We start from the raw sequence: 111,020 nt of genomic DNA on the forward strand, positions 1-111,020 counted from the left end.
TAATAAACTAGAAAAAGAGGAGCAGATAAACCCTGAAACAACTGGAAGAAAGGAAATAATAAAGAACAAGGGCAGAGATCAGTGAAATAGAAAACAAATAATAGAGAAAGTCAACGAACCTAAAAGGTAGTTCTATGGGAACTTCCTGGTGGTCCAATGGTTAGGACTCTGTGCTTTCGCTGCTAAGGGCCTGGATCAATTCCTGGTCACAGAGATAAGAACCCATAAGCCCCATGGCGCAGCTAATAAATAAAATAAATGAAAAGTAGTTCTATGAGAAGTTAAATAAAAACCAGTAAATCTCTAGACAGACTGCTCAGGACAAAAGCAAAGAGACAAATTACCAATATCAGAAATGAGCGAGATGCTATCACTACAGATTTCCATATATATTAAAAAGACACTAGGAAATAGCAAGACAACTTTACTCATTTAATAAAATAGAAAAATTCATTGGAACCCAAACAAACAAGTTTCACTCAAGAATAAACAAATGACCCAAATACCTGTATATTTATAAAGAAATTGAATTTTTATTTAAAAATCTTCCCACAGAGAGAACTCACATTTTCAAAACTATGATTTTATATTTTTATAAAATTATAAACTGAAAAGATAAATATTATCTAGTTTTTCCTTTGGAATTTTTCTTTGACCAATGGGTTATATAGATGTGTATTATTCAGTTTCTATATATTGAGGGATTTTCCAGAGATGTTTCTATTACTGATTTCTACCTTAACTCCGCCATGGTCAGATATACCTGGAGCCCGAAGGCCAGGTATATGGGTGTTCATGAATGAATAAGATACCATATTCAAAACCTTATATGCCTTGAATCCTTCTACCTTTATTGACACTTATTTTACGATCTGGAATATGGGTTACCTTAGTAAATACACCCTAGTGAATGTTCTGAGTGCACTTTGAAAAGAATGTATATTCTGCTATAGTTGGGTGGAGTGTTCTGTGTTAATGTACACAGGTTATGCATGTAAATAAGGACTGGAAAGGAAATTGAACCAATATTTTAAAAGTAGATTTTACTGTTTGTTAATGGAGTTTTTTTCTCTATGTAAACTGCTTGAATCACATAAAGGAAAATTACGGTTTGGATTGGTGTAACTACCCTTCCAAGATGATTCTTAAAGACCCTATTCCCTGCTGTTTATGTCCTTGTATAGTCCCTTCCCACACTGCATACGGGCTAACTTCTGTGATTTATAGAATAATACAGAAGCAACTGTTTGTGACTTCAGATTTGAGGTCATAAAAGGCATTACAGTTTCTGTCTTGTCTCTTGAAACATTCACTTTAGGATGACCCAGCCTCTGTGGTATGAGCAGCCTTGTAGAGAGACCCCTGTGGAGAGGAACTGAGTCCTCCAAACAACAGTCAGCAGCAACTGCCAGGCACATCAGGGAGCCACCTGGGAAGGAGAGCCTCCATTCCCAGTTAAGTGTTCATACAACTACCGCCTGTTAAGAGACCCAAGCGAGAACTGCCTAGCAAAGCCACACCTGAATTCCTGACCCATAAAAATTGTGAGACAATAAATGGTTATTGTTGTGTTAAGCCACTAAGTTTTGAGCAATTTGTTATGGAATAATTTTAAAAACCTCATGCTCATAGGTTTTAAACTATACATTTATTGAAAGATTACATTCAAGCTTCTTCTCCAAGTTCATCTTCTTTGAGAAGTTTTTCCTAGCCAACCTAGCAGAAATAGCCCCTGAACTGATTCTATCCCTTTGCTCTGCTTTTTCCTCTTAATGTTTATACCTGGAAGTAGTTTAGAGTTGTATGTGTGTGTGTGTATCTTTCTTCTCTTTCTTTTACACTAAAGTGGAAGCCCCATGAGAATAAGGACCATTTTGTTCACTACTGCCTAGAACCTGGAGAAGGAAATGGCAACCCACTCCAGTACCCTTGCCTGGAAAATTCCACGGACTGAGGAGCCCGGTAGGCTACAGTCCATGGGGTCACAAAGAGTCAGACACGACTGAGTGACTTCACTTGCACTTGCTTGCCTAGAACCTAGATGTTTAGAATACTACCTGGTATATCAGTGGCACTCTACCAATAACTGTTGAAAGAGTGAATAATAACAAAATCATTAATATTCTCATTTGCCTTAATAGTATACTTGGATTTTATTTTGAGAATGTGGGTATGTATAGAGACTATGAACCACGTGTGGATTTGTACTAACTACTTTTCCTAATGTTTGCATTAGAATCATTTTTATAGCAGCAGTTCTTGTTGAGTCCTTTCTCTTAACAAGGCATTGTGGTGGGTAACCTCTGAAATGGCTCTCAATGACTTCTGAGTCCTGGTGCTCATATCCTTCTCAGTCCCCTCCCACACTGAATAGGGTTGACTTGTGCAACCAATAGAATATTACAGAAATGAATGTGACTTCTGAGGTTAGATCATAGAAAACATTGGAGATTTTACTTGTTTAAAAGACATTTGGGATTTGATGTACAATGGTAGCTCAGATGGTAAAGTGACTACAATGCGGGAGACCCAGGTTCGATCCCTGGGTTGGGAAGATCCTCTGGAGAAGGAAATGGCAACCCACTCCAGTACTCTTGCCTGGAAAATCCCTTGGACGGAGAAGCATGGTAGGCTACAGTCTATGGGATCACAAAGAGTCGGACGCAACGGAGCAACTTCACTTTTCACCTCATTACAAATTAATTTCTTCCAAAAATGTTTAAACATGAAAAGGAGGCTGCAATAAAGTTTCTGAGTGACTCATTATGTAAGTGTGGAGAAGGCAATGGCAACCCAGTCCAGTACTCTTGCCTGGAAAAATCCCGTGGACATAGGAGCCTGGTAGGCTGCAGTCCATGGGGTCGCTAAGAGTCGGATACGACTGAAACAACTTAGCAGCAGCAGCATTATGTAAGTGAGGAAAGTCATTTAATGATGACAAGTTCATTAAATCATGTTTGATAGTAGCAGCCAAAGAAATATATCCCGAGCAAATACACTTGCTTAAGAGTATTAACCTTTCTGTGAGAACAGTTGCTCAGAGTTAAAGACATTGAGAGCAATAGTCAATTAAAAAACAAAGGGGTATCAATTGGTTTTCCTTGACTTATTTTTTGTAATATTAATAGCTTCTTGAGTTTTAATGAACATACCATATAATTCACCCATCAAAAGTCAGTTCAGAGTTATACAACCCTCACCAGAATCAATCCTTATTACCCCCCAAAGAAATCGTGCACCCATTAGCAGCCATTACCCATTCCCCAACAAGCACCCAGCCATAAGTAATCACTAATTTATATCTCTATAGATTTCCATATTATGAACATTTCATATAAATGGAATCATACTGTGCATTGTTCTTTGTGACTGACTTCTTTCAGTCAGCATAAGGTTTTCAAGGTTCATTTACAGTGTATCATTTGTTTTCCATCTTTTGGCTATTACAAATAATGCTACTGTGGACATTCATGTGCAAGGTTTTGTGAGGACCTTTTTTTTTTTTGTAATTTTCTTGGGTGTATACCTAGGACTCTGGGTTATATGATAGCATTATATTTAAAATTTTGAGGAAGGCAAGAAAAAAAAAGAACCTCTGTGCCTATTTTAAAATTGGGTATTTGTCTTTTCACTTTCTTTTTATTTTTTAAAATATCTATTTACTTCTTTATTTATTGGCTGGCTGGGTCTTTGTTGCTGCAAGAGGTCTTTCTCTAGCTGGGTACTGGCTTCTCGTGGCCATGATCTCTCTTATTGAAAAGCACAGACTCTAGACACGTGGGCTTCAGTGGTTGCTCCATATGGCCTCAGTAGTGATGGAGCACGGACTCCAGAGCAGCGGCTCACTAGCTGTGGTGCATGGACTTAGTTGTTCCTCGCCATGTGGGATCTTCCTGATCCAGGGGATCGAATCTGTGTCTCCTGAAGCTCTTGCATCGGCAGGCAGATTCTTTACCACTGAGTCACCAGGAAAGTCCTGTCTATTCACTTTCTTGATGCTGTCTTTTTGAAGCACAAAAAAAATCTTACTTTTGATGAAGTCCAATTCATGTTTTTCTTTTGTTGCTTGTACTTTTGGTATCATATCTAATGAACCATGGCTATTCCAGATCTTGAAGCTTTATGCCTTTGTTCTCTTTTAAGAGTTTTATAGGTTTAACTCTTACAATTAGGGCTTGGATTATTGTGAGTTGATTTTTGTATGTGCTGTGAGGTAGGAATCCAACAGAATTCTTTTACATATGGATATCCAGTTGTCCCAGCACAATTTGTTGAAAAGACTAGGTTGTTGGCCCGTTGAAAATTGTCTTAGAACCTTGTTGAATTTTTCAACCATAAATATGAGGATTTATTTTTTGACTTTCAATGCTATTCCATTTAGATATAGGTACTTGAATCTTGATGAGTACGCAGTTGTCGCTGATATCAGTCAGTTGTTTATTTGAAGAATCAATATAGAGTTTGAAGTGACTAAAGAATTACCACTAAGAGTAGTCTGTGTGAAACAACTACAACAGAGAATGTTTTCAAAGAAGTTGTGAAAACCCTGATTCCGTACGACCTGCAGTTGTGTTGAATAAGGTATGTTAAATTGATGGTGGTACTGGAGGCTCAGTGGTAGAGAATTCACCTGCCAATGCAGGAGACATGGGTTTGATGCCGGGGTCAGGAAGATACCCTGGAAAAGGAAATGGCAACCCATTCCAGTATTCGTGTCTGGGAAATCCCATGGACAGAGGAACCTGGCAGGCTACAATCCATAGTGGCACAAAAGAGAAACAACTTCATGACAAAAACAACAAATGAACATGTGTGGAGGAGAAAAAACTTATTTGAACAAATTTACAAAGCTTTGGAAAATGTAAGGTGTTTAAAGCCTTGTAAACATTTGAATTTATCATATATCATCTTACTAAATAAAGTGAGCTTTATTTCCTCTTCTGGATTTAACCATCATGTGTTCCAGGAATTTTTTTTCAGAAATATATCTGAATATCCTCACTTGCTATACCACATCGCAGTTTGATGGCTTAGTAATGGTAAAATATTATTGTGATTATTTGAGCTCTGTACTGAGATGGAAACCTTTTTTAATGGTGGTAAAATAAATATAACATAAAATTTAATATTTGGCCAATTTTTTTGTGTACCATTCAGTGATATTAAGCACAATCATCACCACTATCCATTTCCAAAATTTGTTTCATCTTGCAAAATTGAAATGCTATACCCATTAAACAATAATTTCCCATTCCCTCACCCCAGCCCCTGAAAACTACACTGTACTGTCTCTATGAATTTAACTACTTTTGGTACCTCTTATAAGTAAAATCATACAGCATTTGTCTTTTTGTGACTGGCTTCTTTCACTTAGCATAATATCCTCAAGTTTCATTCATGTTGTAGCATGTGCAAATTTTTCTTTGTTAAGGTTGATTAATATTTTGTTAATGAATATACCACATTTTGCTTATCCATTCATCTGGGTTGCTTCCACATTTTGGCTATTGTGAATAATGTTGTCAGTTGGATTTTTGTGAATGAGAAGTGCCCTCAGCCACTGTTGAACACTAAATAGCTTGGAAATGAGCTTTTACTGAAGACTCAATCATGTTTCTTAACAAGTTCAACCTAAATTACAAAGCAAACTGTATATATGTGAAATTTTACTACAGTCAATTCATTTCGGCAACAATAATTTTTTTAAACCACAAACAATATCAAGTTGCTTTATATACTTCCTGTGCTGTCCAAAGATACAAGTAAAATGTCTATTACCATACAAATTTGCAGCATATGTCTTTTCTGAGCTCAAACTGCAGTACCTATGGAAGTTTCTGGACTTTACAGCAGTGAAAGCATGGAGTCCTAAACACTGGACCATCAGGGAATTCTCAGTAATTAATATTCTTAAGTAATATTACCTATCTGTGTTTGGCAATACTTACCTGTGAAAAGATGTTTTTGAAAATGAAATACATGAAACTTTACTACAGATAAGCACTAACAGAAGAATATCTGGCAAAGTGGGGGAAAAAAATCTGAAATCACATTTGATGATAAGAAATAATAACTTTGAATTCTAAGTAAGTGAAATGTTATCCTCATCCCCTACCCAAAAAGAAAAATTATTATTCTCATTACAAATGATTCTTTATAATTACTTGAATTATAAAGTTTAATTACTACATTTTGAATTTCATGAAAAATTTATGGAAAAAATTTTAATCTACTATTTTGTACCTACACAAAATCCTTGATTTTGCCACTTGGCCTGTAAAACCTGAAGTATTTACTATTTGGCCTTTACAGAAAAATTGCCAATCCCAGAAAGAAACAGAGAGAAAAGAGCTAAAGATCAAGTGTTCAGACATCTTGGAGAGTGTGGCATCTCAAAAACCAAGAGAGGAAAGTGTCTCAAACAAGAGAAAATGGTTCATTGTGTAAAACAAAAAGGTAAAGACAAAGATTCAACTTTTGGATTTGACAGTGTGGGAGTTGACGGTTACCTTGGTGATTGGTTTTGGCATGGTGGTAGCACACAAGATAGAGAAGACAAGGTAAAAAAAGTAAATAATGCATCTCAAAATGTTTAGTATTTGCCTGATACATAGTGTATATAATAATTATCACTGAAGCAGAAATTGTCGATGCCCACCCATGTCCCTCACCTCCACTATTTCAGAAATGTCAGTGTAACTTTAGTTTATGCAGATGTTCCTGATTTTATTTGCCCCGAAAACGTTTCTGGCTGCAATAGTTTGCTCTACTTACATGCAACAGGCCTTCAACAGTGATCAACAAGAGTAGTTATATAAATAATTCTCCAGCTCTCTGGCCCCTCAAATGCAGTAACTAATATAAGTGTTCTCTAGTTTTCCTGAGCATTCCCCAGAAGGATTAAGAATGGGAAAACCTGTACTTGTGCAATTTGAAACAACCACTCCCCGGAAATTTGATTCTTAATCATGATGATGCTGGGAAAGACTGAAAGCAAAAGGAGAAGAGGGTGGCAGGGGATGAGAGGGTTAGATAGCATCACTGACTCAATGGACATGAATTTGAGCAAACTCTGGGAGACAGTGGAGGACAGAGGAGCCTGGCATGCTGGAGTCCATGGGGTTCTAAAGAGTCTGCCATGACTTAGCCACTGAACAACAAAAATCATGATACCACAAGTGACAGTGAAGATTTGGATTGATCATGGCCAGATGTTAACGTTCTCCAACTCAGGCTGAAAAATGGCTCCAAAGTGAGACACAGAATTGAAACTATTTATATCCACATGGATTACTATCAACATGGACATAATTTTATTATTTCATTGTCATCTTCAACATTACTACTATTCCAGAACCATTCAATCAGGAACAGAAAAATTGCAACTTTCCATTTCAGAAATGGAAATTTCTCAAAGTCCCATTTTAATGAGCATTGAACTACTCAACTTTCCAATAGATGTCTTAATTTTATTTATTTATTTGCCATGCCACTCAGCTTGTGGAATCTTAGTTCCTCCATCAGGAATTGAATCTCAGGCCCCTTGAAGTGGAAGCTCAGAGTCCTAACCATTGGACTGCCAGGGAATTCCCTATTTATTTTTACTGAGGTATAGTTGATTTGAAATGTTTGTGGTAATTTGTTAAAGCAGCAATAAAAACTATACACACTCAAGACTCTTAAAAACCTTTGCCTTGCTGTGTCTGCTAATCCTAACCTACTATATCATGATTCTTACCCAATCCCAATCAAGCCTCCTAAACTGGAAAAACTCCTTAGTCCAGACCCCAAAATCTTATAAATATCCCAAATTCCCCTTGGAAATGCTACTGAAACCATCAAAGTACTAGTCTCTTTTACTAGTAAGCAATAAACTCAGCTTTGACTTATCAACACATCATTTTGGTGATATATTTGGGGGTGCCAACATTTGACAGTTGTTTTATTCATTGCCTAGAACAGTACTTGGTATAAAGTAGGTATTTAATAAACAAAACATTAGATAAATAATAAATAATTTATTTGAGTTTCTTAATGCAGAATAATATTTATGTAGGTATATTTATGACTTAGCAATTCATATATCTAGAAGTGGCTTTCAGAAAGTCAGTTTAAAGACCGAATGCAATCTTGGGCAAGGGTGTTTATATAAACTTTATTCATAATCATTAAAGTAGAAACCACCCAAATGCTCTTCAACTGATGAATGCCTAAACAGTCTTGTGTTATAGTAATAGAATACTACTCAGCAATAAAGAGGGGTAAATTACTGAGATATGCAAAAACAATAGACAGATCTCAAAGGCATGCTAAGTGAAGGAAGCTGGATCTAAAAGGCTACTTACTATATGATTCCATTCATGTGATATTCTGGAAAAGGTGACGTATAGGGAAAGAAAGTACATCAGTGGTTGACAGGAACTGGGATTGAACTGAGGGGTTCATTATATAGGAGCAAGAGGAAATGTTAGGGGTAGGGGTAAAGGAAATGTTCTATATCTTGATTAGGGTGGTGGTCACATAGCTGCACACATTTGTTAGAAGTCATAGAATCAAACACTGAAAAAGGATAAATTTTACTGTGTATAAATTTTGTTATTTTAAAAAATATTTGATTGATTCATTTGTAGCTGCGCTGGATCTTCGCTGCTGCACTGTGTCTTCATTGCTGCCCTGCAGCTTTCTCCAGTAGTAGAGAGTGGGGGCTACTCTTTGGTGGGATTTCTCTAGTTGCAGCGAGCAGGGGCTACTCTTCCTTGCAGAGCCTGGAATCTAGGCACATGTGAGGGCTCAGCAGTTATGGCTCAGGGGCTTAGCTACCCTGTGGCATGTGGGATCCTCCGCATCAGGGATCGAACCCATGACCCCTGCATTAGCAGGGAGATTCTTAACCACTAGATCTCCAGAGAAGCCCCTATTTTTTCAACTTTCTTATTGAACTACAGTTGATTTACAATGTTGGGTTGGTTTCTAGTGTTCAGCAAAGGGATTCAGTTTTATATATATGTTTTTTCACTGTATGTCAATTATACCTCTACAAAAATCTGACTTAAAAAAACCCAGAACTCTACTAAGAATTGCTGTTGCAACAATGTATACTGAATACTTTGTTCAAATATTGCCTGTTAATAAAATAGTCATATTTTTCTCAGAGATTTCTTTCTCTTAAATTTTTATGGTTGGTATTTTCTGCTATTATGCCAATCAGTGCAGTTGACTTACATTTAGAGACAGAAAATTCATTTTGTTAAAATGGATGCATCTGATTAAAATGTTATTAGTTGAGAAATAATTTTAGGAAATTTTTCTCACTGCTAAAAGGGAAGGACATCCTCATTTGAAGAAAAATGCCAAAGAAAAGTCCACCCCTATTTTTTCCACCCCAGCCCTCCTTTTAGTTTTTAAGTAAAGTCTCATTTATATCAAAAAACTGTCATGATACTTTATGAAACAAAAAGCATATTATCTTCTAATTTAGCCAAACATTTACTCCAAAATAAATAAAGGAATTTTCTTGTAAAATTTTATCATCAATGCTTTAATACTTCTTAAATTATTATGTAAAATGATAATCTTTCTTGTTGTCATTCTTCATCACTCCTTTCCTATATGGACCTGTAAATCTTCCTAGGCAAAATGAAATTGGTACTACATCTATGGAGGCAATTTAACAATCTCTATTCAAATTGAAGGGACTTCCCAGGTCCCTCAGTGGTGAAAGAATCCTCTACCAAAGGCAAGGGGCTCAGGAGACTCAGGTTCCATCCCTCAACTGTGAAGATTCTCTGGAGGAGAAAATGGCACCCCACTCCAGTACTCTTGCCTGGAAAATCCCATGGACAGAGGAGCCTGATGGGCTACAGTCCACGGGGTCCCAAAGAGTCAGACACGACTTAACGACTGAGCATGCATGCATTTATTCAAATTGAAAATATCTTTCCATCTAAAGATTGTGGTCTAATGAGTTACTGGTATAGTTGTCTATCTTGTGAGATTATTAGTTGCAGCTTAGTTTGTAATTTAGTAATGGCTTGGCAGCAACCTAAATGTTCACCTGTAAGGGGTTGATTAAATTATTATATTTGCATATAATGAAATAGTATACTGTCCTTAGGAAGAATGAGGCAGTCAAACTACCGCACAATTGCACTCATCTCACACGCTAGTAAAGTAATGCTCAAAATTCTCCAAGCCAGGCTTCAGCAATACGTGAACCGTGAACTTCCAGATGTTCAAGCTGGTTTTAGAAAAGGCAGAGGAACCAGAGATCAAATTGTCAACATCCACTGGATCATGGAAAAAGCAGGAGAGTTACAGAGAAACATCTATTTCTGCTTTATTGACTATGCCAAAGCCTTTGACTGTGTGGATCACAATAAACTGTGGAAAATTCTGAAAGAGATGGGAATACCAGACCACTTAACCTGCCTCTTGAGAAACCTATATGCAGGTCAGGAAGCAACAGTTAGAACTGGACATGGAACAACAGACTGGTTCCAAATAGGAAAAGGAGTACGTCAAGGGTATATATTGTTACCCTGCTTATTTAACTTATATGCACCGTACATCATGAGAAACGCTGGGTTGGAAGAAGCACAAGCTGGAATCAAGATTGCCGGGAGAAATATCAGTGACCTCAGACATGCAGCGGAGAAGGCAATGGCACCCCACTCCAGTACTCTTGCCTGGAAAATCCCATGGATGGAGGAGTCTGGTAGGCTGCGGTCCATGGGGTCGCTAAGAGTCAGACACGACTGATCAACTTCACTTTCACTTTTCACTTTCATGCATTAGAGAAGGAAATGGCAACCCACTCCAGTGTTCTTGCCTGGAGAATCCCAGGGGCAGGGGAGCCTGGTGGGTTGACGTCTATGGGGTCGCACAGAGTTGGACACGACTGAAGTGACTTAGCAGCAGCAGCAGCAGATATGCAGATGACACCACCCTTATGGCAGAAAGTGAAGAGGAACTAAAAAGCCTGTTGATGAAAGTGAAAGAGGAGAGTGAAAAAGTTGGCTTAAAGCTCAACATTCAGAAAACGAAGATCATGGCATCCAGTCTCATCACTTCATGGGAAATAGATGGGGAAACAGTGGAAACAGTGTTAGACTTTATTTTTTTGGGCTCCAAAATCACTGCAGATGGTGATTGCAGCCATGAAATTAAAAGATGCTTACTTCTTGGAAGGAAAGTTATGACCAACCTAGATAGCATATTGAAAAGCAGAAACAAAGGTCCATCTAGTCAAAGCTATGGTTTTTCCAGTAGTCATGTGTGGATGTGAGAGTTGGACTGTGAAGAAAGCTGAGCACAGAAGAATTGATGCTTTTGAACTGTGGTGCTGGAGAAGACTCTTGAGAGTCCCTTGGACTGCAAGGAGATCCAACCAGTCCATCCTAAAGGAGACCAGTCATGGGTGTTCTTTGGAAGGAATGATTCTAAAGCTGAAACTCCAGTACTTTGGCCACCTCATGCAAAGACCTGACTCACTGGAAAAGACTCTGATGCTGGGAGGGATTGGGGGCAGGAGGAGAAGGGGACGACAGAGGATGAGATGGCTAGATGGCATCACGGACTCGATAGATGTGTGTCTGAGTGAACTCCGGGAGTTGGTGATGAACAGGGAGGCCTGGCGTGCTGCAATTCATGGGATCGGAAAGAATCAGACACGACTGACTGAACTGAACTAAGATATCCAGGATATTTAACTGAGGAAAAGAACTTAACGGTATATATAGTATGTTATCTTTTGCATAAAAAGTGCATGTATTTTAATATATATTTATGACACATCTTGGGGAAGGTTAAGGGATTGCCTCCAGAACTGGAGTAGTTGAAGGTCAGAGATGAGGGTGCCAATTATTTTTCACTCTACTTTATCATAGTTCATTTTGGGTTTTGCATGACTACATTTCCTGATTTATATAGATACATAGACAAAATCTATGCAAATAGTTTAGCTTTAAAGAATATGTTGTCACTTCAGATTATACGAAGAAAAAATAATAATGCTGATGAATTTAGGACTAATAAATTCATTAGTCCTAATAAATTTAGGACCACCTTTTAGGACTGATAAAAACATTTTCATATCCACATTCTTTATAGTTTATCAAAAGCTCCTAAAATCCTTGAATTTTATTTTAAAAAATCTTTAAAATGCTTCCTTCAAAATTAGTAGAAAGTGAAAGGAAAAAAAAAACCCAGCTTTCCATGAAGGCCCTAGGTGGAAAGAAAACAGATAAGAAGCAGGAAATTATAAAGTGTTTTCCAAATAATGAACTCAAAGTGGTTTCTCTGCATAGTTACCATATTCGTGTAACTATGTGTTGTATGAGACACTTTGAAAATCCTGTCTAGTCTGAAGCTGGATTTACAAAAGGCAGAGGAACCAGAGATCAAATTGTCAACACCACCGGATCATAGAAAAAGCAAGAGAGTTCCAGAAAAACATCTACTTTTACTTTATTGACTACGCCAAAGCCTTTGACTGTGTGGATCACAACAAACTGGAAAATTCTTAAAGAATTTTAGAAAATTTAGAAAGAGGTGGGAATACCAGACAACCTGACCTGCCTCCTGAGAAATCTGTATGCAGGTCAAGAAACTACAGTTAGACCCGGACATGGAACAACAGACTGGTTCCAAATCAGGAAAGGAGTTTGTCAAGGCTGTATATTGTCACTCTGCTTATTTAACTTCTATGCAGAGTACATCATGAGAAATGCTGGGTGGATGAAGCACAAGCTGGCATCAAGATTGCTGGGAGAAATATCAATAACCTCAGATATGCAAATGACACCACTCTTATGGCACAAAGCAAAGAACTAAAGAGCCTCTTGATGAAAGCCTCTCCTCTTTCAGAGGAGAGTGAAAATGTTGGCTTAAAACTCAACATTCAGAAAACTAAGATCATGGCATCTGGTCCCATCACTTCATGGCAAATGGATGGGGAAATAATGGAAACAGTGAGAGACATTTTTGGAGGGGGCTCCAAAATCACCGCAAGATGGTGACTGCAGCCATGAAATTAAAAGACAGTGGCTCCTTGGAAGACAAGCTATGACCAACCTAGACAGCATATTAAAAAGCAGAGACATTGCTTTGCCAACAAACGTCTGTCTAGTCAAAGCTATGGTTTTTCCAGTAGTCATGTATGGATGTGAGAGTTGGACTATAAAGAAAGCTGACCACTGAAGAATTGATGCTTTTGAACTGTGGTGTTGGAGAAGACTCTTGAGAGTCCCTTGGACTGCAAGGAGACCCAAGCAGTCAATCCTAAAGGAAATCAGCCCTGAATACTCATTGGAAGGACTGATGTTGAAGCTGAAACTCCAATAATTTGGCCACCTGATAGGAAAAGCTGACTCAATGGAAAAGACCCTGATGCTGGGAAAGACTGAAGGCGGGAGGAGAAGGGGAGGACAGAGGATGAGATGGTTGGATGGCATCAGCGACTCGATGAACAGGAGTTTGAGTAGTTTCTGGGTGTTGGTGATGGACAGGGAAGCCTGGCGTGCTGCAGTCTGTGGGGTTGCAAGGAGTTGGACACGACTGAGAGACTGAACTGAACGGAGTCTGTAACTATGATTTAGTCTCCATAAAATTATAGCTTGCCCTGACTGGCACGGATGTTAAGAACTGAAGGAAAGTGTTTGGAATGTCCTGAAGAAAGTACTAATGGTAGAAGCTGTTGAGATGACGAAGAAAAAAGGGCTGGCTTGGCTTCGTGGAAGTTCATGCGAGGTTTTAGGCGGCCTCCTGCACAGAAACTCGCGGCAAACTTCCCTTTTCGGCCGGAGCTGTGGAGGGTCTCGTAACTGACCCCGGGCTTCGAGGTCAGCACTTGACAGAGGGTCTGGGGGCTTCAGCCACACCCTTAGCAGGGGCTGACAGACTGCTCTCCTGAGCCCCAGAACCAGTAGATCCGGCTGGGCCCGGCCCCGCCCTTCCGAACCCCACTAGCGGCTACGCGCCGGGGTGTGCAGGCCGGGCCCTGCCCAGCCCGCCCTGTCAGACGCTGCCGCCGGGACTCTGGCCTAGGCCACCTGAGCTAGTACCCGGCTTGCCCCGGGTCTTCGGATCCGGCGGCAGCGCACGTCACCACCGTCAGCGTCCCCCCCGCAACGCAGCAGGCCCTGTAGCCCTCCGTTTTTGTGGCAGGGAGGGGCGCCGGCGTCGCCACGTGACGCTCTCGTCCCCGCCCGGCCCTGGTCACATGGGTGGCGCGGCCGCTGCGTCAGTCAGTCCTGGCTGCGGTAGTCGAGCCGCCGTCGCCAGCGGACGGGGCGGGGGAGCCCAGTGCCAGGTCCTCCTCAGCCCGCCCCTGTCGCCTCAGCCGGCCGTCGGGGGCTAGGCCCGACAGTCATGGAGCGGGGCGGGACCTCCGCCTGTGGTGTGTGAGGTACGTCGCCGCCGCCTGCGCTTTTTGAGACCTCTCGAGCCGCCGCCGCCGCCCGGAGCTCCTCGCCCTTGGCAGCCTGTCGCCGCCCCCCCGGCGGGCTCGAATGCGCGTCCCGTGAAGGTGCAGGCTCGGCGCCGCCTCTGCCGCAACAGGGAAATGGTTCGGGCCTAGCGGAGCCGAGACTGGAGGTGAGAACAGCCGACGGACTGACTGAGGGCCGGGCCGGCCGCGGGGAGGGGTGGGGGGAGGGGAAAACGGGGTTCGCCTGGGGGCTCGGAGAGACCTTCCAGGTTAGGGCTGCTCGATCCGGCTTCATCCCTCGTCTTCGCCTTCCACCCCCGACCCTCAAAAAAAAAAAAAAAAATAATGAAGAAGAAGAAAAGAAATTTTAAAAGGCTAACCCAATCCTAACAAAAATTCCCAGAAATCCATCTTCACCGTTTCTCCTTTCGTCCCTTAATCCGTTCCTTCCCTCAGAAATTCATCATCGACTGATCTGTTACTTTTTAATACCTTCCTCAATTTCAAGTTTTCTAGTTAAAAGAGAGAATAGGCCTCGGTTCTGGCTATCATTACCCAACTAGTTCTCGCTTTCCTTCTCGCGATCCTGCGCACGTCCTCCTCCTCCTTCTCCCCCGGCCCCCCCCCCGCAAAAAAGAAAAAAAAGGAAAATTTCCGCCTTCGACTGGCGAAGGGGATTGACTAAAAATGGGAATATGGGGGTGTAATACTTGAATAGCCCCCATAACTTCTGAATCGCCGTGCTAGCTAGTTACCCCGATAGCTTGTATTTGGGTATTGATGTGTAGGCCTTCCCTCCAGCTGCCTGTGCCCGGGGTTAATCTCGTAATTGACGTCAGTGCTTTGTTCCTTCCACTTTGCTGTTCCTTCCACTCTTTGAGGATGGATCATGGGATATAGGAGTTTGAGGAGCATCCTTATTGTTTTTTCTTTCACAAACGATATCATTTATAGGAAGTTGAAGGTACAGATGTGAAATGCTTGCGTATAGAGTTCAGCCTAAGACGAAGAGTTCTATTTAGGGTTCTCAGACAGTTGCAATTCAGAATTGTGCGATTTCTTTTCTGCTGACCTGTTGGAGATTTTAAACTAAGGCCAGTCCCTTTTCCAGTTACCAGTACTTTTCCTGACGGAATTTAGGCTATAGTTGTTTGTGAATAGGATGTTTGAAAATGTGACGTTTAAAGTGTGTCTTGTGTTTGAGGGCTCAGATGTTAAAAGCACAGAGCTTTGTTTCCATACTGATAATGCAAACCTTTGTAAAGTGCTCCTTTTATTTAACAGTCCTTTAACTTACTAAAATTGAACTATTTATGAGAACTTTCTTGATTTTGTGTTTAATAAAGAGTCTCTGTGGCCAGTGGATCTTGCCTAGAATCATCTTTGGTCTTATGTTCCTGAAGAAGTGTTGGCAAGTGGCCATCTGGTTTTTAACAAAGCTGGCTTCTTTAAATTGCTTAGGTTTATTTTACTTTTTCGTCACTGCCTCTTTCAGTCTCCAAACACACAAAAAAAGTTATTTTAAATTCTCTTTTAGCCTTAACTTACCTGAAGCAATTAAAAAATTGTGTGTGTGTGTTTAACACCAGCAGTTTCATTCAGTTTACGGTGGCTTGCAGGCTCACGACTTTGGTTTTTGTTAGCTCTACAGGAACAGTAGCCAAATTTTGCTTTAAATAAAATTCTCTGTCAGGTGGGGACAAGATAGGATGTTTGTGAATGACCAAACCTTTACAGTTTGATTAAAAAAAGAGCTTAGCTGTATTCATTGGAAAATAGTCTACCATTTTGAGGTGTAAAGGGGATTCTACAGTGCTCTGAAGCTGTGTAATTAAGTATTCTTAAAGATAGCATCTTTTCATTTAGATTCAGTTTCTGCTTGTCAGATGATGTACATTCCCTTCTCTGTGCCCTTAAGATGTTGTACCTCTTTGTGAGAGTTGATGCATTCTGCTTTTTATTGTGATTTTTTTATAGGTCTGTTGTGTCTTTAGAGCAAGGACTGTATATCTTTGTGTCCTCCCCAATATTTTATACAGTTATTAGGTTGAATTTGAATGGGATATCCAACCCAAGATTTCACAAAAGGGTACTCCTAAAAAAATCATGTGAGCAAGCGACCAGTATTTGAAGGGGAAAAAGTAACTATCAGCTACAGAAGATGACAGAAGGTGAAGACTTCTAAAATTATGTATCTTTTGTTTTTAAGGGTTAAGGTAAATGTCATAGTTTTATTTGTACCTGAGAGGAACAAAGAAAACAGGTGTTTCTTTTGTGACCATCTACTGGTTTAGAATGGAGTCCAAAATGTATGAGGCCTTCTCTTCAATTTTTTTTTTTCATAAAAATCAATGAGGTATTCCTAAAGTAGCAAACGAAGGTACACCTGGACAGTGACCCAGAAGTGAAGTGTGTATTATAAAAATAGATGACTTAGATTTTATTTGATTTTATTAGTTTTTTAAATTTATTTTTTATTGAAGTATGTTGTGTTAATTTCTACTGTATAGCAGTGCCTCAATTACACACATATATACATTATCTTTTTATATTCTTTTCCATTATGGTTTACCCCAGGATATTGAATATAGTTCTTTGTGCTGTACAGTAGGACCCTTGTGCTGTACAGTAGGATAAACATACAGAATGTTCATCCATTCTGTATGTAATAGTTTGCATCTACTAACCCTAAACTCCCAGTCCATCCCCCACCCTAGTTGCCCCCTCCCCAGGCACAAGTCTGTTCTCTATATCTTTTGAGTCTGTTTCTGTTTTGTAGATAGGTTCATTTGTGCCATAGTTTAGATTCCACATAAGTGGTATTTTATGTTATTTGCCTTTCTCTTTCTGACTTCACCTAGAATGATAATCTCTAGTTGCTTCCATGTTGCTGCAAATGGCATTATTTTGTTCTTTTTTATGACCGAGTAGTATTCCGTTGTGTATATATGCACCACATCTTCTTTATCCATTCATCTGTCAATGAACATTTAGGTTCTTTTTTATGACCGAGTAGTATTCCATTGTGTATATATGCACCACATCTTCTTTATCCATTCATCTGTCAATGAACATTTAGGTTGTTTCCATGTCTTGGCTATTGCGAATAGTGTCGCAATGAACATAAGATGCATGTATCATTTTGAATTATAGTTTTTGGCCAAGAGTGTGGTTGTTGGATCATATGGTAGATTTTATTTTTTATTTAAGCTTTATTCTACAGATTCTTAGAGTTATTATTATTCTTACTATAAAATCTTTTCTGTATAATATATATAAAGTTTTTTCAACTTTTTAACCCCCCAGTCTTCATTATGCTTTTCCTGCTTCCTTTTTTATTTCCTCTAAGTTGGAACAATTATATCTGACCTCTGGGATGGTGTTTGCCAGTCTCAGTTATTATGGAATAAGGTATAGTCAGTGGCTAAAAACTGCTTAAAGCTAACTTGACTTGTTACCTTGCCACCTTTCTCTTTGGTTTAAGAAAAGCACCCCTACACTTGTAGTTAACTCCTCATACCCAGAAATTGACTCTATAAATAGATTGTTCTGGATAAAGCCAGTATGGTTTGGCTACCAAGATACTGTCGTGATCTGTCCTGGAACTGGGCTTCCTCAGCTTCTTTGACTTTTTCTTTTTGTCATCATTAGGATGGGGACAATTTTATGGAAAGGTGAGTACAGTCAGTGCTCTTCATAGATAGGTCTTCCCACCTCTTTCCAGTTGCTATCATTTCTTCTATCTGGAATATCACTTTTCCTCTTTTATTCCTACCTCTTTACATTTCACCATCTTTTAAGGCACAATGCGAATACCATTACCTTAAGTTTTACTTGACTCCACCCTACTCTAATTGTGCCCTATCTCCTTTGAGTCCTTGTATCACTGTATCTCTCTTAATAATTATGTGTTATGCATTAACTATGGAACTGTAGCATGTTGGATGACTTCAAGCACAGTCAGGGAAGACTCACTAGTAGAATAAAGACTGTTATACTATATTATTGGGTGGTTCTAAGAATTAAAGCAATAATCCAATTTAAGATTTTACTTAAAAAATTAATAGTGATTCCTTAATATCATCACATATTGTAGTCATTGTTCAAATTTCCCTTACTGGAGTTTTTGTTTTATTTTTATTTATTTATTTTTTTTTGCCCTTTTCTTCTCCAGGGGACCTTCCCAATCCAGGGATCAAAGTCAGGTCTCCCACACTGCAGGCAGATGCTTTACAGTCTGAGCTACTAGGGAAGCCCACACATAAAATGGATAACAACAAAGTTCTACTATATAGCACAGGGGAAATACATTCAATATCCTATATTGAAAAGAATATGAAAAAGAATATATATGCATAACTGAGTCAGTGTACCGTACAGCAGAAATTAATACAATACTGTAAATCAACTATATTTGAAAAACATTCAAAAAAATATTTTCTCCAAGGTAAAAATGAAAAAATCTAAGGTGGGAAGCATTGGAACCAGCCTCACTGGCATAGCTAGGAATTCTGTGGACAGTTCCTGCCAGTTCGGAAAATCATCTCCAGAGAAATAGACCTCTCTAGGCCTGTGAAAATCAGAACATCAGCCTTGAGTTATCTCTTGTCTGAGTGAACACTACCGTTCTCAGTGTGCAACTGATTTAGATTCTTCTCTTTTTGCAAATAAGGGGACAACATAAGTCATGAAACTGCTTTTACAAATTTAGCGTAATCTGACTTCAATAATCTAGAACCCAGAAATCACCAGAATATTTTGTTTTTACAACGTAATATTGTTTTTACTTTTCAGAGGATACATCACAGAATGAGACCATTTCAACGATTCCTGTATCACATGGTAAACATAATTCCTGAAAATAAGTATAAATTTATCTCTGAGCTTGTTTAGCAAAAAAAAGACATTTGTCAGTTGAGATGAAGTCTTCTAAAAGGAATTAATCGCACATGTAACTTTTTTTTTTCCTTTTTTTTGCACTTGTAACTTTTTAATGAGGACTTTTAGATATTAGATTGAATGAGTTTACCATGTGATACAGGAATCGTTGATATGGTCTCATTCTGGAGTTTTTGTTTTAAACAGTCTGTCTGAATTAGGATCCAGATAAGATTCATACATCATATTGGATTGATGTGTGTCTCAACCCTCTTTTCTTTTTTCCTCTATGGGTTCCTCACTGTCTTTTTGTTTTTATTCCTATGCAGTTGGTTTGTTAAAGAAACCATGCCTTTGCCCATGAAAAATCGCATAGTCTGGATTTTGCTGATTACATCCCTGTGGTTTCATGTAATATGTTCCTCTGTCCACTGTTTTTCCTGTAAATTGGTAGTTACATCTAGAAGCTTGATCCAGTTCAGACATGAATTTTCTTTTTAATGGGAAGAATACTTCATAGGTAGAGTTGTGTACTTCCCATGTATTCTTGAACTCTCAGCCTGGCTTCTCATCCTAGCATGCCAGTAAAATTGCTCTTACCAAGGCCAACTGTAACTTCTGCATTGTCAAATTGTATAGTCATTGCTTAGTCGTTTACCTCTTTCTATACTTGATATTGTTACCCATTGTCTCCTTGATAACTGTTTATTTACTTGACTTTTATGACTCTGTCCCTTTCCTGCCTTTCTTAGAACTAGCTGCCTCTTTGCAGATGCTTAATTCTTTGCTAATCATATTGATAGTTATGAATTTTCACCTTGACCTGTTTTCACTCTTCTGGGTGATTTCATCCATTTTTATTGCTGTAACTACCATCTTTAAGTGTTTTAAACTCACTAGAACTCTTTGATCCAACTGACTATCCCTCTTGAGATTGCCCAATAGGTAACTTGTTTTAGACAGGAAAATGACACATTCCTAACTTAAGCAAAAAGAAGCATTTATTGGAATTCCCATGAATTCTCAGTAAGTCAGTCAAGCCATAGGAGGACAGCTAGACGTCAGAAAGAACTAGATGCAGAGGCTCCATGTGAGGTCAGGAGTATCCTCTATATCTCACAAGGTACATTTTTTTTTTTTCTACAAGATACTATTTGTGTGTTGAGTTAGTTCTCTTCTGCTGCCGATCAACTTTAATACTTACTAGTGTCTTGAGTTTTAAATCTTGTATCTTCTGCCATCAGAGAGGCTGACCTGATTCTTAATCTCAGATCTCAATAAAGGGACTCATTAGGTTATATGTCCACCTGTAGACCACAGCTTTGGCTACAGGGTTGCATCCTGCAGAGAAGAGGAATAAAGGACATGCTAAAACAGTTGTCCAGTTCATTCATTCCATGGCTATTTAGTACACACAGAGTCCTACTTTTCTTATATATATTTAATATTTTGTTTAATATAATAGCACAATATATACCAGCAAACACTGTCATCTCTGCTACGGAAATAACCCAAATCATATCTACTTACTGCATCCAGAGGTCATTGTTCTCTGAGTCCAGATTCTAAAGGTGATATACTCTTTGGTAATCAGGCCTAGATATGCTTTGTCACAGGTCTGAAAATTGTGAACTAAATACTAAATTTAAGCATTCCTAACATAACTGATACACAGTGATAGGGGAAAAAAACCCTGAAACTCTTAGGAGGGGAAGGGAAAGGAAGGTATCATTGTTCCAAAACTTATACCATGTCTTGCTGGACAGGTACAGTATAAGGTGAATGATAGAACTAGCAAATCACATGGGCCTTCATTTGTTGACTTATTTCCTTGCAAATGGAGTGAGTTCTTTGATGATCCAAATGAAGATTTTCAGTTCTGTTCACTAGAAAGATTTTGCTTTTCTGTTGTTTTAGGTTGAGGCTTACACTTAGAGGGCATTTGAAAGAATTTTAGAAGAGGGCAGTTCTGTTGCCTTCACACAAGGATGGACACGTTATGGTTGGTAGGTCCAGTGCTGCCTGCTTTTGTATGGCCTGAGAACTAAGAGTGGTTTTAACATTTTTAAAATGGTGAGAAAAAAATCAAAAGAAGAATATTTTGTGGTATATGAGAATTATAGGAAGCTCAAAATTCAGTGTCCCTGAATAAAAGTTTTACCAGAGCACAGATAGCACACCCATTTGTTCACTTATTATATGTAAGTGCTTTTGCTACTACAGTGGCAGAGTTGAGTAGTCCTAACTTTATGCCTATAAAGCCAAAAATATTTACTTTAAAAAAGTTTATCAACTTCTGTCTTAGCAGATCAAATGGCCCTTAGTGGATATTTTAGTCTGAGGATTGCCTTAGGGTTGAGGAGTTAGTTATAAGGTCCTGTTTAGTGTGATGACCGTTAGGGTATTTTTTGTCTGATTGTATGTATATGTATCTATTTGTATGTATGTATATGTGTAGATATATGTATATGTGCGTATACGTGTGTTTATACACACATACTTGCATATATAGATAGATATTTAAATAAAACAGATGGGGTCTGCACATTGGCCTAGCTTTAGTTAAAAATTCAAACTTTACCTGTCAACTGTACCCTGAAGGTAAGATCACACTCTAGCTTCTGTTGTAACGTAGTTGCTCTTAGTACATCTGTGTGAATGGGTGACAGAATTTGGAGAACTGGGCATGAGTGAGCTTCTAGGAGTAGAAGCTGATCAGATAGTCCCCATAAGTATTAATTATGTTGAATTTAACTATTCTACTACTTCTCAATCCCCTCACTCCTAAATTCTGTTTTCCTTCCTCAGAGATTATACCACTATCATTTTTCCCAGAAACCTGCAGGTTGTCCTTGATTCCTCTGTTTTGCTTCTCACATCTGTCTATCCCCAAAATGCTACCTCCATAAAATCTTTGAATCCAAGCCCTTTATCTACATTATCAATACTCCTACCATTACTGTCTTAATCCATGCTTTCATTTCTTACCTGGGTTATTGCAATAGTCTTCTCATTTGTTACCTTGTAATCTACTTCATCCTTTACCAGAGTGATTTTTTTTTTTTCCCCTCAAATTGCAAATTCACTTCTCCTTGAACTCCTTAGTAGTGTGGCATTTTCTGTAGTATTCCAACTGGGGATTCTTGTACATTAGTGAATTTTATGTTAACTTCTAAAGGACTGATTTGTAGCCAAGTAATCACTTGGGAATTTAGGTTTTGTTTATTAACATGTTTGTGCCAAGTTACAAAGCATTATAACTAATGCTTTAAAGCATCATTATACTAATGATGCTCAGGCAGGGCAAGACGGCGAGTTAAATTGGATCATGTATGTGTTGATATAAACCTGGGCTAATAGTTAGTATTATATTTTCACTGTAAGGTGTATCTGGTAGATCCCATCTTGTAATTAATCAATATAAAACAGTTTGTTTGCAGTATGAGTGTTTTATTCAAACTTCAGCAGTCGTTATTCTACATACACATTTAACATAGTTTTCATTAAGTTACATGCATGCTCAGTCGTGTCTGATTCTTTGCAACCCCATGGACTATAGCCCACCAGGCTCCTCTGTACCAGGGATTATCCCTTCAAGAATGTTAGAGTGGATTGCCATGAAGGGAAACCACAAGAGAACAAGAAAGATTGCCAGAGTTAGCAAGTAAGGCCTCTTTAAAATTGACATTTAAGGACTGCTAGCTGGTATGGTGCAGAAGGCAGTGGGCACCCCACTCCAGTACTCTTGCCTGGAAAATCCCATGGACGGAGGAGCCTGGTAGGCTGCAGTCCATGGGGTCGTGAAGAGTCGGACATGACTGAAGTGACTTAGCAGCAGCAGCAGCAGAACCTTATTAGCAAGAATTTAGGGTAATTAGGGTAGGGGCTGATGTAAGTTCACAAGCCTTGAGTATATACTTTCAGTCAGTATGTTAGCATTTTTTCTCTCACCTTTTTTTTTTATGTATTCTAAGGCACTAAATGGGCTTCCCGGTGCCTCTAGTAGTATAGAACCCGCCTGCCAATGCAGGAGATGGAAGAGACACAGGTTCGATCCCTGGGTCCAGAAGATCCTCTGGAGGAGGGCATGGCAACCCACTTCAGTATTCTTGCCTAGAGAATCCCCACGGATGGAGGAGCGTGGTGGGCTACAGTCCATGAGGTCGCAAAGAGTTGGACGTGAATGACGCGACAGCACGCAGGCAAAGCACTAAAATATATTTCAGGAAATTCAGATACTTTTTTACCACTTGTCTTGGAAATAAGCAAGTGAAGATGAAATTGATTAGAAAGAATTCCTTTCTAGTGTTAATTCTAAAGAACCTTTGCTATGTAATGCTTTTTAACTTTTGCTGAATTTGGTAGATGCATTTTTAAGTAATAAAACTTTTATTTAGCCTTTTGGACCTGTGTTATTTTCTCTTGGCTTCCTCAGGTCCTATAAATGAAAGCAGTCTTGCAGTACTTTTTGAGCCGATCGTTTCTTTCTGAGTGTTGTTACTGAAACACTCAGTTTTCATACCATCTCAGTTTGCCAAGTATGACACTGAGATTTTATAGTCTAGCACTTATATTTGGTGAACATTTGAGAGTACAGGGTTTAAGTAAAAATAGAAATTAATCATTTCTATACTTGTGGTTTTTTGTTTTGTTTTTTCTTTTAGAGAAATTGCTTTAAAAACAACAGAATTTGTTAAGTATCAATAATAATGATTTATTGGGTTTATAATGTATTGAATGCGGGAAAAAGAAAACCTACTGTCTCATTGTTGTGAAATGTAAGCAGGTCTTAAGAAACGGGAGACTGTGTGGGTAAAAAAAGATGGGCAACATATCTGAAACACAACTTTTAGTAAGTACTCTCACTGCCTCTTTGACTCTTGAGGCTGTAAGACTTTAGTGTTACCTTTATAAAATTCATCAAGTGTTTTGAGTTTATATCTGTTGTATGCCAGCCATTAAGTTAAGTGCTAGAGAGGAGAGGGGAAGTTAAATGATATCTTTAGTTCTTTCTCTCTAGAGGCTTATAATATGGAGATGAGTAGAGAAAGCAGGTAGAAGAATAACAATAATGTGAGGCAAATGTTAGTGCCAAATGAAATACAAAGAAATGTTTCAGAAAGTAAATGAGTTTCGGTCCCAGAGGATTCTTAGAGACCTTCTTGGAGGAGGGGTGCTATGTGATAAACTTTCAAATGGATGTGTATGGAAATAGAGAGAAGGAAGGACATTATATGTAGAGGGACTAGTTTGAGCAAAGACCTGAATCTGAATATGTGTAGGTTATTTTTGGGCTCACATAAGTACTGAAGTCTTTATAAAAGTAGATAGAAATTGGACTTTGGACAGCTTTGCAACCTGAGATAAGATTGTTAGATTTCCATAGAGAGGAGAGTTATTAATGACTTTTAAGTAGAAAATGTCTTAATTAGATCTGTTTCATAAAGTTGTAAAGATAATTATTGGTTCATACATTACATAAGTTTCCAATAAGATACCTTTGCAGGTTTTAGATATTTGTATGCTTTCAAAGTAAGAAACTGAGTCAAAAGATTTTCTTCTTTATAGAGAGATTTCTAAAATTTGACTTTTAACTATTCTTTCCACCCATTTATTTATCTTTAAAGATAAAGGTGGACTTCTCAGTTTGATTTGTTTATATGCTTTTAGAGTGGTAGCACAGTTTTTTGAGATAAATTTAAACGAATTAAGTTTGGTTTAAACATTTCTCAAGTATTAGTAAATGCCCGAAGTATAATTTTATTTAGTTATGTTTCTAAAACAGCTTCAGGGCATGTAACCGTGCAGGATTACTTACTAAGGGAAGCAGGAACATTTAGTTTTAGTACTGGGAGAAACATTATCTAAAGAGAGGCAGCTGGCTACAAGTAATATGAATACTCATATTCTAATGCTTACACTTAAGTGTGAGCATACTTGCGTATGTAATAAGCATTTCTGCTCTTCAATTAAGGTTTTAAATTGTCTAATATTTTAAAAAGAGCAACTCAGTTTATTAGTAATAAGTTTGGCAAATAGTGTTTCAAATTGGATACTGCTTAATAACATAATAAACCTTGAATGTGATACTGTTTGATTTCTAAGGTGAGGAAGTATCATTAAAGTATCAGAGTTGTATATACAGCTTAACACATTAGTAAAGAAATACATTTCAGTTCTTGTCAATCTCAAATCATTAAATGCAAATATTAAGAATCTACTAAGTTAAAATGTGTTGCAGAATAGTGTCTGATTTTAGTGTGATATAAAATACTAATTGTTTCAATTTTGAAATATTAGTATTTTAAAAAATTATTTTTTTTTGGCTGCTTCAGTCATGTCTTAGTTGTGGCACCTAGGGTCTTCTTTGCATCATGTAGGATCTTTTGTTACAGTGCACAAACTCTCATTGTGGCGTGTGGACTCAGTAGTTGTGGTGCTCTGTCCTAGTTGTGCCAAGGCATGTAGGGTCTTGGTTACCTGACCAGGGATTGAACCTGCATCCACTACACAGCATGGTGGATTCTTAACCACTGGACCACCAGGAAAGTCCCAAAATAATAGTGTTTTGTGGTATTAGGTAAAGGATATCATGATCTCAAGATATTATCTCCTAATAAATGAGATAATCACTCCTTTTTTATCAGGTTGTGAAGTTCATTAGCTTACCTATTTGGTTGTCTGCTAGGTTATATTCAGGTATGCGATGCTGGAAAACACATTCACGGATTATTGTCTAGTGGAAGAGGAAATACTAATGAACATCAAAATAAGTTTATACTTAATTGTGATCAGGTACTCTGAAGAATTATCTGCATGAATTTCCTTAAGCTGGAAGGAGTACCACAAGTTCAAGAAACCCGAAAACAGACCTTAGTGGGAGCTAGGAGGGGAGGGTGTCAGGATATAAAATGAATCTGATGAGATACGTAGGCAGGAGTCACATCAGGAGAAAGTCAAGTCCTGGCTTTGCAGGCCAATGTTAAGTACCTTAAAGTTTATCCTACAGGTGGAAAGCTTACTAAAAGTTTTTAATCAGGGTTTGAGTGACATAATCTGATTTGTGTTTTAAAAAGATCACTTTGACTGCTGTATAAAATATGGATTAGAGAGAGAAGAGGAAAACTAGGAGTCCCAATCAGAAGGCTCTAGCATTTGTCCAAGTCAGAGATAAAATGATGGCTTGTTTGAACAGTGGCAGTAGAGGAGGAAGTGAACTGATAAATACAAGATATATTTTGGAGGCTATGATTATGGATTGGATGTGGAGAGAGGTTGAAGGGAGGATTCAGCAAGAGCAGTTTGTTGGTAGAATAAGGATCACTGGGAGCAGGAGTTGTTGAAGTGAAGGGAAAAGAGATCAAGAAATCAGTTTTGGATGTACTGAGATTGATATTCCTCAGACAAAGAACATGATCAAACAGATCCCTGAATTTGTGGTTCTCTATCTCAGAAGAGAAAGGGGTGATGTGGAGCATATCTTGGTATTTGTAGTGTAGCCATATAGTTGGTATTTTAAGCCATGAGAATGTAGGGAAAGAATGTAAACTTAATCAGAGACTGAATAAGACCCATGACTGAGTGCAGAGGAGCACCAATTTTTAAGAGGTCTGGTAAATAGAACGGGAAGAACGTGATGCTAGGAAAACTGGGAGGTTATAGAGGCCAAAAATATGTTAAGGAGCCATTACTGGCTGAATATGTGGAATGGTAGGTCAACTAAAATGATAGAGTGTCTGTTGAATTTAGCAACTTGCAAATGAGTGTGATCTTGGCAAAGGAGTGGAATGTGGGAAGCTGGAAACAGAATGTTGCAAGGTTGGAAACAGAATGTTGCATAGTGATTGGATACATTTTGGAAAGCAGTTTGTGTGTATCAGTTAAAATAGATGCTCATTGCCTGAAACCTAGCAATTCCACTTGTAGGTATCTGTTCCAGAAAAACTCACTCAGTCATTGGTACAAAGAAAAGTATATAAAAATGATCATTATAGCATTGTTTGTAATGGCAGAAAAAGAGGAAACAAATCTGGAGGGTGTATAACACAGTAGTGGAAATAAATTAACTACAGCCACATGAAGTCAGGATGGATTAACTTCAACATAATGTTGAAAATTTTAAAGGCTCAGAGTCTTTATAGAGTATACCATTTTTAAAGGTTGAAAAATATGCATAACAATTCAATGTCTTATTTAGGGATTCATACATATATAGTAAAAATATAAAGAAATTTATGAGAAAATGATTAACACCAAAATCAGAATAGTGGCTGTCAGGAAGGGAGCACAGGAGATGTGATCCAGGAGGGGTACACAGTAGCCTTCATTGGCAATGCTATGTTTCCCAGGCAGCTTGGTAACCCAGGTATTCACTATATTGCTCCGAACACCTTTTGGGTAACTTTTAAATGAAACAAATGGTTTCAAAGAAAATGGGAGAATCACCAAGAGTCCTTCCCATGGAGGAGAATAGAGGAGAGGTAGAATGGTTGCTTGAGAGATCTATGGGATCAGGAAAGACTTTCTTTTTTTAAAGAAAAATATGTTTGAATGATGATAGAAAGGATTAATTAAAGAGAAAAGTTGAAGTTGCTATAGAAAGGTCAGTTACTGATAAAAGTCTAGAATAAGATAGCAAAATGGGCATAATTGTTCTTTGATAGATGCTTTTTCTTTTTTAGCCAGAGGAAAGAAGAAAATGGATGCAGTGCTGATAGTTTGAAAGTTGATGGTTGATTGATGAGAAGATTTCTCTCTGATCTTTAATCTTTTTAATCTTTGTTCAGTAAGACAAGGTCATTTGTGGAATGGAAGTGAGGAGGAAGAGTCATAGAGCCCCATGAAAATTCTTGTGAGGAATAGGAAAGAGCATTTGTCAGAGAAAAATAGTAAAATTTCTGGGAAGCTTTGAGGGCCTAGTCGAAAATGATTTATGAAACGTTATTATGAGAAGTTAGATGGTATGTAAAGATATAATAAAGAAAACAAAAATGGTATGGAATTGTCTTTGCTTCCTTTTTTTTTTTTTTACTGTGTTATTTTTATTTTTTGGCCTTGTGGCATGGCATGTGGGATCTTAGTTCCCCAGCCAGGGATCTACCCCTCTTACCCTTACCCACATTGGATGCGCAGAGCCCTAACCACTGGAACACCAGAGAAGTCCCTTTACTAGTTAGTTTAAACCTGAAGGCTATAGAAGTCTCGTCAGGTGAAAGGTCCTTTCATGCAAAATTCTATTTTGGTACCTGATTTTTTTTTTTTAATGTGTGCTTGGAAGATAAGCCCAGCTTAGTTTTAATTTTTTAAATTGAAGGATAATTACTTTAGAGAATTTTGTTTTCTGTCAACCATCAACATGAATCAGCCATAGGTATACATATTTCCCCTCCCTCTTGAACCTCCCTTCCGTCTCCCTCCCCATCCCAGGTACCTGACGTTTTGTTATTGTTGGCTTTGATCTCCATAGGTGTACAACCTGTTTCCCTTGCTTGTAGGAAATGACCTCTTCAGACTCTCTTTGGGTGGAGAAATCCTGTCAAATGAGGCAAGAGGAATTTCTATACCAGTGAGGCTTTTTGCTTTAACATAAAGTTACAATTTAATAGCAGTTGTAATAAACTGGATTCTAAAATAATTGAAATCTTAGCTCATTTCTCATTTTGACTTTTGAAGTGTAAATCATTTAATAATCTACACTAGTTAAAAAAAAACCTTGTAACATTGCAGACACTAGTTCTGAACATTTGAAAAAGGCAACTTAAAGGTCACATTTTACTGTTTCAACCATTTTTGAGGTTTTGAATTTTAAAACTACATGTTTTTATTTAAAAAATTATAGGTGATGAATTTCTGGTTCACTGGGAATGCACCTTTTTTTAAACTATGAGTACTATATTTTCTTATTGTGGTTATATATATATATATATATAGTGAAATTTATTGTAGTACTTTTAAATGGACAGCTCAATGGCACATTTACAGTGTTGTGCAACTATCACTACTGTCCATTTTCAGGACTTGTTAATCATCTTGAACAGAAGCTCCATACACATTGAATGATAATTCCCTATTCCGTTATGCCCAGTGTCTTGCAACCACCATTCTGCTTTCTGTCAATTTGCCTTTTTTACATACCTCATGTAAGTGACTGGCTTATTTCACTTAGCCTTGATATCCTCAAGCTTCATTCATGTTGTAGCATGTGTCAGAATTTCTTTCCTTTTTAAGGCTAAATTATATTTCTTTGTATGTGTATACCACATTTTGTTTGTCCATTCATCTGTTGGTGAGCACTTGGGTTGCTTCCACCTCTTGACTTCTGTGGATAATGCTGCTGTGAACATGGGGTGTACAAATACCTATTTTGAGTTCCTGCTTTCAGTCCTTTTGGCTATATACGTGAGTGTATGATTGCTGGATCATATGGTAATTCTATGTTATACTCTTTGAGTGAGCAACAGACTTTTCCACAGCAGCTGCACCATTTTCCATTTTCACCAGCACTGCTCAGGGTTCTAATTTCTTCATATTCTTGCCAACATTTTTTAAACAAGATTTAAAAATGTTGATAATAGCCATCCTAATGGGTGTGATGTTGTATCTCTTAGTTTGGATTTCCATTTCTCTAAAGACTGATGATGTTAAGGATCACTTCATGTGTTTATTGGCCATTTGTATATTTTCTTTGGAGAAAAGCTTGTTCAAGTCCTTTCCCCATTTTTTGATTGAGTTGTCTTGGCATTTTTGTGGAAAATTTGTTACAAATGTGAAGTATTGATATATTTCCAGACTCCTGGTTCTCTTTTGAGGTTTCTGGTAAATTTTGAAATTGAGAAGTGTGTGTCTTCCAACTTTCTTCTTTTGCAAGATTGCTTTGACTATTCTGGAACTCTTGAATTTCCATGTGAATTTTAGTATCATCTCATCAATTTCTGTAAAGAAGTCAGCTGGGATAGTAATAGGGACTGTGTAGAATCTGTGGATCAATTAAAGGAGTATCTTCATCTTAATTCTCAAATCCATGAATAAGATTGTTCCCATTTTTTTTAGATCTTCTTTAATTTCTTTCAATAATGTTTTGTATTTTTCAGAGTTTGAATTTTTCTGTTCTTTTGTTAATTTTTTTCTAAGTATTTGTGTGTATGTGTGTGATATTGTAAATGGAATTGTTTTCTTAATTTCATTTTTGGTTTGTTTATTGTACTTTATAGAAGTAGAATTCATTTTTTTCTGTATATTGATCTTATGTCGTACAACTTTGTTGAGCTCATTTATTAGCTGTCACAGATTTTTAGTGGATTCTTTATGGTTTTCTACATATAATATCATTATTCTACTTTTCCTTTCCAGTTCAGAGCCTTTTATTTCTGTTTCTTGCCTGATTGACTTTACTAGAACCTCTGTACAGTATGGATTAGAAGTGGTGAAAGGACATCCTTGTCTTGTTCTTTTCTTGATCCTAAGGGGAAAGCATTCATTCTCTCACTATTAAATATGATAGCTCCATTTTCCTTGTAGATATACCTTGTTAGCTTTAGGAAATTTCCTTCTATTCCTAGTTTGTTGAGTTGTTTTGTCAAGAAGAGATGTTACAACTTGTCAGATGCATTTTCTACATCCGTTGAGATGGTCATCTGGTTTTTGTCCTGTATTCTATTGTTATGGTGTGTTACCTTAACTGATTTTTGGATGTTAAACCAGTTTTGCATTCCTCACTTGGTCATGGTGTATAATCCTTTTAATATTGCTGGATTTGGTTTGTTAGTATTTTGGGGGGGACTTTTTGTGTAAATATAAGGTTTGTATTGATCTGTAGAATTTTTTTTTTTTTTTTAGGTAAGAAATGGATTTACTCAGATTCAGAGAGAAGCACACTCCACAGAGTGTGAGCCGTCTGAGAGGGCGTCTCTACAGTACAGCAACCTGATCTGTAGATTTTTTTTCTTGCAGTGTCTTCGTCTAGTTTTCATATCAGGGTAATATTACCTTTACAAAATGAATTAGAAGTAGTTTCCTCCTTCCTTTGTTTGGGAAGAGTTTGTGAAGGATTAGTGTTAATTTTTTAAACACTCGTTAGAATTTACCAATGAAGTCATTCAGTTTTGAGCTTTTATTTATAAGAGTTTTTTTGACTGCTAATTCAGCCTCTTATTGGGTCTGTTCTGGCTTCCTGTTACTTCTTGACTTACATGATCTGGTGTCTTTTCAGGAATTTTGTCCATTCTATTTACCTACTTTGTTTGCATACAGTTTTTTATAGTATTCCTTTGTAATCTTTTATTTCTGTAAGGTTGGTAGTATTGTCCCCTCTTCATTTTTGCTTTTAGTAATTTTAATTCTCTTTTTTTTCTTCGTCATTGTTTACTAAAGGTTTTTCAACATTCTTGGTCTTTTTAAAGAACTAGCTTTTGGTTTTGCTAATTTTCTCTATTATTTTTCTATTATGTATTTTATTTCCACGCTAATTTTCATTCATTTCCTCCCTCCTGCTTTCATTTGGTTTAGTTTACTTTTAATTTTTTTTAGCTTTTTATTTATTTATTGTTTTAGTTTTTTAAGATTCGTTTAAAACCTTTCTCTTTGCTTAATATCGGTGTTTATAATTACACATTTTCCTTCAGCACAGCTTTAGCTGCATCTCATAAGTTTTGGTTTGGAGTTGTGGTTTTATTATTAAAATCTCAGAGTTTCCTTCTTAGGACTTCTTCCTTCTTTGACCAACTGGTTATTTAGGATTATATTGTTTATAATTTCCATACATTTGTGAACTTCTCAGTTTTCCTTCTGCTCTTGATTTCTGATTTCATCCCATCGTGATCCAATAACATTGTATGATTTCAGTCCTTTCAGATTTATTTAGATTTATTTTATGGCCTAATGTACAGTCTGTTGGAGAATATTCTGTGTGCACTGGAGGAGAATGTGTATTCTGCTTTCGTTGAGTGTTCTATACCTGTTAGACCTAGTTGAAATATTACAGTGTTGTTCAAGTCAGTGTATCAAAACCTGAGAGACTGTTAATATTTGTTCTATTCATATCCTTTATCTCTTGAATAACACCAGATTATTTTAATGTTGTGAGACCTCAGTTGTTTCTGATAGGGAAACGAGCAGTTGAAGCAGAAAGTGGGGATCCTCAATTCTTTAAAGGAACACACTGGTCTGAAACTTGTTAATAATGCCATAAAGATACAGGAAGAGTTGACAAAGATTTCTTCATTATCTTTTCAAAAACAGCTTTATTGAGGAATAATTTGCATTCCATAAACTCAGTTGTTTTTAAGTGTTCAATTCAGTGATTCTTAATTGGTTTATGAGTGTGCAGCTATCACTACAATTTAATAGCTGAACATTTCTATCACCCTAAAAAGATATGTTGTGTCTGTTTACAGTTACTCTTTATTCTTTGTTTTACCCTTATATTCTGTTTTTTAGAGGGAGTGGGAGGGGGGCTGCATACCAAGTGGCTTGTGGGATCTTAGTTCCCTGACCAGGGATCAAACCTGGGGGCCTTGGCAGTGAGAGTGCCAAGTCCTAACCTGGACTGTGTTAAATACTCTGCTGCTGCTGCTGCTAAGTCACTTTAGTCATGTCCGACTCTGTGTGACCCCATAGACAGCAGCCCACCAGGCTCCCCAGTCCCTGGGATTCTCCAGGCAAGAACACTGGAGTGGGTTGCCATTTCCTTCTCTAATGCATGAAAGTGAAAAGTGAAAGTGAAGTCGCTCAGTCGTGTCCAACTCTTTGCAACCCCATGGACTGCAGCCTACTGGGCTCCTCCGTCCATGGGATTTTCCAGGCAAGAGTACTGGAGTGGGTGCCATCGCCTTCTCCGGTTAAATACTCTGGACCATGTTAAATACCACTGGACTGTGTTAAATACTTGTATAGTGTTAAATATTCAAATACATTCAAATAGTTCTCTCATCTGATCCTTACCATCCAATTAGTATGGACGTTTTTTAAAGGACAGAAGTGAGATTTATGTAGATTACTTACCTAAATCATATGTCTAGTATGTTATATAGTCACAGCTAAATATCAAATATCCAGTTCCACTATAAAGGCAGTTTCACTTGGACATAGCTGCTAGTAGTGGATGGATAAGACTTACAATAACTGCAATGAGTAGCAACTCTATTAAAGGGCTGTTAAAGCCAGCCCTTTCCTTTGTTGAGTACCCCAGTCCCATGTAGTCCATAGTATAGTTCACTTTTAGTCTCTTGTTACAGGTAACTGAAAAGTAAAGATGCAGATAGCACATAGTCTATAGTAAAAATATTTAAAATTATTTATTTAGATTGATAGTTACTCCGTTGACATAAAGAATGGAAAACTCCAGAGAGGCTGAACAAATGCGGATCAAGGTGAAAGTCAAAAAGACAGAAAGAAATCAAGAGACTTGGAGAGAGTATTGACAAATTTCAAAAACTGCAGTGTGAGGTTTGCATTTTAGATTGAGGAGAGTGTAGGCCTGCCTGCAGAGTTTGGACGTAGTCCTGAAGGAGGAGCCAGAAGACTTGAAGAGGTGGTCAGTAGAGTAGGATGCAGTTTAGCATAAGATATAATTCTAACCTCATATTTCTCAGCTAAGATGTAGTACAGATTAGAAAAGCATGGTTATTATGTAATCAAAAGACTATCACTTTAATAGGAAAATGGACAAAGATGTAAATAGGCAGTTTACAGAAGAAGAAGTATGAAATATGAATGGCTAAGCAGCTCATAAAAAAGATGTGCAGTCTTAACTATCAGAGAAATTGAGTAGAATGCAGCTATGAGCTTTCAAGATCAAGGGCCATCTAGGAGTCATTCTTTATTTTTTCCCTGGCTTCTCGAACAGTGCCTAGAAGTAGCAGACAGGTTCCTGTATTTGTTGAATAAATAAAACAAGTAACGTTGGAATATTTTTTTTTAATTTCTTAGGTGATTCAATTAAAAAAGACTCATAATCCCTGGATTGAAAATGGCATGGTTAAAGGGCAGTGTCTGGCTCAGAGGTTAAAGCGTCTGCCTCCAATGCAGGAGACCCGGGTTCAATCCCTGGGTCAGGAAGATTCCCTGCAGAAGGAAATGGCAATCCATTCCAGTATTCTTGCTTGGAGAATCCCATGGACGGAGAAGCCTAGTAGGTTACAGTCCATGGGGTCGCAAAGAGTTGGACGCAACTGAGCAACTTCACCTTCACCACACTGTTATTAGTAGGCTGTCTATTAAAACAATATTTTTGAAAAGCAGTTTAGTGGTATACATTAAAGTGGTATAGCATATATCCTTTGACTCAGCAATTTCACATGGAGAAATTTATCTGAAACAAAAAAAGTGTGCACACACATGTACAATCATTATAATGTTTGTCATACAGAATTCCAGATACAACCTCTTCAGGGGCTTTCTGGTTAAATGAATACTATGCAGGCAATAAAAGCATGAAAATTCATACATATTGTCATGGAACTATGTTCATTACTTCTTAAATGAAGTAAGAATTGTATGTGTAATAATTTTCACCTTTACTCTCTGACTCCTTGGAATATGATTTATTTCAGGGAAGTGAAACTATTGGTGACTTTACTTTCTACTTTATAGTGATCATATTAGAGTTTGGGGGCCAAGAACGAGTATTCCTTGCGTAATTGGAAAAACAGACCCATCAAGGTTTATCTTTTTTGAAAAAGGAACCTTTTTACCCTGTTTGTAGGAATGTAAATGGGTGTCGCCACTATGGAGGACAGTATGGAGGTTCCTGAAAACCTAAAATAAGAGACACTGTATGATGCAGCAGTCCCACTCCTGAGCGTGTATCTGGAGAAAACTGATTCCAAGAGATACATGCACCCCGTTGTTCATAGCAGCACTATTTACAGTTGCCGAGACATGGAAGCAACCTGTGTCCATCAACAAATGAACGGATAAAGGTGGTGTGATATATATACACAATAGTATGTTACTTAGCCATGGGAAATAATGAAATAATGCCATTTGCAGCCACATGGATGGACCTAGAGATTATCATACTAAGTAAAGTAAATCAGAGAAAGAGAAATGTCATATGATAGTGCTTATATGTGGAATCTAAAAGAAAAATATACAAAGAACTTATTTACAAAACATAAATAGATTTAAAGACATAGAAAACAGTTACCAGAGGGGAAAGAGGGAAGGGATAAATTAGGAGTTTGGGTTAAAAATATACGAACTACTGTATATAAAATAGATAACCAGCAAGGACCTACTATATAGCACAGGGAACTGTAGTCAGTATCTTGTAATGACCTATAATAGAAAGGAATCCAAATATATATATGTCTATAACTAAATCACTTTGCTGTAAACCTGCAACTAAAACAATGTTGTAAACTATATTTTACTAAAAACAAATTTTTTAAAGTTTTGTCTTTTTTGGAAAATACACAGGTGGAAGACTATTCCCTATTAACATTTGCAGGAATGGCCAAAATACTGAGCAATAAGAAAGATGATTTAACTAAATACGGAGACATGTTTCATATTATGCATGAAAACTGGATATTCAGATTTTCAGTTTTCTTGTGTTTAGCTTATGAGAATGGTCATGGGCATGTTTTCCTATTAGTTGAGTTAGTTGTATTTCTATATACTCAGCACCCAAGAATTCTACTTTGAAGTTTAAGCTAAAGAGATAATGAGGCTGTCAATCATATGGCATACATTGTGTTGCACCTACTTTTCCTTACATAACAGCATTTATGGAAATTCCCCAGGTTAGCTGGAAATTATCTACTTCATTTGCTTTAATAAATCATGGTTTATTTAACCATCTCTTTGTTCTCGGACATTCGATTATTTTAAATTGTTTTACCACTAAAAACAGTGCTGCAGTGAACATCTTTGTAGCCTATAGCTGTGCTTTTAATTCTGTGGAATACAGTTCCACAAGTGAGGCTACTGAGCTGAAAGGTTTGTCTTTATTCTGGCTGAGTTTGAACTGTCTTCACCATTTTAATAACTGTCATTTTAGAAAAGTACATGGCTCTTAATTGTTATTAAATAAAACATTTTATTATTGAATTGGGCTTTTTAAACTGTTAAAATCCCACATGTTTTGGGATTTATTTCTTGCCTCTGTTTTACTGACCAATTTGTTCATCTCTTTACCTTGCTATTTTGATAATGGTGATGGATTATAATAAGTTTTAATCTAGTATGGCAGGTTACTCTTGTTCTCCCTGATGCTAAGTATATAATAGACACTTGTTGCATATTAAGTTAATAGTACACTTAATAATACTAAATTTTGCTTTAGACAATTTTTGGATGTTCATTTACTTTCATTGAACTGAAGCTTGGCCTGTGGATGTTGTCCCCTTCTTGCAAGTAATAAGTGTAATTTTTTTCTGAAATGTGATAAATCATGACACAGAGGAGTTGAGGAGAACTGGATATCAGAGTGGATTTGGAGGTGCACCTTAGTCATGAGAGAAATACTGTAAGCCCTAGAGGAGAAACAGTTTGATGGTAGTCCCAAGGCTGAAAAATGTTGGAAAGCACCCATCGTGCTCTAATATTTTAATCACTCTTAACCTTTCATATTTTATTTTTAAAATCTCAAACCTAAGAAAAGTATAATACAGATCTCTATACCCTTCACCTAGATTAACATTTTTACTGTTAACATTTAGTTGCTGCTTCTGCTACTCTTCCTTCTCCTCTTCCTGACTCTTTCCTTTACCTCTGTCTTTCCCTCCTTCCTTTATCCATTCCTCTCTTGTCTCTCCCTCCAACCCCACGTACGATACTTTCTATAGACATACTATCTATACATACTAGGTATAGATTCCAATGGGTATTGAACCATTTGAGAGTTGGCAAACATAACATTTCACCTGTATGTTGTATATGTCCTAAGTAAGAATCAAGGATTTTCTCCTACATAATGAAATAGAGTTATCACAGTTGAGGGACTTAACATTGCTATGTTATCTGAAATACCATCCATAAAAACAGAACTACCATATGATCCAACAAACAAAAGAAAACAAAAACACTTGAGATATATGCACCCTTATCTTAGTTGTGGCATTATTTGCAATAGCCAGGATATGGAAGCAGCCAGAGTTCCATTGGTAGATGAATGGATAAAGAAGATGTGATATATAAATATGTATAATGGAAAATTACTCAGCCATCACAAAGAATGAAATCTTTCCATTTGCAACAATATGGATGGACCTAGAAGGTATTATCCTAAGAAGTTAAATAAGTTCGACAGAGAAAGACAAATACTACATTATTTCACTTATATGTGAAATCTTAAAAAAAAAAAAAAAGAGCAAGCACAATAAAACAGAAACAGAGTTTTCATACAGAGAACAAACAGATGGTTGCCAGAGGAGGAGGGGTTGAGGTTGAAGGAAAGAAACAGGTGAGGATCATGAAGAGGTACAAACTCCAGTTAGGAAGTAAATGAATCAAAGGTTTGAAATGTACAGTGTGAGCAATATGGTTAGTAACTATATATTATCTTTGTATGGTGAGGTATCTTACTAGATTCATTGTGGTGATCAGTTTCAAATGTATAGAGGTAAATCAGGTTGTATAACAGAAACTAACATAGTGTTGCAGATCAATTACACTTCAGAAACAAACTCAGAAAAGGCAGAGTTAAGATTTGTGGTTACCAGAGATGGGAGATCAGGGTCAGGGGAATTGGATGAAGGCAGTGAAAAGGTACAAACTTCCAGTTATAAGGATAAGTGCTAGGGAGGTACTGGACAATACAGTTTAATAAAATTAACAGTGCTGTATGTTTACTTATAAGTTGAGAGTCCGTCATGGAGTTCTCATCAAAAATGATGTTTTTCTATTTCTTTAATTTTGCATCTGTATAAGATAATGAATGTTCACTAAACTTACTGTGATGATGACTTTATGATACATATCAAACCATTATGCTGTTAACTTTTCAAGTGCTGTGTATTATATCTCAGCAAATTAACTAGAAGAAAAAATTTGTAGTTAGTATATCAACTTTAAGTACTGGATAGGTACTTAAACAATTTACCTTAAGTAATTAAAAATTTTAGAAGAAGAACCTTCTTTCTACTTGCTAATTTTCTTTTAGAAATTATTTTATCTAGTGGATTGGTTGTGATATAGCAGTTTGTTATTTTTTACTGAATTCTGTTTCAGTATAGTAGTTGCAAATATAGGAGGAATATAGTTTTGGCTGTACAACAGAGATATACTTAAAATTGAGTCATTTGAATTTCATATTAATTTTAGGTCAGCTCAAGTGGAATTATTGGAATTACTGCTTTGGGGAAAACTTATTTTAGGCAGAGATACTGATATTGAAAGACACAGAAGGAAAAAAATAGAACCAGTGTATTAGATGTGAAAATAAGTCAAATCAGAAAAAACCTAGAGAATAAGAACTGAAACTGGGATATTAGTTCTTATTAGCAATCATTTTAATTTCATCATGAGCTTCTTGGCAGTTTTGTTAAAAGAGGAAATACTCAGTGTGATGACTTTTATTTTTTAAGAAAACAAAGTTTTTATTAATAAATTATAGGAGGAATTTTATTGTGGGAATCATCCATTTTTGCAGTAAATTTTCACATATTTCTTGCATGATTATGTTAGTGCTGTTGAATACATAAAATTAAATCATAATTTAAATAAGGCATGTCTGTTGTTTTCTGATTGTTCAAGAATTTGGGGGTGGGGACTGCTCTGGGTCTCCATTGTGTTGAGCGGGCTTTCTCTAGTTGTGCACAGGCTTCTTGTGGTGGTGGGTGAGCTTCTCTAGTTGGGGTACATGGGCTTAGTTGCCCTGCTGTATGGGATCTTAGTTCCCCAACCAGGGATTGAACCTGCGTCCCTTGCAGTGGAAGGTTAGAGTCTTAACCACTGGATCACTGGAGAAGTCACTGAGCTTTCAAAACTTAGGAAATTAGAGGAAATTGGTAGTTAACGCAGAAATGGACACAAGTTCATGTGTTGTGGCACCATAGCTCTAGAGGTCTGTTTGAAGTTTGATTGTTAGTGATACACAGTTATTAGTTGGCACAAGTGTGCTAGGGGATAATAAATGTTCTTTCATTTTAATTTCTGAATACCAAAGTGTAGATGTTTTATGGTGTTTATTAAAGAATCAAATACTTTTTGTGGTTCTGATGGGAGACCAAAGAAAGCACACACTATTCCCATAACCTCAAAATAGTTTATATTCTTTTCTAAGTTTATTAGAAACTTGTACATAAAAGAAGGAACTTGAATATACATTTGGATACCTGGAACACACTTTTTTTTTTTGGAACACATTTTTAAACACTAAAAAATTGCTCTATTTGAATGATAGTAAATTGCAAATCAGGAAGTTTTATATTTAAATGTTTATTTGTGCTTATAAAAGTCCTTAAGAATATATTGGTTTTGCTGTCCATTCTCATTTTACAATTATGGTTTCTACCAGTCTTGATTGACTTTAATTTTCTGATTTAATTTAATTTCTGAATCTTATCATAAGGCTGGAAATACTCCACTGTATAATCTGGTCTTTCTGTTTGGCCTCCAACAGAACTTTCAAAGCAAAACAAAGCATAACTAGGACAGATGATTAAATCTATCTCCAAGGAAGAGTGTATTGCAGAGTCCCTGATAATCCCTTGTCCCAGGATTATTCAACAGTTTTCATTGTTATCTATTAACCAAAAATCCTACTGATATAAACTATTTTCCTTGGTTTCTTCTTAGTGAAAACAGAATATACTGTCATGATTATAGAAATGACACCCTCATTTACCCCTTCTCCCAAAAGACTTTTTCTTTTTCTATAAAATTTCAACTACTGTTACTAACCCAAGTTAATTTTAGATTCTGCTGCTGAAAGCCTCAGTTTGGGCATTTATTGAGGTGTTAATTGAAATATTAATGTATTTAGAGCAGAAATGTCGTTTTTTAGGGAATCTAGAGCAACAGCAAAGCTGAGATCAAACTGCCATAAGGATGGACACCAAGGAAGCTGTGTTTGGGACAAAGAGAAATCAAGATAAGGTAGATGGAAAGCAGAGAAAAGCACTGGACCCTGGGGGGAGGGGGTGGTAGGTAGGAGTGGGTTGTATGCTTCTAATGACAAAGAATAGTTAGATTTCTGAAGAAGAAGCCACAGAAGGCTTATAGGAAATACTAAGAATTATGGGTTTAAGTACTACTTTCCCTCTGAATACGTAAGTTTTAGCTGACTTTTAGCTAGCAGAAAACTTAAAAAATTGATAAGGCTAAGTGTTTAAATGGGGTGGATCCTAATATCCTGGGCCAGTGTTTCCTATCTGGATAGTTGTGGGAAGACACTATCGGTTTTTAGTAGATAATGTGAATGTGAACGTGAAGTTGCTCAGTCGTGTCCGACTCTTTGTGACCCCATGGACTGTAGCCTACCAGGCTCCTCCGCCCGTGGGATTTTCCAGGCAAGAATACTGGAGTGGGTTGCCATTTCCTTCTCCAGGAGATCTTCCCAACCCAGGGATTGAACCCAGGTCTCCTGCATTGTAGGCAGATGCTTTACCGTCTGAGCCACCAGGGAAGTCCTCTTTTATTTAGTAGATAATAACCATTGCCAAAACCCAACTTCAGTACTAATGCCTGTTATCACTTGAAAGTTAAAAGGGACTATCCAATTGAAGTGTTAAACTGACAAAATGAGTACAGAACATTTAATTTTTCCTTTTTGTGTGTGATGTAAAGGTTGTGTTTCTCTTCATAGCAACATGAACCGTGAAGACCGGAATGTGCTGCGTATGAAAGAACGGGAAAGGCGGAATCAGGAAATTCAGCAGGGCGACGACGCCTTCCCACCTAGCTCTCCTCTCTTTGCTGAGCCATACAAAGTTGTAAGTTGTCCTTTGAATGTTTTTCCCCTAAAATGTAACATATCTTGCTTTTAAAATGTTTAAACTTGAGTTTTTATATTAGAAAGAGTTAACAATGTTATGCCCTTTAACATTTTTTCCTTTCCTCATAATAGAATATGCTTCTTTGGTATAAAGTTTTCATTGCTATATAACATATGTACAGAAAAGTACACAAAGTAAGTGTTACAGGTGAAAGAATTTTCATTCACCATATGAGCAACCTCACATAATTAATACCCAAATCAAGAAATATAACATCACTAGTGCCCTAACGTCATCTTACAAGCCCTCATCCCACCACCATCCCATCTCTGTCCTGTAACTCCTTAAGTGTGGATTAGTTCAAACATTCCTATCTTTATTCCTAGCTCTACCACTAGCCCTTGACAGGCATTTTACCTTTCTGAGCCTTGAAGTAAATGAAAAGTTTCTTTATCAAAGCAATCATCTGCTGTTTCCTTGGATGTTTGGGTATAACATGAGTCAAAGAAAAATATTTCATAAATTCTTTTGTTTTTCCCTATTTGTTGCCATTTGCTTACTAGTTTATCAAATTTCAGTATATTTGAATAAAAGTGTTTTCATTGTCAGTCCGGTTCTTGTTTTGTTATCATATACTAGATTCTCTGATTTTCTTTTTATATGTTTAATGCTTAATTAACAATGTCAAATTTAGATTAAAGCATAATGTCAGATGTATTCAATGAGTTGAACTAATTGCCTTTTTAAAAAAAACTATCATTATACTTGATTTGCTTGTGTGCATGCTCAGTTGCTTCAGTAATGTACAATTCTTTGTGACCCTATGGACTGTAGCCCTCTAGGCTCCTCTGTCCATAGAATTTTCCTGGCAAGAATACTGGAGTGGGTTGCCACGCCTTCCTCCACGGGATCTTCCAGACCCAGGGATCCAACCCAAACTGAACCTGATGATTTTAATGTAACTGTATTGGCCACAAATGTTTCTCTCATGTTTGATTTGGCTTTGGATTTCATTGGAAGTAAGCTTTCCTGATGGCTGAGTGGTAAAGAATCTGCCTGCAGTGCAGCAGATGCAGGTTTGATCCCTGGGTCAGGAAGATCCCCCGGAGAAAGAAATGGCTACCCACTCCAGGAAAATTGCATGGACAGAGGAGTTTGCCGGGCTACAGTCCATGGCGTTACAAAGAGTTGGAAACAACTGAGTGACTAACACATTCACACTTTCTAACACTTTCATTGGAAGTATTACTATAATTTAAAGGCTTATATTATGTAGAATAGCTATAATAATATGTATTACAGCACCGGTGATCATTGTTGGCTTCATAGTATGATGTTGAAAGTATGTTAGATTTTTTTCTCATGAAATACAAATTAATGATATATCCTGGGTTTACTCTTACAACACTTGGTGTTTGTAGAAACCGTTTGTGAGATCTATAAGTAGCCATTTATTCAGAGCTTTCAAGATTTGTCCAGTGAAGGGCAATTAGACTGACATCATTTATAACACAATACTTTGGAATTAAAGACATTTTGAAAAGAACAGGAGTTTGATCCAGAATCTTTGACTCATACTACCTTTTTATTTTGTAGTATGGTGTGTAGTATGTAAATATCCAATGAATAGGATTTGATTTCTGACCTTGATATTATCAATAAATTGCTGTACATTTACCTCTCAGACTGATTTTCATATAATCTAAAGTCCTTACTGATTCATACCAACCTCAGAATAAATACTGGTGGTTCAGGGTCTTCTGTTTGTTTTTCAGTCTTGATTTCCTTTTTATGTAATCAGTCAACTTTTTTCTTTCACATATGTTAATATGAAAGAATCCTAAAGCTTGTAGACATCTTGGATCTTATTATTCAAAAATAATTTTTGAAACTCAGAGTATACACTTTTGACTTCAAAAGTTGGAGGACTTGATGGTCACAATTAATAGCCAAAATTTAAAAATTTATCACTGTATTTTCCATGCTTAATTTGTTGTTGACTTTTATTAACTTGATGTGTTCCAGTAACAGAAGGAATTATTAATTTTAAAAAGATAATTAAGTATATATAGCTTGTTTCATTCACCTTTTTACTTCTGCTTCTAATTGTAACATTGAATTGTAAGGAATATGTTGTTTTCCTTGACTGCCAAAAGTATGAGTATTGGCTAATCTGCTGATTTGGAACTTAATTACGTAAAGGCATAATTACTTTTCCTGCTCGTCAAAATATTTTTACTACTGTTCTAGTATATTTATTAGTGAAATTTGGAGTTTTAAAAGATCTTTTATAGTCTATTGTATATATATTTCTCAGTGTCCTCTAGAATATTAGTGTTTTGAAGGTTTTTCACTTACACTGCATTTTCTTTTTCACCATTAAAAAATATGTATTTGGAGTTTGCTTTGAGATCTTAACCTTAACATATGAGATGAGACCTCCTTTTGGAAAAGTCCCTTTCCATTTAAAGTTTGTGAAGTTAGTTTGGAAGCATCTTTTCTTTCTAGTTATGCTAATTTTATAGTTTTATTTTACTTTTTTTTTGTAGACTAGCAAAGAAGATAAGCTGTCAAGTCGTATTCAGAGTATGCTTGGAAACTACGATGAAATGAAGGATTTCATAGGAGACAGATCTATACCAAAGCTTGTTGCAATTCCCAAGCCTACAGTACCACCGACAGCAGATGAAAAATCTAACCCAAATTTCTTTGAACAGAGACATGGGAGCTCTCATCAGAGTAGCAAATGGACTCCAGTAGGACCTGCACCCAGCACTTCTCAGTCTCAGAAACGGTCCTCGGGCTTACAGAGTGGACACAGTAGCCAGCGGGCCAGTGCAGGTGCCAGTGGTGGCACTAATAGCAGTGGCCAGAGACATGACCGTGACTCATACAGCAGTGGTGGGAGCAGTGGCCGCAAAAAAGGCCAGCATGGATCAGAACACTCCAAATCACGCTCTTCCAGCCCTGGAAAACCCCAGGCTGTTTCTTCATTAAGCTCCAGTCATTCCAGGTCTCATGGGAATGATCACCATAGCAAAGAACATCAGCGTTCCAAATCACCTCGGGACCCTGATGCAAACTGGGATTCTCCTTCCCGTGTACCTTTTTCAAGTGGGCAGCACTCAAATCAGTCTTTCCCACCTTCATTGATGTCAAAGTCCAGCTCAATGCTACAGAAACCCACTGCCTATGTGCGGCCCATGGATGGACAGGAGTCCATGGAACCAAAGCTGTCCTCTGAACACTACAGCAGCCAGTCTCACGGCAACAGCATGACTGAACTGAAGCCCAGCAGTAAAGCACATCTCGCCAAGCTGAAAATACCTTCCCAACCACTGGATGTAAGTCACACATTTAGAGCTTTTTAACATTGTAACTATATGAAGCAATTCACCCTGAAATTATGATTGAACTTGAACTCTTTGTCTTAACAGTAAGGAATGTAAAAGTTTAAGGAAAAACTTGTGATTGACTCCCAAGTGAATCCATAGAGCTCTTAGACACTTTTCTTGAGCAGTAGAAAAAAGGTCATTCGTTGCTTTCAAATATTAAAATGGCAAGTCAGTTATAGAACTAAAACATGATCTCTCAATACCTTAGGTTTCCTCATTTTGATTTTATGGGATAATACATTTTGTTTCTTTTGTTTTTAAAAAATAACTTCTCATTGCAATACTCATCAATAAGATGTGGGCATGGTTCATTGTGGTAAATGTTGAAACTTTTTTGGTTGCATGGAGATGGTAATGTTTTATGATTTGGATGCCATGATCCTTTTCTCTGGGTATACTTAAAGGTTTGTGGCGACTGCTCCAGGGATAGCGGTGGGTTGAAATTTAAGGTATTTAGAACTATGTACCAAAACATTCTATTCAGAATAGTGAGCACTCTTTGTGAAATAGCTGAAATTTTATCCTTTAATTTTATCTTTTAATCTAGCAATAGAAAAAATTTTAAGCCATATCAGTAACTGAAAATTACAGCTCATAGCTTAAAACAATGGATGAAGGGATGGGGGGTAGGTAAAATGATGTTTTGAGGACATTTAAAAATCTTTCTTGTGGCCTTGGGAAATGCATTGTTCCTGGCATTTGTCATCTAATTACTCCTCTCAAGAGAAAAGTAAAGTGATGATTTTTTCTTTCTTTACACATTATAATGTGATCCTTAGAGCTAGACTTCACCATAACTCAATTGTTGTTTGTGCTTCAGAATAAACTTAACTTTCATGATTTAAGAAATATTATAGAAAATGTCCATTGTGTTCCAGACAGATAATCTTTCAATAATACTGGTTTTACTGTTTGTTAGTTTATGTGAAATGATGATTTCAGTATCATAGTATATTTTGTATATAAGTCGACTTAAATTTTGACATCTTGTTCAGCTGAAAAAACTACATTTTAAAAGTTATTTTTAATCCAAGTATAAGCAAGATACGATTTCTTGGAAAACTTTTTTTAAATTTCCAATCGTGTACAGTTTGGTGATTAAAATTTTTTAGTGCTTGAAATTATGTATTTAAGGAAATCAGTCCAAAGATTCTAATTAGTGTTCTGGTTTTGAGTAGTGGGATACCAAATATATCTTAATGTTAGTTTTATTTCTAATAATGTTAAATCTGTACAACAAATGATAAAAACCTAATAAGAAATGACTTCAGACCTAATATGTGTTTCTTTTCCTCTTTTTTTAGGCATCTGCTTCTGGGGATGTGAGTTGTGTGGATGAAATTCTTAAAGTAAGTTTTTGTTTTTTTTTTTAATAGTTTGTTTCTTTAATTATGATGCTCTGCTACCCTCTTTCCTCCTCCCTGTATGTCACAGACTATCTGAAGCTGTAACAGACTGATTACATGTATAACCTGATTGTGTCCATCAAAAATAACTGACTCTTTTCTGTTTATATTCATACTTAAGTTCTGAACTACTTGGTTTGGTTACTCTTTGCCCTCAAAAAGCTGGGGGTTTTGTTTGTAAGTAAAAACAAATTCTGGTCTTAACAGTTTGCTTTGAAAAGAGGAAGAAGCCAAATATAACTATACCTTCTTATGTTTATCATTTAATAATTTGAAATGCTTAAAAATCTCAGTAGTTATCAAACCATTGTATTGAAAATAGCTTGCTTTGTAGTTCATCTGTATATACTGGTCAGATGTACATAAAAAGTCTTCTCTGAATACTACACATTTTGAGTGTTTAATGTTGTATATTTGAACTTGACACATGATTAAAGAGTACATTCTTCTGTTGGGAAAAGAAAATGTTGTCTGTTGGAAAAAGAACCTGTTTTTGGCTCAATAGGCAAAAACCATCAGTCACATATTAATTGTACTTTTTGTGTACACCTGAATTTTTATGTCTGTACTTGTATTTCACTGTATGTACTTTTTAAAAATTTTTATTTATTTATTTTTGACTGCGCTGGCTCTTTGTTGCTTTGCACAGGCTTTCTGTAGTTGTGGCGAGTGGTTGCTACCCTTTGGTTTGGTGCATGGGCTTCTCTTGTTGCAGAGCACAGGTTCTGGGGCATGTGGGCCTCAGTAGTAGCAGCTCTGTAGAGTGCAGGCTCAGTAGTTGTGGCACGTGGGCTTAGTTGCTGCAAGGTATCTGGGACCTTCTCGCATCAGAATTAAACCTATGACCATGCATTTTGGCAGGCAGACTCTTATCCACTGCACCACCAGGGAAGTCCCCTTCACTGTGTATATTTTTGAAAGACTGCTTGCATTGGCTGCTGCCACTTATTTTTTCCTTCTTTTCTTTTGTTGTTTTTCAGCTTCTAAGTTGTGTTTGACTCTTTGAGACCCCATGGACTGCAGCACACCAGGCTTCCCCGTCCTTCCTTTAGCCTACTAAAATCTCTTTTACTTCCGCCATTCTCCTGAACTTGTTTCTCCAAGGTCATTACCTCCCATGCCATTAGAGGCTTCATTTGAGTTCTCTACTGTTTCTGCTGTTTTAAAGAATTTTTATTTTTTCCTTCTGGAAGCACCATTTTTTTCTTCCTTGACTGTTACTTTTATTTTCTACACACCTTTTCTTGTCTCGCATTCTCAACATTCCAAAGTTGCCCTTTGGGAAAGCTTGTCTTCTCTTATCTCTTAAATTTGAATTCATTTTTTAAGCCAGTGCTTCTCTCTTCTTTTTCTTCTTTGATGAAATTTTTCTCCATCTTTTGGACTTTAGCTGTTAGACAGCTATTCAATCTTTCTCTCCTGTCTTGGCCTCCTTTGGGTTTTGGTTTTTGTCTCTTCATTGCTTCTTAGGTGGGTCTCTGTTTGGGTTTCTCCCTGCCTCTTCAGATATGTCTGAAGCCATATTTATCAGACTTAACTTCTATTAGTAGTATCACTGTTCTTCCTGGCTAATTGTAGAATCCCAATTATCTTTCACTTTTTTCTCTCATGTTCTTTTTAACCACAAAACTACATGCAAGACTTTGAAAATTTCTTGAAAATGTTTGTTCCTTTGTTTCCATTTCTGCCACTTTGAGCTTTAGTAATTGTAATATACAGTCCTCACTCTGACTTTCTGTCTGGAGTCTCCCTGCTCATCTGTCTTCTGTATTGCTGTCATATTCTTTGCTTTAATCCTTTGTCTTCATAATTTCCTTCTAAGAAGTTTTCAGGCCCCTAAAAAGAATAGTGTGCAAATTTAACATTTTAAATGTTAGTCTGTATACAGGCCAGTTTCAGCCTCTCCCACTACAGATTGACCACTTTTCCCAAACTGATTTCCCTAAGCCATACCCTTTCGTATTCTTTCATCTCTGTAAACTTCCATAGAATGTGTTCCTCCTTCCTCTTCAGTTATATACAGAGTCTGTTTTTTCTTAGAATCCCACTGAAATCCTTTTCCCCCCTGTATCAGGTCATCAGACCACAATGATGACTCATTGCTTTCATTTTTCAGTTGCCGTGTACGTAAAAGTCTAAGGGAGCATATATCTTTACTCTTAAATCCTCAGAAATGTATGGCACGTTAATACCTGGAAGAAATCTTAAGATTTTCTTGTATTTAATTATTTCTATGATGTTACTGACCATTTATTATATTGAGTGAAAGTCGCTCAGTCATGTCTGACTCTTTGCGACCCTATGGACTATACAGTCCACGGAATTCTCCAGGCCAGAATACTGGAGTGGGTAGCCTTTCCCTTCTCCAGGGGATCTTCCCAACCCAGGGATCAAACCCAGGTCTCCCACACTGCAGGCAGATTCTTTACCAGCTGAGCCACATGGGAAGCCATTTATTATATATATTATGTATATATATGACTTGGCACATGGCCTTGGGTGTAATAGATGCTCAGTCATTTGACAGTAGGGAGTTAAATAGATTTCTTATTGAGAGGATTTTGGTGTTGAAGGTGTAAAATGCCAACAATGAAAACCTGGGGCATATAAGTTTCTGTTTCTTTTCCCTTCCCTATGTGCAGCATATAAGGAAGCTCAGGTTCACATTGCCTTTGTGTTTTCTTCATACCTGTAGTCATATTTTTTCTGGGAACCTCATCACAAACTTAAAGGAAATAAAAAGGTATTTTTAGTCCGAAAGTAATATATTTATTATAAGAAAGGATTTATTAATTCACAGCTTACTGTGGACCTACTGCGTGTGAAGCACCAGGGATATCGTGGTGATAATAGTGTTAGTGTTGCACCCTTTGAGCTGACATTTTTGAGCACAATGTAGGAAATAATCAACTATATACAATTACTTCAGAAAGTGAAATACTATTAAAGACATAAAGCATGGTAAGAGGATAAAGAGCAAGCTGAGTGCAGGTGACCTTTTCAAGAGATTCAAGTGGTAGAAGCTGTGTCAAGTGTTCTCTCCTCTTCTTCCTTCAGTCATTCTGTTGTCCAAAGGTTAACTATCTCTGAGAGATTTTTCCATAAATAAACATTTATGAGGACATACACTGATTTGTATTTGGCATTTAACAGTAACTGGGGGTATCATTTCATTTCAGAAGGTAACTTTCTCATTTTCTGTTTGCTTGGTTTTCCATTGTATGAGTGTCTGGTAATTTAATTAATCCTATGTTGTTGATGTTTAGGTGGTTTTCATTTTTTTAGTGTGCATCCCTTGAACATGTATCTTTACATAACTATGTGGGTATAGCTATAGGATAAATTCCTAAAGGTTATACCACCTTTAATTCATTGTGTTTTCTCAATCTACTTGACAGCTGGCTTTGAACTACGTGCCAGAGATAAAATACTTCTTCCTTATTCTGGGTCCGATACCTCTCTATTTCCTGCATCTCTAACATATACATTGTGATTGTATCCAAACTTCCACTTGGACATACTTGGCATATGATTAGACAGAAGGCATTGAATGAAATCAAACATGTAGTCTTACTTGTCTGTCTTCCTCTATGTGTGCATTTGATACCTTTCTTCTGATTTTTCTCCACTTGATCAAAATTTCGGATCAGTGAATGGACTCTGTAGAGAGACTACCCAGAATCAAATTATGTGTCCTTTACTAACTAAGTATATGACCTTGAGTAAATAGCTTAATCTCTGTGCTTCAGTTTTATCCTACATAGAGTCAGGATAATAATGGTATCTACCTCATAATGTCATTGTGACTACTAGCTGAGTAACAGAGGTAAAATAGCACAGTATCTGGCCCATTAAAGGTACACAGTAAAAGCTGGCTTCTTTTCTTATTGTTATCCCCCTTTCCCACTCCCATAGCAAACTCTTCCTTAATAGCATTTTACTATGTGCCCTGTATTTGGTTACAGGCTGATTTCTATAACTATTCACAGGCCTTATCACCTTAACTCTAACCTCCTTGAAGTCAGAGTGTAAACTGTCTTCCTGTTACCTACCCCATAGTGCCTTGCACATGTGCTTAATTAATATTATTGATTAAATATGTACACCTTTGGAGGAGCAGTCAGAAAACCAGCATTTATAATACAGATCTGGTTTTTAGCTGTGTAATTTTTATCCTTGACCTGCTTGAAAACAAACTGTAATAATTACATTTCAGGAGATGACGCATTCATGGCCTCCCCCTCTAACGGCTATTCATACACCATGCAAAACAGAACCTTCCAAATTTCCTTTTCCAACTAAGGTAAGTAAATAAAATGTGTCTTTATACTGTAAGAAAACTCTAAATGGCTTGACTAAAATCATGTGAATTCAGAATTATCTTGCCATTCCCATTTTAGTGGAAGATAGATAACAAATAAGTGAATGAATAGGTAACTTCAGATAGTGATAATTACTATGAAGAAAATAAAACTAGACCGTAGAATTGAGATTGACTTAGATTGAGAGAAACTTGGAAAATCTTTGAAGGCAACTTGTGATAGAGACCTAGAGGTCATCACTGCTTGTTGTGAACTATTGTGATATTCTCGGCCACAAATGGTAAGGGTTTCCCAAACTCAATGAGGAACTTGTTTCCAGAGGATGCAACAACCATACTTACAGCCTGTGGTAACGGTTCTTCAGACAGTAATTCCAAGCTCATCTAAAATCAACAGATTTGTTTTTTTAAACATTAATTTATCCTTATACCAATAATGCAAGAAGGACCCCTAATAATAGCTTTCTCCATATTCTGCCTCCTCCATCTTACCAGAGCTACTTCATGCATACATTTACAAGTGTTTTCAAATGCATTTATATGTACATATAATGGAATCATTACATATAAACATTTTCTCATTTAATTTCTGTATAGATATATTATTCTGTATTTTTAATCAGTCAGCAATAAATCTTAGATACTTTCTCATGTTATTATATATAATATATTACATATAGAGGTATTCAGTTCTTTTAATTGCATCTATTTTATATCAATTTAAATTTATTTAGCCATTCCCTTTGATATTTATCTTGTTGCCAAGTTTTCATTTCTGTAAACATTAATGTAGTAGATAACTTTTATTCATGCCTTCTTGTGTGCATATGAGTTTCTTTTGTGTAAAAAGCAAGAAATAAAATTGTTGAATATTGAGAGTATATAGTTATTTACTATACTATATACTATACTATATACTATAATAGTTAACTATTAACTATATACTCTCAAATTCCCTCTGTGGTAATTGTGCTAGTCAATACTTGCACTTGTATTTCCTTTTATTCCTTACATGCACACCGCTATTTGTTATTTTAAGCACCGATCTTTTGAGTAGGAAATAGGATTCTATTTCCTAGATTGCCGGGGAGGTTCATCATCTTTACAGATTTGTCATCCATTTAATGTCTATGTGGATTAATTGGCCTATTTCTTCTGCCCTTTGGGCTATACCTTTTGCCTAATGAGTTTTAGGAAAATTTCTGTTTTGGTTTTATGTTGTTTTGTTTGAATTCTGGATTTGAATAATTTATTCCACATACTGCAAATGTTTCTCCCACTTAGTGCCCATTTAAGTTTTATGGTCTAAAGTATTTTGTTTGATGAATAAATTTATCTTTCTCTTACATAAAGCTTTTGCTTTTTAATGTCTTGTTAAAGAAGGTTTTTCCATTTCCAGGATCATAACTTCTCATTTTTCTTTTAATGTGACTGCAGTTTTATTTCCTTTGTTTATATTTAGCTCCATTTATTTTTGTGAGTGATACAAGGTAGAGAGAAGACTCTCTGCATGTATGTGTGTCATACCACTCTTTTTAAGTCAGCTATGTTTACACATAAAAAATGCACATATAATATATAGCCCGAGTTTTGATAGACGTATGCTCCTTTGTAAGCACCACGTTAATTAAGAATTAGAACATTTCCTTCAACCCACAAAGTTCCCTCAAGTTCCTTTCCAGTCCACCTCACCCCACCACTGGCCTTACACAATTGCTGTCTGTTCTATGTCACTATAGGTAAGTTTTGCTTTCTCTTGAATTTCATATAAGTGTAATCCATACAATGTATATATATTTTTGGCATATATATTTGCATTCTTCTGCTCAGTATATACTTTTAGAATTCTTCCATGTTCTTGAATGTATCAGTAATGTTTTTCTTTATATTCATAGTACATTTTTATTTCCATTGTATAAAAATACCAAAATTTATTTATTCATTCACCTGTTGATAAACATTGAGTTGTTTCTAGATTTGACCTATTAAGAATTGAGTATTTATAAACATTGACTAACAATTCTTTGTGTGAACTTGTATTTTCTTTTCATACGGGTATACTGAGTCATACTGAAAAAAAGTAGAATTTCTGGGTTATGTATCAAGTGTGTGCTAAATTGGTTGTACCACACTCCTACCTTATCCACTCCCATTTCCCAGCTGTGTATAAATAATAGTTTCATTTATTTTCAGTTCAGTTCAGTCGCTCAGTCATGTCTGACTCTTTGCGACCCCATGGACTGCAGCATGCCAGGCTTCCCTGTCCATCACCAACTCCCAGAGCTTACTCAAACTCATGTCCATTGAGTCAGTGATGCCATCCAACCATCTCATCCTCTGTTATCACCTTCTCCTCCCACCTTCAATCTTTCCTAATCAGAGTCTTTTCTAGTGAATCAGTTCTTTGTATCCGGTGGCCAAAGTGTTGGAGTTTCAGCTTCAGCATCAGTCCTTCCAATGAGTATTCAGGACTGATATCATTTGTTTTACATCCTACATTTGGTATTGTCATTCTTTTTAGTTTCAGCCATTTTACTGGGCATTAGCAGTATCTCATACTGGTTTTAATTTGTATTTCCCTGATGTCTAATGACACTGAACCTGTTTATGAGCTTATTGGCCATTCTTCTTTTTGAAATATTAGTTCAGATTTTTCACCTTTGCCCTGGAGGGGCGCTGTGGCGGGGGGCAGTGATGCCAGAGTTGATAGGTTTCTTTTTTCTTTTTTTTCTAATAATGTCTTTGGTTTGATATCAGGATAGTGCTGGCTTCTTAAAAGGAGCAAGAAAATGTTCCCTTCATCTCTATTTTCTGAAATAGTTTGTGAAATATTAACATTAATTCTTCCTTGTATGTTTAATATAACTCAACAGTGAAGCTATCTGTACCCCTAGTATTCTCAACTGGAAGATTTAAAATTACAAATTAAATTTATTATTTCTTTATTAAATATAAAGCTATTCAGATTTTCTGTTTATGTCAGTTTTGGTAATTTTTTTCTTTTCAGTCAGATTTATTGGCCCAGTGTCATTAATAAGCTATACTTATTCTTTAATGTCTGTAAGATCTACAGTAAAGTTCTCTTTCCCCTGCTACTGATTATTTGTAGTTTCTCCTGCTGTTTTCCTTGATCTGTCTAGCTAGTCATTTATCAGTTTTATTGTCGGTTCCAAGAACCATCCTTTAGCTTTTTCAGTTTTCTATTTCCTTGATTTTTGCTTTTATTGTGATTATTTTCTTCTTTCTGCCTATTTTGGGTTTCATTTGCTTTTCTTCTGATTTATGAATTTGGAAGCTTAGATCATAGATTATAAAATTTAAGTGTTTAAAACTATCAGTTTCCCTCTAAGCCCTTTTTAAAAATATATCTCACAAATTGTGATATATTGTGTTTTTATTATCATTCAGTGCAAAATATTTCCCTAATTTCTTCTGTGACTTCTTCTTAGAGCCATAGGTTATTTAGAAGCATGTAGTTTTATTTTCAAGTATTTGAGGATTTTCCAGGGGGGAATTGGCAACCCACTCTGGTATTCTTGCCTAGGAAATTTCATGGACAGAGGAGTCTGATGGGCTACAGTCCAAAGTGATTCAGTTTTATATACATTCATCTTCATATTCTTTTCCATATGGTTTATCATGTGATATTGAATATAGTTCCCTATGCTATACAGTAGGACCTTGTTGTTTATCCATTCTGTTTATAATAGTTTGTATCTGCTAATCCCAGACTCCCAGTCCATCCCTCTCCTGCCCCTTCCCCCTTGGCAACCACAGTGCTGTTCTTTATGTCTGTGATTTGGTTCCTGTTTCATAGATAAGTTCATATGTGTCATGTTTTAGGTTTCACATGTAAGTGATTCATATAGTATTTGACAATGTATTCTTTTTTAAATTTTTATTCATTTGACTGCATCTGGTCTTAGTTGTGGCACATGGGACCTTTGTTTCGACATGCAGTGCTTGGACTCTCTTAATTGTGGTGGGAGTAGGGGGCTCAGTAGTTGTAGCACACAGGCTTAGTTGGCTTAGTTGGCTTAGTTGCCATGCAGCATGAGGGATCTTAGTTCCCTGACCAGGGATTGAACCCATGTCCACTGCTTTGCAAGGGGGATTCTGAACCTCTGGACCACCAGGGAAATTTTGACAATGTATTCTTTTTTTTTTTTTTGACAATGTATTCTTTATTGGTGACATTTTTAGTTACAAAGATGAGAGCAAGAGAAGGTTGCAGTGGGTTAAAAAGGTATTAAGAGGCAGTGATTATATAAACAGAGATTTTATTTTGAGGCATTGTCTGTAGAAGGGAGCAGAGAAATGTGGTGGTGCCAAAAAAGAGTATGATGATATTGCCTGGGGACTATTTTTTATAAGATGAGGGCATTTTATCATATTTATGTGCTGATGAAAGTGATTTTGTTAAAAAGGAAAAGCAAGTGATAAGTGGGAAAGAAAGAAGGTAATCTTAGGAAATCTTCACAAGAGGAGTTGAAATTTATGCCCAAGTAGACAATATTTGCCTTGGAACACAATTAGAACTTCCCAGCTGGCTCAGTGGGTAAAAAATCCACCTGCAATTCAGGAGATGCCTGAGTCAGGACGATGTCCTGGAGGACAGCATGGCTACCAACTCCAGTATTCTTGCCTGGAAAATCCCATGGACAGGGGAGCCTGGTGGGCTATATAGTGTCCATATGGTCACAAAGAGTTGGACACAACTGAAGTGCCTGAGCATGCACGCACAGAGCACAGTTATGTCATTCTTTTTCACAGGAGGGAAAGCAGAGTGAATGAGTATGCTTAGGGATAAATTGGTAGATTTTCCAGTAATAGTTTGAAGTGAACTGAAGCTTTTGACTACCTTTACTCATATTCAGCTGTATGTTTTGAACAATCCCTGGCAGTGTTCTTGGTGCTATACGTGTACCACTGAGCCATTTAGATGATACCAATAAAATAGTTTCTGGCACATAATAGCTATTCGGTAAATGTTTGTTGACTGAATTTAGATATATTAATATATACTCAGGTAACTCTGTTTACCTGAGTAAACAATGGAAACAGTGGGAACTGTGAGAGACTTTATTTTCTTGGGCTCCAAAATCACTGCAGATGGTGACTACAGCCATGAAATTGAAAGATGCTTGCTCCTTGGAAGAAAAGCTGTGACCAGCCTAGAGAGCATATTAAAAAGCAGAGACATTACTTTGCCAACAAAGGTCCACCTAGTCAAAGCTGTGGTTTTCCAGTAGTCATGTATGGGTGAAAGAGTTGGACCATAAAGAAAGCTGAGCACTGAAGAATTGATGCTTTTGAACTGTGGTGTTGGAGAAGACTCTTGAGAGTCCCTTGGACTGTAGGGATATCCAACCAGTCAATACTAAAGGAAATCAGTCCTGAATATTCATTGGAAGGACTGATGCTGAAGCGCCAATACTTTAGCCACCTCACGCGAAGAACAGACTCATTAGAAAAGACCCTGATGTGGGAAAGATTGAAGCCAGGGAGAGAAGGGGATGACAGAGGATGAGATGGTTGGGTGGCATCACTGACTTGATGGACAGTTCGATCAAGCTTCAGGTGTTGGTGATGAACAGGGAAACCTGGCGTGCTACAGTCCATGGGGTCATAAAGAGTTGTACACAACCAAACTGAACTCAACTGTGTTTAGATTTTTTATTTTTCTGAAACAGCTCAGTTAGCTACTTACTGATTATTGCTTTGGCTAGGTTACTTTTACAGGGTTTTGGGTTTTTTTTGGCCCCACCATGTGACATGCTAGATCTTAAGTTCCCTAACCAGGAATCAAACCCTCACATTTTATGATCTCATTTTATGTCTGGTATGTGAGGTATCCAAAGAGAAGTTTAGGTCTTTTCAATATGGAAAAGTTGATAGTTATTCTTGTTCATTTGTTCTTCCCAGCTGTGGCTTATTGCAGTTTTAAGTGTGCTTTGTTAAGATTATTTATGGATTGTGTTAACTGATTTTAATTCAGCTAATCTTCACAAATGCACAAATGGCTTAAAAGACATACCTGCAATGAAACTATCAAAAGAAAATAACACACAAATCCTTTTCTGACCAAACAAGAAAATGGCAAAGTTGAGATTGTCCTTTTCCAAGTATAAGCTCTTTATCTGCCACTGCATGGTAGAAACAAAGATGCCATAAGCATAAAAAATCCAGATTATCAGCAGTAATTTGACACGCATTTTTATCGTGGTATTCAGTACAACATTTCGGAGAAGGCGATGGCACCCCACTCCAGTACTCTTGCCAGGGAAATCCCATGGACGGAGGGGCCTGGTAGGCTGCAGTCCATGGGGTCGCGAAGAGTCGGACACAACTGAGCGACTTCACTTTCTCTTTTCACTTTCATGCATTGGAGAAGGAAATGGCAACACACTCCAGTATTCTTGCCTGGAGAATCCCAAGGACAGGGGAGCCTGGTGGGCTGCCGTCTCTGGAGTCGCACAGAGTCGGACACGACTGAAGTGACTTAGTAGCAGCAGCAGCAGCAGCAGTAAAACCTTTAACATAAATCAAGTCTAATAAAATTTTATTAAAAACCTCTTTTGTTGTTTCTCCCAGTGTTCTCCCTATGTTTAAAAACTTGGTCTTTTTATTGCAAAGAAAATGACTGAAATCCAGTACAAAGAGAGCACAGACTAAAATGCATTCCTTTGTCAGGAAACACTATTGAAATAGACTTAGAAAGCAAAACTAAAGATTTAAGAAACAAGTATTAGAATAAACCATGCAGTGTACAAGTTAGGTCTATATAGATGAATGAAAGTGTAGGTGCTTCTAGTACTAGTATCAATTTAAGAGATTGTTTGCTTCTCTTTTCAGTTAGGGGTGTATGTGTTAGTCCTTTAGTTGTGTCCGACTCTTTGAGACCCCATGGATTGTGGCCCAAAGGCTCCTCTGTCCATGGAATTCTCCAGGCAAGAATACTGGAGTGGGTTGCCATTTCCTCCTCCAGGGAATCTTCCCGACCCAGGGATCAAACCTGGGTCTTCTGCATTGCAGGCAGATTCTTTACCATCTGAGCTACCAGGTTACTTCAGTTATAAAATACTTGAAAAGCTATTTTTGTGTGTGTACCACTCAAAGAAAGATATAACAGAAAAGTTAAGTCCTAAAGTATAGATAATTTCTCCTCCCCCTTCCTTCATGGAGAACTGGTGTGGCACTCCCAAATACTTTTTATATTAACCCAGAAGTTCACTGATTATTTGTTTAATGACAATAAGAGTTGGTGTACTTAAAAGTGAATTAGATACATCCCTGGTAGTTCAGATGGTAAAGCATATGCCTGCAATGCGGGAGACCCAGGTTCAGTCCCTGGGTTGGGAAGATCCCCTGGAGAAGGAAACGGCAACCCACTCCAGTACTCTTGCCTAGAAAATTCCATGGATGGAGGAGTCTGGTGGGCTACAGTCTGTGGGGTTGCAAGGAGTCTGACATGACTGACTGACTTCACTTTCCCTTCCTTTCTGTCCCTCCCTCCCTCTTCTCCTTCCCTCCATCCTTCCTTTTTCCCTTTCCCCTCCCTCTCTTTCACATGTAAGTCCCAAATAGATTAGATCTTTTCATAGCATATTTAAAATGATAATAATAAATTAAACCCTCTTCTTAATAAAAGTGATGTCCTAACAGTGAATGAACAAGTAACTGCCTCAAGTTAGGAAGGCAATGTTTTAAAAATAATGTCATCACTTTGTGTTTCCATTGTTATTTATTTATGGCTGCTCTGGATCTTTGTTGCTGCACACAGACTTTCTCTAGTTGTGGTATATGGATTTCTCATTTTATTGCTGTGGCTCCTCTTTTTGCAGAGCACAGACTCTAGGGTACATGGGCTTAAGTTGCATGTGGAATCTTCCTGGATGAAGGATCAAACCTGGGCCACCTGCATTGGCAGGTGGATTCTTAACCACTGAACCACCAAGGAAATCCTGTATTTTTTATTGTTGTTAAAAACTGTGATGATTGTCATATGTGCAAGCTTTAAAGACTTGGAAACAGAATTTTCTAACTTGAGTGAGTTTTGAACCCATTTCCTAAAAATACTAAACCATAACCTTTTATTTTCTTGAGAAATTGTTTTGTGTCAGTGACCATTGGAAATCTATTAGCTAAATTTCAACAGAAACTTTTGCGTATTAATCTGCAAGATTGAAATTTTGGTATCATGGTATAGTCAGTACAGCCTCTCTTCCATTTGTCTAGCTGTGTCTTTGTGATACCCAGTGGAACAATTATCAAACCAGTTTTAGTGTCAGACTGTATTTTTGTGTGTATGTAAGGAAAGCATTGTTGCCATTGATAAATACAATTTTTAAATTACTCTAGAATATTATTTTATCTAAGCCCTTTAAATTTTTAATATTTTGGTCTTACATAATATATACTAGTTAAATAATAATGCAGATGGCAACCCATTTCAATATTCTTGCCTAGAAAATTCCATGGACAGAGAAGCTTGACGGGCTACAGTTCATGGGGGTCACAAAAGTCAGGCGCAACTGAGCACACACATATTTGGGAGATACAAATGTAAACATGTCTTAGTGGTAGGGAGTACATGATCAAGAAAGCTTGGAGACCAGTATCTTTAAGCTGTAGTCATCTCCTATTTGTACCACTGCAGTTATCTCCTGACAGAAATATCTTTACTTCCATTCTAGATTTCTCAAAGATGTTTTCTACTTAATAGCCAAGGTAATCATCACAGTATGCAGCTGTACTTGTATAATTCTTCAGCGTAGTAAACTGCACACACACACACACACACACACAAATCTTTAATATGGTCTATAAAAATCAGCTATGTGATTTAGCCTCTCTGGTCCTGAGTTTAATTTCTTAACCCTCTTCCTTCTATACCTTTTCCTCTCGTGGGCTGCCTAGAAGTTCTTTATACTAGCTATGCTCCTGTTCTTTCTTGCCTTTACACATGCTTTTCTGTCTACCCTGAACACTTACGTTTCTCATCATTTCCCAGTCTACTTCCTACATATCCTTCAAATTTCATCCTGAGTAGTACCTACTCAGGGAAGCCTTTGCTCATTTTCCTGGTCAGAGGTGTGTGTGTGTGTGTATCTGTATGTTTGTTTCTCATGTACACTTGTATGCACACACACACATAATAATAATAATAATAATAATATAATTGTTATTTTTATATTATTTTATAATACCGTGCAAGCATTTACCCTTTGTTGTACTTAACACAGTTGCTATTTTATCTTGATTTGCATGAGTAGTTGCAAAAATACTCATTGATATTAAGTTCCATAAAGACAAAGGCCATGTCAGTTTTTGCTTATTGTGTTTTTCCAGTACTTAGATATGTGCGTGAATGTGTATCAAGGAGTTTGGGTTTCAGCTTTAGGAAAAATGAAGAGCCATTGTACGCTCTGTGAAAAATGAGGGAGTATTAATGACTTGGGAGTATACTAAGACTTGGACTTTAGAAAGGTCAACTAGAGGCTGTAGTTGAGTGAAAGAAAGACTAGAGCCAGGAAGATCCATTAGATGACCATTGTAAATGAAGAAAGGTGAGAACCTACATCTTTGCAGTACAGATGGAGAGGAGAAGGGGTTGCATATAAGTAGATGGTCTAGACAGAATCCAGTCATATTTGCTTATTTATTTTATAGGCTTTGTTTTTTTTTTAGGCCACCTGTGTGGCACATAGGATCTTAATTCCCCAAACAGGGATCATACTCATGTCCCCTGCATTGGAAACATGGAGTCTTAACCACTGAATCACCAGGGATGTCCCTCCAGTTGCTTTTAGTCACTAGCTGACTATTGTCAGAGGTGAGAAAAAGGAATCAAGAGACTACTTAAAAGCTTAGATTATTAAACTGTTAGACCATTTACCAGGTAAATAAGTATAAGACAATTAGTCATTCAAGGCTGGGTAGAGAATTCTTTTCATGTAAAAAAATAAATGTTTGTTTGTCTGTGCTAGGTCATAGTTGGGACATGTAGGATCTAGTTCCCTGACCAGGGATTGAACCCAGACCCCCTATACTGGGAGCACAGAGTCCTAGCCACTGGACCACCAGGGACATCCTTCTTTTCATTTTTAGTAAGATTCACAGGAATGACCTCTTGGTCACTGATGTATTTACAGACTTTTTTAGAATAGCTTTGTTGAGACAGAATTCACATATCATACAAATCAGCCATTCAGAGTATACAGTTAAATGGTTTTGAGCATATTTATAGATATGTACAGCCATTATAGCAGTGAATTTTTAAACATTTTGGGAAATCTGTGGTGATCCAATGCTTAGGACTCTGCATTTTCACTGACAAGGGCCTGAATTCAGCCCCAGGTCCGGGAACTAAGATCCCACAAACCACATGGCATGGCCAAAAAGAATTTATTTTTAATATTTAGAACGTTTTTATCACATCAAAAGGAAGCGCCCTACCATTTAGCTGTCAACCTTTTTCCTTCTGTTCCCCTCCCAGTCCTATCCAACCAATATGTCCTCTCTGTTGATTTCCCCTTTCTGGACATTTCATGTAAATGAAATCATATCATATTTTGTATATTTCTTGCAACTGGATTCTTTCTCTTCGCATAATGTTCAAGATTCTTCCATGTTGTAGCATGTATCAGTTCCTTCATTCTTTTTTATGGTCAAATAATAATCCATTGTTTAGAGATACATCATTTTGTTTATACATTCATCACCTGATGGAAGGCTTCCCTAGTGATGCAGGAGATGCAAGAGGTGCAAGTTTGATCCCTGGGGCAGGAAGATCCCCTAGAGAAGGAAATGGCAACCCACTCCAGTATTCTCGCCTGGAGAATCCCAGGGACAGAGGAGCCTGGTGGGCTGCAGTCACAAAGAGTCGGACATGACTGAGTGTCTAACACAACAACAGCTGATGGAAATTTGGGTTGTTTTGGGCTTTTGGCTACTATGACTAATACTTCTGTAAACTTTTGGGCACAATTTTTTGTGTGGACATGTTTTCATTTCTCTCGGTTATACCTGGGGCAGAATTGCTGGATCATGTTGTAACTCATATGTTTAATTATCTGAGGAACTGCCAGAATGCTTTCCAGAATAGCTAGAGGTACCATTTAGTATTTCCCATTAGGCTTTCAGTTTCTCCACATTCTTATCAACACTGCAGTTATCTATCTTTTTGATTCTAGTCATCTTAGTGGGTGTGAAATGATATCTCATTTCAATTTGATTTGCATTTCCTCCCAATGACAAATGAAGTCAAACATCTTTTCATATGCTTTCTGGCCACATTTCTTGGGAAAATGTATAGTCAGATCCTTTACCCAATTTTTTCACTGGGTTACTTGACTTTCAGCATTGAGTTATAACAGCTTTTTATATATTGTAGATACCAGTCTCTTATCAGATATATGATTTGCAAATATTTTCTCCCCAATTTGTATGTTGTCTTTTCGCTTTCTTAATGGTATCCTTTGAAGCACAAAAGTTCTTAATTTTTATGAAATCCAAATTATCTGTTTCATACCATGTACTTTTGGTGTCATATATAAGAATTCTTTGCCAAATCCAAGGTTATTAAGATTTGGCACTGGATTTTCTTCTAAGAGTTTGTAGTTTCATCTCTTAGATTTAGATCTTTGATCTATTCCAAGTTGTCTGTGGTAAGGATCCGACTTGATTCTATATGACTATTCACTTGTCCTAGCATCTTTTGTTGAAGAGTATTCTTTCTGTGTTGGATGGTCTTCATACCCTTGTTGAAAATGAGTTGACAGTTGATGTAGGTTTAAAGTATTTTTAAACAGCAAAACTATATTTTAGCTTTGATACTGTTTGGATTTCTCTTTCACAGATAATTCTGTCATTCTTAGAAGATTATACTTTTAAGTAAGCTTTTGAAGAGAGTAGGGAAGTTTGTGTGATCTTAGTGTACTGCAATGTGTACCACAGACTTAACCTAGAAAAATGTACAGCTTGCACTTGTGAAATAGCTGTTCTTTTCTTGAAAGTTGAGTTTGAAAAGTTTCTTTCCTGGACATTTTGGCTTTCTTTTTACTGATGCTTGCTGAGTGCCAGACACAGTGCTAGTATAGGGCTTACAAAGAAGTATGTAAAATGAGTATGGAAATCTCTTCCTCAGGTTGCTAATTATAAGATATTGGGAGCAGGGAGGGGGAGTAAAATGACATGGGAATAACTGTGAATGGGTTACTAGCCCATAATAGTGGTATGTTTTGAGTATATATAATTTGCATAACTATTTTCACTTTAATATATCATTATTAGTATTCTTTAAAAAATAACATTTTCTTAAGACCAAGAATTAAATTAGGATATGAGTGCCAAGGATGCTGCTAAAAACAAATGATAAAGAAAGACTGTTACATAGATTGGTACTTTTCTGTATTAAGCTCTGGGAAGCTCTGCTACTGACCATTGAATTGGTGAAGCTGATCAGATGGGATCATTAAATTCTTTTGGTGTTTTTTTTTCTTTTATGCATTCTTTTTTTGTTTGTTTTGTTTTTGCTTTTGTCTTTTATGCATTTTTAGTAACTCAACACAGTCTTCCATTGAATTAGTTGGAATTGAGTAGCTTAATGTGAAGTATTTTTCTCTAATGAAACTTTTTCTTTTAATGTCACTATATAATTTTATGTCCCTTTTTCTCAGGAGTCTCAGCAGTCCAGTTTTGGCCCTGGAGAACAAAGTGAGTATTTCTTTTCCTCTTGGTTTTTATATTAAGCTGTTTATTGCACATTCATTTCTCGTGGTCACATCATATGATTCTTTAATAATTCTTTTGTGTATCTTATCCCAGTATTTATGATCTGATGATTAGTAATGGGTTGAACTGAATCTTAGCTTAAAAAATGAAGAGTTATAAATCACTCAGTATCAAAATAAGCTATTTTTATTAAGTATTTGAACTAATAGTTCAGAGCTCATGAGTTCAATTTGATGGCCACCTCATATCCCCAAGAGCCATTCTATTCTTTCTGGGTCTTTTTAGCTGTGAAGAAAGTCTGATGTCTGCTACAAAATCCCTGTCTACCTCCACTCTCTTGGCCTCTCAGAAGAACTTGAGGGGAAGATAGCTTTGGGGAGTTTCATTGTGATTCCATGGGTTGATGGCTGTATAAATTGGTAGTGGTAAGGTCAGGAACCTTTCAAATGTCTGGACTTCACCATAAAGCTCTCTAAAAAAAAAAAAATGTTCGTTTGCCAAGAGCAGTAACTTCTCAGGTATATTTACTCTGGTAATAAGCTATTTAGAGAGATTAAAATGCGGAGCTTTTTTAGTCCTTAGTTTGTTGACTTTAGTGATCTTAAAGCAGAGGTCCATTTTAAGGTTAACAAATCTTATGTAACTATTTCTTTCTTCTGTCTTAAAGCTACAGATAGGAAAAAAGGACCCAGCATTATAGATACCTAGTAAATAACTACCTGTAGGCCAGAAAGTATTCATCTTTTCTCTTAAAATCTTTTAAAAGTATCTCTTTACTTCTACTCCTCTTCCCCATTCTCTCTGCCCATAGCTAACTGTTGGCAAATGGGACCATAAGCTGTACCTACTCTTTATTTCCTGTGTTTTTCACTTAATTTATTTTAGAACTGTCTTTATATCAGTATGGGCTTCCCTGGTGGCTCAGACAGAATCTGCCTGCAATGCAGGAGACCTGGGGTTTTGATCCCTGGGTTGGGAAGATCCCCTGGAGGAGGGCATGACAACCCACTCCAGTATTCTTGCCTGGCAAATCCCTATGGACAGGGGAGCCTGGTGGGCTACAGTCCATGGGGTCGCAAAGAGTCCGACACAACTGAGCGACTAACACTGTCGCTTTTTTTTTTAATATCAGTATAAAGCTCTGGTTCATTCTTTTTAAAAACAAAAATGTGTTATATTGTTGAAACTATCCTAATGTATTTATCTAGTCCCCTGTAGATGGGCATTGGTTTCCAGTTTTACTGTTGCAAACCATGCTATAATAAACTGTGTGAGTGTTTATTTGTGTGTATGTGTTCCTCTAGATGTAGTGTAAATTCATTTCCTTTTAACTGCTAGGTCAGTGGATATGTGCATTTATAGTATTGGTAAGATAATATTATCAAATTGCCCTCTAGAAAGATTGTATGAATTTACAGTCCTACCAATAACATGTGACATGCCTGTTTCCACCAGTATTTCATACAATGTACATTAGAGTGTTACTGATTTGATGGATGAAGAATTATATTTGATGGATGAAGAATTATGTTTTTATTTATATTTCTTTGAGGTTATATAGATAGACATTTTAAAATATAAATACCCATACTGTAGTTGCTGATGTCTGCATTCTTTTTTGCTCCAGAAAGATATAATCCTTCTAAAACTTCAAATGCACACCAGTCTAAATCGTAAGTTTATTGCTTAATAAGTTTAATGTTTGTCTTTTTTTTTGCTCAAAATCCAACTTGTAGTATCTGGATATCTAGAACACTTAGAAATATGTGTTTAATCTTTTAAGGCACGGGTAGGCAAACTTTTTTGTAAAGGACCAGATAGTGAAATAGTCTATCTATTAGACTTCAGGGTCCAGATGGTTTCTGTCTCAACTACTCAACTTTGCTGTTGTACCATAAAAGCAGCCAGAGACTTTGGGTGTGGTTATGTTCCAATTAAAACTTTCTTTACAAAATAGGCCTAGATTTGGCTTGTGGAGCCATAGTTTATGTACCCCTGCACTGGCGCCCCACTTCAGTACTCTTGCCTGGAAAATCCCATGGACGGAGGAGCCTGGTGGGCTGCAGTCCATGGGGTCACTAAGAGTCGGACATGACTGAGCGACTTCACTTTCACGCATTGGAGAAGCAGATGGCAACCCACTCCAGTGTTCTTGCCTGGAGAATCCCAGGGACGGGGGAGCCTGGTGGGCTGCCGTCTATGGGGTCGCACAGAGTTGGACACGACTGAAGTGACTTAGCAGCAGCAGCTCTATGATTACACTTTTTTCTTATCTTTCAGAAGTGTTTGTGATGCTAGTTTGTTTAAACAAACAAACAAAAACACATGAAAAAAATACAGGATTCTTCTTAGTAAAACCCTCCATTTGACCACAAAATTTAGAATATTAAAGCAGCATAGTTCATACTGTCTGTGTTGTTTTCCTACTTTTATTTTATAGGTAGACCCAGAAATGTGTATCAAAATGTAGTAGAGTGGTATATTGGATGATAATAAATTCCAACTTAAAGAATGAACTTACTATTGAATTCCTGAGATCACAAGTTAATCCAGTGATTGAAACAAAATTCTAAAGAAAGTAAATAACCAGTATAACCACAGTCTATACTGATAACCTCAGCCTCTTCAGCTGAACATAGTGGGAATTGAGTGAGAATGAAAATATATGAATACAAGAAATTTCACCTGCCTGCTGAAGAGTTTAAATTATGTAAATTCCTATTTATTATATTTATTTATGTGCAGAAAACCGATGGGAGCTTACCATATATGCAGATTACTTTGGTTTCTGAGGGAACAAGAGCATCCAGTACCTTAAGCAGTATGGTAAAAGCTTTGACATATTCATATGTGTAAACAGGTTCATTGACCTGCCATTATTAAATCATAAGGGCTGAGAGAATTCAGAGTAAGCACATTTCTTTATAGGAAATCAGTCATAGAGATGTACTGAGACCTTGACCAAAAGAAGACATTTTTATCTGTCCCACTGATTTGGTCATCCTTAGAAAAGATTTCATAGTTCTATAATCATCTGGTTACTTTGTATCAAGATGGTCATTTATGTGAAACTCTGAAATTGGGATCAGATTTAGAAACTCAGATTAAGTTTTGAGGGGAGAGTAGTAGTAGGAGAGAAAGAAGATTTCCTTTCCATTGATTGGAGACTGTCAGGAAATTTTGAGAAGAAAGGTAATGTAACTAGTGGTGATAGAAATCAAACATTTTCTAGTTTTCCCTAAGCTTTGTGTTAATTTTTCCTTTCTTATAAAAAGGCAAGGAGTGTTTTGTGATTCCTTACTCAGTTCTTAATTTTGATTTTGATTCTGTGGCCTTAAGGAAAATCTAAATCTATAATTTTACTTTTGAAAACTAATTCCAGGAACTGTTAACTTAAAGTATTTATTTGTGTTTTTTAAATAGTTGATTTGAATTTTGATTAAGAAAGATTTGGACTCTGGAGTTATTTTTAATTCATACATGGTTATTTCTCTTGTATAACCAAGGTTCTTGCCCAAAATTGTACATCTGCAAAGAGCACTCATCTTTCATAGCAAGGCATTTATGAACTAGCAGTTTGTGTGTTCTGGTTTTCACAACTACCCAAGTGTACATATCTCTTCATAAAACATTGAGGATAGTGAAATAGAATTGCTGATGCTTTCATTTTATCTTCCTTCTTTTTGAGAGTCATATTCCTCCAGTGGACTATTGGGTATGAGTATGGTAATTTGTTTTAATAATGAATGAGTTTGTATATTTGCAATTAGAGATAACAGAAATGAGTATGGGAGTTTGTGGCAGGTAACTTTTATTTAATTAGAAAACAAAGATGAATATTTTACTTATGGAAAAGTTAGAGCTTCCAAAATTGAAATTGTTAAATGTCATCTTTCTCAGATTTTTACTCTGGATATAAACCAAACCAGACATAGTAAGACTTACTGGGTCTTTTCTTTATTTTTCAATTAAATCTTTGGCTACCATGGTGCCTATTTCTAGAATTATTGTTGAATATCTAATACTCTGCTATGCCATGATGAAATTCCCAAAATAATCATCCTTTCTGTCTTTTCCTTCTAGTATGTTAAAAGATGACTTAAAGCTAAGCAGCAGTGAAGACAGTGATGGGGAACAGGTGTGTCTACTTATGATTTACTAGTTTCATACAGTGTTTGTTTTTATTGTATTTTATAAGAATTATAATTGAATAATACATTTATGATCCAGGTAGTTAAGATAAGTTCATTCCTGCTTTTCTGACACTGGTATATTTACAGTTTTCCACTCTGTCTTTAAACCTCCACTTTTTTCCCTTTTTTTTTTTTTAAATGGCTTTTCCTTATTACTTAGCATATATCAGAACATCCTCAGGAAGCGTGAGATTGTTGATAAGAAGAACTGTTAACACAGCTTTTAATCTTATTCTAGCAATTCATTATTCTTCAGGTGAAAACAGTATTTCATAAGTGTTAAGTGACCATTGATGCATATATTAGAGAAGAAAGTTTTTCTATTAAGATTCCACATATTGTTCACATTAAGCAGATAAAGTACTATTTATTCATTTATAGATTTCCTCTCATGTTTTAATTTTAGGATTGTGATAAGACAATGCCAAGGAGTACACCAGGAAGGTAGGCATCCTTTTATTTTTTGTTTTATTTAGAGTGGAAGGGTCAATCTGATAACAGTGTGTAGTGATAGAGTAATTGACCTTATAAAGTAAATATTATTATTACAACTCTGTAAATTAACTAAAAATCATTGTGAATTGTGTTTAAAATAAATGAATTTTAGAGTATTTTGTACCCCAATAAAGCTTTTATTAAAGGTGAGTACTAATGGCTAATGTGGCATTTCAGAAACTTTTTAAGGAAGTATTTATTTCATTTATAATGAAGTTTTAGAATCAGAATTTGAAGAGCTTAACAAATAGTAAACATTTTAAATAAAGTGGAGTGTCAGCTTTGAATGCTTACGGGTTGTCATTCTGAAAAAAAAAATCTTTTGGTCATTTATATTTTTTATTTCTTTTAGTAACTCTGAACCTTCACACCATAATAGTGAAGGGGCAGATAACTCCAGGGATGATTCTAGCAGCCACAGTGGATCTGAAAGCAGCTCTGGATCTGACTCAGAGAGTGAAAGTAGTTCCAGTGACAGTGAGGCAAATGAGCCATCCCAGAGTGCATCTCCTGAGGTGAGAGGGAGCCAAGAGGGTCCCTTCTTTTTAGGCACTCTGAAGGCCCCTGGTGATGCCCAGTATTTACTTTGAGCTTTATTTTTGTTTCAGCCTGGTGACTCATGTTATTTAGTTACGGTGAAAAGAAGTCTTAAATAGTATAAATTCACTGTAGCTTGATAAAATATGGTTTAAAATCTTTGTCGGTTCCTACATCATTGGTTTGCTTTCTGGAATTAAATGTATGGATTCCTGAAAGGGCTATTTAATATTTAAAGGCTATATATATAATAATTAGCTTATCTTCTCATTCAAGTGATTAGAGCTATTATTATTTTTAGTCTTTTGCTTTGGTTCAGTTAGAACTATGAAAAACCAGTGCTTTTGTGGTGTTGGGCATCGTGTTTTTTCCTCTTCCTTGATATTATGAAGAAAGGAGAAAGTTTCAGTACTGAAAAAGCATACTTCTTTCTCTGTTTTTTAGCCTGAACCACCTCCCACAAATAAATGGCAGCTTGATAACTGGCTGAATAAAGTAAATCCACATAAAGTGTCACCAGCTTCTTCTGTGGACAGTAATATCCCATCATCTCAAGGCTATAAAAAGGAAGGCCGAGAACAGGGCACAGGGAATAGCTACACGGATCCAGGTGGTCCTAAAGAAACAAGTTCTGCTACTCCTGGACGAGACTCCAAAACTGTCCAAAAGGGATCAGAAAGTGGGCGTGGGAGGCAGAAGTCTCCTGCCCAGAGTGACAGCACAGCACAGAGGAGAACTGTAGGAAAAAAACAACCCAAAAAGACTGAGAAGGCAGCTGCTGAAGAGCCCCGTGGAGGCCTGAAGATAGAGAGTGAAACTCCTGTAGACATGGCTACCAGCATGCCCTCCAGCAGACACAAAGCAGCCACCAAAGGCTCAAGAAAACCCAATATAAAAAAGGAGTCCAAATCTTCCCCTCGACCTTCAGCAGAGAAAAAGAAATACAAGTCAACAAGTAAATCTTCCCAGAAATCAAGGGAAATTATAGAAACAGATACCTCATCCTCAGATTCGGATGAAAGCGAGAGCCTTCCTCCTTCCTCACAAACTCCTAAGTACCCTGAGAGTAATAGGACTCCTGTTAAACCCTCCTCAGTGGAGGAAGAAGATAGCTTTTTTCGGCAACGAATGTTCTCTCCTATGGAAGAGAAGGAACTTCTTTCACCCCTCAGTGAGCCTGATGACAGGTATCCACTTATTGTGAAGATTGACCTGAATCTCTTGACTAGAATACCAGGAAAGCCTTACAAAGAAACAGAGCCACCCAAGGGGGAAAAGAAAAATGTGCCAGAAAAGCACACAAGAGAGGCTCAGAAACAAGCCTCAGAGAAAGTTTCCAACAAAGGCAAGAGGAAACATAAGGTTTGTAATGGGGTTGTTGTTGTTGTTGTTGTTGTTGTTGTTGTGTGAACATCATCCTCTAAAATGCAGTGGAAATCTCATTAAGCCAAAAACTAGCTAGTTGATTCATAGCTATGAAGGAAAATAGAGGTGAGCCTAAAGTCCTGATGAGACAACAGACACAAGAGTCTCTTGAGGACCACTGTGCCTCTCCCTGTCTCCTTTAGTAAAGAATTATAGTTTCTAATCAGATAAGAAATGAACCAATACATCTGTTCATAGTGTGTGCTGGCCAGTGTAGAGGTGAGAACAAAGCAAAGATTGCAAACTAACCTTTACAACATTTTTAAAATTTTGGTTTTAAATGTCTTTAGTTGGGATATATACTCTCCAGGTTGTCACACTTCATAACACTTTCTTCTCTCTTATATCCAGACCAAGTCACATGTTTCAGATTACAAATTCAAGCTAGTAAATTGACTCACCAATTTTAACATGTCCTTAAGAATTTCACCAATCCATTGTACATAGCTTTTCTGTACCATGGCTTTTCTGCTTTTTCAAACACCCATATCTGCAAGTTCAGAATTAAAAACATCTGCTGGCACACAACCAGCTCTTGTCCCTAAATAATTCCAAGATAATTTGGATTTACAGATAAAGCTTGGTATATACTTTTATGGTCAACTTTTTTTAGACTCAGGAAATATGAAAATTCATGGATATCTGTGATTGGAAGATAATGGACATATAATGGAGCTGAAAAACTTAGATACAGAGACAGATTTTTTGGAAAGAAGTGTTATCTCTCAACTTTAGTGAGAAATCTTCAGAGGAGAGTACATTTTACTAATTTGTATGGAAGAATAGTGTAATTTTCCTTTATACACATGTGTGAATACGACTGTAAGATATTGAAAACATGAGCAGGTGAACAGGATACCAGGTGGACTGAGAACAAAATCCCAGGCCCAGTTGACCCTGAGAAATCTCATGTAGGAGGACAGGAGGAATATAGCATTTTCTTGAAATGAGTCTGTGGTTTTCCCTTTTTTCCTTGGAACCACAGTACAGTGTGCTGTTGCTGATGTATTTGGACAAATGAGAATAACACTTTTTTTTTTTGCGTCTTCAAAAGTTGAAGATTTTTTAAAATTTGATTTTCTAGAAAACAGAAGCTTCCTACTTTCAGTACTGTAGCTAAGAGCTTCCATTATTGTAGTAAAGGGATGCTTTATTCAACTGGTAAACTCTTTAGGGCTGCTGGAGTCTAGAGCCCACAGCCTCACATTGCTGGACTTGGTTATGGGATTTTATATTATTCTATATAATTCATAGAAATTATATGAAATAAGAGCTTGTATATGATAGATTCTGCTCCTTAAAAAAATAAGATGTTTCTTATGGAATTAAAAAAATGGTTCTTTTATCTTTAAAAAGGTATTACAAATCTTTGTAAACTTTTTCAGACATTGAAAATATAATATACTGAGTATATTTTACTCTTGTTTAAAATTTTACAATATACATAACTTGTAACAAAAAAACCCCTTCCTCTAGAAGGAGTGTCCCATATCTCTGTTGGAGAAGGAAATGGCAACCCACTCCAGTATTCTCGCCTGGAGAATCCCATGGACAGAGGAACCTGGTGGGCTACCAGTCCCATGGGGTCGCCAAGAGTCGGACATGACTGAGCGACTAAGCATATCTCCTTACCTCCCCCACATCTCATTGGCATGTATTCCTCACAAGTTTTTTTTATATCAATACCTGTAAATGAAATTTTGATTTTATAAAATGTATATCACCAGGAAACTTAGTGATGATTATTATTCCCCCTTGGAATGCCATACAACTTGTAGGATCTTAGTTCCCTCACCAGGGATTGATTCCAGGCCCCAACAGTGAAAGCGCTGAGTCCTAACCACTGGACCACCAGGGTATTTCCCAGTGATGATTTTTGAGATTGCTTTGTTAAAATTATTCTTGAAGATAAAGCAGATAATACTGAGAAAGAGACCAGCCAAGGATAATGAAAGATGTGGATTCCTTTTTCTCATGTTCTCGCATGTCCAACTTTAATCATTTGTGTATGGGAACAGATTCTTTTGTATGGCAGGATGTTTGCAATGTTTGTGCCCTGATATTTAAATCAATAGGAAAACTTAAATTCCCCAAGCATAGTAGCTTGATAATTATAGACAGGCCCATAGCTTTTGTTTCAGCAAAAAAGTTTTTCAAAAATCATAGTCTTGGCTAAAAGCAAAAAAATGGACAGTAACAAGTGTTGGTGAAGATGTGGAGAATGACAATGCCAGTGGGAATGTAAAGTGATGTAGCCACTTTGGGACCTAGTTTAACAGTTCCTCAAAAAGTAAATAGACAGTATTCCCTTATGACTCAGCAATTTCATTCCTGTGTATATACCCGAGAACAGTGAAAACATGTCCACACAAAAACCTATACTTGAAAAGTAGGAAAAATTCAAATGATGAATGGATAAATAAAATGTGATATATCCATACAATAGAATATATTCATTCATTAAAAAGAAATAAAATATTGACAAATAATCTTACAGCACAGATGAATTTTATGGTATGTGAATTATATCTTAATTATCTCATCCCCCCTCCTCAAATCATGAGACTGAAAAGATGCCATTTAAAAGACTGTTTCAGCATTTCAGCTTTTCTTATCTAAAATAGGAGACTTCTTCTCAGACTTAAAAACCTAATTTATTTAACACTGTTTAAATGAGTTCTTTCACTTCACATTTATCTTCTTTCTGAAGTATATCAGAGATTAACTGTTTGAGGGTGACTAGCACTGAAAACTGAAATTAGATGAATAAAAATCAAAACCTAACTGCTTTTTTTTTTTTCCTGTTTTTCATCCAGAATGAAGACGATAACCGAGCCAATGAGAGCAAGAAACCTAAAACAGAGGACAAGAATATGGCAGGCCACAAGCCATCCAGCAGCAAAGAGTACGTCTGCAAAACATGTTAATGTGTGTGTTGATCTATGTGTGTTATTTGCTGCTGGGTACTTTCTAATGTGCTCTTAGAATATTCCATTTAGTATGTATATGTTAAACATTTCTGTACACAGTCACATACCAAATAGTGGGAGGTTTTGCTTTTAGTTAATTGGGATGAAAAGCAAGATTCAGTCACTTTATCTCTCTTTTTAGGAGAATAGGAAGTATTCATAGGAAAAGAATTAAAGTAAAGCTTTACCACTTTCAGGCCGGATGGCAAGCTTATGTATAGCTGCAGGAGACATTCACCATTCCTCTTTTTGTTCTTTTATTCAATCACTATTGAATACTTGTGTGTGGCAGACCAAGGTTTAGGCACTGAGTATACAACCATAATGGGGAGGAAACACTGGAGAAGAATCTGCCCTCTTGAAATTTATAGTTTTATTTTATTTTATAGAAATCATATGTTCTAATAATCAAATAGGGAAAAACAAATTTGTCTTGAAATGAGGCAAAGTCAAATGGGAAAAGTCCATCACTCTTACATGACTGTGTGGAGAAATGAGGGCATTTGTTTGGTTTGGCAGGTCATCTAAACAGAGTGCTGCTAAAGAAAAAGATTTATTGCCTTCTCCTGCTGGGCCTGTTCCTTCAAAAGATCCAAAAACAGAGCATGGCTCTCGGAAGAGGACTATTAGTCAGTCTTCTTCTTTAAAGTCAAGTAATAACAGCAACAAGGAAAATAGTGGCAGCAGCAAAAACAGTTCCTCCACATCAAAGCAGAAGAGGACTGAAGGGAAGACTTCCAGTAGCTCTAAGGAGGTCAAGGTAAGGCACTGAGGGACCTGAGCCTTTTGAAAAAAATCTCCTTGCCATGTGACTTCTCCAAGGTAACTATGCTTTGAAAAATTTTTAAACATCTTACTAATCTTAATTTTTACTCTCAAAATGTCATAGTCTGATAATAAACTTGTGCTGTGATGATCTGAGACCATGAAAGGAATGAAGTCATCTGGACACACACATATTATTGGTTAAGGTAGAAATTGGAAAAGTTGGTTTTCCATAATTGGAAAAGTTGATTATGGAAGAACAGTTGATTATGATCAAATTTATAAATAACTCCAGTTGTTCTGATTGCGTTCTTATCTATGGTTTTAAATTGTCTTTGGATCATTTAGAGTTAGATTTTACAAGCTAGTTATACTACATAAAGTGCTAAAGCAACCATTTGGCTTCATGAAAAAGAAGAATATTCTTTAGCTGAGCTAGCACTGGAATTAGCCCTACAGTATGATCATCAGGTAGGGGAATATTCTTAATGTTTGTGGGTGCATAACTAGATCAGAGAAGCTTTTTCAAGGTTGTACTTAGGCTCTAATACTGAATTGGTTTATCAGGTTTTTCATTGCTTTCTAAAGTGATCTGATCAGGAGCAAACTCCCTGAAAAAATTAAGAAAATACCTAGATTTTTTAAGCATATAATTTACTGCATTATTATTTGTGACTTAAAATAAGCAACTGTTTAACAGTTGAAAAAATTGACAAAGGCAGTTATTAAATGTGGTGATTAAATCTTTTAAATTTTGAGGTAATTTAAATTGTGAACAACGTCTCAAATTGAGATATACCGAAGGCTTTTTCTCCAGCTGGACCACTTCCATAGCAGTTTAGATAGTGTCCTTGAGGAACCTGTTCTGTGGACCTCCTTTGCTGACCCAGTTCTCTGTTTACCTGCTGGCTGGCTCTTTCTCTATTTTCCATCCTTGAACTGTAGGATTTGAGACCTGTATGCTTCTTTTTTTAAATCTCTTCTGTCTTTCTTTCTTTCATTTTAAAATGCACTCATTAAGTGAGTTCTTCTACTCATTTGGTTTCTGTTATCTCATAGGTAAAATTCAATGTCTATGTCTCTTCTCTTGTCAGCTTCTTGAAAGCAGGGATTTGTGTCTCACTTGTTTGCACTTTATCCAGTGTTTAACTTGCTGGATAAAATTAGATAATATGAAAAACCAAAATTACATATAATTTTTATTTTCTGTTTCTCTAGGTATTTGCTGATACCAAATTTTTGAAATATGTTGGCATAAATTTTGTTCAGTATAGTCTTTTATTTTTAATATCTTTAATATTGCTTCTTACATTGTCTTTTATTTTTTAGTTTTCTGTACTGACTTTCTCTTCTTTCATCAATTTCATCAGAGGCTTATCACTTTTACTTGTCTTTTTCAAAAAAACAGCCTTTCTTTGTCTTTATTCACTATAGTTTATTTTTATTTTCTATATCATTAACTTATACTCTTTATAATTTCCTTTCTTATGTCTTTTTGTTTTGCTGTTCTGTTTATTAACTTTTAAGGATGGATACTAAGCTTGTTTTTCAAAATTAATTGTAAGCTCTTTTTCTCTAATATTCAAACATAAGCAGTTAGACTGTATATTTTCCTCTAATTACTGCTTTAGCTGCATCTTCAAGACTTGGTATATAATATTTTTATAACTCAGTTCATAATGTTTTTTAATTTCTTGTGTGATTCCATCTTTGATCCAAGAGTTACTTAAGTGTGTTACTCAATTTCCAAACATACAGAGATTTTCTGGTTGTCTTTTGATTAGTACTTCTACCCTGTAGAAGGGGCTAGAAAGTGATCCGCATGCAGTAATCTTTTGAAATTTGTTGAGTTGCTTTGTAAAACAGCGTAGTATATGGTAGATTTTTGTAATGAAAAGACTGTTGTCTTCCACATGAATTAGAGACAGCGACCTGTATAATTCAGTTAGATTAATGATATTTTCACACCTTCTGTATGCTGACTGATATTTTGTTAGTCCTTTTCTACCAGTTTTTTTAATTAATTGAGATAAAGTTGATATATAACATTGTATTAGTTTCAAGTATACAACAGAATGATTTCCTATATATATATAAAATGCAAAAATTTACTCAACCACAGTAAGTATAGTTAGCATTTCTTACCACACATAGTAATTTTTCTTTATTTTCAGAAACTTCATTTTTCCTTCAATAAATTTAAACATAGGCACTTATATTTAAGTTTGTGCAAATGTAATTGAGGTTTTTACATAGTTGAAATTTGCCACTTGATATTGGAATACATTTGTAAATAAATATGTTGTACATTATTTTAATGCACACTTCTCACTTTATGATTTTTGCTAGTGATTTTATTACTTACTATTCATTTTAAACTTATTTTATGCTATGGAAATGATGTTAGGCAAAAATCAAATTCGAGTGATTTTCTTATTTGAGTTCAAAATGGGTGGTAAAGCAGCAGAGACAACTTGCAACATCAGCAATGCATTTGACCCTGAAACTGCTAATGAACGTACAGTGCAATGGTGGTTCAAAAAGTTTTATGAAGGAGATGAGAGCCTTGAAGATGAGCGAGTGGCCAGCTATCAAAGTTGACAATGACAGACTGAGAGCCATCATTGAAGCTGATCCTCTTACAACAACACAAAAGATTGCCGAAGAACTCAACGTCAACCATTCCACAGTCATTTGGCATTTGAAGCAAATTATGGAGGAGAAAAAGCTTGAGCTGACTGAAAATCAAAAAAAAATCATCGTTTTGAAGTGTCATCTCTTTTTCTGCGCAACAACAATGAACCATTTCTCAATCAGATGCAGTGAAAAGTGGATTTTATACAACAACCAGCAGCAGCAGTGATTGGACCAATAAGAAGCTCCAAAGCACTTCTCAAAGCCAAACTTGCACTCCAAAAAAGTCATGGTCATTGTTTAGTGGTCTGCTGCCAGTCTGATCCACTATAGCTTTGTAAATCCCGGCAACACTATTAACATCTGAGAGGTATGCTCAGCAAATTGATGAGATGCACCAAAAACTGCGATGCCTGCAGCTAGCATTGGTTAACAGAAAGGGCCCAATTCTTCTCCACGACAGTGCCCAACTGCACGTTGAACAACCAACGCTTCAAAAGGTGAACAAATTGGGCTATGAAGTTTTGCCCCATCTGCCATATTCACCTTACCTCTCACCAACCGACTACCACTTCTTCAAGCATCTCAACAGCTTTTTGCAGGGGAAATGCTTCCACAGCCAGTAGGATGCAGAAAATGCTTTCCAAGAGTTCATGGAATCCCAAAGCATGAATTTTTTCACTACAGGAGTAGACAAACTTATTTCTCATTGGCAAGAACATGTTGACCATAATGGTTCCTATTTTGATTAATAAAGATATGTTTGAGCCTAGTTGTGATGATTTAAAATTCATGGTTGGAACCACAATTACTTTTGTGCCAACCTTAATAGATCTGTTTATAAAACACAGGGGGAAAGCTGTCCAAGATTGCAGCAGTATTCAGGAAGCCATTTGGTAAATGTGCAGATTTTACCATAAAGAGTTTAGTATTTTTTCAAATCTCAGGGCTTTTATTTTCATTCTTGAAGAAAGCTGTAATAGGTGGAACCTGAAAGGACTCTTTTACAAGAAAAGAAAAAATAATTGTTACATGGTTTCTTTTAAACAGAAGTAATAAAAAATGTATATATTATTGGGCTTTCTAATGTTGAGACATCTATTAATTCGTAGGATAAATTCTACTTATTTATGGTTTTTTTAATGGGAAAAAATGTGTATTCAATTTATTGAAGATAGGACCAGAGGGGAAGCTGTTGGGAGGACAGGGTCATAGCCCTTGCGTTAAAGGTCTCTGTTGATAGGAGACAGAATGGACATGTTGATAGGAGGCAGAATAAAATTTAAGAAAGTGTCTAGGCTTTTGAAATCTGATAGATCTGAACTTAAAACCCAGATTCCAGGAATACTGTTTAAAAGCTGTTTGGACTTGGGCAAGTTGCTCAGCTTCCTTGAGACTACTTTTTATCTATCCTAATAGCAGTACATATTTCATAGGGTTGTTAAAGGATTAATGATTATACTAAGTACTTGGTTAACTTAGTGCCTAGTAAATAGTAAGCACATAGTAAATGTTAGATATTGTAATTGTTTTCATTGACCAGTTATTACCAGTAAATTTTGTCTGAAGTAATGCTGCTATATTGATACGAGATTTGTGTATTCCTTAAGTTTTTACAGGTGTCAGTGTCATTGCCTCCCACATAGTAGACCCCTAATAGAAGGCTCTTGAGAGTCCCTTGGACTGCAAGGAGCTCCAGCCAGTCCATCCTAAAGGAGATGGCTTGTTCCTGGGTGTTCATTGGAAGGACTGATGTTGAAGCTGAAACTCCAATACTTCGGCCACCTGATGCGCAGAGCTGACTCATTGGAAAAGACCCTGATGCTGGGAAAGATTGAGGGCAGGAGGAGAAAGGGACAATAGAGGATGAGATGGTTGGATGGCATCACCAACTCAATGGACATGGGTTTAGGTAGACTCCTGGAGTTGGTGATGGACAGGGAGGCCTGGCGTGCTGTGGTTCATCAGGTCACAAAGAGTCGGACATGACTGAGTGACTCAACTGAATATTATAAAGAATATTCTTGGTTATTTAAAATGGGCTCATCCCATAAAAAGGACATTTACATTATGAAATTTTAAATTTTTATAACAAGGGAATTAACTACCACAGACAATGGAATTTTGTTTGCTTTTTAACCACAAGCTAAAAAATACCTTGAGTTTAATTTTAATTTCATAATTTTCAATGTAGTTTTTGTTTTTATTTTTCTGGTCAGGAAAAGGCTCCAAATAGTTCTTCTAACTGTCCTCCATCTACACCAACTCCTGATGCTTCTAAGCCTCGGAGAACGAAGCTTGCCTTTGATGACAGGTAAGATAAATAAGGTTTTTTGTGCATTTAAGAAATCATTCCAGTCAGCATATAAGAAACTCATGTTAATGTCTGTCAGTGACCAGAAGAATTGGTTGTATTGTGATATTGTTGTACTGTGATATTGTGACAGAATATTCAGATTTTTAATTTTAAAGGCACCTTCAAATCTAAGCATTGCTCCTTTTACTTAATTTACCTTCATGATTCTCATGGAGAATGTGAATAATGTACCTTCCAGTAGTCCACCTTGGCTGACTTTACTGTTTAAAGGCTTTCTTAAGTAAAACAGTGTAGGTTTAAAATAAAGACTGTCTTATGTCTCAAATAAGTAACATAGGGTTTTTTCCCCTCCATTTTGATAAAGTATTTTTCCTACCTACATTCTGTTTACTCTCAATCTTTCAAATGATTTATGCTCTTAACCTAACATAAACATTTGTCAGGGAAAAACTAATCAAATGTTTAGTAATAACTCATTTTCTTTACTTGAGGACATGAAAACTGAGGGCTATAAAACTAACATTATCTTAGGAAAATATTTCCCATTTTACTTAAAATAAAAAATTTCCATTGCAGAAATTATTCGGCAGACCATTATTTACAAGAAGCAAAAAAGCTAAAGCACAATGCAGATGCATTGGTATGTAAATATTTATATATTTAATCAAATTAACTTAAATCTTCATTTGTTCTCATAGCACATCAATGTGGCTCTCATTTACCTTTATTCTCCTTTCTTCAGTCTGATAGGTTTGAGAAAGCTGTATACTATCTTGATGCTGTGGTATCTTTCATTGAATGTGGGAATGCATTAGAGAAAAATGCTCAGGAATCCAAATCCCCATTCCTTATGTATTCAGAAACGGTGGAGCTCATCAAGTAAGTGGGGAAACTTTCCGCATTGTTGGCAATAATATTTCTCTGTTCTTTCTTGGAAAGGACTAATTTATAAAATAATAGCTAAAGAGGATCCTTAATCCTTTATTGTCCTTGGATAAGGAGAAGTAGACACTTTAGTGGGTATTCTTGTCTTTAAGTTTGATATTAATGTTTAGAGGACTGAGGAGGTCATAAAACAGATGAAGTATTATATTTTGTGTCCTTTGTTTCTTCTCTTATCTCACAGATACACTATGAAGCTAAAGAATTACTTGGCACCAGATGCTACAGCTGCAGATAAAAGACTTACAGTGCTTTGGTAAGTGTTGCATGTTAGCCTCTGCTAGACGACAAAGCAGTTTCATAAGGAACTGTGCTGTCTGTGTTCTTCTGAAAGTTATCCTTGAATCGGCCTTCCATAACCCAGTCATAAATCTATTCTTGATGGGTCAAGAAGAAAACAACAGAATTCCTACTGAAAATTTTTAGTTGTTGTGAGCCTCTCCTCCGTTACCCTCTTGACAAAATAAAAGCCTTGGTGGAGTGAGACTGATACTAGAACTTTCTATTAAGTGATCACTTTTTTAGGCTTTTTTTTTTTTTTTTTGACTATAGTTTACTTTTTTTTTTTAGCTCTGAGGCTTCTATTGTGTATTTCAGTAAAGATGGACACTATAAAAAAATCCAGGCTCTTCTTTTGGTATCCTCTCCCTCCATTTACATATACATATACCTTATCTTTGGGGCTTCCCTGGCAGCTCAGCAGTAAAGAATCTACCTGCGATGCAGGAGTTGCAGGAGATAGGGTTCAGTCCCCAGGTTGGGAAGATCCTCTAAAGGAGGGCATGGCAACCCATTCCAATATTTTTGCCTGGAGAATCTCATGAACAGAGGAATCTTGCAGGCTATAGTCTGTAGGGTTGCAAAGAGTTAGACACAACTGAAGCGACTTTGTGTGCCCGCATTCCTTACCTCAGGTAGCAAACATCTAGCTTGCTCAGAATAAAGAAATGACTTGTTTGCTTATCCCCAGAGAGAGAGTTTATTTATCATGGTTATTTAGTTTACCTGGTACTGGGTTTAACAAGTGGGAGAGCAGCTGTAGAAAAAAACTGGCACAGTCCTATTTGTCATGGAGTCCAGGGTATAGTGTGAAGAGACAGAAATTAATCAAATAACCACACAAGTACATGAATTCAGTACTTTGAAGGAAAAGTTTATATAACTGTAAAGGTAAACTGTAGGGATACTTAGTCCTTAGGTAGAGGAAACATTTACAAGGGCTGGATAGTGAAAAGAAACTGGAAACCTTGTGTCAGGAAACTAAAAGACCCAGGAGAAGTAAGTGAAAGTGACTGGAGAAGTAGGCAGTGATGACCATGCAGGGCATTTGTAAGTTTTACATATGTTACTTCGGAGTTGCAATATTACAGTTGAGTTCCTAGTTTTGTTGTTTTAAATTATTTTTAGTTTAATGTAGAGATTATGCTCTGAAGTTTTTTTCTGGGGCGGGGGGTGCTTGTTGAGGGAAGAGGTGGCTGTGCCATACAGCTTATATAGGATCTTAGTTTCCTGACCAGGGATTAAACCTGGACCACAACAGAGAAAGATGAAGCACTGAATCCTAACCACTGGACTGCCAGGACATTCCCCCGCAGTGATTTTTAGTCCCTATGTTATAAATGTCATAAATGACACATTGGTGTCCTGGGGGTGAGGTTTTGATTTTTGAATGTCAACAAATAGGAGGCTAGTCCTAGGTCTCTTCCTCTTCCTTTCCCTCCCTAGGTTGTGTACCGTAATAAGATCTCACCTTTTGGTTTTGCCTAAGAGCTAGTGTCATTGACCTTATGCCATGGTCTGCTCACATGAATCACTTGTGTACTCTGGCGCAATGTGAAGCTTGTCTATGTGATGTGGCCAGAGTCTGTTGTCCTAGTAAATAAGCTGTCCTTTTCCATTGGCTAGCCTGCGATGCCAGTCTTTGCTATACCTGAGGCTCTTCAAACTGAAGAAAGAAACTGCTCTGAAGTATTCAAAGACGCTGACAGAGCATCTGAAGGTAAGTACACAGTAAGAGTATCTGTTTCCCAGGAGACAAAATTTGTAGTCTCCTATTCCTGCCTCAGAAGTGCCCTCATGTTTTTCCTGTCAGAGGAGAGGAAGTACTACTGTTTGGGAACTTTCAAATAGTTTGAGGTTTAAAATGAACACATATATGATTGTGGAACCTATGTAGCCGTATACAGTAGCCCTTAGTAATCTTTCAATGTGTATAATCTATTTTTATCACAAAACCTGATGTTTTTTCATGATAGCCCTACATAAGTCTTTCTAAAATTCAGCCCTGATAATGGCTTGGAATGCTTTAATAGCTCAGCATTGCCTGCAGGGTCAAGTGAAAGATTCTTACTCTGACCTACAAGGCCTTCAAGATCAATCTCTCTCTCACTCTCCCTCTTTCTTTTCTGAAGTTTACTCCAGGTAAATTGTTTGGGTCATACACAGTCTCTTGTCTGCAGCCTTTGTACATAGGATGACTTACCTTGCTCTATGCCTTCTCCCCTCTTCTTTATCCATCTGAATGTTACTCATTCTTTGTCTCTCCCTTTTCAGTCTTCCAGAACACCCCAGCTATTATCTAAATAACTGCCTTCTGTTGCGCGCGCACACGCGCACACACACACACACACACACACACATATTTTGGTTTTTTAAGATCAGTACTGGCCCAATGCTTTTGAATATATTTATTATACCTAAATAAAGATTATTTCATAAATTACTTTTTTTTTTTTTATTAAGTACATTCTCTTTTCTCCACAGAATTCTTACAATAACTCTCAAGCACCATCACCAGGCTTGGGAAGGTAGGTAGATTTTATTCTGTAAAATTTTATGTGACAAGTTTATTTTTATGTGAAAGTGAAATGGGTTTTGCCACTTTCCAAAAAAGGTACTTTTTGTGAAAGTGAAAATCGCTGTCATGTCCAATTCTTTGTGACCCCATGGACTATAACTTGCCAGGCTCCTCTGTCCATAGAATTCTCCAGGTCAGAATACTGAAGTGGGTCGCCATTCCCTTCTCCAGGGGATCTTCCCAACCCAGGGATTGAACCCAGGTCTCCCACATTACAGGCGGATTCTTTACCATTATAATTTTTTTTAAAGTTGAAAATATCTTAAACATGCTCTTAGAAAGATTAGAGAAGGAACATTTCACCTGTAGAAGTCTAAGTTGTATTTTTTTTTTTTACAATTCCTCAACCTTTCTCAGCTTGATTTCTGTGGCTAGTTGGAGTTTTATCACCTTGTACTTATCTTTGTTCATGTCTGGACACTGCCAAAATTTAATAACAGTGGCATGATTATGGCTTGTCCTCCATTCCCACATCACCTCCATCCCACTCATCCACAGAAAGGATAAAAAATACCATGAAATCTCTTATTGTTAATCCACTCAGCTTTCTATAAAACAATTGGGAAGTACCTAATTATATCCCCAGATAGATGGAAAGTGTTGAGCTGAGAGTGAGATGATCTAGCTTCTAAGTCTTGGAACAGCTCTTACCAAAGTATATGACTTCCTCACTTCTTTCCCATCTTTTGTACTGTTGCCATTGGTTAAACCAAAGAGTCTTGATAAAATAATAACTCACAATAAACACTTTAGTGAGCTAAGTATTTATTTAAAAGAACCTTCAAATTTTAAAAGCCTTCATGTAGAAGAACCAGTCATACCTTAATTTCCTCACATTCATCATTTTCTGTATGAATAAACTTCCTGTCTCTCTGTGTGTAGCAAAGCTGTTGGGATGCCTTCCCCTGTTTCTCCAAAGCTGTCACCAGGCAATTCAGGAAATTATTCTTCTGGAGCCAGTAGTGCTTCAGCAAGTGGTTCTTCAGTGACCATTCCACAGAGGATCCACCACATGGCAGCCAGCTATGTTCAGGTTACATCCAACTTCCTCTATGCCACTGAAATTTGGGACCAAGCTGAACAGCTTTCCAAAGAGCAAAAAGGTAAGGAGGTCTCTGGAGAGACTCTGAAGGATGGAATTGTTAAAAAGAGATTTTATGGAATAGTTAAATTAAGTGTCTGTTGTACATTTAGTTTATTATCTAGTCTAGAGTTAATGACAGTCAGTTTGCTGATCTCCATTGCTTACCAATCATGTAAATGTACTGAGTTTTGTCAAAAAAATACCTTGCACTGTAGTGGTCACACAAACTAAACAAAAAATAGTTTTGGTCTAAGACAAATATGCCTTTGTTCAGCCACATTTAATTGCAGCTTATACTATAAAAGTAATAAAATGTATAATCTGTCCTGGGACGGCTAAGGTAAATTTGGCTATGGGCAAAGGAGTATATCCAGACATCTTATACATATGAAGTATTTAATATATAAGAAAACATGTTCATACTGGATTTTTGAAGATATATTGGAAGAAACTTAGGTGATAAAAGAAACTATAAAATGAATAGCCTTCTGTCTAGCATTCTTTAATATTAGATCATTGCACCTTGTTATCTCCCAAACTAAGAACACTAAGAATTAGGAAGTATTAAAGATTCTTGAAAAAGTACAGGATAAAAACTTCAGTAGATGTTTTTTAGCAAATTTGTGTATGTAGCATCTATTCAGGCAGCTCCTTTGTAGAAAACTTAAAGTAGCCAATCAAGCAAGTATACTTTTGTCACAGAGTATATTTAAATATAATGCTTATAGCATCAGATGAAAATGAAAAATTCTGATCCCTAAAGAGGGGTAATGGTGGGAGGAAGTTTGTGTTTCTAAAAACCTGATTTGTTTCTAAAATTTTAAATATTGTCAGTACAACTCAGGAAAGGTTACAAGATGAAATTCTTAAGTTATCCCTACATTGCATTCTTCTCCCTGATGCCAGTTTTCTAGCATCATTTTTCCTTTCATCTCTCCATTCCTCCCTCCCTTTCCTTCTTCCTCCCTCCCGCAGTTTACATTCTTACTTGCCTGTCTACCTACATATTTTATGCTAATTTTCAAACACTGACTAAATAAGGAAGAGAATGGTATAATGAACCCATGTACCTTTTACTCAACTTCGGTTTCAGCAATATAATATTTTGCTAACCTTGTTTTCTTTTCCCCCCACCATCCCTCCTCATCGCCCCCCATCATGTTTTTCTTTACCCTGGTATATTTTAAAGCTAACTCCTTTATGTCTTCTAAGACATAATCTCCCCTTAGATTTCCTCTTGTTTGAAATATGCCTTTTTTCTTTAAACAGTTGGATTTGTTTCAAACAGGATCCAAACATTCATTGATCAATTTTTTAAGTATCTTCTGTTCTTCTATTTCTTTGGTGGGGAGGGGCATGCCATTGATATCAAGGAGAAACTGTACCATAGAATGCATCAGATTCTGGATTTTGCTGATTACTTCCTCATGGTATTGTTTAGCTTGCTCTTCTGTCGCCCTCATTCATACTGATAGTTATATCTTGAGACTTGATTAGAGTCAAGTTCATTATTTTAGGTAAGAACTTTTCATAGGTGGAATTGAAGAAAGTAGGGAAAACCACTAGACCATTAAGCTATGACCTAAATCAAACTCCTTATGATTATACAGTGGAAGTGAGAAATAGATTTAAAGGACTAGATCTGATTGATAGAGTGCCTGATGAACTATGGACAGTGGTTTGTGACATTGTACAGGAGACAGGGATTAAGACCATCCCCATGGAAAATAAATGCAAAAAAAGCAAAATGGCTGCCTGGGGAAGCCTTACAAATAGCTGTGAAAAGAAGAGAAGCGAAAACCAAAGGAGAAAAGGAAAGATATAAGCATCTGAATGCAGAGTTCCAAAGAATAGCAAGGAGAGTTAAGAAAGCCTTCCTCAGCGATCAATGCAAAGAAATAGAGGAAAACAACAGAATGGGGAAGACTAGAGATCTCTTCAAGAAAATTAGAGATACCAAGGGAACATTTCATGCAATGATGGGCTCAATAAAGGACAGAAATGGGATGGACCTAACAGAAGCAGAAGATAATAAGAAGAGGTAGCAAGAATACACAGAAGACCTGTACAAAAAAGATCTTCACGACCCAGATAATCATGATGGTATGATCACTCACCTAGAGCCAGACATCCTGGAATGTGAAGTCTAGTGGGCCTTAGAAAGCATCACTACGAACAAAGCTAGTGGAGGTGATGGAATTCCAGTTGAGCTCTTTCAAATCCTGAAAGATGATGCTGTGAAAGTGCTTCACTCAATATGCCAGCAAATTTGGAAAACTCAGCAGTGGCCACAGGACTGGAAAAGGTCAGTTTTCATTCCAATCCCAAAGAAAGACAATGCCAAAGAATGCTCAAACTACCACACAATTGCACTCATCTCACACGCTAGTAAAGTAATGCTCAAAATTCTCCAAGCCAGGCTTCAGCAATACGTGAACTGTGAACTCCCAGATGTTCAAGCTGGTTTTAGAAAAGGCAGAGGAACCAGAGATCAAATTGCCAATATCCGCTGGATCATCAAAAAAGCAAGAGAGTTCCAGAAAAACGTCTATTTCTGTTTTATTGACTATGCCAAAGCCTTTGACTGTGTCGATCACAATAAACTGGAAAATTCTGAAAGAGATGGGAATACCAGGCTACCTGACCTGCCTCTTGAGAAACCTGTATGCAGGTCAAGAAGCAACAGTTAGAACTGGACATGGAACAACAGACTGGTTCCAAATAGGAAAAGGAGTACGTCAAGGCTGTATATTGTCACCCTGCTAATTTAACTTATATGCAGAGTACATCATGAGAAACACTGGGCTGGAAGAAGCACAAGCTGGAATCAAGATTGCTGGGAGAAATATCAATCACCTCAGATATGCAGATGACACCACCCTTATGGCAGAAAGTGAAGAGGAACTAAAAAGCCTCTTGATGAAAGTGAAAGTGGAGAGTGAAAAAATTGGCTTAAAGCTCAACATTCAGAAAATGAAGATCATGGCATCTGGTCCCATCACTACATGGGAAATAGATGGAGAAACAGTGGAAACAGTGTCAGACTTTATTTTGGGGGGCTCCAAAATCACTGCGAATGGTGATTGCAGCCATGAAATTAAAAGACATTTACTCCTTGGAAGGAAAGTTATGACCAACCTAGATGGCATATTGAAAAGCAGAGACATTACTTTGCCAACAAAGGTCCGTCTAGTCAAGGCTATGGTTTTTCCAGTGGTCATGTATGGATATGAGAGTTGGACCGTGAAGAAAGCTGAGCGCCAAAGAATTGATGCTTTTGAACTGTGGTGTTGGAGAAGACTCTTGAGAGTCCCTTGGACTGCAAGGAGATCCAACCAGTCCATTCTAAAGGAGATCAGTCCTGGGTGTTCTTTGGAAGGACTGATGCTAAGGCTGAAACTCCAATACTTTGGCCACCTCATGCGAAGACTTGACTCATTGGAAAAGACTGTGATGCTGGGAGGGATTGGGGGCAGGAGGAGAAGGGGACGACAGAGGATGAGATGGCTGGATGGCATCACCAACACAACGGACATGAGTTTGGGTGAACTCCGGGAGTTGGTGATGGACAGGAAGGCCTGGCATGCTTCAATTCATGGGGTCACAAAGAGTCGGACACAACTGAACTGAACTGAACTCTATATTTCCTATTAAATCATACTATGAGTTATATAATGGTTATTCCTTTTTTAGTCTTAGTAGTATTTGACCATTTAGCTGGTGTTTGCCTGATTCAGTTTGATGTAAACTTTAAAATGTTAAACTATTTAACTTAGGCTTTTAGCATCCATTGATGATTATCACCTATATGTGTTATTCCATTAGGAAATAGAAAATTTATCACCAGTTTATTAGCTGGAGTTCTATAAAGGAAATCCTTTTCTCCTCAACTGTTTGATTACTTCTTACCTTATATATATGTATACTAAGGTCTTTATTATCATTGTGCATATAAAAACTGTCCTCACTGAGTCCTACATCCCTCTGTTTTCTCTCAGAATGGTGTTGGGATCAAAGGTTAGGATACTGTCATTCTTTCCTCCTCTCTACCCCCTGCCTTACATACACATCAGTCTGATTTTGTTCCCATAGAAAGAATCATGTCATTTCTATCTCTTACATTTTTAAACTACTGTTTAAAACATGAGATTCAGTTCATTAAAGTTGCATGACATGATTACAGCAGAAAGATTGGACACAGGCTGTTGTAAGTATCTAACTTCACAGGGGCTCTTATGGGGGAAACTTGTAGATAACATCTTGCTTTTTCATACCACTTGCTTCTTATACAAAAATTGTTCACAGAGAATGTTTTGAGTAATAGTATAGTATGAATATCTTGTATAATTAGGTCCCCGTTTTAATCATGTTTGCTTTGTAATAGCAATTTCCATTGGTGACATTTTGTTTATATGTGTAACTCTTAATTCCTGACCATTTAGTCTTTTTAAAATGTTTTGTGACTTAGGGAAAAAATATAACTTGATTGACTATGGGATGATTTGTTCTAAAGCATGAACAGTTAATCATTTTAGTGTAGGAGGAAATGTTTTTTACTTTATATGAATAGTTTTTTACAGTCTAGATTAAAAACTTTAAAGCACTGATTGAAAAGAGTGTGCATCATTTAATGAGTGTTTTTGGTTTTCTAGAATTCTTTGCTGAACTGGATAAAGTAATGGGCCCTCTCATCTTTAATGCAAGCATCATGACAGACCTAGTTCGTTACACCCGGCAGGGACTGCACTGGCTTCGCCAAGATGCCAAGTTGATATCCTGAACTGAACACAATCTCGTTGCCTCTGATTTTCTCCACAACACTGTGTCATGTCACGAAGGAAAACTGCCATAACATACCACCTAGTTGACACTAAGAATGAGGAATGGTTTTCTCTTCCCTGGTTCCTGCATTTTTTTTTTTTTTAATAACCCAAAGTCATGTCATTTGACCCTTTAATATTTCCAATATGAAAAATTATTTAAATGCTTTTAAATCTGCAGCATGTTGATAGTTGGTTTCAATGATCTATAATAAGATTGAAATTTCAGTTGCAGTTCATTACTAATTTGTTGAAATTCTATTTATTAATTTTTTTAAATTCCCAGATTGGGGGTAGTTTAAAACTTAGTTATTTCTGCCTATAAATTTACTCTGTTGAATATTTTATGTACATTTAATGTAGACTTTATTTATATACTTTGGGAGCTTTGTTACCTAAAAGTAGTGTCTTTTTGTGGTAGCTCTTCTAAGAGTAAGAGTTGGTTTATCTAGAATATGGACATGTTCTTTCTACACCTACTACCTGATATTACTTCTGATCTTAAGTACAATTTTATTATTGCAGAATTTATACTTAGTACAATATTAAGGATATTCTTCTACACATGGAAAATCACTTAAGTATGAGAAGATGGCAGTCTATGTGAATGTAAAGTGAAATGTTTCTGATTTGGTATGCATTATTTCAAGAACTGTGAACATGTGTTAATAACACTATAGCAATCACAAGGTGACTGTAACTTGCATTTAATGCATTACAAAAGAGGGCAGGCAAACTTTCTAGGAGAAGCATATCATGTGAAGGGTTTCATAAAAGGACAATCTTGAACCTTACGGATTTTATTAGACCATATGTTTGGTTGTTGTTGTTACTACTAATAATTTGACACTTAACTGAAACAGAATAAGTTACTGTTGAACAAAGGATGATCCAACTCCTGAGGGCTGCCGCCTATATCTCTTTCATTGATGATGTTTGTAGTGTAAAATCTCTCTTCAGAATTTTAATTAAAATTTTTTTTTCCCACACTAGATTGTGATGCTCCGGTAGGAGCATGCAGTGACTGATGTAAAATGGCCTGGAGCTTTGGTGTGTGTGCTTTTTGCTCTACAACTTAGGGTTCTAATGCCTGATATAGAGATGATGAATTTCACCTTTTAAACCTATCTTATGTTTACTACCTTTGTATTTTGAAAGCCTTCGTCAATGATATGTGTTTCTGATGGGATCAGAAAATTCGCACTAGAAAAGTACCTAACTTGGTTCAATGTGAGCTCTCTTGGGAAGGGGAGGGGAGCAGGAGTAGAGCTTAATAAGCCAGCTCTGTTAAGAGTTGTATATCAAAGTACCTTTCCCTTATAAGGTGCAGATAGGAGTTAAAGGTGAGAAATATACCTTCTTGTCTTTTGTTTTAGTGCCCCTATCATGTCTGGTGTGCCTTAAATCTTACCTTTAAATGAAGACTCTATGGATTGTTTACAGATGAAGTTCTACACTAGGAGCAGATCACCCGTATGGTTGGTCTTCTATAGTAATAATGTTAAATTCTCTTTCCTTTTCAGTTGTCCTTTAGGGTCACATAAAGATTAATTCTTTCAGAAAAGCTAATGCTTTGGTAAATGACTTAGTCTAACCTATTGGGTAATGCTGCTTCAAAAAATAGTTTGTCCTCTCAATTCCAAAAATGAATCCATTCAATCAGAAAAAAGGATTGCCCTGTTATTTATAGATGATTGCTAAGGTCTGAAATGAGAAAGAAAGGATAGAAAATCTCTTAAGCCCAGTGGTGTAGTGGCCCCTCTGTGTCTAAATCTACACTTATGAAGCTAGTTAACTTTTCTTGTCCTCTGGCCTCATCTTGAGCTTCTTAATGGTTTTGTACCTCGTTTTTTTTGCAGATCACTGAAGATTCAGATCCTCAATTTATGTTGAATTTAACAATTTTCCCTTGGAGAAAATTGCCTCTAATATCTTGCTAATTTTATCTTAGTGTGTTTTAGGAACAGTTTTCCTTAAGAAGACAGCTTCTCTATGATCCATGGTGGTTATTCAGTAAGAAACTTGCCACAGTTAATCAAAGCAAATGTTTGTCCTGTTCTTCTCTAATTTCTCTGACTCTGATTCCTTAATTTTCTGTGATATCTTGGAAATGGAAAAAGTATCCTTAAAGCTTTTAGACTTTCAGCAACAGCAGCCAGTGGGGCACTTCTGAGTTCCAGTGTGTTCTAGTCTCTTGTGAGTCCTGAAAGATAGCAGGAACATTTATTTCCCAGGTCACATTGATAATTTGTTAAAGCAGAATTTCCTGCATGTTTTATGGTGCTGTGCTAAAATATTCTGTCTCTAAAACTGTTAATTCTTGGGAAATTAGTTTTTCAAGCTTTTAATTGTGGAGGGTTTTCCCAAGGTGGTAATGGGCGATGGATCAAACTCCTTTTCTAAACAATTGAATTTTCAGTGTAAAAGTCTGTGGAAACACCACTCCCTCTCCTCTGTGTCCATCTCCTCAGAAGTTCTGTCTGTCTCCATCTGTTCCAGCATGTACTTTGGACTCCTTTACAGGCAACCATTCCTCCTTCCTCAATAGGTGTCTTCAGTGTTCTCTAAATACTTACAACTGATTCTGACAAGTAGCTAAAACTTACTTAGCCTAAGACTTGTATTTAATATAGTTAATTATAAAAATAGCAACTATTTTAAAAATTGTTCTGTTGACTGCTCTTAAGACCACACTTGTATGCCAAGAGGCAGCAGCCACACCGCTGGCAACCAGCAAGCAAACAGATTACAGTGGAGGAAGTTGTCACATGGAATAATATTGCCCAGCCTAGGCTGGGCTGTGGGGAACACTCCCCTCCAGGTGATTCAAGTTGCCACAGTCCAGCCTAGGCCCAGCCTGACTGGGGAGCATTTAGCCCATTTCTTGCCTCAGTGCCACCTTTTTCTGGGCAAGTAGTTAACTGATTTTATAAGCAATGAATACTTAAGATAAATTCACAGTTGTAGTGTCTGCAGAGTAGAGAAGGTGGACCATCACTAGTTTAATTCTCCAATGTAAAAGCCGTCTAGAGTAATGTGTGCACGTGCCCGCACATGCCTGTGCTCTGGGGGGCTCTTTCACTGATGGATGCACAGGTGTTCGGGTTGCACTTTGAACGACACACTTGTGGCTTTATTAGGTTTGCTGTTGTTTGTTGTTTTTTAATTGTTGTTTGTTTCTTTTCATTAAAGAAAGGTCTAATCAGCTAGATCAGACAGCATCATTTTTGTATTTAATGACAATGACTTTGAGAAATTACCTTATTGAATAAGCTTGTGTTGTGAAGCAAGAGCCTGCAAAATACACCTGTTGTAAATGAACGTTCTGGCTCTGGAGGCCAGCAGCATTCTGTGGAGTTTCAGAACAGTCTGTAGTTGCTCCAGTCAGTGATGCCTAGTTGTGTAGAGGAGAGGTACGCTGTGCACTCTTCTAAGTGTGAGGGTATGCAACTTTGGATTTTAAAATTATATACACATACACACTTTATATATATGTATGTATGTATGAAAACATGAAATTAGTTTGTCAGAAATGTGTGTGTTTAGTATTTTAGCTTAGTGCAACTATTTCCACATTATTTATTGATCTAAGACACTTTCTTGTTGACACCTTGAATATTAATGTTCAAGGGTGCAATGTGTATTCCTTTTAGATTGTTAAAGCTTAATTACTATGATTTGTAGTAAATTAACTTTTAAAATATATTTGAGCCCTTCTGTAGTATTATAGGGCTCATACAGGGTGGGAAGGATTTTAATTTTCCAGTTGCTAATTGAACAAAAGGGCCTCATTATGTATTTTGAATTATAGAAGTTTGCCTCTGGATCCCAGGAACATCTACTGGGAAGAATGTTTTAGGCAGATTGTGAAGATTGTTTTTTAATTCTAAGTAAATTGCAAAGCAAAACATTTCAAATCCATCTAGATCCCTATAACTCATATTCCCTAATTATGTGAAACACCGATTTCATTTCAGTTTCATGTATCTATGTGTTGGAGAGGCAGAATTTTTTCCAATAATAACATTGCACATCTAAGGTTGCTATTCAGTAATAGAAATAGAAGAGATAAGTATTGAATGACTTAGAATATATAGTGACAAGAGGCCAAATTGTTCATGTTTGTGAGCATTTCTTTCACATATTCACTAATAGATAAATTCATTTTAGACTCCTAGACCCTATAACTAAGCCAACAAGTGATAGGAAGTAAGTTATTAATAGTTGGTAAAGCAAATGCAGATTCTGTTCACTCAAACCATATGGTTAATTAAAAAGAACTTACAGTCTCCCGAAAAGCGAATGAAAAGAATATCTTCTTTTTTTCTTTTTGATGGCATTTGGTCACAGAATAAGGCATTAGAGTTAAGTCTAAACCAGTCTTTAAGCAACAGAAAATAGCAACCCAAGTAATCGTCATATAATGAAGTTGACTTTGGGGAATGTCAGCTTTGACCTCTCCTTGCCCACCGTTCCTCAGCTAAGCATAAATTCCCATTCTTAAAAAGAAACAGCCAAAAGGTGCTCTAATTTAGAGCATGGGGGAAAAGCTCCCACCAAGAAATTCTAGTAATACTCTGTTACGACCTTTTACTGCTCCCACATGGGGTTTCTTCTTAGCTTTTTACCACTGGAATTTTCTACCTGCTATGTTCCTCTCTGGAAAACGTCTATTTGGAAATGCTGCCTTTCAGATCAATGCCATAATTATCCATACTGTTGAGTTTGTTGTTGCTGTTCAAGTGTCCCCATTTTACAACTTCATGCACACACCTGGCAGATCATTGACATGAGCATTCAACAGTACTGGGGTCGAGGTGGGGTGGGAATGGGCAGGGCTCACCAACAGAGCTGGCCCAGGTGGCAGTGCCTGAAAAGGCGTCACCTTTGAGGACCAGATGTGGGGTTGGTAAGCACAGTTATGAAAATTTCTATCCAGCCTCCGTTTTGAATGGTTTTAAGAAATTTTGTATATGGAGGACATAAATACATATATATTTATTGAAAATCCTTTTTTTTTTTTTAATTAAAATTATTTGGTGAATAATGGTTTGACCTTTGGGGAGGGTTTTGGAGGGGAGGTAATGCCACTGATAAAAGCCTTGTTGATTCTGCAGAAAGGTACTGTTAGTGTCTGATAGGATGCCTTTGTTTTATACATGATCCAAATCTTTGTTTTACATTTCTTTTATCCAAAATATTTAGGCATCTGACATTTTCAACCAAAATTTGAATTATATACTGTGATTTTTATTTGTTGCAATACATTAAAATTTCAGAGGTACTTTGGGGCTCAAAAGCTAGGATTTCTAAGTCAGTATGTGCGTTTCACGTAATAAAGCTGTTAATGGTGAGCAAAGTATTATATACTAACTAGATTTTTCCACATCTGTATAGTATATTATATGTATTTTGTGGTATTGAGATTATAGAAAGTTTAGAGTGTCAAACATGCGTTTAATGTGTATTTTTAAACAAATTTATGGCAATTAAAATATTTGGAGACAAGGGTATCACATTTCAATTTGTAAAGATCTTTTTAACTCTACTGTGTCATTAAGATGCTTTGTATAATGCCAAACCATAGCTGGAGAAACTAAGTTTAATAAATATCAAATAGATTTTCTGTATTAAAGTTGATAAACACTGTGCTCTCTATACTTTTTCAACTCTTACTTTGCCCTTTTTGTGTACTTTCTGTTTTGTATATTAGGGTCCAGTGCTACTCTTCCTTTAAAGTCTGGTCCCCCACCAGTCCAGGTCTTAATTTCTGATTACAGAAATTCTGTGGAGAAGGAAATGGCAACCCACTCCAATACTCTTGCCTGGAGAATCCCATGGACAAAGGAGCCTAGTGGGCTACAGTCCATGGGTCACAAAGAGTCAGACACAACTGAGCAGCTAACACACACAATGATGTAAAAACAGACCACAGTAAATTCACAGGACAGGGAAAAAAAAAAAATTCTGAACTGGCTGGCCATGAGTCCCTCTGCATAGATCATAATTCTCCCTGCTCCAACAGAAATCTCATACACATCTTTTTGTTACTCTTGGTGGCTTGGGCTTTGTTTCATTTAACTAGGTTTTTCTTCTGGTTCTCTCTGTTCATAGATAAACCAATATTGGCTGTCTTTGCACCTCACTGATATGTTCTTTACATGCAATGAAGGATTAAGATCCAGGGCCATAGTTTATGAACTTGCTGAGGTTAATCACTAGCTATTACTAAACTTTTGCCTTTAACCTGCCATTGTGTTTTTATTACCTGAAGAAATGTTAACTCTCACTGCAGTTTCCAAATTAAGAAGTTAACACATTATCATTAGGCAATGCTGGGTTTTCTGTAGTATACAAAATGAATCCTTCCCCTCAAAAGTGTGAATTCCAGGCTGCCAAAATTTCAGTTTGAGACATTTAATAGTATCCATAGAAAAATAAACTCTTTAAGTTAACAAGTTTAGTTATGGTTATCTACATATCAACATTCTAAGAAGAAACGGAGACCAATTTAAAGCGTATATCTGTCTTCAAACATTTTAAAACAAGATTGCTTTACTTAAGTGTCTCCAGCCAAATGCAGTTAATCAATATTCCATAGAACGGAGCGTTGTTGTAGGTAAGTGCTGTCCTCTTTTTCCCCTGGTGTGTACGTCATTCCTGGGCCACACTTAGGGAGCAGCGTCTTTTTCTAAGGGAAAAGAAAGGTGATTTTTTAAGACAAAGGTCTAGCAGTGCCCAGAGCCACCTCTGCTGCATTTCCTTCCTGTACTTGACATCCAGTCTCAGGGTAGAGCAAAGAAAGGAAAGGTATCACTCTATCAGGGTACCTGTTTGGAGCTGTTCTTGGCTCTTAACTCTTGAGGGACTGTCCTCCATGAATCCCCTATCGTTAGCCCAGGCAGTCCTCCACCCCGGTTTCATTATTAGGTCTGTATGTACTTATCTCTCCTCTGCCCAGCTTCCCAGGCCTCTTGGGTCCAGCCAGCCCTGCTCGCAGGTTTGTGGAGTACCTGCATAGCCTTGTGATACATTCAGAATCATCCCGACAGGAGGCTCCAATGGGCCTGAGGGAAACCGCTCTCCAAAATGGGGTCATTCTCCTTGGCCTTCTCTTTGCTGAACTCAGTTCTGGTACCGGAGAGCCATCTACCTGTAGCGCGAAGACATAGCCATCTCAGGTGTAGAAGAGTTGAAACCTTACTATTTATCTTAGAATAATGATCACCAACCTCCAGATGCTGTAGACTCAGAGCAGAGGGGTCCATTCCTCAGGACTGAGTCTGGCTCTCAAGTTCTGCCTATAGTTCCACCTCCACCGCCACCATCCCCCCACACCCACATACATATCCTGTCCTTACCTGGGCTAACAGCAACAGGCAGATCATGAGTACTGCAAAGAGTTTGAGGTGCCACATCTTGATAAGATCCAGGACCCTGAAGGACCGGGCACAGTATCCACTTTTTATAGACAGACCCACCTCTTTTTTGGTTGCCAGGTAAGATGGGGGCAAAGTTTATATTTGCAGTCAAGGTCAGTTTAATAAGTTAATGTCTACCAGAGAGGAATGTGTTCAAGGCCTGCCTCTCAGGCACGTATTTACTGATCCCTCCTCTGGACTTTGTGTTGCTGGCTCGGACTTTTTCACCCATTTTACCAAAAGTCAGCACTACCTCCTCCCCTTTGAAAAGCCACGTGAAGCCATTGAGGGAGACCAGGCACCTAGCCACATTTTCATTCCAAAATAGCTCGGTGAAATCTCTAATCAAAATAGAATTATCCTAATGAGGTCTTTAGAAACAGTGTTGAGTCCTTTCAGCTTATTTAGGAAAGAAGCACTGATCTCTTGTTACAGGCAATTGGATATGGCCCTTATCTCCCTCCTGTGGAAAGATGTATGTGGGCGGGAGGATGCTTCAGCCAGACTTGCCTACAGTGCCCCAGATCCTTGTTTGTATAGATTGACTGTCACCCTAATTATTTGTTCCACATCATTTGTCTAGAAAATGGAAACCCAGCAGCAGAAAATGCAAAGTCCGACCTACCTGCTATCTCCCAGGGGAAGGGCAGTCAGGACTGACATGTTTCAACCACGGGCAAATAAGTATTGGTTGACTTTGTTTCCTTCTTTAAAATTTGAGGAAATAGCAGGGCCTCCTAATCTGTGAAAGCTTGACAGTAGTGACAGATATTGCAAACCTTGAATTACTAGCTTTCCTGCCAGTACATGACTGAGCCTTTTACAGAGCATATCCATCAACTTCAGGGAAGCAGGCATAGGGCTGAGAACTCTCCAAAGCCCAAAACATCTGTCACTTAAGTAGGGACCACTGCAAGTCCCTAAACCATGAGTGATTATGGTTACTCATTAAATGACAGATATTTTAATAAGTTTGTAGAGAAAGGTGTGAATTTGAATTCTGTGAAAAAGGAGATATATAGGACTTCAGATCTTCCTTTGATCTGGAAGAAAAAGCCAAGAAAGGCAACAAGATTTTTATTTTCTGCCTTGTGTCTCCCTGAACATTTGGCTGATACCTCTTCCCTAAGCCCTTCTCATCTTCACAGGTTGGATATGGCAGGTGAGAGCCTGCCTGTTCCCCAAGAAAAAGTGGAGATGCGGCACAGCTGAAGGTACTACAGGACAGTCACCAATCAGGAAGTAAAGGGGTGTATGGTAGACCTCAGGGATGGGGTTGGGTAGGGTAGGACCACAAATCATCCATCTGCCTGTTCCCAGTCCTTTCAGGACCAGGCCAGGCCTGGAGACAGACACCATTGCTTGCACTTAAGGAACATGGAGAAGCAGACCTATGCCAAACTCACCTAACCAATCCTGCAAGTTTGAGACTAATTAGCTGTTCCTTCCCTTTACTCCTGAGCTTCGACACAGAATGACCTCAAGTAGGGGCTTAACTAGGAACTTCTGTGGGATGGAGAAGAGGCTGTGAGGTGACCTAGTGAACATTGGGTAAGAACAGAAATCTGATGAAGTAAGCAAAAACCTGAACAACGTGATAGCCTAGAGTCAGTTGGGTCTGTGGGCTGAGGGCCAATCTCCCCTTAATAAGCCTACAGTGATGTGCCAAGTGGGTGTGGAAAGGGCTTATTCCCAAGATGGACGCTTTCTCCCAGTCCTCCATTTCTGCCATCCTGTACTTCAGGCAAAATCAAAGTAGCCTGTTGTGTTAATTTACAAAGCCAATACCACAGCCAAGGGAAAGGCCTGGGGCTTTGGGGCCCCTCTTCATAGGGGGAATAAAGGACTGGCTGTTCATCGTCACAGGGGTGACAACACTGCAGAAGCCTTTGTGGCCCAAGCCTCCATCTTGTATGCCATCCCTCCTCCCCAAAGAAAAGATCCATTAGTTACTGCCCATGGAGGAATCACTGTGAAGCAGAGTATTTCTACACTAACTACACTAATATGTGTCTACACTAACTCAGTAGTTGTTTTATTTAAAATCAAGCTTTTAAAAGCAAAGTGGCATCCAGACAGCATTCAGCTGAAGTGACAGAATTGTCCAGATGTGGGCATGGCCATCCCACATCCCTTGAGTAGCTGTGAAGGCCTATTCCTGAAATTAAAAAATATTTTAAAGTGCAGGGGCTCTGTACAATCAAGTATTTTGCTGAATGAGTCAACATAAAAGTACATGTTCCTTTCTCCAGCAGAAAGGTCTAAGCAGCCATAAGAAGAAGAAATGCTTGGCTGGAAAGCAGAAGCCAGGGACCTACGTAGGTTAGCTGACCAGAGGCCAGCCCTGCCCCTCTTTGGGCTTTATTTTAGTCTCTTGTGTCAATGAGATGGATGGGAGAATCTCTGTGAGGCCTCCCAGGCACTGACATGTGGGGTTTCAAATGATTAATTTACAAGAAGAAAGTGAGACAAGCACAGTTGATAGCTTACAGCTTGGTAACTCTGAATACAACTCCAAGGGATTTTGTGTTTCTGAAGTTAAGTGCCTAGGATGAAATGGGAGACCGAGGAGGTAGCTACATGAACAGCTGTTTGAAACACATTCCAGGTGGAAGGAAGATCATGAAGGGCTTGACAGTAATTGGAAACTTTTTTCGTGTCCCTGAGTAGGACATGCCTAATGAAAAATGAAAGACTGAAATGGAAAAACTTTTCCGGGTAAAACTTCAACAAATATAGTGTATTTGCTCAATTGCTGGCTAGAACTGGCATTGACTTCTGGGCCTGCATCTCTGGCAATGTGTTGGCTGATGGAAGTGTCCCCTCCACAGCATTATGCAGACCAGAGATAAATGCCTTTGTGGGAGCAGGAGCATTGCTGGGGAAAAGGAGGGCTAAATGAAAAAGTAATTGTGCCCCAGCAGCAGGTGAAGGAGCCACACCTGGGCTGGAGGTTCCAAGTGGATCCTCTATAGGGATAGAGGCCCACAACAGTGGTCCCCCTTAAGAGACCACCCATTTTCAGTTTCTTTGTGAATTTCTACAGATAGAAGAGTCCATAAAATGACCCCAGATCCCAGTCATGTACAGGTGCACTGAGCTGTAATTCATATTCCACTCCACTCACCACCATCACCACCCCCACCCTCCAGGACCCTACTACACAGAGCTCTGAGTTACCAAACACAGAGAGGGAGGTCCTTTAGTGAGGGACAGGCTTAAAGCAGTGCTTAACAATTTTATCTGGAAGTAGAAGCTTAGTGCATGGAAAGGCTTCTAGGACAGTCTTCTCAGTAGAGCACTACTGGGATAAAAGATTTCAGACCAAAGGTTCAGTACCTGGTCTAGACTAAGAAAGGGTTAAGTTTGATTTGGGGCTGGAATCTCCAAAGCACTCAAAGAACCAGGAATAAAAGTCTAAAATGAAGCAAAGATGGGACAAGGATGGCCATGCCACCTAGGAAGCTTGGGGCTAAAACTGGAGGGAAAAAAAGAAACAGATCAATGGCCTGTCAAGGCAGTAATTGATCCTCCCCTGGCCCATGAACCTGTTCAGACTATGCAAGATTAAGAATGGGTACACTTAAACCTTAAGTTCACAGCTTTCACCACATTCTCAGAGGAGACTATGACCCAAATATGTTGCATATCAGGCAGCGAGCCCTGGGAATAAACTTGGACAAGCCAAACAGGAAAATTACAGTTTGGTGAGGCTAGTTTTCATCACACCACGGTTCTGTTAGGCCTACACTACCTCACCAGACTCTTACATTTCAGTTACCTCAGCCCTGTGGCTTTGTCTTAATATACCTATTTTATGGGTAAGCAGTTCATAGCTCAAGAATGAGGGTTTCGTGCCTTTACCACATATTAGGGAAGGAAGTTAAAAGGATATGAGCCCCAGGCCTATTAGTCTCAGCTGTACCTCCTTATCCTGGCTCACAATCAATGCAATCTCCTGATACCTTACAGATTTTTGAGGTAGTTTTGGTTCATGAAAGGCAGGAATTAGAGTAAGAAGGAAAGACACAGCCTGAGCCAGAAGTTGACCTACTCTGGAACTGCTGCTCTGGATAAGCAGGACAACTCCTTAGCAAAGAGGAAGTTTCTAGAAATGGAGTAGGGAACCAGAAGCATAAATTGCCAACACCTACCCCCACCATCTCCTGAAGGGAAAAGGGTAATTTTTCCGCTACAAAGATAATTCAAAGGCTCTAAGACAGGGGTGAACATTTTCCATAAAGAGTCAGAGTAAATATTTTAGGTTTTATGGGTCATACATGGCTAAAACGCACTTTTAGCAACCTGGTACAAACATAAGCCAGTTTGCTGACCTCAGTTCTAGAGGCAAAGGAGTCACCTCACCTCTTCCTTTGATAGCTAGCATGTAGAACAGCATAGCTTTAAGAACAGAAACTTCAGTGCCAGATTGTATCATTCACTAGTTGTACAATTTGGGGCAAATTACTTAACCTCTCTGCCTGTGTCCTCATCTGCGGAGTGAGTGTAATGGTGATACTTCAAAGGTACTTGTGAAGGAAAAAACACCAAAGGTAGTTGTGAGGTTTAAAAGACATTATTTGTGTAAAGGGTTAACAATACCTGACACATAGTAATTACTAGATTTTATTGTCAATATGGAAGCAGTGGGCAGGGAGCTAACATTCCCTACAGTTGATGCCACCCACAACTGTTCAGTTGCAGCTACAGTCTTGTGGATTACAGAACAAGGGGTGAGCCACACTCCTTCCCAAACGCAGACTAGCCAAAATGGTTCACGAATCATGCTGGGGTGAGCTATGAACTTGAAAACTGGCAGTCACATCCAAGGACTCTGCTTACACAACACACAAAATCACAACAGTGAAGCCCATAATAAGTTTATTGTGTCTTCAAGACACTACAATATACACTCCCCTCCCAGAGAAGGGTCTTTCAGAGACAAGGAACCATTATCCAGATGAGTTGCTTATTTGTCATTTTCATAGGCAGCTGGATTCTTCCTCTTCGATTTCTCAAACTCCTGCGTTCCCCATGTGTAGACAAGATAAAACACTACGAACGCTATAAAAATAAATGAGAGGAAGCAGTGAGCACATACAAGACACATGGATCCCAGTCCTCTTTTCTGATTCACCTCATATTCTGCTTTCCTGTCTCTAGTTCTTCAGAAATCACTCTTAAACCAGATGATCAAAAAACTTACGCTACAAACTCATTTTTCAGCTGTGTAAAAGAAAGGGGTTTATCCAGGAAAACTGTCAACAGTGACCAAATCTTCCCTATCGCTCCCCTGCTGCACATTTTAAAATGCTTTAAAAACTGATGTCAAATTCACACAGCATAAACTTCACCGTTCAACCACTTTGAAATGTACACTTCTGTGGGTTTTAGCAAAGTCAAAATGTTCAACTATCATCACTATCTGCTGCACCTTTAACACAAAACAGCTCACTGCTAGGAAAGAAGTGGGTAAAGGTGGCCTCAGAGGGAGACACTGGAATCACACAAGTGACCTTGAGCCTATTATTTCTCTGTGACCCAACCCCCTTATCTGTAAGATGGGGAAGACATGATCAGTTCAAAGGCATTCAGGACTACTGAAAGAGAAAGCGTGTTTATGGCAAGCTGCAGAGTGCTCACGGAGGGGACCCTCAATACCCTCTGTGGATGGGAGTCTAGCCCCTCCGCGCGGCCAGGGCACTCACGCGGCGCGACGCGAAGGATGCACGCCCGAGTTCGGCGCAGCACATTGGGGATGCCCCTGCTGAAGTAGTGCGGGAAGGCGCGCTGCTCGAAGGGCGACAAGCTGTAGGTGATCACATGCCGCACCCGTGTCAGATGCCCAAATTGGCGGCCCATGGTCGCGGCGGCCTCTGCAAGACGGAGGGAGGACAAGCGTTGGGCTCAAGCCCGGGACTTGCCGCCGCCAACCCGAGTCCTTCCGCGGCGCTCCTCATCCTCCCAACCCAGATCGCAACCCCACCCTCCAGGGGTCCCCGAGACAGCGCGATGCGGGCCCACTCACACACCGAGGTCACCTCGCCCACTACACCACGGGACCCTCCGGCTTCCGTCCGCCACTTCCGGTAGGATCGGACGCCGCGCCAGGAGGCGGTGAGGTCACTTCCGGGAGAGCTAGTGCCCGACTGTCTCCAGGTGACGGCGCCATAGCCCCCAGGGCCGAAGAGACGTGCCCCCGCCGCGTGACGTGAAGTGGGCGGTGCCTGCTCTGGGGTGGGGCCAAGCGCCTCTGGGCGGGCTCTGGGGTCCCGGGGCGCCCCCCACCGGATCCCCTCAATCTTCTCCTCGGTTCCCGGCTTTCCTCGGAGCCTCAGGAAGCGGCCAAAATCGGACGGACTAAGAGTAGAAGAGCGAGGGGCCTGTCAACCTCGAGAGCTGCCCTAGGGTCGGGTGTCCTGGCGCGGTGGAAAGCGTCTTTGAGGCCGCGCAGCCTAAGCGAGGTTTTGTACTGCCATGTCCAGTAAGCTGGAACCGGAATCGGCTATGGTCAGGCACTCAGCGACCGCAAGACCCGAATCAGGGACACGGATCTGAGACTTCTCTTGTCAGTCACCGGATTAGAATCCACTGGCAGGGTGTAGACTTTCCCAAGGGATAATAAAAATGTTTCCATTTAGCCACAAGAGTCCTTAGGTAATACTACAGCAAGTGATGAGCAGCTGTTAGTGATTGTAGAAGGAAAGAGGCAACCTCCGTCGCAGCCGGCTTCTCCCTGACACAGAGTTCTGCCTGGGGCAGAATGTCACGTTGCCCACTGTTCACTGCCCAGCAGGAAGGCAGGAACGTCGCGTGTGAGGCGATTCCATTTTCGGAAAGTGCTTTCTACTTAAGGATACTGCTGCTGTCTTGTACAGCTGACTGACTTTTCCACTTGATGCAATGTGTCTGTAAATGTTTTTTTCATGGAATTGCTGGCCATGTGTAATCTAGGACTAAGTTCTCATTCAGCAGTTTGGGTGTGTTTTATAACCCTCCTTGGCAGATCCGAGCCAGGGAGGTTTGGCAGACAACTTTAAATTTACCAGTATACCTCGGTTTTATCAGCCTGGGTACTGCACAGACTGGTTCTGTATCTTACACGGTGAGTATATTCAGCTCTTCTTAGTGTACCCACGTCTCATTTATCTGAAACATAATCTTTAACCTGATCTTAGCTCAGAGGCAAGAACATAAATACTTATACAGGTAAGAACAAAAATACCTAGCAAATTCTCCCACCATTTGAGTGATTAATAAAAAGCAAACCTTTCATTTATTTTCTAGCACCTGAAAACGTCTTTAAACCTTTCAGTTAAAGTATGCATAGATGAATGTGCAGACCCAAATAAAGGCATCAAGATATTATACTTTAAAGTGAGTCAAGATTAAATGTGATGTCCTCCTTTTTAAAGCATATTGCAGTATTCCAAGTATATATCCTTAAAAAGCTGAGAGAACTAGGCAAAATAGCAGTTCTCTGCTCTCTGGAATCTCAATTCCAGTTGTGAATTTCTCTCACCCTCCAAATCAACATGCAGTAAATAAATATTCTAAGCACCTGGAAGTGGGAGAGGTGGTACAGATCCGGGGAGAAGAGTAAACCCAATACCATAAGTTGCATACAAACAGATCTGGGTATCATCATCAATAATTAGCTTTTCCACATGCCTTGGAAGTTTCAGCAAGCACCTAGGGAACATTTTAAGAATCCTAATCTCTCTCAAGAAATCGGCTGCTTTTTTTTTAAAGATCACTCCTTGTAGCCTTTCAGCTACATAGCTAGTCCATTAAGTTAAGAGATTTTAAATAAATGACAGGGGAAAGGAAAAGGAAAACTATATGACCAAGTAAATCTGTATCTAATTAGGACAAACTGAATGAATAGGGTGTTGTCAGCTGATAAAAATTATCCTCAGCTAAGCATCCTTAAGGTCTGATTACAGAAGTGAACCTAGCCCACCCACACACCTAAAGTTTATTTAAGAGACCAACCGAGGCTCTTCCTGGTTTTTAGGAAGAAGACTGGTATGGGGAAATGTGTTCCTTGCTAATTCTTCCAAGCCATGGCGCTTCCCAACAAATTCTTCCTTTGGTTTTGCTGCTTTGCCTGGCTCTGTTTTCCTATTAGCCTTGATTCTCTGCCTTCTAGGGGAGAAGCTCAGATTGTAGCTAGGACTGCGTTGGAATCTGAGGCTGAGACTTGGTCCTTGCTGAAGCATCTAGATGGGAGACACAGACCTGGTCTCCTTTCCCCTCTCTTAAAGGTTCTGTATGATGGGCACAGGGAACCCCCCAGGCTGCAGCCAGATGACCGAGCTTTGCGCTACATGAAGAGGCTCTATAAGGCATACGCTACCAAGGAGGGGACCCCTAAATCCAACAGACGCCACCTCTACAACACTGTTCGGCTCTTCACCCCCTGTGCTCAGCACAAGCAGGCTCCTGGGGACCTGGCGGCAGGTGTGTAGGAGCAAATTGGTTAATGGGTGGAGGGAAGAAAGACCTTTTGCATTTCAGTTACATAAAGGAGTTGGCCCTTGCTCCTTGACTTGCATTTTACTTTGCATGGTACTCAATATCCAAACAAACCTGGTACTTGATCTTACTGTTTATTCCTAATGCCCTCATGGGTTGATGTAGGCTAAATCTCTTGCTAGAAGAGATTTAACGGCCCTAAAGCCTGGGAAGAGTGCTGCTGGAGGTTAGCATCTTGTCCAGGGTCACAAAATCAAGACTGTAAAAAAAGGTATTTTGACTTCGTTGCATATTCTTTCTAGTCTACCAGTATTGGCCTGGACATGAACCTACAGTACCTCTTTCAGCTGTTGGTGTGCTTTAGTAAACAGGATGTTTTCCCCACATTTGTTGCTTTCTGTGAGAGGAAAGCTTAAGTCCTTACGTGGAACAGTAGATCACCCTACAAGGACAATGTGTTAGTCAACAATCTTGTGTGAGAGAGATGGGAGCAGTGCTATTTTAAAAAGAAAAAAATATATATCCATTAGCTTGTGACTTACAGAAAACCCTTCTAACCCGGCAGGTCATTTGTGGCTATCTTAAACCCTTTCTCCTTCCTTGACATCCTGTTTTGTTACAGTGGGTTTAGAGCTTCCATTTGTTGTCAGTCTCAAGTGTTCCAAATTAACTTAGAGAAGTACTTTTTCTTTATTGATTCTGCCGGTAAAAACTTAAAATGTTTTGTTAACAAACCTGGCAAGTGTCTTTTGATAGTTTTCCTCTTAAAGACTTTCTAAGAGAAAAATACTGCTTTCCTTTTTAGCTTTCTCTGTTTGCAGCAACTTAATAAGATTCTAAAACTTCAAAATATAATGATTCCCTCTTTTAATTCCCCACCAAAGCTGTTCTTAATTTCTGGTGATCCAGCAGTAAGTGCTGGGACTTAGATATGGTACAGATAACTTGCTTTTTCTTTATAACCCCTATCCCACCCTGACATTTAAGGCTTGAGAAAGTGGGGAGAAAAGGGACAGAAGCACATTCTGAGGTACTGATTTCTTGATTTGACTTCCTGTTACATATGGCATTACTGTTGGATTGTTTTTCTTCTCAGGAACCCTTCCATCAGTGGATCTGCTGTTTAACCTGGATCGTGTGACTGTTGTGGAACATTTATTCAAGTCAGTCTTGCTATATACTTTCAACAACTCCATTTCTTTTCCCTTTCCTGTTAAATGTATTTGCAACCTGGTGATAAAAGAGCCAGAGTTTTCTAGCAAGACTCTCCCTAGAGCTCCATACTCATTTACTTATAACTCACAGTTTGAATTTAGAAAGAAATACAAATGGATGGAGATTGATGTGACAGCTCCTCTTGAGCCTCTGGTGGCCTCCCACAAGAGAAATATTCACATGTCTGTAAATTTTACATGTGCGAAAGACCAGCTGCAGCATCCTTCAGCACGGGACAGCCTGTTTAACATGACTCTTCTCGTAGCGCCCTCACTGCTTTTGTATCTGAATGACACAAGTGCTCAGGCTTTTCACAGGTGGCATTCCGTCCACCCTAAAAGGAAGCCTTCACAGGGTCCTGACCAGAGGAGAGGGCTATCTGCATACCCCGTGGGAGAAGAAGCTGCTGAGGGTATAAGATCGTCCCGTCACCGCAGAGACCAGGAGAGTGTCAGCTCTGAATTGAAGAAGCCTCTGGTTCCAGCTTCATTCAATCTGAGTGAATACTTCAAACAGTTTCTTTTTCCCCAAAATGAATGTGAGCTCCATGACTTTAGACTTAGCTTTAGTCAGCTGAAGTGGGACAACTGGATTGTGGCCCCACACAAATACAACCCTCGATACTGTAAAGGGGACTGTCCCAGGGCGGTTGGACATCGGTATGGCTCTCCAGTTCACACCATGGTGCAGAACATCATCCATGAGAAACTTGACTCCTCAGTGCCGAGACCATCCTGTGTACCTGCCAAGTATAGCCCTTTGAGTGTTTTGGCCATCGAGCCTGATGGCTCAATCGCTTATAAAGAATATGAAGATATGATAGCCACTAAGTGTACCTGTCGTTAACACAGACTCCTGTCAAGTAAAACCGTGAGTGTCCTGGCCAGTGTAATGCCGCGCCCCTGTCTATGCCTTTGGGAGGAAGTTTCATGTGTCAAATCTCTAACTGTACGACAATGTGTGTTGTGTAAGGAGGAGCCTGTATAGATTAGCATATTCTGTGATATCTATCAATGTAAAGGGATAACCAGCTGCCTTCCTCATGGCCAAGTGTTTAAATGAAATGTATTTCTTTCGGAGAACTTTAAATTTTTTCCCAAGTGATTCTTTTTTCCTTTTTGTAGGAGTCTTCTTTCTGATGTAAGAAAATTTAAAAACTTAATTAGCATAAATCTTGGGTGGAATTGCAGTTCTAGACAATTCAGAGTGCTATAGTCTTATTTAATGGAGGAATAAATTCCTGTGAGTGGCATAAATTTTCTGTGTGCGGTTTTAATTAAAGATTTGTTTTTAAATGGTTATTTGAGAGGGAGAGGAAGTGTGTCTAAAAGCTAGTCTTTACTCAACTTTCCCTTTTTCAGAGTTAGAGAGACTCTCTACCTAAATTAGACTAGAGAGTATACAATATATTGGGCTTCCCTGGTGGCTCAGTGGCAAAGAATCTGCCTGCCAATGCAGTAGATGTAGGTTCAACCACTGGAGAAGGAGACGGCAACCCATCTAGTGATGTCGCTTGGCAAACCCCACAGACCGAGAAACCTGGCAGGCTGTATAGTCCATGGGGTCACAAAAGAGTCAGGCACGACTTGGCAGCTAAACAACATACACTATAACCCATTTCTGTTGTGTTAGTGATTGGTACTAACTCTGCGCCTTAGATGGCTTTATTTAAAGGAAACAGCCTTGCAAATTTTCCCCAGAAACTGCAGAGTTTAAGATTTTTTAAAACGTATTTTCTCCTCTGTATATTTAAAACTCTGAACCTTTGGAAGGCAGTCAAGAAGCATTTTTAATTTTTTCTTAGTTTGGTTTTGCTGCTTTCCCTCAGCTCCCATCACTCCACCCCTGCAGGTTTTTTCCAGGTGAATTTAGCACTGTTAGCACTAAATTAAGCTGGCAGTCACTAGGTTATATTACAGAGCAGGCCTTGTTTGGATATGAGGGCTTTTATGTGGGTTTTCAGTAAATCTACCTTGAGGGAGACCTGGAGACGGGGAGTCCAGGGCTGAGCAGTGATTTCTGTTTCAGAGTTTATAAAACCCTCATCTACAAATCAGAAGTACCTCCAAGATGCAAGTAAATGATCTTTGCTTGGTGCCTAGTGTCTAAGGAAGTCAGTTGGGATTTTGATAGATTGTGTTGAATCTGTAGATTAGTTTGGGGTGTATTGCCATCTTAACAACATCAAGACTTCCAATCCATGGGTGTGGTGGATCCATTTATTTAGATCTTCAGCTGGTAAAGAATCTGCCTGCAATGCAGGAGACCTGGGTTCGATCCCAGGGTTGGGAAGATCCCCTGGAGAAGGGAAAGGCTACCCACTCCAGTATCCTGGCCTGGAGAATTTCATGGACTGTGTTGTCCATGGGGTCACAAAGAGTCAGACACTACTGAGCAACTTTCACTTAAACCACTACAATATTGTAAAGTAATTGGTCTCCAATTAAAATAAATTAAAAAAATGTTTTGTAGTTTTCAAATACGTTTTGAACTTTATATTAAATTTATTTCTAAGTATTTTTTACGCTATTGGGAATGAAATATTTATTTTTGAGTTGTTTCCTGGTGTTATCTTGCATACACTTTATAAACCCACACACACTGTCATAAATGCTCTTATTGCCTCATGATTTTTTTCCCTCCAAAACCCTTTTTTTCCTTTTCTTTTTTTTTTCTGAAAAATGGGACTGAAAACAAAAGTTTCAGGTGACCCAGTTTCCAATAACTTTGCCATCTTGTTGTATAACTTGGAGTCATTATTCTTGGGTAAATGAGGCTGCAAGTCTGAGAAATGGTGTTTTGTTATTCTGTTGTTCTTAGGATTAAAAAATATTTGGAATGGTCAGGCCACAAGTGATGGTGACAGGGTATAGCTGAGCTTATTAAATCTCCCTTAATATGCTAAAGAGAGCCAGGAGAATTGCCTGAGCCCACACAGTGTGCAGTGGAAGCTGGGGATTGATATTCCAGGGTTGACAAGAGTAATAGTGGAAGCTTTTTGCCCCTAAGGTGGAATGATTTGGAGTTGAATTATGTGCTCCAAAAGAGGTCCCCTGTTGAATGCTTTTGTGTTCAACTTTTTGCGAAGACTTTTTGAAGGCATAATGCACTGAACCCTGAAGTTCTAGAACATAGAAATCATCGTATTTCAATTTTAGTTGGAAACTTTCTTTCTGCATAAAGAAGCAAATTAAACATAGTTTGGGCAGATTGGCCCTTTGATATCATATAGGCAGCAGCTCTATTCTTTCAGAAATTGAAAACTTTGTTTTACAAACCTGAAAATCATAACCTCTTTAAGGGTAAACTATATTTTGTTAAATAATCTTAAACAACACAAGGGTTAGAGGGGCTGACCCTTTGCATAGTCAAAAATCCAAATGTAGGGACTTCCCTGGGGATCTAGAGGTTAAGACTTCCACTGCAGGTTCATCCTTGATCAGGGAACTAAAGATCTCACATATGGTGAGGCCAAAAAAATAAAAAATTCACATGTAACTTATGATTCCCCACAAAATTTAAGTACTAACAAACTGTTGACCAGAAGCCTTACCGATATCATGAACAGGCAATTAACACATTTTGTTTGCTATATATACTATAGGGCTTCCCTGGTGGCTCAGCCGTAAAGAACGCACCTGCCAATGAAGCAGACCCAGGTTTAATCCCTGAATCGGGAAGATTCCCTGGAAAAGGAAATGGCAACCCACTCCAGTATTCTTGCCTGGGAAATCCCCTGGACAGGTTTGGTGGGCTACAGTCCATGGGGTTGCAAAAGAGTTGGACACAACTTAGCTACTAAAAAACAAGAAAATGTACTATATCCTGTTACGTAAAGTAACTTAGAGGAAAGAAAAAAAAATCCCTTAAGTATGGCTATTTTCCAATGGATCACATGAGATCTATCCACTTTAAGGATCCCTTATAGCTCCCCAATCGCCCTAAACTGGCATTTATTTCCTTAAACATGGGGATCTGTTTTGCTTTATTGTTTGTTTGGTTTTTTTTTTTTTTAATCATGGTTTAGTTCTGTGTCTGAGTATGGAATTTGGTCTGCAATTGGAAGGTTTTGAAAATGGTGGGGGAGTTTGATGGAAGTTAAGTATTAGAGTCAGTGTCAAAATTAGGAGTAGATAAATAGTTCATCCATATAGGTAAGTTCTAAAATTGTCTGACTTAAAACACTTTCGCGTAGTGTTTTGATGCTATAACTGAGTAACTGTAGCTTGAAGATCTGTGAGCTTGGCTTCCTCTCATCCACTTAGGCTTTATTGTAAATTTAGTCTCTTTCATAGGACATCGTTAATATTCAGGGTTTATGTTTGCTAAATTTAAACTTCAAAGATTCTCTTCTACACAACTGAGGAAGATATACTAGTCTCCCAGCTGCCTCCTCCATATGAAACCTGTTTTTCTTCAGTTACTCTTATAAAAGCTGCCAATTTAGAAAATAAATGAGAAAGGACAACAGTGATTTAGATCTGGAAATTCGAGGATGAGGCTACATCTGCCTTAAATAGATGCATTCAGCTTTGGTATTTAGTCCAGATGAGATACGAGGTCACTTAATGTGATGAGTGCCTTAGTGTGCCAGGAAACAATGGGCCATGTCAGCTGGGTTCACCTTCAGCTCCGAGTTTCCTGCTCTTTATTGGTTTAAATCAACTCCTCTGTTAGGCTGAATACTTTGTTTTACTAATCAGCTTCAAGGGTACCAGCCGCTCAAGTTGGTTCAGAGCTCAATTTAGCCAATCTGTGGGAAAAATTACTCACTCTTTCATGAGGTAAAGGATGTACTCATGGTTATTTAAGTGACAAAAGAAAAATGCTCAGGCAAAAGAACTTGGTTTATATCAAAATTTTAAGTAGTCAATTTTAATTTGTAACTTTGGAGGGATTGTAACTTATAAAATGATAACTGAAGTGAAATTAAAACATTTAAAATATTCTTTAGAATATTTAGAGGATGTAAATCCCCCCAAATATTTCTTAGGTATAAAGATTGGCTAAATGATTGATAAGAGTAGAAAAGTATGCTGTTTTATACATTAACTGTTCTCTAAGAGGGAAAAATAACTACAACCAGGAGATTGAGACACTTCATCCTTAACCAGAAATGACAAGCCAAGTATGTTCTCTTTATGTGGTTAATTACTTCCAGATGGAGTTGTGCTTCCCAAACTCTATATATATTATACAATTTTTGGAAAGGGTTTTGATTTGTTAGTAAGACTAGAACTATTTCAATATTCATTTTTCTTTCTCTTATCCTACTATGTAATACAACTTGTTTGGAAGAAATGAATAATTAGATAAATGTGGTTAAGAGTCAACTGTACATTTTGGACATCTCATTAAGAATAAGTACCTTGTGAACAGTTCAGATTCATTTGTAGAACTGTATTTCATGCTGGTGTCTTTCCACATTGAAGTGCTGTAACTGGCAGTGTTAAGAGTTCAAAGCCTGTGCCTGGATGTCATTTCAGTATTCTCAGAAATAATTAGCTCATTGAATAAATATTTATTGAACACTGACTATGGGCTGGGTGCTGTGTGTACTTAAGAACAGTTTGATGTCCTCAGCTTCACCTACCAGAAAAGGAGACATCCTTTATTTCCCTAAGTTCCATCAGTGAGCATTCATCACTACAGAATGTTCTATGAAGGAATACATTTGGGTCAAGGGAAATGTTGACCCTAAAATCAATATACTTTTTATCTCTGGATGGAATTAATGGTTCAGTATGTTTTCATCTTAGACCATTTCGCCTCTACCTTTGAAACAGCATACCCACATTTTCTTTATCTATTCATCTGTTGATGGACACTT

General features: G+C 37.7%; 4 protein-coding genes across 7 annotated transcripts; 2 read left to right on the forward strand and 2 right to left on the reverse strand.

The window, feature by feature from the left end:
- Positions 1-14,246: 14,246 nt before the first annotated feature.
- AFF4 (AF4/FMR2 family member 4) lies at positions 14,247-93,706 on the forward strand. 4 transcript variants are annotated; one of them, XM_040240117.1, is made up of 22 exons: positions 14,445-14,592; positions 40,251-40,342; positions 41,052-41,178; positions 43,731-44,525; positions 45,881-45,925; positions 50,199-50,285; positions 62,984-63,020; positions 64,666-64,711; positions 67,122-67,176; positions 67,638-67,675; positions 68,079-68,241; positions 68,708-69,625; positions 72,505-72,593; positions 73,177-73,417; positions 78,276-78,370; positions 78,950-79,013; positions 79,116-79,252; positions 79,500-79,571; positions 81,221-81,314; positions 82,079-82,122; positions 83,055-83,275; positions 87,909-93,706. In XM_040240117.1, the coding sequence occupies exons 3-22, from the start codon at positions 41,056-41,058 to the stop codon at positions 88,034-88,036; spliced, it is 3,492 nt and encodes a 1,163-aa protein (XP_040096051.1). In that variant the 5' UTR covers positions 14,445-14,592; positions 40,251-40,342; positions 41,052-41,055; the 3' UTR covers positions 88,037-93,706. The 4 variants fall into 4 exon arrangements, with proteins under 4 accessions (XP_040096050.1, XP_040096053.1, XP_040096051.1 ...); XM_040240116.1 differs by lacking the exon at positions 40,251-40,342 and having other exon boundaries at positions 14,247-14,592; XM_040240119.1 differs by lacking the exons at positions 40,251-40,342; positions 50,199-50,285 and having other exon boundaries at positions 14,326-14,592.
- A 771-nt stretch (positions 93,707-94,477) lies between these two features.
- LEAP2 (liver enriched antimicrobial peptide 2) lies at positions 94,478-99,367 on the reverse strand. The gene is made up of 3 exons (XM_040240123.1): positions 95,438-99,367; positions 95,090-95,229; positions 94,478-94,767 (listed from the first exon to the last, which is right to left on the reverse strand). The coding sequence occupies exons 1-3, from the start codon at positions 95,492-95,494 to the stop codon at positions 94,731-94,733; spliced, it is 234 nt and encodes a 77-aa protein (XP_040096057.1). The 5' UTR covers positions 95,495-99,367; the 3' UTR covers positions 94,478-94,730.
- A 994-nt stretch (positions 99,368-100,361) lies between these two features.
- Positions 100,362-101,696, reverse strand: LOC120863672 (cytochrome b-c1 complex subunit 8). The gene is made up of 3 exons (XM_040240122.1): positions 101,530-101,696; positions 101,206-101,373; positions 100,362-100,561 (listed from the first exon to the last, which is right to left on the reverse strand). The coding sequence occupies exons 2-3, from the start codon at positions 101,357-101,359 to the stop codon at positions 100,467-100,469; spliced, it is 249 nt and encodes an 82-aa protein (XP_040096056.1). The 5' UTR covers positions 101,360-101,373; positions 101,530-101,696; the 3' UTR covers positions 100,362-100,466.
- A 1,609-nt stretch (positions 101,697-103,305) lies between these two features.
- On the forward strand, positions 103,306-106,446 carry GDF9 (growth differentiation factor 9). The gene is made up of 2 exons (XM_040240121.1): positions 103,306-103,960; positions 105,072-106,446. The coding sequence occupies exons 1-2, from the start codon at positions 103,564-103,566 to the stop codon at positions 106,034-106,036; spliced, it is 1,362 nt and encodes a 453-aa protein (XP_040096055.1). The 5' UTR covers positions 103,306-103,563; the 3' UTR covers positions 106,037-106,446.
- Positions 106,447-111,020: the final 4,574 nt, after the last annotated feature.

Source organism: Oryx dammah, unplaced genomic scaffold (genome assembly GCF_014754425.2).
Source record: "Oryx dammah isolate SB20612 unplaced genomic scaffold, SCBI_Odam_1.1 HiC_scaffold_5, whole genome shotgun sequence".
NCBI classification, from domain to species: domain Eukaryota; kingdom Metazoa; phylum Chordata; class Mammalia; order Artiodactyla; family Bovidae; genus Oryx; species Oryx dammah.

What these genes read in the sequence shown, in the direction of transcription:
- AFF4 (XM_040240116.1), top strand. Translation starts at nt 41,056, where the DNA reads ATGAACCGTGAAGACCGGAATGTGCTGCGTATGAAAGAACGGGAAAGG. An exon ending in TTGCTGAGCCATACAAAGTT is followed by an intron (nt 41,179 to 43,730) that starts GTAAGTTGTCCT and finishes TTTTTTTTGTAG; the next exon opens with ACTAGCAAAGAAGATAAGCT. An exon ending in CCCAGAGTGCATCTCCTGAG is followed by an intron (nt 68,242 to 68,707) that starts GTGAGAGGGAGC and finishes TCTGTTTTTTAG; the next exon opens with CCTGAACCACCTCCCACAAA.
- LOC120863672 (XM_040240122.1), bottom strand. Translation starts at nt 101,359, where the DNA reads ATGGGCCGCCAATTTGGGCATCTGACACGGGTGCGGCATGTGATCACC. An exon ending in CATCCTTCGCGTCGCGCCGC is followed by an intron (nt 100,562 to 101,205) that starts GTGAGTGCCCTG and finishes TTATTTTTATAG; the next exon opens with CGTTCGTAGTGTTTTATCTT.
- GDF9 (XM_040240121.1), top strand. Translation starts at nt 103,564, where the DNA reads ATGGCGCTTCCCAACAAATTCTTCCTTTGGTTTTGCTGCTTTGCCTGG. An exon ending in TCCTGGGGACCTGGCGGCAG is followed by an intron (nt 103,961 to 105,071) that starts GTGTGTAGGAGC and finishes TTTTCTTCTCAG; the next exon opens with GAACCCTTCCATCAGTGGAT.
- LEAP2 (XM_040240123.1), bottom strand. Translation starts at nt 95,494, where the DNA reads ATGTGGCACCTCAAACTCTTTGCAGTACTCATGATCTGCCTGTTGCTG. An exon ending in GCCTGTTGCTGTTAGCCCAG is followed by an intron (nt 95,230 to 95,437) that starts GTAAGGACAGGA and finishes TTCGCGCTACAG; the next exon opens with GTAGATGGCTCTCCGGTACC. An exon ending in TGTATCACAAGGCTATGCAG is followed by an intron (nt 94,768 to 95,089) that starts GTACTCCACAAA and finishes CTTTTCCCTTAG; the next exon opens with AAAAAGACGCTGCTCCCTAA.